Here is a 144,179-nt window from a genome sequence, read left to right as displayed (position 1 = left end):
TACGCTAATCTATTCAAGGGATATTGGAAACGTAAAATTTTCTATGATGATAGTATTATTGGCAGTGACTTCATTCAGGGATGGAGTCGTTATATTGACGACATCCTTTTCGTGTGGGAGGGTTCCGTTGAGAATCTGCTGTTGATAATGGATAGACTGAACCAAAATGATTTAAATATCAAGTTGACTTACAATTTTGGAAGAAAAATCGAATTTCTTGAATTGGAGATTGAAGCATTAAGTGATGGTAGAATCATCACAAATGTATTTAGGAAGAAAACTGCCACAAATGCACTGTTGCATGCTTCATCGGCCCATCATAAATCCACCATTAATGGGATCCCCACAGGGCAATTTCTCAGAGTAAAAAGAATTTGCACAAGGAACAATGATTATGAGCAACAAGCTTTGGATTTAGCATACAGATTCAGCGATCGAGGGTATAGCAATAGACAAATAAAGAGGGGATATAATAAAGCAAAGAAAGTGTCCAGAGAAGAGCTCTTATATGGTAAAAGGATTTGTGAAAAAACCACGGATGTTAGGCAAGTTAGGTTTATTTCTGGTTTTAATAAACAATGGCCAGAATTGGTAGCAATCCTACAAAAACATTGGAATATACTACGGGTTGATCCTATTTTGAAAAAAATCCTACCCAATCGTCCTTTAATGTTATCAAGACGTGCAAAAAATTTGAAAGATCTACTCGTGCAGAGTCATTACACCACTGATCCGCTAAATGCGGGTAGATCCGATTTGAATGGCTTTTTTCCATGTGGTTCTTGTAGAGCATGCAAGAATCATTATAAGGGTAGGAGCTTTGATAATCATGATGGTTCCAGAACTTTTCAGATACGAAAAAGGCTCACATGTACTTCTAAAGGAGTCGTATATCATGCCAGATGTCCTTGTAACAAGATTTATATGGGTCTAACAACTCGTGAATTGAGAGTTAGAACCAGGGAACATGTGTGAGGGATATAGAAAAGTCAGCTGAAATTGAAGATGACAGTACTCTTAAAACCCTACAGAGGCACTTTAGACGGTTCCATAATAGTGATCCTTCGGGTCTTAGAATCCTGGCTATTGACCAGGTCAATCTTGGTTTTAGAGGGCGAGATCTTGCTAGGGTGCTTGCTCAGCGAGAAAGTAAATGGATCTATTTGCTTGGAAGCATGACTCCACAGGGACTCAATGAGTCTCTGGGGTTCAATGCGTTCCTGTAATTTTTGAATTTGAATTATTTCCACTGTTTATCTTGTCTTGTGTGCTTTTATGTTGGTTTTAACTTTTTATTTGTTTATATTTATTGTAAGTATATGTGTCACGCCGTGCTCACCTGGGGGCGGGACCTCGGTCCCGACGTCATCTCTTCCGGAGCTGCGGTCACTCCGGGGGTCCCGTAGGGTGCGCACGCGCAGCTCTCGTCCCCGGGCCTCCTCCTACATGTCACGTTTGCGCTTGCGCGCTCCTGTCAGTGCTGTATAGGGCTCGGTCCTCTCTATGGTAATGGAGGACCTGACCCGTAACCTGTAGTGGTCATGTGCTTTCTGGCTAGGTCCTGACCCGGAACCAGTAGTAGTCATGTGCTATATCAGATGACCTCCCCCTAGGGGAGGTGCCTGATTATTGTTGTGCTTCCTGGCTTGGTCTGCCTTGTCCCTGCCTGGCTGTGTGCTGTACTCAGGTCCTCTGCCTTGCACTCTGTTGTGCCTCTCGGCACACGCTCTGAATCTGCGCTCTGCTTTGTACTTGGTTGTGCCTCCTGGCACACGCTCTGACCCTGTGTTCTGTCTCGTACTCGGTTGTGCCTCCTGGCACACGCTCTTACCCTGTACTCTGTCTTATACTCAGTTGTGCCTCCGGGCACACACTCTGATCCTGTACTCAGTCTCTTCCTCTGTTACACCTCCTGGCACACCTGCTGCCTGACTCAGTGCTCTGACGTGCTCCTTGCACGCTTCCTGCTTCACTCACACCCGGACGAACGAAGTCTCTGTATACCACGTGTTCCCGTGTCCACACTTTACACGTTCCTGCAGACACTCTCACCCACTCGTGTCTCCTGTGAGCCGGCCGCCTGGTGCCAGCAGTCGTGGTGCCTCACCCCCTGGGGCTTGCCCCTGACACTCCCTGTATAGGGGTGGTCTTCACTAGGTCAGCTCGCCCTGGGAGGGTTGGTGTCACGACCCAGAGGGTCCACTCCAGGAGTCGTCACAGTATAATCAGGCCATGGACCCCGCTGGTGCCACCACCTCCATCCAAAAGGAACTGGTGTTCCTACGGGAGAGTCAGACCAGGATTATGGTCCTTTTGAAATCCATGGAGTCTCGTTTGTCGGCCATACAATCTGTTTCTGCCCAGTCCTCGGTCCCACACCCGATGCCGCGCCTCGGCAAGCCACCCCGATATAGCGGGGACCCTAAGTTTTGTCGAGGATTTCTGAACCAATGCCGGTTACATTTTGAGCTTTTGCCGCAGCACTATCCCACTGAGCGCGCCCAAATTGCCTTTATTGTTTCACACTTAGAGGGGGAGGCATTAGCATGGGTGAACCCCCTCTGGGAGCGCAATGACCCACTCGTCTCTCGGCTTTCCACCTTTTTGGACACCTTCCGCAAGGTGTTCGACGAGCCGGGTCGGCTGGCCTCTATCACCGAGTCCCTCTTTAACCTCCATCAGGGTACGCTACCGGTAGGACAGTATGCCATCCGTTTTCGTACCTTGGCCTCCGAACTCGGTTGGAACAACGAGGCTCTCGTAGGGATCTTTTGGCGTGGCCTGTCCAGTCGGATCAAAGACGTACTGGCAGGTCGGGATACTCCCACCTCTTTAGAGGATCTGATCTCACTGGCGACATGCATCGACCTGCGGTTTCAGGAACGTGCCCGTGAATTAGCCAGAGAGAGGAGCTCCTCTCACCTCCTCCGTTCCTGCTCCAAGAAGCCGGGAAACTTCTCCGCCTAGGGTTGATAGGAGAGGCCTCCCTAGGTGTACGTGATTCCTCTCCCCCCCTGCTCGTGTCCGTATTATTGAATCTCGGTGCCAAGCGTTATTCTGAGGAGGTTTTCCTGGATTCTGGCGCGGAGGGGAATTTTATCACACTCGAGGCGGTTAAAAAATACCGGATTCCTGTCAGATCCCTGGAGACTCCTCGGTCGATTGTTTCGGTCAATGGTACGTCCGTGCTGGAGTCCGTTACCCAGGCCACCGAAGAGATCGAGCTGCAGATCGGAGCCCTGCACCTGGAGAAGATCTCCTTCCTCTTCTTGTCCACCATGTCTCACGCACTTCTTCTAGGCCTCCCTTGGCTACGGACTCATGAGCCAACCCTGGACTGGCGGTCGGGCGAGATACTCCGGTGGGGACCGTTCTGTCAGGAGAAGTGCCTGTTGCCCGTCCGTCTGATGAACTCTGCCGGTCCATCCCCGGCACCTACAGGTCTGCCGTCGGCTTACTGGTCCTTAGCAGATGTCTTCGACAAGAAGGAGGCCGAGACTCTGCCCCCCCATCGGCCATATGACTGTCCGATTGACCTCATTCCTGGTTCTACGCCACCCAGGGGTAGGATATACCCACTATCCCCTGCTGAGACCCAAGCTATGTCTGACTATATCCAGGAGAACCTTGCTAGAGGTTTCATCCGTAAGTCCTCCTCGCCCGCGGGAGCGGGATTTTTCTTTGTAAAAAAGGACGGCTCCCTCCGTCCTTGCATAGACTACCGAGGCCTGAACAATATCACGGACAAGAACAAGTACCCATTGCCATTGATCCCGGAGCTCTTTGACCGACTTAGAGGAGCTCGAATTTTCACCAAACTGGATCTTCGTGGGGCCTACAACTTGATCCGCATTCGTTCCGGGGATGAGTGGAAGACCACCTTTAACACCAGAGACGGTCACTACGAGTACTTGGTCATGCCCTTCGGCCTCTGCAATGCCCCAGCGGTTTTCCAGGAGTTCGTGAATGACGTCTTCCGGGATATGCTGTACTCCTGCGTGGTAGTCTATCTGGATGACATCCTCGTTTTTTCTCCAGACCTCTCCGCCCACAGAAAGAACGTGCGTCAAGTCCTCCAGCGCCTGAGGGAGAACCGCCTTTATGCCAAGCTCGAGAAATGTGCCTTCGAGCAAACGTCCCTGCCATTCTTGGGGTACATTATCTCAGAATCAGGTCTATGCATGGATCCGGCAAAAGTGTCCGCCGTCCTCGATTGGCCACGGCCCCATGGGGTGAAGGCAATCCAACGCTTCCTTGGTTTTGCGAACTACTACCGACAGTTCGTTCCTCATTTTTCCTCGTTGGTTCGCCCCATCTCGTCCCTTATCTGCAAGGGAGCTAACCCAAAGGCTTGGCCCTCTGAGGCTGAAGAGGCCTTCCAGTCGTTGAAACAAGCCTTTGCCGCTGCTCCGGCGCTTCACCGACCTGTGGTTAGTAGACCTTTCACTCTCGAGGTAGACGCATCCTCTACTGGGGCTGGCGCAGTCCTTCTGCAGAAATCCTCTTCTGGACGTTTTGTCACCTGTGGCTTCTTTTCTAAAGTATTTTCCTCCACTGAGCAGAACTACTCCATTGGCGACAAAGAGCTATTGGCCATTAAGTTGGCCTTGGAGGAGTGGAGGTACTTATTGGAGGGTGCCATACATCCATTCAAGATCTTCACAGACCATAAGAACCTGGCGTACATCCAGTCCACACAGAGGCTCAATCCTCGGCAAGCCAGGTGGTCCCTATTGTTCGCCCGCTTTGACTTTGAGCTACATTTTCGGCCCGGCGATAAGAACGTTAGAGCGGATGCGTTGTCAAGATCATTCCCGTCGTCTGATGCAGAGGAAGAACCCTCTCATATCATTGATTTATCCAAAGTAATTACTGTGGCTCCTGTCAAGTTAACCACGTTACCTCCGGGAAGAACCTTTGTGGCTGAGAATAACCGAAAACGAGTGCTAAATTGGGGACATTCGTCCAAGATTGCCGGCCACGTTGGTGTCAAAAAGACTTTGGACTTAATCTCTCGCCATTATTGGTGGCCTTCACTCTCCCAGGATGTTAAAGACTTTGTAGCATCTTGCCCATCCTGTGCCCAGAACAAGATACCCAGACAACCACCCTCCGGTCTTCTGTTCCCGCTTCCCATTCCGTCGGCTCCATGGCAGCACATAGCCATGGATTTCATTACTGATCTGCCTTGTTCTTCCGGTTGTACTGTGGTCTTGGTGGTTGTAGACCGATTTTCAAAGATGGCTCACTTCATTCCTCTTCCCGGACTACCCTCTGCTCCTGACTTGGCGAAGATCTTCATTTCCCATATCTTCAGGATTCACGGCTTCCCCCAGCACATCGTGTCGGATAGAGGGGTCCAATTCACCTCCCGGTTCTGGAGAGCTCTATGCGGACTCATGAAAGTGTCATTGGATTTCTCTTCCGCCTATCACCCCCAAACCAATGGGCAGGTGGAACGTACCAACCAGATCCTTACATCCTATCTCCGGCATTTTTCTAATGCTCATCAGAATGACTGGGTCGGTCTACTTCCTTGGGCTGAGTTCGCCTACAATAATCACTCCAGTGAATCATCTACCAAGTCTCCTTTCTTCATCGTCTTTGGACAGCATCTCAATGTGCCTCTACCGGTACTTCCTGTCTCGGGGGTACCTGCTGCCGATTCTCAGTCTGTGGAGTTCTCCAGGGTATGGCAGGAGACCAAAACCGCTCTCGAGAAAGCACGGGACAGAATGAAATTACACGCTGACAAGAGGCGCCTGGACGTTCCTCCATTTCTCCCTGGTGACAAGGTGTGGCTCTCCACCAAATACGTCCGCCTTAAGGTACCATCTTACAAACTGGGTCCCCGTTACATTGGTCCTTTTGAGGTCCTCAGGCGGATTAATGATGTTGCTTACAAATTGAAGCTGCCTCCTTCACTCCGTATTCCCAATTCCTTCCATGTGTCTCTCCTAAAACCTGTGGTTCTTAACCGATTTCATCCTTCTCCAGGCCACACACCCCAGCCTGTTGGCTTGGGGGATGAGTTTGAGGTGAATGACATTTTGGCCATGAAGAAGGTAAGAGGGAGAACCATGTTCCTGGTCGATTGGAAGGGTTTTGGCCCCGAGGAGGTCATGGGAACCCAGGGAGAATATCCACGCACCCCTGAATTTGTCTAAGTTCCTCTCCAGTTTTAGAAAGAGGGGGCGTAAAGGGGGGGGTACTGTCACGCCGTTCTCACCTGGGGGCGGGACCTCGGTCCCGACGTCATCTCTTCCGGAGCTGCGGTCACTCCGGGGGTCCCGTAGGGTGCGCACGCGCAGCTCTCATCCCCGGGCCTCCTCCTACATGTCACATTTGCGCTTGCGCGCTCCTGTCAGTGCTGTATAGGGCTCGGTCCTCTCTATGGTAATGGAGGACCTGACCCATAACCTGTAGTGGTCATGTGCTTTCTGGCTAGGTCCTGACCCGGAACCAGTAGTAGTCATGTGCTATATCAGACGACCTCCCCCTAGGGGAGGTGCCTGATTATTGTTGTGCTTCCTGGCTTGGTCTGCCTTGTCCCTGCCTGGCTGTGCGCTGTACTCAGGTCCTCTGCCTTGCACTCTGTTGTGCCTCTCGGCACACGCTCTGAATCTGTGCTCTGCTTTGTACTTGGTTGTGCCTCCTGGCACACGCTCTGACCCTGTGTTCTGTCTCATACTCGGTTGTGCCTCCTGGCACACACTCTTACCCTGTACTCTGTCTTATACTCAGTCGTGCCTCCTGGCACACACTCTGATTCCGTGCTCTGTCTTATACTCAGTTGTGCCTCCGGGCACACACTCTGATCCTGTACTCAGTCTCTTCCTCTGTTACACCTCCTGGCACACCTGCTGCCTGACTCAGTGCTCTGACGTGCTCCTTGCACGCTTCCTGCTTCACTCACACCCGGACGAACGAAGTCTCTGTATACCACGTGTTCCCGTGTCCACACTTTACACGTTCCTGCAGACACTCTCACCCACTCGTGTCTCCTGTGAGCCGGCCGCCTGGTGCCAGCAGTCGTGGTGCCTCACCCCCTGGGGCTTGCCCCTGACACTCCCTGTATAGGGGGTGGTCTTCACTAGGTCAGCTCGCCCTGGGAGGGTTGGCGTCACGACCCAGAGGGTCCACTCCAGGAGTCGTCACAATATGAACATCTAGTTGAAATTTTCTTGTCCTGATGTGATGTAATATTTGGAGTTATCCCGGGATCATCGAGTGGACTTCTTGGTTCCTACATATGAACTTATGAAAGATTCTTCAATATATAAAGATTTTTTTATTTTTTGCACTAGTCACTATTATGCTTTATATTTATTGTATTAATTATATATTTATACATTTAATTTATATATGATTTGCATTATTGCATTGTTATTCATATTATGAGTTTATATGTAATTTTTTTCATAATTTTTATGTGATCACTCAATATTATTTATTATTGTGTAGGAGATGTAAAGTCATAACGGTTTTATATAAAAAAATTGTTTTCACTAATGTAGGTAAAAGATAGATTATCCACTTATGATTCGTTCAATATCAGCCAGCATTTATTTTTGTGTTTGAGCGTTATACTCCTTCTGTAATATCTCAGCGTCCGGTCAGCGCATGCGCTACTCAGGATAATCCCCGGACTTTCTATCCTGCTCTATATGGTGACGTCAGAGCGTTTTTTTCGCTTGCGCTCCAAGAACGGTGAATGGGAATTCCCTTTTTACATGGGAGGAAGTTCAGAGAGCGGCGCATGCGCAATGAGCTACCGGTAATGCCGATATTGTTCACAGCTGATTTCGGGGATATTTATACTGGAGTACGCTCACTTCACACACATTGCCCCCTGTTGAGGAAGCCGTACGGCGAAACGTCGCTGCCGGGGTAGCCAGGTAACCTGCACAACAGTATCATCAGCAGCTGCACACATGTAAGTTCTCTGATAGCCGCAAATAGTCCTGTGTGATTTCGGCTTTATAGCCAGCATTTGCACTTTAGTAGCACAGGCACATTTGCAAGCATTGTTGGATATTTTGGGAAAGAGATTATGCATTAAGCAAATTACTATTCCGTCCCTATATATCTATTTCTTTAATTGGTATTTAGCAAATCTTTTTATGTATCACATATATGCATTTTAGTAGCATGGACACTTTTGCATATATTTTTGTATATTTAGGGAAGGAAATGTATCATCAAATGTATCATCAGCGGCTGCACACATGCAAGTTCTTTGATAGCCGCAAATTGTCCTATGTGATTTAGGCTTTATAGCCAGCATTTGAACTTTAGTAGCACAGGCACATTTGCAAGCATTGTTGATTATTTTGGGAAAGAGAAAATGCATTAAGCAAATTACTATTCCGTCTCTACATATCTATTTCTTTAATTAGCATTTATCAAAAAAAAATTTTTTATGTATCACATATATGCACTTTAGGTAACATGGGCACTTTTGCATATATTTTTGTATATTTAGGGAAGGAAATTATGCACTGAGCAATTAATAATTTGCCCCTTCCTTGTTTTTTACAAGTCAGTATGTAGCGTCTTTTTATCATACTCTATATATAATGATTTTATGTATCATATGCTTATGCTGTATGTGATTGAATGCATTTTTTGCATCTTTATATTGTTTTTGTGAGGTGCTATAGAAATTTTCATGCATTATATGTACATGGTTGCAATTAATATATTATATACTAAATCTTGCTATCATTGATTTTTCATGATCAGAACTGAGTGCTCCATGTGAATATATTATTGTTGAGAGCCATAAATTTGTTCTGTAGAAATTGCACTACATTGCTACCGAGATATTTTTTTCTGGTGTAAGCACTTACCTTGGCATCTTCTTTGGAAATTTTCTTGCTTTACTACAATTTTTAAATCATTTTTTCTAATAAAAAAATTGAGATTTTATTATTTTTTGGCTTATTCCTTCTTTTTGCTTGCATGATTTTTGTGTAAGAATTGGTTATATTTATGGTTTTTGAAGGTGTCATTAAATTGTGGATGAATCGATATGTATTCATCTGAAAGCAGCATGATTGACAGGCAGAGGCTCTAATTCCAATGATCACACAAAAAAAGCGATCCGCACCGCACAAAAACACGATGCTCGACAGGAGCTATTAAACCAACACCATTCTGGCATTAAGGGAAGCCTAGTACTTCGGGTGCCTCTCCAGAAAGTCACAAAACTGCCAGTCCAAATAGAGAGGAAAAATTAGGAGCGCACTCACCAGTTAAAATGCAGTGTTTATTTCCACAAGTTAAAACATGTTTGACGGAAGAGTGGGAGTGCGAATGGAGACAACAGCCGTTTTGCCCGTAGAAGCGCAACAGCCCTCCTAATTTTTCCTCGCTATTTGGATTCTAATTTCAATGATCCATCACTTACTTTACTGGGTGCTGCAGTTTTTATTAAAACAGTGTTATCTGCTATAGGTCTACCAGTTCTCTGAATGCGGAGCTATGTATGTATGTGTATCTGGGAAGATTGTCTTCCTGAAATGTCTACCTGTTTCATCATCATACAGGTCTATGGAAGCAGATTTTTTTCAAGAATTGTCTCTGTACATTTGTCCATTCATCCTTCCTTCACCAAATTCCACTGTTGGTATTGTGTTTAAGGGGCAATATGCAGTGCTTTTGGCCTCTAAACATGGTGCTTATTAAGGCACCCAAGTAGCTCAATTTTTGTTTCAACTAACCAGACTATATACTCCCAGTATTTCACAGGCTTGTCTAAATGTTGTTGAGCAAACTTTTGAGGTGCTTGAACATGCATTTTGTTCAACAGTCGAGTCTTGCATGGTGAGTGTGCATACTGAGGTTCAGTGCATTACTTTTTGTTTTCTTTGAAACATTTGTAAATGTCGATTCCAGATCTTTCTGTACCTTTGCACAGGTGGTCCTCGGATAACTTCTTATAATTCTTTTCACTCCTCTGTCTGAAATCTTGCAGAGAGCACCTAGTCATGGCCAGTTTAAAGGTGAAATGATGTTCTTTCCACTTCCTGCTTATGGCCTCAACAGTGCTCATTGGAGCCTTCAGTAGTTTAGAAATTCTTCTGCAACCAATGCCATCACTATGTTTTGCAACAATAAGTTTGCATAGGTCATGAGACAGCTCACTGGTTTTACCCATTATGAGATGTTCCTTGTGTGGCCCTTTGGTAATTAGACTTCTTTTTATAGGCCATCAGTTGAATATTTTTCACTAAGTGGCAGGATTGCTTTCTAATTATTGAAATGACACCAGCTGAAATCTGACTTTCCATGGCTGTCTGCACCTGTCTTTCGCACTGGTCTTTGTGTGTTCAATACTTTTTCCCTGTGTTATTTCTCATTACACAACTTCATTTATGGACATTTATGGTTTGATTTGTTTACCTGTGCGGATTGGATGGGATGTTACAGACATGTCGACATGTCAAGAGCACCTTTAGAAATATATTTACTTAGAAAATTGGTGAAGTGTTCTATACTTATTTCACCTGCTGGTCATGTTTGTGACTGCAGGGTTGATCATATGTGGAAAGGGTTTAGGAGCCGAGCTCTCTCAATATGCAGCAGATATGCTTGCTATTTAATATAGCAGTTATGTCTCTAAGGCCGGGGTCACACTAGCGAGGAATACGGACGAGTGAGAGGCGTTAAAAGCACGCATTACACACGGACAAATTATTCTGTATGGGTTTGCTCCCAACAGCTGTATATTTCTCATCCGTATTCTACGGTCCATGCCAATCGCAGCATGCTGCGATTGTCATCGTACTACGCCCATAATACGCCAATGCAAGTCTATGGGTGCGCAAAAAATACGGATTACACACGGACCACACATGTGACTTGCGATAAATACGCACCCGGTGTCTTTTAGAAAAGCCGGCAATTCAGTGCGCTATACAGTAAACTCACACTGACAGGTTTAATAAAGAAAGAATAGATATATACTCACATATATATATATATATATATATATATATATATATATACATATACATATACACACACACATACACACACACATACACGTCATTGTGACAAACATCTAATATATAAAGCTCAAAGTGTGTGTGTGTGTGTGTGTGTTAGGCATCCGCACCGCTACAGCCACAAAATTTGGCACAGTCACACGTCTGGACCCCGAGAGCTTCCTAAGCTATGTTGTGAAGCGAAATTTTAACCCCGCGCGTTCCAATTCAGCAAACAATTTTGCCCCTATCTACATACTGGGGGAAAGTGTGTGCGTGTCAAGCCCCGCCCCTCATTGTGATGTCATAATGCCCCTATATGCATACTGGGGAAGCAGTGTGTGCGTATCAAGCCCCGCCCCTCATTATGATGTCACAACGGTTGCCATGGCGACGCTGATGTCATCATAGGACGCAAGCCCCGCCGCCGCTCATTATGATGTCATAATGGTTGACTATGGGATGGAGGATGTGTGATGGGTATATGGGCACGGGACTATGGGATGGCGGATATGTATATGGGCACGGGACTATGGGATGGAGGATGTGTGATGGGTATATGGGCATTGGACTATGGGATGGAGGATATTTATGATGGGTATATGGGCACGGGACTATGAGATGGCGGATATGTATGATGGGTATATGGGCACGGGACTATGGGATGGAGGATATGTATGATGGGTATATGGGCATGGGACTATGAGATGAAGGATGTGTGATGGGTATATGGGCACTCGACTATGGGATGGTTAATATGTATGATGGGTATATGGGCATGGGACTATGGGATGGAGAATATGTATGATGGGTATATGGGCATGGGACTATGGGATGAATATGTATGATGGGTATATGGGCATGGGACTATGGGATGGAGGATGTGTGATGGGTATATGGGCACTGGACTATGGGATGGAGGATATGTATGATGGGTATATGGGCACGGGCCTATGGGATGGCGGATATGTATGATGGGTATATGGGCACTCGACTATGGGATGGCGAATATGTATGATGGGTGTATGGGCATGGGACTATGGGATGGAGGATGTGTGATGGGTATATGGGCATGGGACTATGGGATGGAGGATGTGTGATGGGGATATATGGACACGGGACTATGGGATGGAGGATAATTATAATTTGCTACAACTAACCATAGTTAGTTACTATGCCCGGGCAGCGCCGGGCTCTTCAGCTAATATATATTTTTCACAGAGTTCTTCATAGCAGAATAGCCGCTAATTAAATTGCCGGCTTCTATCAAATAATTCCCCAACCCGACATGAAATGACACATGCTTTACATTCAGTAAACCATTTCATTTCATGTTTTGTTATATGTCCTTGACTAATAATTATATGAGGGCTTGTGTGCAAAATTTGGGAGGTGTAGTTGTTATTTTAAGGGGTTAATTCTTTGTTAAAAAATGTGTGGGCTTCCCATTGCCCTATATTGGTGGCGAGTGGGTTAATCTAACAAAGGGTTAATGTCACCATTCAATTGTAAGGTGACATTAACCCTTTGTTAGATTAACCCATTCGCCACCGCTACAGGGCAATGGGAAGCCCACACATTTTTTAACAACGAATTAACCCCTTAAAATAACAACTACAACTCCCAAATTTTGCACACAAACGCTCATCTAATTATTTGTCAGGGACACATTAAAAAACATGAAATGCTTTACTGAATGTAAACCATGGGTCATTTCATGACGGGTTGGGGAATGATTTGATAGAAGCCATTTAATTAGCGGCTATTCTGCTATGAAGAACTCTGTGAAATATAAATATATATATATTTGCCTCAATGACTTGTGTGTGTGTATATATATACCGGGTGAGTCATAAAGGACGGACGTTTTTAAACTAATCATAAAATCGTTAAATATAAAGGACGGATGTATTTGAAGTGGCTATAACTCACCACCAGGTGGAGGTAGAGATATGCGGGAGGCGGGGTTATGTTTGTGAGGTGAAAGCATTGTTTTTATTTTAGTTTCAGTTTAAGCTATGGTGCCGTGGACGATAGAACATCGCGTTTTTGCGTACGACAGTTTTGTCAAGAATAATGAGTGTATCACAGCCGTTCAGCGTGAGTTTCGGCGTCATTTCAATATTCACAGAAATCAAGCTGTTCCCGCTCGTAACACTATCCTACGTTGGGTTGAAGCACTCCGTACACGAGGTACACTAATGAACAAACGACCACCGGGGGCTCCACGAACGGCACGTACCCCTGAAAATGTGAAACGCGTCAGGCAAGCCATGCTGCGTAGTCCGAGTCGATCTGCTCGGAAACATTCTTTAGAACTTGCCCTCAGTAATCGTACAGTAAGGCGTATTTTGCATTTAGACCTGCATTTCCACCCCTATAAATTGGCCATTGTGCAACAGTTGGAGCGCGGGGATTACGCAGCGCGACTGAAGTTCGCACATGAGATGGAAGCAATTATTGAGCAAAACGACAACCTTATTTTATTCATGAGTGATGAAGCTCATTTCCATGTCAATGGCATGGTTAATCAGCAGAACTTCCGTTATTGGGCCTATGAAAATCCGAAAGAATTACATGAACGACCGCTGCACAGCCCTAAGGTAACGGTGTGGTGCGCTATGGGCAAATATGGCGTGATCGGTCCGTACTTTTTCGAAGGCGATAATGGCAATACTGTTACCGTGAACTCACAACGTTATATCGCCATGATAAATAACTTCTTTGTTCCTGAGTTACGACGGCAACATATCCCCATCTCTAGTGTGTGGTTTCAACAAGATGGGGCAACGGCCCACACAGCCGGAGCAACAATGAACGTTCTTCGCCCTCTCTTCCCTGGTCGCATCATTTCCAGGTTTGGCGATATTAATTGGCCTCCTAGGTCCCCAGACCTGTCCATGTGCGATTATTACTTATGGGGTCACCTCAAATCACGTGTATACAAGCTTAAGCCTCGATCATTACAAGAACTGAAGGAAGCTATTCGAGTGGAAGTTGCCCAAATCGACAGAGTTGTGTTGGAACGTGTTGATGCCAACTTCCAAGAACGCCTTTGGAAATGCATCACTGATAATGGCCACCACATGGCAGATGTTGTTTTCCACACTTGAATTTGTCAAATGCTATTAGTATACGTAACCAAATCTGTGAATACATTTATATTTAATAAATATTTAACGATTTTATGATTAGTTTAAAAACGTCCGTCCTTTATGACTCACCCGGTATATATATATATATATATATATATATATATATATATATATATATACACACATACACACACACACACACATTCTATGTGTCTATATCTATTATTTCGTTTCTTAGAAACCCTGTCATAGGGCTCCATTATATGTCCATTTTGCAAGCCCGCGAGAAAATCTCAGCATACGGATGCTTACATGCTCAAAATACGCGACCACACCTTGCTTACGGATGACATACGGAGCACTATATAGGGGTCATTCATCCGTATTACGCCTGTAAACTACGGACCGTATTTTGAGCCGGTTAGTGACCCTGGCCTTACAGTTGTTAACCATTTCAATCTTTGACAGCAGTGTTTAAATGGAATTTACTTTTGCTTATGTACACCAACTCTTATCAATGCCCTGTGACGTGATCGCGGAGCGTCAATGTTTCGCCATCTGAGATGGTTGAATGCCGCGGTCACTGCCATCCAGGTCCTCCTCTGAAGCTCCGCTATATGTGGAGTTTCAAAGGATACTGCAATTTACACTGTATGCTGAAATGGTATTGAAGTATACAAAACCTAGAAAAGACAAAATGAAAAAAACCCTGCTGTAATTAAATAAGTAAAAAGCAAAAGTGCATTTAAATCATACAGAGTTCTTAGTAATACTGTATTTGATCAAACATAGCATAGAAGCTGTCCCACCATCAACAAGGTGACTCTGTGGTCGGGGCGGTCCTACACTGTCTAATATTAAAAACCTTATCATGTGTCAAAGTTGACGTCTGTGTGAATAAGGGCAGACAAGGATCGTTTCCCAACCACCAGACACCAGTCAGGGGAAGCCTTTAAATAAAATTTCCAGCTCAGGAGAGGGAGGCCACACCCCAGCTTGCACAGAATGCAAAAATACAAAGAAAAAAACACAAAAATTGAGCTTGGTTTGAGTTGGTACACATGCAGCAGATAAATGCATGTTCACATGGCCAAAAAGCATACAAAACCTAGAAAAGACAAAATGAAAAAAACCCTGCTATAATTAAATAAGTAAAAAGCAAAAGTGCATTTAAATCATACAGAGTTCTTAGTAATACTGTATTTGATCAAACATAGCATAAAAGCCGTCCCACCATCGACAAGGTGACTCAGTGGTCGGGGCGGTCCTACACTGTCTAATATTAAAAACCTTATCATGTGTCAAAGTTGACATCTGTGTGAATAAGGGCAGACAAGGACCCGGTCCTTGTCTGCCCTTATTCACACAGACGTCAACTTTGACACATAAGGTTTTTATCAAAATCAAAATATAAAACTAACCTGATCGATAAACACTGTAATGAGAAAAGAAATCAAAATGACAAAATTGCAGCTTTTTGGTCACAACTCATCTCTAAAAAAATGCAATAAAAAAATCAAAATGTTCTAACTCAAATTAGCATCACTAAAACAGTCAGCAAGTCATGTGAAAAACAAGTCCTCATAAAGCTCAAGTGACAAAAAAAAAAAGTTACATGTCTCAGAAAATGGTGACAACCCCACCCCCCATTAAAAAAGAAAAAATTCCACTGAAATGAAGAAAAAAATCTACACAAGTTTGGTATTGAAACACAGGAGTGATCTGTCAGGTCACAAATTGCCGGAGAAAGATGGAAGCAACAGTGATAAAGGATGAAGTTTGGTCAGGGACCTTAGATTAGAAGCTCCACTCCACCGGTGAAATGAAAAAAACAAACCGCTGTAGTGGTGCTCTAAGAACCTAACATCCCTTTTACATGTATAGCAATAGTGGCATTCATGTATTCATTAAAGGGAAACTAATTTCACCTATTTTAAATCACTGAGGCGTCAGGGCAGGCACCTTACCAGTGTCCATTTGTAAGTACTCTTATGTTACCCTTGTGCATACAACTATAGTTAGACACCATCAGTATAACCAATGCTAGACTTGGTCTGCAAATCATACATGATAGCACTATATTACTAATAGACACGTGTTCAGCTACTAGTAACCATTGTCCACTTATGGTAGCACTAGACTAACTGATTTACAATAGCTGCAATTGGTTTGGTTACACTATATACAATATTTAAACTTTGTGGATGGTACTACATGGAATGTACACAGTTTTAACTGGTATTGGATACACCAATATATCTCTGCATTGTTCAGAGTTACAATAATTTGTTATTGTTTTTATATGTACTATATAATAAAGATTTTGGTTTAATGTACTAAATTTTTCTGGGCTGAATTACATCTGGTAAATTGGTGTTGCATTGCTATATATGAGTTGTTTTACCTTGTTATGTATAAGGATTCCATATGTATTCCATGTCTGAAGTACATTAAAAAAAAACAAAAAAAAAACCCTTAATTTGCATAATTGCTTTCAAGGCCCACCATCTGTGGATCCCTACTGTAGAGGTAAGAGGTACTGCCACACAACTTCCACCAGATGTAAATTTATTATACAGCTGCAGTCAGTTTATTTTTTTGTGTGGTCAGGCAGAGATTCTGCCATGGTTTATTTTATGGTGTTCACTTTTTATATCATGTATTATCATTTTATTGGGGATATATGTATATAAATTAAATACAATTTAATTTAGTTTTGGTTACTTTTGTGTAGTCTTTCATGAGCCATTCATGCACTATTTTCTTATTTCACCAATTAGGATCAGAGAATAGTAAGGACAGCCAAATAAAAAGCAGATGTTCACTCAAGACACTGGCATCATCAAAACCAAACTTTATTTGTTAATGACAGAAATAAAAAGGGAAACAATTTCTTAAGTACAATCCCTGATTACAAAGCAGACAATAAGAACAAGAACATGACTAGGGTTGTAGCATCATATTTCTGCAGAATTCGCTTTAAAAAAGTAGTTGTCCAAAAGTATTAAAAAAAAAAAAAAAAAAAAAAAACATTCTAAACATGTATTGCTTGAAAATGGGAAAGTATGGCATACGCACCTTCCAGAGCCCCCATGGATACAGCGCAGGCCACTCCAGAAGTCGTTTCTGCTCTGGAAGGAAAGTATGCCTTCATTTGTTGTTTGAAAACAATCCATGCTGGAAAAAATATGATTTTATTGTCAGACAACACCTCTAATCCTCAAGTCAGACATAACTTTTTGAAATTATGTGAAGTTTTTAGTGGGGATATTAACGTAGTTCTCTGGGATGTTGTAAACATTTTGTTTAGGAGATTTATCATTAAAAGGGAATCTGTCAGCAGGTTTTTGCTACCTCATGTGAGAGCAGCATGATGTAGGCAAAAGGTTCCTGAATCCACTGATGTATGACTTAATTTACTGGGTGCAGTGGTTCTGACACAATCAGATCTTTTAGATTTAGCAATGAAGCAGAGCTGATAAACCTAACCCCGCCCACACCAGGATCTCTATATACAATGTCCATGGACAGTGCGGTGCCTATTACAGGAGGGGGTGTGTCGGAGTAGCACAACATTGCTGTGTCCCAGCAATGACAAGCTTACGGTTCTAAAACAGTCATTACAGGCAAACAAAACCTTGGAGTTTGAAAAGAGAGGCATTACTGAAATATGTGTTTTAACTCCTACAGCATGCTGTCTCCAGAATGCATAGCAAAGACCTGCTAGCAGATTCCCTTTAAAACTTTCTTATATTCACTTGGCCAAGATTTGCGATCCGAGTATTCCGCCTTACTTATGTTTCATCCATACAAATTAACCTATGGACTGCATGAGCAGATACCCATCGAAATCTACTTAAATATTTTTGGCCATAACATTTAAAAATAAGTGTCTTCCCCATGACATCATGGACCTCAAGATAGCTGGATTGTAATTTTTAAGTAGAAATGTGTTTCCTAGAGCAATACTACTGGAACTAGACATGCATAGCATTATAACGGCATGCTGGATATACTATTAGAGAACCCCTTTATATCATCAACATGCCATGTGTAGCGCACACAAGTGTTGACACTCTATATATTAACCAATTCATGAGAATTAAGCTGTATATACTACTCATGTGATAAAACTGTATATTACCTTAGCAGCTGTAGGGAACAGAGAATGATATAATAGAAAAAAAATGCCTCTTTTATGTGAACGTAAAACAAAGCAAAGGACCAAGCCCGATATTGTGAATTAAAAGAAAACACAAACTGCTTATACAAAAACTTCAAATACAAAACCGAAATTATACACAGCATAATCAATCTATAGTTCACAACATGAAAAGCCGGATTACTTACCGGTAATGCTCTTTTAATGAGTCCACGACAGCACCCACTGGAGGTATCGGATCCGCCCATTTGGAACAGGAAACCCTACAGGAAAGATAAAAGGGGCGGTCTGCCTTTCCTCCTCAGTTTTACGTTTCAGAGTACCAGAAGGACCGCCAAGGATTAGGCAATGTTCTCTTATTTTAACATCTTTCTTATCCATTATTTGGTTAATATACTTTAACTATTGATATCTTTAGGGGGGGAAGTGAGCGGGTGCTGTCGTGGACTCATTAAAAGAGCATTACCGGTAAGTAATCCGGCTTTTTACTCTTCGCCACGACAGCACCCACTGGAGAGATTCCAGAGACCATCACCTGGGTGGGACCACCGTGCCAAGGATAGTCCTGCCAAAGCTTAAGTCAGAGGTGGATGAAAGATCAAGTCTGTAGTGCTTATAGAAGGTAGAAGGGGATGACCAAACTGCCGCCTTACATATAGTTTCAATCGGAACATCTCCCTTTTCCGCCCAAGAGGTTGCCATTGCCCTGGTGGAATGCGCCCTGATGTTCCCTGGAGGATCTTCGTTTTTTGCGGAGTAGGCTAAACGAATGGCCTCTCTGATCCACCGGGAAATGGTGCTCTTCGTGACTCCATACCCCTTCTTACAGCCCTGAAATGAAACAAATAGGGCCCTGCTCTGCCTCCAACTGTTGGACCTCTCAATACATTTTAGGACAGTTCTTTTGACGTCCAGAGTATGGAACTTCTGCTCTTCCGGAGTAGAGGGATTTTTATAGAAGGTTGGGAGGAGTATCTCCTGAGATCTATGGTATTTTGTTGCCACTTTTGGCAGGTAGGCAGGTTCTGGTTTTAATACTAATCTGTCTTGGTATTCTTGGAAAAAAGGTGGATCTATTGACAAGGCCTGAATATCACCCACTCTTCTAGCTGAGGTCAGTGATACTAAGAGGGCCATTTTAAGTGCTAAGTATTTGAAGGGTATTGTGTCGATCGGCTCAAAGGGGTCTACCGTTAGGGCGTCTAAGACCAGATTTAGATCCCATGTAGGGACGGAGGGTATGTGGATTGGAGTTATTCGTTCACATGCTGTAATAAAACGAGTTATCCACTTGTTGCCTGCTATATTATGGCCATATAGTGCTCCTAATGCCGATATTTGTACTCTCAGTGTATTTACTGCTAAGCCTAAGTCTTTCCCCTTCTGCAGAAATTCCAAGATTGGGATTATCGGAACTTCTGTTGTATGAGGTACTGTATGGAATTGAAGAAATTTTTTCCATATTCTAGTGTAAATTTGGGTTGTGGACTGTTTTCTACTTTGTAGTAGTGTAGTAATTAAGGACTCCGAGAATCCTCTTGTCCTCAATAACTGCCTCTCAAATTCCACGCCGTCAAGTGCAAGCTGAGCACTTGAGGGTGGAAAAAGGGGCCTTGGGAGAGTAGATTGGCAGTCGGAAGGACCCAAGGATCTTTTATCGACATAATCTGCAGCCACGAAAACCACGGTCTTTTTGGCCAGAACGGTGCTATTAAGATTATTCTTGCTTTGTCGTCTCTGATCTTCCGAATTACTTGAGGTAGGAGGATCAATGGAGGGAACGCATACGCTAGGTTGAAATTCCATGGAACTAGAAAGGCGTCCAGTATGTTTGGGTGATCTGACGGAGATAGGGAGGCAAAAGTTTTTATCTGCCTGTTCTCTCTTGTGGCGAAAAGATCCACCTCGGGTTGTCCCCATGCGGCTACTATGTCCCTGAAGACCTTCCGATTGAGGCACCACTCTCCTTGTCGTAGAGTGTGACGGCTTAGGAAGTCTGCCTTTTGATTGCTCTCGCCTCTTATATGAAGGGCCGAGAGGGACAAAAAATAGTTTTCTGCTAAGTTTAAAATTCTTGCCGCTGAAGACATCAGAGTCTCTGATCGAGTTCCTCCTTGTCTGTTTATATATGCCACTGTGGTGGTATTGTCCGACAGGATCCTTACATGCTTCTGTTGGAGCTGCGGAAGGAAGTTGTATAGAGCATAGAACACTGCAGTCAGTTCTTTTAAATTAGATGAGTAATCACATTCCTCTTTACTCCACCTTCCCTGATAAAACCCATTCTCCATGTGGGCTCCCCAGCCCTGGGGACTGGCATCGGTGGTTACGATACAGGATGGAACTATAACCCATGGAACTCCTGAACATAAATGATCATCGTCTAACCACCACTCTAGGGAAGTCAAGACTTCTTGTGACAGGGTTATTTTGCTCTGTAAATGACCACTATGTCGCTTATCCTCCTGGAGGATCTGGTGTTGTAGTGTACGGACATGGTACTGGGCCCACCGGACTGCCGGGGTGCAAGAATTTAGTGATCCTAATAGTGACATTGCTCCTCTTAAGGATACACGTGGTTTATCTATAGCTGCTTGTATTTTTTGTTTTGTGAGGATGATTTTTACCTGGGGTAGTAGACATCTCTGGGTCAAGGAATCTAGTTGAAATCCTAGAAATGTCTGGAGAGATTGCGGATCGAGTCTGGACTTTTGGATATTGATGATCCAGCCAAGGCTCTGAAAAGAGGAGATTGCGTCAGTCACGCGTTCAGTACATTGTTTGACTGAATTCCCAATTACTAGGAAGTCGTCTAGATATGGCACAATTAGTGTGTCCTTTTGGCGAAGGTAGGCCATCACTTCTGCCATCACCTTGGTAAATATTCTTGGTGCCGTGGAAAGCCCGAAGGGCATGGCCGCGTATTGGAAATGATGAATCCTTCCCTCGAAGGTAAAAAAAAAATTTTAATCTACCCCCAACTGGTGGGTCTAAACTTTTAATTTTTTTCTCTCCTATATGTTGGCCCTCTGAAGATGGTACCCTTCTGCTTTTCGTCTTTCGTGGCCCATCTGTTCGTTCTGTCCGATTGTCTTCTTCTCCCGAATGGCCGTCTCTTAAAGGTTTTCCTATAAAACGGAATGGGAGAATCACTGAAGGCCTTTTTCCTTTCTTTTGCCTTGGCGAGAATTTCGTCTAAGGCTTTTCCGAAGAGGAACTCACCCTCGCATGGGGTTGCACTAATTTTGGATTTTGACTGTGCATCCCCTTTCCAGCTCTTTATCCACAGCGCGCGTCTGGCGTTATTCACCAGGGCTGCCGACCTTGCTGCCAGTCTTAGGGTGTCCGCTGAAGCGTCTGCCATAAAGGCAGCTGCCCCTCTTATCAACGGGATGGCTGCACGCAGTTTCTCCCTTGACACTCTTTGCTCAATCTGCTGGTCTAATTGATCTAGCCATACCAGCATTGACCTAGCAGTACATGTGCTGGCTATTGCGGGTTTGAATACCCCGGTGGTGGATTCCCAGGACCTTTTGAGCGAAGATTCAGCCTTTCGGTCCAATGGGTCTGCTAACAATCCTGCGTCCTCGACCGGGATCGAGGTTTGTTTGGAAGTGGAGGATATGACAGCGTCCACCTTTGGTATTTTAGTCCATTTTAATAGATCTTCATCAGTGAACGGATACTTCCGTTTTGAAGCGGATGGGAGAAAACCCCTCTGGTCGTGTTTTTCCCACTCTCTTTTGATGAGGTCTTTAATTGCCGTTATCACTGGAAATGATCTCCTCTTTTTCTCTGCCAATCCCGCAAACATAATGTCCTGCGCGGTCTGGGCTCCCCTTTCCTCTTCACACCCCATAGTATTTCTAACCGCTTTTACCAGGTTATCTACGCTGTCCAGTGGAAAACATGCGCGTCCTTCCACCTCCGAGGATGATGATGAGGACGTGGATGCGGAGCCTGAGATTAACTCCTGTTCTTCCTCTGACTCTGAACTAACAATGACCTGTTTTCTATGACTGGACCCTGCGGGAGTGCTGGCGCGGTTGATGGCTTGTATTTCCTCCCTAATTATGGCTCGGATATCCTTAGAAGATATCGTCGACCCCTGCCTGGTCTCTTTAATGCATTGTTTGCAGAGTTTTTTGGGGTAGGAGTCAGGGAGAGGCTCTGAACATAATGCGCATTCTTTATGTTTTGTTTTTCCTTTTTTCTTTGACTGAAGTGGGAGGTCAAAGGTAAAGAGAGGGGGGAGGGGGGGGGGAGGAGAGGAGGTTAGCTTAATAGGTAGAGCATATGCTTTGCACACTCACCCAGTGAAGCTTAATACCGGTTCGGATGGCTGAGACGGTTTGGATCGGGTTTCTGCTGCCTCGCTCCTGCGGGCAGTCTCTGTCCTGGCGCTGCGGTCCCTGGTGGAGTTGCCCCCAGCTGAATCCCCTGCTGGGGTCTGCGACTCTGCGGGGGACGACATGTTCCAACGTTGCAGCGCTGTTTTATCTGTACACTTATCGTACCCCCGGAAGTCGCCCTGTCACAGGGCGCATGCGCCGCGTCATCGCCATCTTACCCCGGAAGTTCAACCATTACTTCCGGGGTATAGGAGCGTCGGGCGCCGGCCTGCTCCCGCGCCACCGCTATTGACACGCGCGGCTCACGCGCACATGGCCTCACCATCCACGTTATACCCCCACCGATGGGGATGGGGGGGGGAATCTCCCGGATGCCAGACCGGCCCCGCTCCCTGGTAAGACCGGGCGGCCCTCCCCGGACCCGGCCATTACCACTATGCCACCAGACGAGGGGGGAGCCGTCAAACGGAGTCTCCCCCGACGCTGCTTCCGGACCGCAGCCCCTGCCGTTCCCGAAGAGACCGCACAGGCGGATGCATGGCCCAGGTAAGATCCTGCAGGATCCTGCTCCATTTGGAACAGGAAACCAAAACTGAGGAGGAAAGGCGGACCGCCCCTTTTATCTTTCCTGTAGGGTTTCCTGTTCCAAATGGGCGGATCCGATACCTCCAGTGGGTGCTGTCGTGGCGAAGAGTAAAAATGCCATATTTAATTGAATAGCAACACGTCGTTGTTAGAAAACTGTTAAGCATGGTGTTAAAACTGGACAGCTATGCCTATATACCACTGTTTTCTTGTAAAAAAATGTAATAAAAAAACAGGTCAGTAAAAATAAACTTTAGTCTATCTGGAGATTATGCTCTCGCAAAAATAGGTACAAGAATAAGTAAAGGACACTTTTCAGATAAAATTGTAACACAAAAGCATTTAACAGTCTCATAAATCCCTGAAGATATACCACAAGCAAAGGAATAAGACAGCCAGGTAGCAAGGAAAAGTGCAAACCAAGCAACCGGTCACGTCTTACAAAAGATTAATCTCAAACAGCATTACTGGTACATTGTATTTATTGCTTTATACATATGTGCACATTGTAGCCATTTCTGTGAATAACTCCTCCCTGTCAGCAGACCCACTAGGACGTTTATTTTGAACTGCATAGAAATCAAGCAGGAATGGAATTCTTACAAACCCTACTTGAAAACAACCATGTGTCTTAAAGGGCATCTGTCAGCAATGCCTCCTCTACCTTTACGCAAATATGTGCATGCTGGTCTTCAAAATTCCATCAGCCTCTTTATATCTTCTATCTGTTGCTGCGATCCCGAGGGAATAGCAGTTTTTACTAATAGGCAAATGAGGTGTTAAGTGCTCTGGGTGTGAAAGAACACTTAACAAGCCATAAGTGCACATTCATGCCTACAGTACTTGAAGCCGCATTTGCATATTAATAAAAACTTATTTTTTTAAAATGCAGCAACAGATAGAAGATTTTACTGACAGATTCCCTTTAAGGCTAGTTTCTCACTAGCATTACCGGGCGCAGCATACGGCAGCTGTTAAGCTCCACCCCGCCAGTCAGCTTCTATGATCGCATGACGCTGCATGCGACCAGCGTACCCTATATTTAGCGTTGGGTACGCTGGTCGTGCACTGGTACACTTTTGCTGGCGCATTCGCCCTTTTGGCGCTGCGACGAGCACACAAAAATGCAACAGTGCATTTGGCGCACATCGGCGCAGCGCCAAAAGGGCGGATGCACCGGCAAAAGTGTACCAGCGCACGACCAGCATACCCAACGCTAAATATAGGGTAGGCTGGTCGCATGCAGCGTCATGCGATCATAGGAGGAGCTGACCGGAGGGGGCGCGCCGGGGGCAGAGCTTAGCGGTGGCCGTGCGCTGCACCTGGTAACGCTAGTCTGAAACTAGCCTAAGCCACATGCCGACACAAAAGAAGCTTCCTGACATTGAGCTGAATGTAATAGCTGCATGCTAACAGAAACTCAAGATCTATAGTCAACTGCCTCTCTACTCTGCTTGATCCCAGGATGCAGATTCTGGGCATGGCTCTATAAAGGTGACTTTATCTTGCTCTCTGGAGGGGAATGTACAGGAACATTTTTATTTCTGGTTTGTATATAGGATAAGTGTTCCGTACATAAAGCCAAAGCAATGGAATAAAAGTATTGACTGGTCGGACAGCTTTAGACAATGTGTTTAATGCCATTCTACCAAAACTTACTACTGAATTTATACATCACGCAACACAAGTTAACAACTGTTAAAACACACATCTTCAAAACTTTGGGCATCACTCAAATCTGAAGTAGGGCAGAAAAATAGCTGGCAAAATATAGCCCTAAGCTGTTAGAGATAAATGGGGTCAACACAATTTCATGCAGTCCTGTCTCCTTATATTCTGTTTGTAAGAATTCACTTTCTGGTACACAAGCAGAACTTTACGGGAAGGCCTACTGTCAGGTTCCTTTTATATCTTACATAGGTTGTCTGTGATTAGAAGATATGGTTGTTTTATTTTGAAACAGTGGCACCATTTCTGGAGTAAAAGCAAGACCATTTTTTCTAATCCTTAAAACCCCCTTAAAGTACATTCTCTATTTCTTCAAAAGTATGCAGAGAGATGCACTGCAAGATATTAACAACTAGATCAGAAGCCTATGCCCTACTTAAAGTTGTCACATTTTTCTAAAACACTTAGTTGGGCAAGTAAAACCCCTCACTAAATTCGATTTTGTACAATATTGCAAACCCCTAACTGTTTTTTTAGTACTCTAAGGCCAAAACAAGATGCATTTATGTTTTCCAACTTTAGGACAGAACAACATGAATACATGAAACTTTATAATCTTTGTACAGAGTTAGTACTCTATTACTCAAATATTAAAACTTGCAAAATCCTTTGGTGCATTGCTGTAGATTACATAGACATTAAATATGCTGTTATGTAAAAGAGAAAAAAAAAAAAAATCGCGTTAGAATTTGCTCAAAAGTATTCCCTAGGGTGGTGGTTTAGTAGCTATTGCTAAATATGGCCATAAACTCGCAAATTATTTGGATGATACAACCAATAATGAGTGTTTGTGCCAATAGTTTGCTCTTCTACAGTAGTACGTTATTTTCTCAGACCTGCTTAAAAGCGGATTTCTCTGCTGATCCTCGTTGATTCTAGGCTTGAATGTAATCTACTTGGGAAAATTAATATTAATCAAATTGTACTGATTTGTCATCCATGTAAAATAATTACAAAACAACTATACATATATGTTCCTTAAAAGACAAGTGGTCAAATAATGAAAGCACATCAGAACCTCAGAACCCTTGTCTTTAGATGACCTTTCGTTTAAATCCGGGTCAATCCAAAACAAGTGAAGATCCAGCTACTTAGATCCCCAATAAAAAACAAAAAACAGCTCAGCTATTGTCCCATTTTTGGAGATGGCCACCCCAGATAACTACTGAAACAATTGAGATGTATGGAAAGGACATAGTGTACCCTTACTCCATACGGAAGCATTTTATCACTGATAATGATTCAGCTTTGTATGAAGTGGGACTCAGACTTAAGTGAGCACTGCTATCATAGCAGATTGCATCTACTGCATGGTCTTATTTATATGGCGTTAGGAGATTTTTTTTGTTTTCTTTGGAGGTGTGGGGATGGATACGGACTGTGTATTGGCTTACAATCAACTTTTTATGAAAAATGTCAATTAGCCCAATCAGGCCAAAGCCTAGGCAGTTTTAGGGCAGTATTAAAACATATCAAATATTGCTTTTCCATTTTCCACCATTTTTTCCTCTCTGATACATTAATTATGGGAGACTAACCATTTTCTTAAAATTACAATGTCACAAACATCTAGTGGCTAGGCTGCCAATTTTGGCAGGAAATTAGACTAGCATTTGGTGACAGTACCTAAATACCCACTCTGAAAGATCATTTCCATAGTTCTGACCATAATTTAGCAGCTCAGTAACATTCACGAGAGAAAGTGTTCCCTGTAAGAACCTAATAAAAAATGGATCTTTTTTTAGCCGAAAAATCTCATGGTGATAATTATTATGCTTCATTATGAAGACCCTAGTTACGACACACTTAATATTTTTGTAAAATCCCAAAAAACAAAGGAAGCATATGCCAGGCAATTACAAATTACAGTTTTTTGGATTTTGTTGTGTGGGAATGCCATTTATCTAGGCCTATTAATTGGTTATATTAATATTTTTGTAACCTGTACAACATAATATTTTTTCTTTAGTTATAGGGCTAAATATATTCTAGATATATAAAATGCAATATCTCTTGCTTTACAGATTATGTCACAATCGCACATTTTTTTTTTACTATTAAAAGGTGTAAAGATGAAATCCTGTATGGCACAGTAGCTACCCTATGTGGATAGTTATGAATGAGGGTTAGAAGATATATACCCAACCCTATGTAGGTCAATGTTTTCAATTAAAGATTCCTTGTAATAGTGGATGGGATTGGAATACTGTGCTTGGCAACCAGTATTTATGTACGTAACCTACTCCGATCACAAGAAATACGTCTCGTACGAAAAAGGGACTTAAATTATAAAATTAGAAAGGAGGGGCTTATTCTGCTTACTTCAGGCCTTGTTTTGTACTGTGTTAAATATCAAAAAACAAAATTATGCATTTGGGAAGATAATAACAAAACAAAACATTTTGCCAATGAAAATCTCCAGAGATCTTTTTGTGGATTAAGGCCCTGAATGGTTACAAAGAACAGTTCACTTGGTGAGCCTTTTGGCTACGTCTGCATATGCTACTTCTATCTCTCGGTCACATGGACAAGTGTTGATGAATTCGTCTCTGCTGTATGCATTACTCAGATATCTCCAGATCCCAGTCATCGATTTTGGGATATTGAAGTTTCTGTATTTTTTGGTCACCACCTGTAAAGTAAAAATATATTGAAAAGGTTAGCTGGCTAGTTAACACAAATCAGTAGCTTCCCACACCATGCTAAGCAATGTTTTTTCCCCTTTTTTTGTACCTTTACTATATGAAGCTTTGGCAAAAGATTACAATCAGCTAGAGTCATATCATCCCCATCTAAGAATTTCCGGTTGGAAACTGTATCATCATCAATACTATTCTCATCAATTTCATCAGGTAAGGGCGAGTTCAGGTAGTCATCAAGCTTCTGCAACGTCTTCAGTAATCCTCTTTCTAGTGCTACAAAATTTAAAAAAAAAAAAAAAAAAAAAAAAAAAGCAATGAAAACAGAAGTTTTCTTTAAAAAAAAAAAAAAAAAAAAAGACAAGGCATTAGGGGTCTCAAACCAACCTTAAAGGGGATGTTTATCATCTTTATATCGATGACCTATCCTTATATTAATAAGAGAAAAAAGGAACAGCATCCAATCCAGGTGACAGTGGTATCAAAGGTTTATTCTGCCAGTATAAAATACAACGTTTCGGCCATATTGTGGCCTTTTTCAAGTATAACATGTAACACAAATGGTTGGTGGCCTTTTATGGTGTGGCACAGCCAATCACCACTCCAGTAACACCCATCACATATAATCATACATTAAATACATATAATTACATCAATCAGATACATGTATATTCAACATGACATACCGTCAGAATAATATCAATGATCATAACATCCTTATATAAATATTACAAAAATAATCCATTAGTAAACAAAGAATCCCCAGAGAAACCCACCAATAATCACCATGCATCTAAATATCCATGGTGATAACGTGCCAATCACCATCAGTGAAATATGTCTCTGTATAATCCACCAATCCATGTTCCCATAATAATGGCGCCAACCCCAAAAGCCAATTGTATGAGGACTCGCATATCTGTTGAACGGGAGACTTCCCTCTCCCCTCCATATAATACCATCATCAGTAGGAGCCGAGCCGTGTCAAGGGCGCAGCCTCATGACGCGCACACCCAGGTCACCGCACATGTGCCGCGCACCTGACCAGGCCTAATCAGGTGACGCGCCCATCACACAGCATCGCGCTTGCGCAGCACCGTGAATGGAACGCAGCCACATGACCCGCCCGCCAGAGGAACCACACACACGCAGTAATACCCCGGGGCCACAGTCACGTGAAGCATCCATAACAACCCCCGCGCCTGCGAAGATTGCCAAAATATAGTGCAATAACGCAGCTGGACTGGATGCTGTTCCTTTTTCTCCTATGGATATTTTTGTTCATCTGGGTTCATGAACTTTGAGCTTGCATCCACTTAGTCCCGGCTGTGCTGTCGGCTGCTTTTTCGCTGAATACTATCCTTATATTAAGTCATCATTATTAGATTGGCGGTATCGGAGACCCGGCATCGTCTCCGGCAGTGGCTGGAAGTACACAGTCCACAGAGCGGAGCACAATGATTACTGTAGTGCTGCGGTAGCACACTTATGCAGTGAGGAGGCAGTGACCCACAAAGTTCAAACACAGTCTCTTTAGTGTGTTACTTTACAACATTAAATGTCCATTTCACACAGGTGCATAGCAATCAAGTTTAGTTCACATAAGTGCATAGCCTTAGTGTCCAGTTCACATACACACAGCATTATATAGTACACGTCATCTTTCCATATGTACAGTCACTAAACTTGCTGGACCTCCCTTTGTCCAGTTACCGTGGGCGACTGCAGCCCATGTCAATGTCTCTTTACTCACAGCATAACACTGTCCTTGATATCCGGATTACAGCTGGGAACCATATCCTCCTATTTGTGGTCGTTCCTCTGACCAGTTACCGTGTAGACGGCACCGTTGTGTATGCTGTGGGAGCCAGGCTAATCAACTGCCCTGGCTGCTGGCTCCACTGGCCTGTGTTGCCTCACACAGGTATAGCTCTAACTCTGCAAAGCCGACTGCTCTGCACAACAGCACACACCAGACTGACACTGATGTTAAATCTGACACACCCAAACCCTTTCCTGCAGGGCTTTTAAGAAAGAAACTTGTGGCCTCAAGCCACATGGAAAACCCGAGCCTGGAATAAAACGGACTGCACAACTACCATCCTGCAGTCTGTTTCACAACACAACAAACCAGAGCAGGTTTTCCCTACATTTGCCTTGGACACTAGTATGTCCAAGGCTAACAATTATTTTATTTTTAGTCTGCATTGCAGTCACAGCTACGCTTGTGACTGCCATGGACTCCTATGGCCTTCATACGCCTTTGTGCACATCCGGGGGAGAACACACAGTGACCCCCTACCTGTGACATCGGTCACTGCTTCACCATTACAATCATAGCTACGCCTGCGACTGCAATGCTCCTTCATGGCCTCAATACGCCTCCATGCGTATCCTGGGGAGAACACACAGTGACCCCTACTTGTGACATGGGTCACTGCCTCACATTACATATAGCCACTGTTGGAGCTGATAATAGCTCAATGTTTGGGGTGCAGAGTCTTGAACCCCATCGATCTGATGCTGATTTCATCCAAAATAGATGATCAATATAAAAGACAACCACTTGAAAGGGTTATTCCCATCTCTCTGCATTTATAAGAGTTTAGTAACTACTTCTAATTCTTGTCCACTAGAGACAGGATTACAAAAACAGCCAAGTGCAGCTGTACTACAATGTCTCCTTAATTCTCATAGAAATGAATGAGAGTTACAGAAACAGTGTAGCAGAGCGAGCTATAGTGTTAGTGTACCTCCCAAGTTGCAGAAAGAACAGAGCTCACTGTAATAAGTTGTTTCCATAACGTCCATTCATTTCTATAGGAGTTATGCAAACAGAGTGGCACAACTGTGACGGCTGTTTTCTCAACTCAGGTGGCCGGGACCTTACAGCAGTTATTCCCATCGGGACTAGGAAAGTCAGAAGAAAATAACCCTTTAAGGCTATGTTCATGACTGATGTTTTGGCAGCGCTTTTTTTCTGCAGAAAAGAAACAGCATTTTACAGTACCAGAAAACGCTTAGAGATTACAGATATCTCATGCACACAGAGCTTTTTTTTCTGACTGAATTTGAGCACTGAAGGGTGTGAACTCGGCGTTTTTGCAGTGTTTTTTCAACCATAAAAAGCAATAAGTGTAAACATTGAAAAAAATTCAGCATATCATTTGTGTTGCGTTTTTGACTAATTAAATTAACTTTATTAACATGTACTGTAGACAAGTCACCCATGTAATGGGTCTGAAACAACACAGCAGTTTTATATGCAGCATTTTTAGCCAAAAGTGAAGGTTTACTCGTAACTGCAGAAGAAAAAATGCCAGGTGTGAACATAGCTTATGGGGAAATATACTAGAAATAGGCGTCACTAAAATAGTACACAGCTGCTCACTATATAACATTGTATTCAAGTTGAGCAATTGTATGTGGTTCTCCTTTTTTTTAACACAATGCTTACATGTTTTATCACCCAACTTCTTTCTACTTGCTCAGTCTTCACAGTGAACTTCATTAAGACAAGAAAACTACAGTCACAGGACAGCAGAGGGCAGCGCAACAATGTGAATGTCTGCACTTCGGTAACAGCGCTTAGAACTATTTGCATAAAATAGCCTTTCCTTAGAATACCTTTATCAGAAACGTGTTGTCAAGCCAAGCCACGTTCGCTACTGCAATTTTGGATGTAACTGTTATCTGGAAAAAATGAAAGCTGTGGCTGCTCTCACTTCCTCCAGATGTCTGGTGGCGAGGACAGTGAAGTGGTCGCTGTTTGGAGAACCAGTGCTGACACTGCTGGAACAGCGCCTGGACTTGAGGCAGGTATAGGTGTTATTATTTACTTGGGGGAAACATACTGACTGAAAAGGGGCTGTCCGAGTAGTGGACAGCCCTCTTAATAATTTCATTAATACACTACCCTGAACAGTATCCATTGCTGCCAACTAACACTCACCCCAGACTTTTTTGAACTGCAGTTGGTTTTAAACAACAACAAACATCCCCGGGTCTGGCACAGAATATCCACCGCTGATACCCTTGGTGTTTGTCACAGACAGCGCTCTAGCCTATAACTGAGCTCAGCACAGCTTGACAGCACAAGCTGAGCTCACCGATTGTGTGCAGCGCTATCAACGCCGCAGACAGGAACAAAACACAGGGAGCAGTGGCAGAGGCAGAGACTCCACACAGAGTCAGAGGAGGGTGAGTAAAACAGTATTTGCTTGCTTTAAAATAAAACTGCACCTGGGGGAACAGAGGTTTTCGGAAACTGTAACAACCCTGTAAAGGGATATAATCCTACATCGAATATACGGAGTATAATGCCCAAAATTCAGACTGAAAGAAGTACTAAAGTGGAAAAATATATACATTCTTTATTGAAACATATACATAGAAAAATATAAAATGTATTAAAAATACAATAATATGATCAGGTAGCGGAGGCGACACAACAGCGGAACTGACAGCAGCGTGAATAACTAATTACGCCTTGGTCCATATACCGTATTTTTCGGACTATAAGACACACCAGACCATAAGACACACCCCAATTCACAGAAGGAAAATAGGGAAAAAAATAATAATGTGTCAAATGGGGGTCCGTCTTACAGTCCGAATTCAGCTTACCTGGGAAAGGATCCAGCACAGGTGGAGGAGTGGTCACAGGGGTCATTCAGTGGTCCAGGCTCATGCGGTGGCAGCAGGTTGGTTGTGCTGGAGCAGCTGGGCTGTACTGGGGCAGCTGGGCTGGGCTGTGGCAGCTGTGCTGGGGCAGTGGGGCTGGGTGGGCTCTGTGGGGTGAGGGTGGCGGCTCTCTGTGCTCCGGTGCAGGGGCGGCGGCTCCGCCGGCATTTCCTCCAGGCCCGGAGGCCCCCGCACTTCTCTTGCTGGCTGCTGCCATGTTGCGGTGGCCTCCGGGAACATGGACGCCGGGAAGATGGCCGCCGGTCCGGGGACGGCGCATGCGCAGGTTCAGATCTCGTCCCGAGATCTCGGGGGGACGAGATTCAAATCTCGGCAACGAGATCTCGTCCCCCGAGATCTCGGGACGAGATCTGAACCTGCGCATGCGCCGTCCCCGGACCGGCGGCCATCTTCCCAGCGTCCATGTTCCCGGAGGCCACCGCAACATGGCGGCAGCCAGCAAGGGAAGTGTGGGGGCCTCTGGGCTTGGAGGAAATGCCGGCGGAGCCGCCGCCCCTGCAAAGGAGCACAGAGAGCCGCTACCCCTGCACCGGAGCACAGCCCGCTGCCACCACCGCACTACAGAGACCCCACGGCACCCGCACCAGCCTCACAGGTTAGTACATTGCGACCATAAGACGCACCCCCCACTTTCCCCCAAAATTTTTTGGGAAAAAAGTGCGTTTTATGGTCCGAAAAATACGGTAATAACCAGCAAATCCTTAGCATAGCAATGACTCACTAAAAGAATAGCTCACTAGCTCTTTATACTTTATATACATACTTATTGAGATTGGTTCCTATAGATTTGCATGGGGCCTTGGGATGTATTCACGATATGGCGGTTTATGAGATACACTATAAATTACTCTTGAGATCCCATTGCTCTCTATAGTTATATGACGTTTATTTATTCCCTTACTTTGGCCAGTAACCAAGATGGCCGCCGCGGTGCGCGCATGCGCGGTAGACTCATGGTCTTGTGGGCGTCCCTGAAGGCGTCATCACAGTCTTGGGTGGGTCAATGACGTCAGGAGAACAGCGTTTTCTCCTTGTCCCTCACGCAGACTATGACGGCCGGACGTGATGTGCCTGTAACCGGGGGTCCGCCTCCCATTCGCCCTTTGGAGCGGCGGTAATGACGATCAGCTGTGATTGGATCTTTTTAAACCTTGTGCATTAATCAGCAACACACACAAGCCCCTCGATGAAGCCCAGCGCGAAACGTGCGTTGGGGCGAGGGTCCTGACACGTAGCTGATATATGCCCCACATGGGTAAGCATGGTCATTACAGCATTTCCTTTATTCTCTGCACTAAGCACTTTAACCCCTGCTATGCATGTCTCCTTGTGCCTTATACAGCATTCATGAGATGGCAGTCATTTTTTGCACTCTAGCACTTAGAAGTCAGAGTAAATGTGCTGTTGCACAATTCTTTTAGTGAGTCATTGCTATGCTAAGGATTTGCCGGTTATTATATGGACCAAGGCGTAATTAGTTATTCACGCTGCTGTCAGTTCCCCTGTTGTGTCACCTCCGCTACCTGATCATATTAATGTATTTTTAATACACTTTATATTTTTCTATGTATATGGTTCAATAAAGAATGAATATATTTTTCCACTTTAGTACTTGTTTGAGTCTGAATTTTGGGCATTATACTCCGTATATTTGATGCAGGATTATATAACTGGTATGGGAGTTGTCCTATTTTCCATGATATTTAAATAATTCTTTTTCTTTAATAAGAAAATGAATTCATGTCCTTAAATATGTTGGATCATGTTAAAAAAAAAACCCTGTAAAGGGAACCTGTTAGGTCTGATAATGTTGTTAATTGCAGGTTAATAGCGTCATGGAGGTGCCCGGCTGCAGAATGGAAAATTTGGCCCCTGGGAGAAAATTAACTATTTTTCTTGGGAGCCTCTGGCTTTCAGTCATGCACGAAGCAATTACAGGCACAGCTCATAGCACTGAGAATGGTAGCAATAAGCACACTGACTGACAGACGGTTTTGAAGTGCATCAGTGCAAATACACTGTATGAGGCCGGGGTCAGACTTGCGAGAAACATGGCCGAGTCTCGCACGTCAATAACCGGCACTCGGATCGGAGCATTCAGCGGCATAGAAATACATGCAGCTGAATGCTTCGATCCGAGTGCCGGCAGCAGTGCGAGACTTGGCCATGTTTCTCGCAAGTCTGACCCCAGCCTAACAAATATTCTGGGCTCTGGGAAGAGCATCTGAACCAAAAGCTGCAGTATACATTAGATCAGTGTTTCCTATATTCCACTCCTCACGACCTACCGATAGATCACGTTTTCAGGATTTCCTTCGTATTGCACAGGTGAGAGAACATGTGACAATTTTTGATGTCTTGCTAATAATTTCATCACTCGTGCAATACTAAGGAAATCCTGAAAACTTGATCCATCAGGGAATTGTGTGAACTGGAATTTGCAAAACACTTCATTAGACAAATGTTGTGTGAACTTTCCCCCTGCATCCAGCTAAAGCAGCCAATAGTGTAATATATATGGGGGCATTGGCAGTCGTTGGCTTTCAACATGCCTCATTATTTGCTCCCCAGAGTATAAGATGATGATATACTTCTCCAGTACTGGCTTATTTTCCATCACCCTACTAAAATAAATATAAGTATCCACCTGACTCAAAGTCGGAGGGAGACAGATTTTGGCCAAACAGCAATCACTGGCAGCCATTCCATGTGTATAGTAAACTGTATAGTAAATAAACAATCTGGTTGGATTACCTTCATTGGCATCTGGCCGGGAGTTCTTGATATATGCAGAAAACTTTGCAAATATGTCCATGCCAGCTGTGTTCGATTCTGGGTGTCGTGCTGCCAGCTTACGGTACCTAAAATAATGAAATGCTTTTTAAAACTAAAAGTTAATATTTGATCAGCTAGTGCAACCATCATTTATGTCATGAGGGACTGCTCTCACAATAGCCATAATGCCTAATGTAAGTGTAATGCAAGTCTGTCTTGCACCTTACAATGCCACGGCTTCGGATTTACTCCAGGTTCAGTGCACTGGGTCTCTTATTTCCATGACTCAGTTTTAGGTCAGATCAGATCACATAGAGGTGTCAACTGACAGGTGACTAATGTCACTGAGCTCATCATACTTAAAAGTTTTATCAGTCAATCATTGTAGTCAGACCTGACTATTCAATCTCAAAACCTGACCCATCACTTACTTTGGAGGACAGAGTACTTCTTCCAGGAACTCCTCTATCTTATTCACATCAGTCTTTACTTCGTGGTTGTAGGTTATAAATGGAGGATGGGTTCCGGGTGCAAGATTTTGTAAATCTGCTGGTTTTCTACAGAAAATTAACAAAAAAAAAAAAACCACGTAGTGACGATTCATTATAACACAATATCAATCCATAGTATTCACAAAAAATATCTCCACACTTTGTAACACAATCCTACAATCCTAAATTATTACAGTATGTCCTGTAGTGTAAGGACGGAGGGGGATTGATGAAGACTCTCCACTGATCCCAGCAAATTACCCTTAATAATTTTGCATTTCTTTTCAGCAACTGAATTCAATGCTTTCCTCTTCTGGGGTCAGGTTGTGATAATAGCAGATATGTATCATTTTACAAGAGGTTCATTACCAATATACTACAAATAAGATGCTTTAGGCCCTGTGCTCACGGTGCGGATTCTGCTGCGGATCCGTAGCGGATTTGGCCCTGCGGATCCGCAGCAAAACTGCAGGTGATGTACAGTACCATTATTGGCTATGTAAAAAAAAAAAAAACCCGCTGTGCACATGCTGCGGATTTTTCCGCGCGGAATAAAAGCAGCAGCATGTCAATTCTTTTGTGTGGTTTTGCTGCAGTTTTCCACCTGCACCATTCTACAAATCCACAGGTGGAAATCCGCACAAAAATGGCAGTAAATCCACACAAAAAATGCACTAAAGCCGCAGGAAAAATGCAGGTCATTTGACCTGCGGATTTAGTAAAATCCGCGTGGAAAAATCCGCGGGAGAATCTGCACCGTGTGCAGTGCACATAGCCTTAAAGGCAGTTGTCTCAAGACCATGGTTCAAGAATGCTCCACTCCCCTGCCTCCTGACTCCAATGCTGATACAGCCCCTCTCCAGCTTGATGGATCAAGCACACACGCCAGCTTCAGAGCAGCACTTCCAAAAGCTACAGAATAGAGCTTGCCAGCACTGTTCTTCTTGCCTAATAGTCCAGTCAGTGCTGACAGACTGCAGAGGCAACGAGCAGTACACAATATAGTTAAAAACCGCTCTGTTTTTAAGAATGGAAAGATATTTAATACAGTAAATTGCACAGTTGCTTGTTTTCACAAGCACTTTGCAGTTTTACCCACTCATCAAGTTGAGAAGACCTGTAAGAACAAAATGGATGATCATAGTTTATTTCTAAGGAGCCACTGATAGTTTTACATTTTGCCAGCAATCTCAGGTAAAGGAAGAGTCTACATTTTCAGTGACCTTTTCAGAAAACCCAATCCCTTTTCTAGAAGCATGTTACCACCGCCATCACAACAGCGGGGCAGAAACGAGGAGAAAATGTGCGATCTAAACCTCAATGGCTTCTGCGGAACTTGAAAATGTCCTAACAAGTGCAGTTCAATGAGCAGATCCTAAAGTCGTATTACGGGATTTTCTGCAATTAAAATTCATGGCTTTGCTCAAAACAACTACAGGAAACCACTAGGATGCCAAAGTGTGTTTCTGGCATCCCCTTATACACTCATAACCCACATTCCTTTCCTCTTAAACACTTGCACTTCAGAAGGCTAAAGTCCCATTACGGTCAGTGTTGCTCCTATGTGAAACCAAAGGGCAACAACATCTTAACTAGTAAATATTTACTCCTAAAAGTTGTGGACGTAAATGAGTATTTCACTTATGGAGAAGGATATTATTTATTACCTGTAACGACAAGAGTAAAAGTGAAAGAGCCGGTAGCAATGTATAGTACAGACTCCCTCAATTTCTGAAAAGAACAGGTCAGAGGCTTCAACGTCACAGCCATTTTTCAGTTACTGATACCACATCATTATACACATGAACAGACAGGTTACGTTATCCAATTGTATACTGTCCGCATTCTGTTAGATTGTAGGAATATCTGGATAATTACTATACATCTGTGACTCAAATACCTCTATGATGCATATATATCAATCAAGACCTGAGTTTAAAGGGAACCTGTCACCCTTTTTTTCGACTATGAGCTGTGGCCACCGCCATCAGGGGCTTATCTACAGCATTCTGTAATGCTGTAGATAAGCCCCTGATGTAACCTGAAAGAGAAGAAAAAAAAAAAAAAAAAAAAGTTAGATTATACTCACCGGGGGGCGGTCCGGTCTTGGTCCGATGGGTGTTGCCGTCCGGCGCCTCCCATCGTCATATGATGCTGTCCTCTTCTTTCCTTCCCGTCGTGGCTCCGGTGCACTGCTCTGCCCTGTTGAGGACAGAGCAGAATACTGCAATGCGCAGGCGCCGGACCTCTCCCGGCATCTGCGCACTGCAGGACTCTGCTCTGCCCTCAACAGGGCAGAGCAGTGCGCCTGCACAGGAGCCACAACGGGAAGGAAAGAAGAGGACGGCATCGTATGAAGATGGGAGGCGCCTGACCAGACGGCGACACCCATCGGACCAGACCGAACGCCGGGTGAGAATAATCTAACTCTTTTTTCTTATCTTTCAGGTTACATGCTATGATGACAGTGGCGGCAGCTCATAGTCGAAAAAATGGGTGACAGATTCCCTTTAAGTCCGACTCCAAAAATTCAGGCTGATCTCACACATTTGTGCTAATTCGGAAGTATCCAGGTGATACACAGAGCCACAATAATTACAGTTTAACCTCTGACCGTGGCATCTACGTGGTTAAGTAGTGGGAGTATGCTCTTCTGCCTGTCCATCACCAGAGGCTGGGTCTAACCAGATACCTGTAATGGTGTGACGCACATACTACCTGACATTCACATGTGGTCTAATCTTGAAAGTCATTACAAAAACACATATCATGCATGGAATAATTTTGTTTGTGGTGGCCCTTTAAGTATAGAGCACCGTGCTTTCTTATAAAAACAGTTAAAGGGAATCTGACAGCAGGTTTTTGCTATGTAATCTGAGAGCACCATGGTGTAATTACAGCAGTGTGTCACTTACTGGCCTGTGTATTTTTGTTTCAATATAATCAGTGTTTTATCAGCAGATTATCATTACAGGTCTTGGTGACTCCGGCCTCCTAGTCAAATCACATCCCACCACTGATTAGCAGCTGTCAATATACTCAGAAACCTGCTAATCAGTGGTGTGGGCGATATTACACAGGGATCAGCATTCAGAGAATTGATTTGGTTAGGTGAGACTCTGGACTGTGGTCTAAGAGGTAAGGTTTCTCCTTGTGGAGAGTGACATACCAGCTCTGGCATGTCAAGGTAAGGAGGCTTATATGCCGTGCAATGCTCTTCTGGGAAATTTAACATGCAAATTGCCTCTTGAGAAAGAAAGAGGACTTGGAATTGTATAGCGACACCTGTTGGATCACAGTCCAGAGCTTCTCACTTAGCCAAATCAATTCTTATACTTTGCATTGACAAGGGCCAATAGCCCGAAACACTGTGTCTGCAAATTGAGATTTTGATTTGTCTCCTATCCCAAGTCATATTACAAGACTCGTTAAAGGGTTGATTGTGAATTGTAGGATCGCTACTACCAACAGGTGGCGCTATAGAGTGGCAATCTCCTTACCTTGGACATTGTTGTGAATCATCAATAACGGTGACAGATTCCCTTTAAATATGCAGACTTATACCAGCCAATGGACACAGTTGTCTCACAAATGCAGGCATATGGCAACATAAAGTCTTTAGTTCCACAAATAAACCTGAAAGTGCATCTCTACCATTTATCATCGGGTTAAAAATTCTGTGCTGATGAATTTTTTCATATATCTTTACAGCTCAGTTTCTCATGATACTTCGCTCCAAACAGCCAGCAAGCCTTAGAAGTCGATAACTGACTTCCTGCAGCCACCACTACGGGGAGATTATGAACCAGCTCACTGTACACTGTCTATAATTGATAAGCAGTATGCAGCAAGCTTACCAATAATGGCTAACTGCAGGTAGCAATTTGTAAATCTATGTCTATGCAGGGGATTAGGAGCTTTATAATCAGAAAAACAAAGCCATAACTAATAGAAACATTTATTAGGAAATGGATTGGTGCAGATTATTTAATCAATGTAAAATTATTTGGAAGAGTGCATTTGGCCATTCATAAATTCATGTGCCTTTGGCCACCTGTCTTGTTCAGGACCTTCTTTCAATAATACATATCGGAAACCTTGGTCCAGATGTGGAATATACAGCTCTGGCAAAAATTAAGAGACCACTGCACAGTTTTATAAAAATCAGCTTCTCTACAAGTCTGACAGCCATTCCATTCCAGCGTCAAGTGAATTCCAACCAGAGTACTCCTCATTCTACTTAATGTGCTTCTGATTAGGTGATCACCGGAACCAAATCATATTTAACGAAGGAAAGTATAAAAAACCCTGCTGTGGTGTTCACAATCCTCTTGCAATAGGACAAGCTGGATGGCAAAACAAGTGCTAGTAATATTACAAAAAGTAATAGGAATGAAAAAATAACTTTTAACCATGCCAAAGGAGTTGAAAAGAAAAGTCTTGAGTGAGGAAAAGAAGGGTTCAATTCTGGCTTTACGAACAGAGGGATACAGTGAGCGTCATGCTGCCTCCATCCTTAAAATCTCTAAGAAGGCAATCCATTACAACAAGGTCAAGCAGCAGACATTAGGGACAACAAAGCTACAGACCGGCAGAGGGCGAAAACGACTCTCCACTGACCGGAATGACCGTCATCTTATTTGAATGTCACTCAGCAACCGCAGGATGACATCAAGTGACCTATAAAAGGAATGGCAGCTGAGGTGAAGCACATGCCACGAACAGTTCGTAACAGGCTCCTAGAGGCAGGGCTCAAGTCATGTAAAGCTAGGAAAAAACCTTTCATCAATGAGAAGCAAAGGAGAGCCAGGCTGAAGTTTGCCAAAGACCATAAGTATTGGACCATAGAGGACTGGAGTAAGGTAATCTTTTCTGATGAGTCTAATTTTAAGCTTTGCTCAACACCTGGTCATCTAAAGGTTAGACGGAGACCTGGAGAGGCATACAATTCACAGTGTCTTGCACCCACTGTGAAATTTGGTAGAGGATCGGTGATGTCCTGGTGATGCTTCAACAAGGCTGGAATTGGGCAGGTGAATCAAGCCGCATACAAGGTTACCCTGGAAAAACAGTTGATTCCTTCTGCTCAGACAATGTTCCCCAACTCTGAGGACTGTTTTTTTCCAGCAGGACAATGCGCCATGCCACACAGCTAGGTCAATCAATGTGTGGATGAAGGACCACCGCATCAAATCCCTGTCATGGCCAGCCCAATCTCCAGACCTGAACCCCATTGAAAACCTCTGGAATGTAATCAAGAGGAAGATGGATAGTCACAAGTCATCAAACAAAGAAGAACTGCTTAAATTGCTTGTTCCAGGAGTGGCATAAGGTCACCCAAAAGCAGTGTGAAAGGCTGGTGGAAAGCATGCCAAGACGCATGAAAGCTGTGATTAAAAATCATGGTTATTCCACAAAATATTGATTTCTGAACTCTTCCTGAGTTAAAGCATTAGCATTGTTGTTTCTAAATGATTATGAACCTGATTTCTAAACATTATTTGATGTCTGAAAGCACTGGTTCTTTTATATAATTTTGACCATTTCGAATTTTCTGAAAATAAATACAAAATTTAGTGCTTGGAGAAATGTTGTTAGTAGTTTATAGAATAAAAGAGCAATTTACCTCAAAAATATACCTATAAATAGAAAAATCAGACAAACTGAAAATTTTGCATTAGTCTCTTAATTTTTGTCAGAGCTGTATATATTTTATATATATTTTTAAGCAGCGGTGAGGACTAAAGGAAGTCTTTCAAAAGCACAATTGTCCAAATACAGAAGTAGCAATAACTTTTCTGCAATGCAGGGTTGCGTTGTTGTATAGACAGTAGAAATCCCCCCACATATCTGGCTCACAATTACATAATCCCAATAGGCATCTCCCAGATTCCTTAGTAGGGTCTGCACAGAACAAGAGGCTGTGTGTAAAGCCCTGAGGGAAGAACTGAGCACAGGCGCTATGAAGTGCACTCATTCACCCTGTCCATCTCATTTTCAGCTTAACATTTAACAAGATTTCCTGTTTCTGTTTATTTTTAGAGTAACTTTATTTTCTTTTACAATGAGCACTCAGGCAATTCATCTAGCGAATTATAGAAACCAACAAATTATGGGTTACTTTCTGAACCATAAAATATACAAAAAAAAGAATAATGTAAAAATCACTTTTATTACGTCTGAAGATAAAAGAATTGGTGATCTTGAACAATACATTTAAATTATTTTTCTTGCAAATAAAAAAAGGGATAAATAAAAAGGATAAAAAAGGAACCTACAGCCAACAAATAGAGACAGAGGGCTTGATTCATCAAAGCTTTTATGCAACCAGTGTGGCACATAAAGATTTAAAGAGTCTCACAGTTCTTGCGCAGTTAGAGGCTGTGCTAACATTTTGCAGTTTTCACACAATTGTCACTCAGTTCCAGCAAAGTGAGGAGATTGGGAGAGTTTAGGGGCATATTAGCAAGGGCCCATCAAATTCATGATGAGCGGTGGCGCTCAATATGTCACCAATAGGGACTGGAGTAGGATTTGCGATGATACACACACATAGGTGTACTCCACTCACTTGGTGCTCTCGATTCATGAAGAGACATGTGTCGCTTCGTGAATCAGGAGCGTCGCATCTCCTCATCAAAGAGCGTCTTCATGAATTGGGCCCAGAGGCTTTGCTGGTTTGTGAGGTGCTTTCGTGTGGAAGTTTAGAATCCAAAAATCCTCACGAAAAATTGGTATATGACGTATATAAATCCTTGCTAGATTAATGGGCATTTACCCATATATAAACAATAAAGGTACTAAAGCCTTTGAAGTTACTGAAAAGCAGGCGAGTACACATTTCACGAGGGAGTGTGCAGCGTTCAATGTATTGTATCTAGGCCCAAGGGCACAGTTACTGAAATATTACTGTATAATGCCTGAGGATAATACAAGATATACTACACACAAGACACTTACACCTTCATACTGTCAAATATATGTCATCCAAAACCCAGAAATAAATAATTCATGGCTACATTGTGTACGCTTGCTTTGCTTCTGACAGTTCTCGCTTACCTTTTTAAGTCGACTGTGGTCACATTGAACACGACTCCCTTCAGCCACAAGATCATAAAAAGTCTTTGTGAGAAAGGGCAATTCCCGATGCTCTCCCCATCAATGCCAGCCTGGAAAAATATCAAAAACTTAATTAACTGAAGCATAGTACAAGTGGTCTGTGTACATTTATAAGATTCAGCCCATCATTAAATAGGTTAGAGTAAAATACTGGTGGTAGCATAAGGCCTCTTTCACACTTCAGTCTTTTGTGTCAGTTATAATCCGCCAAAAAGGCGGAAAAGCGGATCCGTTCCTAACTGATGTGAACGGATCCGTTTTATGACGGATCCGCAGAATGAGGAATTTTAAAGGAACCGTTGGCCGGGAAGGAGAGAGAGAGAGAAGGAGAGAGAGAAGGAGAGAGAGAAGGAGAGAGAGAAGGAGAGAGAGAAGGAGAGAGAGAAGGAGAGAGAGAAGGAGAGAGAGAAGGAGAGAGAGAAGGAGAGAGAGAAGGAGAGAGAGAAGGAGAGAGAGAAGGAGAGAGAGAAGGAGAGAGAGAAGGAGAGAGAGAAGGAGAGAGAGAAGGAGAGGAGAGAGAGGGGAGAGAGAGAGAGAGAAGAGAGAGAGAGAGAGAAGGGAGAGAGAGAGAGAGAGGGAGAGAGAGGGAGAGAGAAGGAGAGAGAGAGAGAAGGAGAGAGAGAGAGAGAAGGAGAGAGAGAGAGAGAAGGAGAGAGAGAAGGAGAGAGAGAGAGAGAGAGAAGGAGAGAGAGAGAGAGAGAGAAGGAGAGAGAGAGAGAGAAGGAGAGAGAGGAGAGAGAGAGCGAGAGAGAAGGAGAGAGAGAGAGAGAGAGAGAGAGAAGGAGAGAGAGAGAGAGAGAGGAGAGAGAGCGAGAGAGGAGAGAGAGCGAGAGAAGGAGAGAGAGAGCGAGAGAAGGAGAGAGAGAGCGAGAGAAGGAGAGAGAGAGCGAGAGAAGGAGAGAGAGAGAGAGAGAGAAGGAGAGAGAGAGAAATAAGGAGAGGAGAGAGAGAGAGAGAGAGAAGGAGAGAGAGAGAGAGAGAGAAGGAGAGAGAGAGAGAGAGAGAGAGAGAGAAGGGAGAGAGAGAGAGAGAGAGAGAGAGAGAGAGAGAGAAGGAGAGAGAGAGAGAGAGAGAAGGAGAGAGAGAAGGAGAGAGAGAGGAGAGAGAGAGAGAGAGAGAGAGAGAGAGAGAGAAGGAGAGAGAGAGAGAGAGGAGAGAGAGAGAGAAGGAGAGAGAGAGAGAGAGAGAGAAGGAGAGAGAGAGAGAGAGAGAGAAGGAGAGAGAGAGAGAGAGAGAGAGAGAAGGAGAGAGAGAGAGAGAGAGAGAGAGAGAGAGAGAGAGAGAGAGAAGGAGAGAGAGAGAGAGAGAGAAGGAGAGAGAGAAGGAGAGAGAGAAGGAGAGAGAGAGAGAGAGAAGGAGAGAGAGAGAGAGAGAGAGAGAGAGAAGGAGAGAGAGAGAGAGAGAGAGAGAGAGAGAGAGAGAGAGAGAAGGAGAGAGAGAAGGAGAGAGAGAAGGAGAGAGAGAAGGAGAGAGAGAGAGAGAGAGAAGGAGAGAGAGAGAGAGAGAGAGAGAGAGAGAGAGAGAGAGAGAGAGAGAGAGAGAGAGAGAGAGAGAGAGAGAGAGAGAGAGAGAGAGAGAGAGAGAAGAAAGAAAAAAAAAAAAAAAAAATTTTCGTCCGCCAGAAAGGATTTCAGGGTAAATTTTCTCCCTGACTTCCTTTCTCCGGGCAAAAAACTGTGTGCAAGTGTACCTAGGAAAATTGATGATTTGATGCGGTATTGATGACAAAGGGTTTTCAAACTAAATATTGATTCAATTTAGATTTCTCATTGCTGATTTACTTTGTATTTTGATAATTGGTAAACGATTAACACTTATATTTTTTAAAGTATTTATTCTTTGCAGCATGTTTTCCAAACTTGCCTAAAGAGTTGTACAGTTTACATTATATTTATCTATCTATCGACAGCTCCTCACACACAGACTAACGTGTGACAAACCCACTGATAACCGGTTCATTCCGAAATCTTGTGTATGGGAGCCCCAGACTATCGATTGTTGGGGAGCTAAGAATAAGGAATGACCAATTTTGAACGGCCGATCTGCCATACATGTAAGGTAGCAGCTCACCGAAAGATTAGAGAAGTCCTGGACAAGTGAGCTTTCCTATCTATGGGAGAGTAAACTGGAATAGCTGCAAGGAAAAAGGATACATCCACATGGTTATTTGTATGGGGCTTCAATATGGAAATAAATATATGTGCATACATACATGGCACACATACACATGCACATCCATACACACACTACACATACAGTTAGGTTCAGTAATATTTGGGCGGTGACAAGTTTTGACTTTTTAGGTTTTTTAATTTCAGGTTATTCACATCCTAATTGTGCGTAAGGTTTAGGAATTAAAGCTCTTTAATATGTAGCTACCTCTTTTTACCCCGGGGCGATTTTCCATTTTTTCCTCCCCTTCTTCCAAGAGCCATAACTTTTTTATTTGTCAGTCCACATAGCTGTATGGGGGCTTGATTTTTGCGGAACGAGTTGTACTTTAGAATGATATTAACTTTATCATATGATGCACTAGAAAGCTGGAAAAAAAAATTCCAAATGTGTTCAAAATTGCCAAAAAAAAGTACAATTCCAAAATTTTTATTTTTTAATATTTACCATGTTCTCTACATGGTAAAACTGACATAGCAATACGATTCTCCAGGTCAGTACAAGTACACAGAGAGCAAACATATATAGTTTATTTAAATGGTAAATTTTGGGGGGGAAATTAGCCTAAATTTATTTTTAAAAAGTTTAGCTTTTGTCGCCATTTTCCAACGCCTGTAACGCTTTCATTTTTCAGGCTATGGTGGGGTACGAGGGCTTATGTTTTGTGCCCTGAACTAATATTTTTACTGATACCGTTTTCACGTAAATACGATGTTTTCATCGCCTCATACTGATAGTGCCAAGATATGCTTTTTTCTTTGTTTCATTTTCACTGGGGAAACAGGGGAGTGATTTGAACTTGTGTTTTTTTCATATTGATAAAAAAACCTTTTTTTTTCCTTTTCACTGTATTTAATAGTCCCCTTAGGAGACTTGAAACGGTGATAGTTAGAGATTAGCAACAGCATTTAACAGGTTAACAGCCATGGGCTCTGCTCCACCCACGGCTGTTAAAGGCACCTGCTGGGAAAGATGTGGCCTCAGTGTACATGTACGTCAAAGGTTGTGAAGGGTTTAAAAGGAACCGAAAGTAATTGGACAATTATCTCAAAAGCACTTTAATAAGCTGCATCATCAATTAAGCTGGTAAAAGGTCTGGAGCAGATTCCAAGTGTGGAATTTGCATTTGTAAACTGTTGCCGTGAACCCACAACATGCAGTCAAAGGAGCTCTTAATTGTAGAGAAAGAGACCATCCTTTTGGCTGAAAAATAAAACCCAAAGGAAATCCATCAGAGAATGAGCAGAAATGTTAGGAGTGACCAAATCATGAAAAACAGCAGTGGTGGATGATCGCAGAATTTTTTTCATGGTGAAGAAAATCCCCTTTTTTCAGTATCGAAGTTTACCATAAAGAAAAGACTTCACAAGACAGTTAATCAGCCTTACAAATAGAAAAGCAAGATTAGACTCTGCAAAAAAAGAAAAAAATATCTAAAGAAGCCAGCACAGTTCTGGAGAAGCATTTTTTGGACACGTGAAAAGAAATCAAGATCAATATGTACCAGAATAATGGAAAGAAGAAAGTATGGAGAAGGCTTTGACCGGCTCATGATCCAAAGCACTCAACATCCTCTGTAAAACATGGAGGAGGCAGTGAGATGGCATGATCATGCATTGCATCTAGTGATACTGGGTCACTAGTGTTTATTGCTGTGACTCAAGACAGAAGCACCTAGATGAATTCTAAGGTTTATGGGTCTATACTTTCTGCTCAGATTCAGCAAGGTTGATTGGACGGCGCGTCACAGTACAGATAGATAATGAGTCTGACCTAAAACATATAAACCCAGGAGTTTTTAAGGCTGGTTTCACATTAACGTTGAAACAACGCTGCGCACTGCGTCGGTAAGCCCCGCCCCGATCCCTGCCCGCCCCATCCGGGATCACCGCCTACTTTCGCATTTGCACGCATGCGATCGGCGCACCCTATCTTTAGCATAGGGTGCGCAGATCATGCGCTGCCAGTGTGAAAGTAGCGTGCTGCGCACTTTTGACGGTGCGCCGTGCGCAATGAAATGCAGCATGTTGCATTTCGGCACGCACGGTGCACCGTCAAAAGTGCGCAGCACGCTACTTTCACACTGGCAGCGCATGATCTGCGCACCCTATGCTAAAGATAGGGTGCGCCGATCGCATGCGTGCAAATGCGAAAGTAGGCGGTGATCCCGGATGGGGCGGGCAGGGATCGGGGCGGGGCTTACCGACGCAGTGCGCAGCGTTGTTTCAACGCTAATGTGAAACCAGCCTAAGGCAAAGTAGAATATTCTGCAATGGCCGAGTCAATCACCGAAGCTCAACACCATCGAGCATGCATTTCACATGCTTAAGATAAAAATTAAGGCCGAAAGACCCACAAACAAGCAATAATTGAAGTCAGCTGCAGTAAAGGCCTGGCAAAGCATCACAAAGGAGGAAACCCAGTGTTTGGTGATGACCATGGCTTCCAGACTTCAGGCAGTCATTGCCTGCAAAGGATTCTCTACAAAATATTAACAATGAGCATTTTTTTATGGTAAAGGTAGTTAGTCCAATTACTTTTGAAGCTCCTAAAATGAGGAAGCTTTGTAGGAAAATGGTTGCAATTCCTAAACATTTCACAGAATATTTTTGTTCAACACCTTTAATTAAACCTGAAAGTCTAGTCTTCAATTGCATCTCACTTGTTTCATAAGTGGCATGCAGAGCCTGAATCAAAAAGATTCTGTCACTGTCTAAATATTTCTGGACCTAACTGTATGTGAACATGCTGATACTGCATTAGGTAAATATTTGTGGCTCTTTACTTTTTCAGTGACACATTATAATACAGCAGAAAAGCTTACATTTCTTGTTAAGCTTTATCTAATCAACTTTGTGTCATTCAGTCTGTAAGAGTCAATGGCCATTCAGATTGTGTTACCCTAACACAATGTGCTATTCTTAGTGCCTTCTGCTTATTCATATCTGCAGCACATTTGCATGGCTCTAAAACCTAATATAGTCAAATAACCTCTAGAGTAAACTGTCCTTCAGAACCCTCCTACAGACCAGAAGATTCAGTCCCACACACACACACACACACACGGAGGTTCAGTGCTAGCCGCTGCTTGGATTATTCCCATTGTTACTCCAGTAGAGATGGGGTTTTCTAGCTGGCTTGTACTATTTACAAAAGTGCCAAAATTAAGCAGAAACCTGAGGCGTCTGAAGGAGGCTTTTCTCAGTAGTTTTGCTGCTGACACTTTCCAGATGTGGCCAATGTTCCTGGCTTGAAATTGTACTTAAATTGTGTCTATGTGAAAGGCCAAGACACTAGTCATTGTGGCTGCAGACACTTTATACTGTAGCCAACATACAAATAATTAAAAGTATATGACCGGGTGCAAATGATCCGGAAGTAGAAGCGCTTTGGACACAGTGCATGTCCGCTGCATCTAAAGCGCTGCCGTCTATTGAACGCAGGCTACTCCACATGTGGTCACTGAACTGTGCGGATACACTCTATGGGTGACATTTCTCTTGTGGAGACGCTAGTCTCCGCAAAAGAAGTTGATATGCTGCGGTCTGGAAAGACGCGCCGCATGTCCGTTTCTGCGGGTGAGCCGTGGGCGTCTGTGGATGCAAGGTGGGCATGAGTCCAACCCGCAGCGTTTACTGATCGTCTGCACATGCTCAAATAGACTATTGCAATACGTATACTACTATTATAATAAAATGGGATTTCCTTTTACCAATATGTGTAACCATCCGACAGACTGTGGACGTGAGATCGTGATATCAATGTGCATTAGACGGGGCTTTCTAGAAGCCAGATTACCAACTGTACAGGGTAAGACCATCAATCACTTATCTTCTCAAAGCCGCTTACCCTCCATAAAGATCAAATATTGTGCAGCACACTGGCAGCAGCATCCATCAGAACAGTACACAGAGGTCGACAGATTTTTTTTTAATAAATTTTCCTGTAAGTTGTAGATAAAGTGTGAGCCTACCACACTGCACATCCAATAGGTGGCAGGTTGGCTAGATGAGGAGTGCCATGATCTGGACAAACGTGTTCTCTCCCAAAAACACTAGTTCCATATGCCACCATTTTCTTCAAAGTGAATCTGTCACCAGGTTTTTGCTACCAATCTGAGAGCAGTCTGATGTAGAAACAGAGACCCTGATTCCAGCTATGTGTCACTTACTGAGCGGCTTGTTGTGTGTATGTATATATGACTGTTTAATCTGCAGTAGATCTGCCAGTTATCAGATTGCTGAGCCTTCTATTACCCCAAACACGCCACCGACTGAGTTTTCTGTGTACACTGTGCAATCAGTGATGGGGGCAGGGTTATACAGAGCTGTGAAGCAAGGACAACATCTGCAAGGAGTCTGCATGCTCTCCCCGCGTCTGCATGGCGTGTTCTCCCACGCTCCAAAGACAAAGTGATAGGGAATTAAGATTGAGAGTCTCAATGGGGATAGCAATGATAATGTATGTAAAGCGCTGTGGAATATGAGGGCGCTATATAAGAAAAGCGCCATAAATAAAATATGAAGGTCTACAATGAAGCAAGTTTGCTTGCCCTCTAGTGATAATCTGCTGCTCAAAGCTACAATAAGTAGCCCAGTAATAGACAAATCACTGGAATGAGGGCCTCTACCACTACATTAGGCTGCTCTCAGTTTAAGTGGCAAAAAACTAGAGACAGATTCCATTTAAAGTAGATGTGCCACAGAAAACATTTAAGGTAACAAAAACGGTCATATAAACTATGAAACATTATTTATTTATTGACTTACAATGGGGTATATCATATTCCTGACATGATGCTTATCAACTGAAACATTAAGAGTTCTCCAGTCAAAGGGTAAATTTAGTAATGGGGATCATTAGCAATACATATCCCCAACATTCATCTCTGCAGTGCAGAGAAGTGACGTCTCTGACCACTATGACTATGACCACAACATGACTGCCATGTCCACTGATCGACTGCAGGGTCGGAATGGCTGTAGTGGTAATGTCAATTGTGGTCAGAGAAATTACTGCTTTACTCTGCAGAGACATGAGTACCGGGGCTGAGAGCTAGATATTTTACATCAGGTCCCCATGTATGGATCGCTCAGGAACTGGGCCTGCATCATGCCCAGCAGACACCAGGTGTGTTCAACAACCAGCATGTGTCTGTAACAGCAGCCATTGAAACTTGCGCTGATCGCTGCAGTTTAACCATTTTAAATACTGCCATCAATCAATGAAAGCAGTGTTTAAGCACACAAACTGGTTTTCATCGTCCGTCTGCAATGAAATTGTGGGTTGCCGATGGGTTATCAATCATGGCAGCCAGAGGACTTCTGGAAGACCCATGGCTGCCATTTCTAACTGGGCTTTATAGGAGAATGGCATTTTACCTATATACTGCAATGCATAATATAGAACAAGCGATCAAATGATAGCAGGTTCAAATCCCGCAATGTACCCCCATAAATGGTATTAAAAATGTTAGCTTGCCACACAAGCAACAAGTCCTCAAACTGTGGCATCAATTGAAAATAAAAAGTTACAGGTCCAAGAAATAATAGTAAGCCCACTTGTACGAGTGATTATATGGACATCCTATTGTGGACTTATCGCTAATACATTACCAAATTTCCAACTGGCTGTGTTTTTGCAAGGGCTGTGAGGACAGTGTGCACACACAGCGGTAACGCAGTGCCTCATGCATGCAAATTAATTTAGTAAGGTCATTCAAAACTGCAACTTGTTCCACAAAAAAAATTAGTCAAATGGCTATATCGACTGAAAAATAAAAGTAATGGCTCTTGGAAGAAGGGAGGGGCGGGGCACAAAATAACATTAAAATTTGCCAGAGCGGGAAGTGGCTGCACCTCATCCTGGACTTCCTCTTTATGTTCGATTTGTCCAAAGGCAGGGACAGTGACGCCACCGCTGACTGGGCACCAGCATCAAGTGTCACAACAAGAGATCCCCGGGGAGAGCGACTGCCGATACTACGCGCTGGCATTATTTTATGGTGGCCAAACATTTTAATTAAGAAGGGGTGTCCTAGTAGTGGACAACCCCTTTTATACATTTGTTCTGTACCCACACACAGACTATTAATATCTGGGAGCTGCTTAGATGATTCATGAAAATTATCTTTTTTTAACTAAACCATTAGAATAAACACATTGGCTATTACGCTTCGGCTATTTGCTTCAATCATTATGTTATCCACACTACATGACTCGTTTACTTTTGCTTTACCTGTGAAAGTACTACACGTTATAATATTGTAGAAAGTCATACAACATATACTATGCCTACACTATATCATACATACAATTCGGTCCAGTAATATTTGGACAGTGAGACCAGTTTGGAATTTTAGCTGTTTACCAAAACACTTGCTGATACACTTACTGTATATAATCAATATGGGCTTAAACTGTAGACTCTCAGCTTTAATTTGAGGGTATTCACATCTTAATTGGAGTAAGCGTTTAGGAATTACAGCTCTTTAATATGTAGCTGCCTCTTTTTCCAGTGAACAAAAGTAAGGTAATTGGACCGTTATCTCAAAAGCTGGTTAATGGACTACATAGACTTTTGCCAATTCATCATCAATTACGCAAGTAAAAGGTCTGGAGCTAATTCCAGTTGTGGGATTTGCATTTGGAAGCTGTTGCTGAGTTAGGAGTGATCAAATCAACAGCTGGGTACATTCTGCAAAAAACAGAGCACCCTGGTGAGCTTTGGAACTCAAAAAGGCCTGGATGTCCACAGAAAACAACAGTGGTGGATGATCACAGGATCCTTTCCGTGATCAAGGAAAACACCTTCAGAACATTCAACCAAGTGAAGAATATTCTCTAGGAACTGTTTCAGCATATAAGCCTACCATAAAGAGAAGGCTTCATGAGAAAAAATACAGAGCGTTCTTCACCTCAAAGTGCAAATCATGAATTGACTTTGCCATGCTAATCTGAGGAGACCAAGACATTAAGGTTTAAAACTTGGGGAAAAATCACAAAAATAAATGGGTTTCACATACTGCTGCACATGCTTTTTTTCCACTAAAAATGCAGCAAGAACACTTGCGTTTTTAACTGCATTTTTACACTTAGGCTATGTTCACATGTTGCGTTTTTTATGTAAATTTTAAGCTGAGTTTTACAGTAAGAGCAAAGGCTACTGGATTCTCAGAAATCTCATACACACACATTGGTTTATTTTCCTTACTGAATTGGAAAACTGCTGCGTTTTTGCAAACTGCAGCATGTCACTTTCAGCGTTTTTGCACCCATAGAAATCAATGAGCAGGTGCAAAAATGCAGTAAAAACCGCAGGCATCAGGTTTTGCTGCGTTTTTGGTGCGAAAACCTGAGGAAGTTGAATCATTTACTTTTTATGGGGCACTAAACTATCAGCATGTACAAAAAAAATGCAAAAAACAACAAGGCAAAAAGCGAAGCAAAACCTTATATGCTGCCAATAGACCATGTTTTGCTTGCAGAAAAAAAAAGCTGCAAAAAGGCAACGTGTGACCATAGAAAGCAATGAGTTAGGCTATAGTTGAAAAACGCTGAAAAAACACAAGTTTTATACTGCAGTTTTCACAAACCAGCAGTTTTCCAATTCAGTGAGGAAAAAAAGCGTGTGCATGAGATTTCTGAAATCTCATAGCTTTTGCTGGTACTGTAAAATGCAGTTTAAAATTTGCATAAAAAAAGCAGCAAAAAAAAAAAAAAAATGAAGCAACAACGCAACGTGTGACTATATAGTCTAAGGCCCCTTTCACATATCAGTTTTTTGTCATCAGTCACAATCTGGCGTTTTTTCTTAGACTTGCATTAGCGACGGATGTCCTCACGTTTCGTCTGTCGTTCGCCGGATCCATTGAACATTTTTTGTCTGGCGGCCGGACACGACACACAAAGCAATGTTTCAGTCACTGTCCGTCGTTTGCTAGAATGAAAGCCTATCCGTTTTTTTAACTGAGCATGCTCATGACAGGTTAAAACACCAAAGAAAGGATATATACACATAGAATACATACGAACATACATATATATTAGTGCCTTGCGAAAGTATTCGGCCCCCTGGAACTTTTCAACCTTTTCCCACATATCATGCTTCAAACAAAGATACCAAATGTAAATTTTTGGTGAAGAATCAGCAACAAGTGGAACACAATTGCGAAGTGGAATGAAATGTATTGGTTATTTTAAATTTTTGTGGAAATTCAAATACTGAAAAGTGGGGCGATCAATAATATATAATATTAGTAAAATCATTCCCGAACCTGACATGATGACACATGGTTTACATATAGTAAACCATGTAATATCAAAAGGATTTATGTATGCCAGTGTTTAATCAATTTGGTAGTTTGTGTTAGGAAAAATTTGGAACTCTAGGGGTTAAATTTAAGGCTATAATCACAGAAAAAATTGTGTGGGTGCCCGCGCTATTTTCTCCACCAGAGAGGGAAAGCCAGTGAGTGAGGGCAGATATTAATAGCCTAGAGAGGGACCACTGTTTTTACCCCTCCCCACCGGCTAAAAAAATCTGCCCCAAGCCACCCCAGAAAAGGCGCATCTATAAGATGCGCCTTTTCTGGCCATTAGCCTCTCTATTCTCATGGCCTTTAGCGGTGGCACATGGGTTAATGCCACCTTGCTATTGAAAGGTGACATTAAGCCGGGTTAATAAAGACACCTATCAATTTTTAACGCTAGTATAGTAAAGGGTTAAAAAAAAGACACATTAATTAAAAAAATATTTTAATGAAATACAGTTTTTATCAAAATTTATTATTCTGCCAATCCAAAAAAAAGCCCTTGTTCTGTAAAAAAAAAATAAAATCAAAAACCAACGATATACATACCTCTCCGCCATTCAGTCAGGTCCCCCGCTGCAATCCATCACAAGGTGTTAACTAGTTTACAACAGGGACCGGTGCTAATTCTATCGGTCCCACTGTAAACCACTGCAGAATGAATGAATGAATGAATGAATCTCTGCGCAGGTGCCCCAGCTGACCGGAGATGAACTGATTAGCGTGGGAAAGTTTCCGAACATTTTCCCACGCTGTCAGTTTAACTCAGGTCAGCCAGGAACTCCGCGCAGCCTCCCCAACTACCGCTGACGTCACTGAGGCTGCGCGGAGTCCCTGGCTAAACTGACGTGATCTCACAGCGTGGGAAAAAGTTCAGAAACTTTCCTACACCATCGAGGTCAGCCAAGGACTCCGCGCAGCCTCAGTAACGTCAGCGGTAGTTGGTGAGGCTGCGTGGATTTCCCGGGTGACCTGAGGTGAATTGTCAGCGTGGGAAAAAGTTCTGAAACTTTCCCACGCTAATCAGTTCTTGTCCAGTCAACCGGGGCACCTGCTCAGAGATTCATTGTGCAGTGGTTTACAGTGGGGCCGGTAGAATTAGCACTGGTTCCTGTTGTAAACTAGATAACCCCTTGTGATGGATTGCAGCGGGGGACCTGACTGAATGGTGGAGAGGTATGTGCAATTTTTTTTTTTTTACAGAACAAGGTCTTTTTTTGGATTGGCAGAATAATCAATTGTCAAAAACTTTTGTGTACTTATTTCATTAAAATATTTTTTATTTAATGTGTCTTTTTTTAACCCTTTACTATTCTAGGGTTAATAATGGAGAGGTGTCTTATTGACACCTCTCCATTATTAACTCGGCTTAATGTTACCTTTCAATAGCAAGGTGACATTAACCCATTATTATTAACCTATGAGCCACTGCTAAAGGCCATGGGAATAGAGAGGCTAAGTGCCAGAAAAGGCGCATCTTATAGATGCGTTTTTCTGGGGTGGCTGGGGGTAGATTTTTTTAGCCAGGGGGGCGCTAAAAACAATGGTCCCTCTCTAGGCTATTAATATCTGCCCTCACTCACCGGCTTTCCCTCTCTGGCGGAGAAAACTGCGCGAGAGCCCACGCAATTTTTTTCTGCGATTATAGCCTTAAATTTAACCCCTAGAGTTTCAAATTTTTCCGAACACAAACTACTAAATTGACTAAACACTGACATACATAAATCGTTTTGATGACATGGTTTACTATATGTAAACCATGTGTCATATCATGTCGGGTTCGGGAATGATTTTACTGAAGTTGGCAATTGATTTAGCGGCTATTATGCTATGTAGAACTCTATGAATTATATATATGTGTGTGTGTGTGTCTCAATGACCTGTATATATATATATATATATATATATATATATATATATATATATATATATATATATATATATATATATATAGATTTTCTCTATGTGTATATATCTATTCTTTCGATTCTTGTCAGTGTGGTTTTACTGTACAGCGCACTGAGTTGCCGGGTTTTAAAAAACGGATCCGTTGAAAAACGGAAGAAACGGATGAAAAAACTGATGCAACGGATCTGTTTTTTCACTGGATCTGGAGGTTGGATCCGGCGAAAAAACGGATCCGTTGCATCAGTTTTTCACAATCTGCGACGGATCCGTCGATCCGACGAATTGTGACTGGCGTCAAAAAACTGAAGTGTGAAAGTAGCCTTACAAAGATTTCCAATTTTGGCCTGTTTTACACAAAATAGTCTATCTGTGAAACACCTTCAGTATATCTCTATGGCACTAAGGCTCATTGTTTTCTGCACCAAGAATTGAAACCTTATTTCATTATATTAATAAAAAAAGCCCTATGATCTGTAATCTGAGAATCCACAAAAGTTAACTGCAGCTGATCACTATTCCCAGATGTTCTGAATAAAGCTATAAACGCCAGCTGGTGAATTTGAAGTGAAGTGTTTGCAGGGCCAATTCTAGGATGGATACCAGACCTGCCTTTGACAGAGATTATAACAAAGACTTATTTGGAGGGGCCAAAAGAACAAACAAACCAAGTCTGCTATGCAGACACAATAATTGGCACCCAAACACAAAGGTGGCGGTGAGTACAATGGAAACATAAATAGATGGTCTGGTCAGAGAATATGTGCCTCTACAATATCATCCTGTTTCCCCACTTACAAAATATACTGGAGAGGTTGATGAAAACGATCTATGGAACATGCTAAACTGACACCTGTTCATGGCAGGAAAATTAAAAGCCAACAGGTGTGTGGAAAGATCAACGTATAGTGACTACACCAGTTTAGGACAATCAGAGAATGCAAAATAACGAGCCGAGTAAGTAGTGTATTATATGTATATCCTGTTGGGCAAATAGGCAATAACATATTTATTGGCTTAAGTGATTTTCCATAGGGGTACAATAAATGCACAATAGAAGCCCAATGCAATTTATGTAATAATTACTGCCAAGTATCAGAATATTCAAGCCATCCTGTAGCGAGGATCCTTAATCCCGAAGACGGAAAAGGGGATCCCATTCTGTAGTTGCTAGTGCCAGAGGTGAATAGCATTAGGTTTCTTTGTTTTCTTTTTCTCAGCAATATTCCTTTCTTCTCTAAAGACCTGATCTTGTAGTACCTAGCCTCGCTCTTTCATAAACAGGTAACCATCCATGGAAAAGTCTGGTGCTGTATCTAGCATAAAAATAATCTACATGATCAAGAACAAAAACACATGTCCATCAGCTCCAGAGAACAAATGAGAGCATGTGCACATTTACCAATAATGTCAATCATGTTTGGGGCTTTTTTAGGTGACTTGTTTGTAGGATTCACTCACCTGTAGACTATACCTTCAAGGGAACCTGTCATTTTACTAAGTAAAATACAGACGACCATATTGGCAGATTTTTCTTTAATCCTTGTTTGAAGTTTCCTTGTATTCATATTTTCGTGCATTAGGGCGGGCCCGTGGGCAGGACTGTTGGTAGGGTCTTCAGCTTTGTTCCATTTCCTCGGTTGTGTCTGGGTGTCTTTAGTTAAAAATTTGTTCCAGCGCAGTCCTAGCCACGAGTGGCGCATGCGCAGATTGAGCTCTCGGAAGTCTTCAGGAAAATGGTGGGCACAATTTTACTGAAGCCCACCATTAGTCCTACCTGTGGGCGGCACTTGTCCAGATTGATCTAATGATGGACTTCAGTAAAATGGTGCAGGTGGAATTGAGCAATCTACGCTTCCGAAGCTGCCGGCGCCATTTTCCTGAAGACTTCCAAAAGCTCAATCTGCACAAGCAGCGCCAAAACAAAATTTTAAATGAAGAAAAGACACCCAAACACAGCAGAGGGGATGGAACAAAGCTGAAAACCCTGACTACAGGCCCACCCCAATGCACAAAGATACGAATAGAAGGAAACTTCAAACAAGGACTAAAGAAAATCTAGGAAACTAATTTCTTCACCTGAAGTACCATTTTAAGCAGTATGACAGCACCAATAAGGCATGGTCTGTACTTTACTTAGTAATGTGCTGCTGAAAGGTTCTCTTTAAGTGAATAAGATAGAATTTTGGGCTTTCAGTAAAACGCCACCTATAGGAAAATATGTGCTGTGCTGAGTACAGCAATAATTGATTGAGGTTAAGTGTAGGCTACATAAACCAGATAATGAGAACATCAAAAAGAGGACATAGCAGCAATCAATATAATGGACAGGGAATCAAATCTAATTTAGAGCTCCCCCACAATTAAATTGCAGTTTAAGGGTGATGCAGTCGCAGTTAATAGGACACAAAGAAAAAAAATGGAGTAAATCCAACTCAAAGGAATTTGATAAAACAAAAATGTTTTATTAGTACAAAGAGTAAAACCATACTGTACAACGATAGATTTGTAGAGGTCCGTCAGATAGGATACAAGGAAAACTATAGCAAGGTGTCCACTTATTTAATAGGTACAAAGCTAAAGCAATTAACCCCTTCACCCCAAGGGTGGTTTGCACGTTCATGACCGGGCCAATTTTTACAATTCTGACCACTGTACCTTTATGAGGTCATAACTCTGGAACGCTTCCATGGATCCCGGTGATTCTGACATTGTTTTCTCGTGACATATTGTACTTCATGTTAGTGGTAAAATTTCATTCAAATAACTTGCGTTTATTTGTGGGAAAAACGGAAATTTGGCGAAAATTTTGAAAATTTCGCAATTTTCCAACTTTGAATTTTTATGCCCTTAAATCACAGAGATACAGCACTCAAACTTGATAACTAACATTTCCCACATGTTTACTTTACATCAGCACAATTTTGGAACCAAAATTTTTTTTTGTTAGGAAGTTATAAGGGTTAAAAGTTGACCAGCGATTTCTCATTTTTACAACACCATTTTATTTTTAGGACCACATCACATTTGAGGTCACTTTGAGGGGTCTATATGATAGAAAATACCCAAAAGTGACACCATTCTAAAAACTGCACCCCTTAAGGTGCTCAAAACCACATTCAAGAAGTTTATTAACCCTTTAGGTGCATCACAGGAATTTTTTTGAATATTTAAAAAAAAATGAACATCTAACTTTTTTTCACAAAAAAATAATTCAGGTTCAATTCTTTTTATTTTACCAAGGGTAACAGGAGAAATTGGACTGCAAAAGTTATTGTGCAATTTGTCCTGAGTACGCCGATACCTGATATGTGGGGGGGAACGACTGTTTCGGCGCATGGCAGAGCTCAGAATGGAAGGAGCGCAGTTTGACTTTTTCAATGCAAAATTGACTGGAATTCAGATCGGACGCCATGTCACGTTTGGAGAGTCCCTGATGTACCTAAACAGTGGAAACCCCCTACAAGTGACCCTATTTTGGAAACTAGACCCCCCAAGGAACTTATCTAGATATGTGGTGAGAACTTTGAACCCACAAGGGCTTTACAGAAGTTTATAACGTACAGCGGTACAATTAAAAAATCATATTTTTTCCACAAAAATGATCTTTTCACCCCAATTTTTATTTTTCCAAGGGTAACAGGACCCTAAAAGTTATTGTGCAATTTGTCCTAAGTACGCTGATACCCCACTTGTGGGGGTAAACCACTATTTGGGCGCATGGCAGAGCTCGGAAGGGAAGCAGCGCCATTTGACGTTTTTGGCTGGAATTGAAATCGGACACCATGTCGCGACTGGAAAACCCCTGATGTACCTAAACAGTGGAAACCTCCCACAAATGACACCATTTTGTAAACTAGACCCCCCAAGGAACTTATCTAGATGTGTGGTGAGCACTTTGAACCCCCCAGTGCTTCACAGAAGTTTATAACGCCCGGGCGTGAAAATAAAAAATTCGTATTTTTTCCACAAACATGATCTTTTAGTCACCATTTTTTTATTTTCCCAAGGGTACCAGGAGAAATTGGGCCCCAAAAGTTGTTGTCCAATTTGTCCTGAGTATGCTGATACCTCATATGTGGGAGAAAACTACTGTATGGACACACGTCGGGGCTCGGAAGGGAAGTAGTGACGTTTTGGAATGCAGACTTTGATGGAATGGTCTGCGGGTGTCATGTTGCCTTTGGAGAGCCCCTAATGTACCTAAACAGTGGAAACCCCCCACAAATGACCCCATTTTGAAAACTAGACCCCCTAAGGAACTTATCTAGATGTGAGGTGAGCACTTTGAACCCCCAAAGGCTTCACAGAGGTTTATAATGCCAGGGCATGAAAATAAAAAAATCGTATTTTTTCCACAAACATGATCAATTAGTCGCCAATTTTTTTATTTTCCCAAGGGTAACAGGAGAAATTGGACCCCAAAAATTGTTTTGCAATTTGACCTGAGTAGGCTGATACCCTACATGTGGGGGTAAAACACTGTTTGGGCGCATGGCAGAGCTTGGAAGGGAAGGAGCACCATTTGACTTTTTCAACTCAGAATTGGCTGGAATTGAGATCAGACGCCATGTTGCATTTGGAGAGCCCCTGATGTGCCCAAACAGTGGAAACCCCCAATTCTAACTCCAACCCGAACCCCAACACACCCCTAACCCTAATCTCAGCCCTAACCCTAGCGGAAAAATGGAAATAAATACATTTTTTTATTTTATTATTTTTCCCTAACTAAGGGGGTGATAACGGGGGGTTTGATTTACTATTTATGGCGGTTTTTATGTTTGGCAGCTGTCACACGCTAAAAGACGCTTTTTATTGTAAAAATAGTTTTTGCATCACCACATATTGAGAGCTCTAATTTTTCCGTATTTTGACCCACCGAGTCATGTGAGGTCTTATTTTTTGCGGGACGAGTTGACGTTTTTATTGGTACCATTTTCGGGCACGTGACATTTTTTGATCACTTTTTATTCCGATTTTTGGGACGCAGAATGAACAAAAACCAGCGTTTCATGAATTTCTTTTGGGGGGTGCGTTTACACCGTTCCGCGTGCGATAAAATTGATAAAGCGGTTTTATTCTTCGGGTCAGTACGATTACAGAGATGCCTTATTTAGGTCTTTTTTATGTTTTGTCGGTTTTATGCAATGAAAACTATTTTATATAAAAAATAATTATTTTTGCATCGCTTTATTCTGCGAGCTATAACTTTTAATTTTTCGCTGATGATGCTGTGTGGCGGCTCGTTTTTTGCGGGACAAGATGACGTTTTCAGCGGTACCATGGATATTTATATGCGTCTTTTTGATCGCGCGTTATTACACTTTTTGTTTGGCGGTATGATAATAAATCATTTTTTGCTTCGTTTTTTATTTTTATTTTTTAAGGGGTTCGCTAAAGGGGTTAACTAATGGGACAGTTTTATAGGGCAGGTCGTTACGGACGCGGTGATACCTAATATGTGTACTTTTATTGTTTGTTTTTTTTTATTTCTAAAAAATGGATTTGGGGGAATATTTTTTTTTTTTTTCTAATTTATTTGGCGATTTTTTTTAATTTATTTTAACACTTTTTTTTTTTTTTTTACTTTATTAAATAGTCCCAGGTGGGACATCACTGTCCTGTGACAGATCGCTGATCTGTCACATCACAGATCACTGTGACAGATCAGCAATCTGTCACAGGCACTGCAGAAGGCTTCCTCATGCCTGCGCTTTGCAGGCACTAAGGAAGCCAGCTTCCTGCAGGCCCCCCGAAGGCCCCCGTCGCCATCTTGGATTCGGGAGCCTGCAGGAAAGGAGCCCCCCCGCAGCAGCGCTGCACATTGTGCTGCCTTGGGGGGCTCAGGGAAGCAAGGAGGGAGCCCCCTCCCTGCCGATGCTTCCCTTTAACCCCCGGTACACCGCGATCATGTTTGATCGCGGTGTGCAAGGGGTTAACGTGTCGGGGGCGGTCCGTGACTGCCCCTGACACATTGTGCCGGGTGTCAGCTGTGATAATCAGCTGACACCCGGCCGCGATCAGCGGTGCTCACCACGTGGGCGCCGCTGATCGCGGTAGACGTACTATTCCGTCCATGGGCATAGGGGCCCGGGTCCCATAGACGGGATAGTTCGTCTCATGTCAGGAAGGGGTTGACTACCGAAACAAAACTGTAGAGAAAATCTGCCGGATAAAGACTGGTATCAATGCGTATGCACGATCTCATATATAAGTCAGACACAGATGTGGTATCAGGATGTTCCACGAAAATAATCATAATCCCATATGTAGTTAGACACAAAAGGTATGGCATCAGATATTCCATACAAATGTATATATGTGTGCACGTTGCGGATTTGCTTGCAGTAATTTCTGCAAGGTTTCTACATCTCTTGACAGAAAAACGCAGTGGAAAATCCGCAGAGTTTTTATTGCTGTTTTTCATGCAGTTTTGTAAATCCTTAGAGCTAAATAAAGATATATTATTTAAAAAAAAAAAAAAAAAATTGTGATGTCATTTCCTTGTTCAACCTTTTTCATTCTCCATTGAAGACCATAATGTCATTACATACCATGTTCAAACTTAGAATGATAAGGCTAATTTCACACTAGCGTTTCACAGACCTGCGTCGGTCTGCGCACGGCCGCCGCTAAGCTCCGCCTCCTCCTGTTAGTTCCGCCTATGGTCGCATGAAGCTGCATGCGACTTGCGGACCCCTATCTTTAGCACTGGGTACGGAGGCCGTGCGCAGGTATGCGTTTTCCGGCGCAAGCGTCCTTTTGGCGGTGCGCCGAGCGCACCAAAATGCAACACGTTGCGTTTGGCGCAGGTCGGCGCACTGTCAAAAGGACGCATGCGCCGACCTGCGTCAAACGCAACGTGTTGTATTTTGGTGCGCTCGGCGCACCGTCAAAAAGGACGCATGCGCCGGAAAATGCATACCTGCGCACGGTGTTGTGAATTCGCTTTCTGGCCTACCTCTGGTTACTAGTGAAGGTAGTGGAGCTGGTTGTATTGACAGAGGGGTCGTGAGTTCTCTTTCTGGGCTCCCTCTGATGGTGACTGGAGGTAATGGAGCTGATCTGATTAACAGAGGCTTGCCACCTAATGAGGAGGACGATTGGAGATCTGGAGTTTCTGACTGGATTTAAGCCAGCCGACTCGATCTATCCCTGCTGGTGATTTTTTCCTTCCCCCTGAGGTCTTAGTTTCCAGCTCAGTCCCTGTGTGCTCAGCTAAGTGTTCTTTTGCTATTGTTCACATTTGATCTGCTTTTGCCCATTTCAATTTTGTGTGGTCAGCCAGCTACGGCTGGGGTTTTGCTGAATCTCCATCCATATGTTACTGCTTGTGCCATTTGTTTTTGTCCCTTATTAGATTGGCCTATTTTTTGCTCTGCTTTCATAATATACCAGAGTGCTGATATAGTGGGCGAAATCGTGCGACTTCAGTATTTTTCTATCAGACGTGTTGGACATTTTTTGCAGGGTTTTTTGCGTGATTGCAGACAGTGTCTTTCCTTTTCTGCCCTGTCTAGTTAGTGTGGGCCCCATCATTTGCTCAGTCTATTTTCCTACCTGCGTTTGTGTTTTCATCTTGTCTCACCGACAATATATGTTTGGGGGCTATCTATTCCTTTGGGGTCTGCTCTGGGACAGTTTAGAATTTCCCCTTTCTTGCTTTAGGCTTTTTTAACTCTCCGGCTGTGTCGAGGCGTCTAGGATCATCGTAGGTACGCTCCACGGCTACTGCTAGTTGTGTGGATAGGATCAGGTGTCTGCAATCCGCTTAGTTACCAACCTCTCTGGTTTTCTGTGGCTTAGCTTGGTCTTGCTCTCCTCGGTGACCCAATCATAACAGCATGGCCTGTGTACCCAATGCTAAAGATAGGGTGCGCAGGTTGCATGCAGCGTCATGCGCCCATAGGCAGAACTAACAGGAGGCAGCCGTGTGCAGACCGACGCAGGTCTGTGAAACGCTAGTGTGAAACTAGCCTTACACACACAAAACAAATGTAAGTGTATATAACATACAAGTGTAAGTGATTATATAGGGCAGCACGGTGGCTCAGTGGTTAGCGCTGCAGCCTTGCAGCGCTGGGGTCCTGGGTTCGAATCCCACCAAGGACAACATCTGCAAGGAGTTTGTATGGGTTTCCTCCGGGCACTCCGGTTTCCTCCCACACTCCAAAGACATACTGATAGGGAATTTAGATTGTGAGCCCCATCGGGGACAGTGATGAAATGTGTGCAAACTGTAAAGCGCTGCGGAATATGTTAGCGCTATATAAAAATAAAGATTATTATTATTATTATTAAAGATTATATAACCAAGCCAAGGTTTAGTAATGAAAAGGTGTCAGCCAGGTACCCTCATTAATAAAACGGTACATAAAGAGTTAAAAACACACAAGCCTATGTAGGAGCATTAACAAATAATCTACATAAGCTGTAACAAAACAGCAACTGTCAGAAATCTACTTGAAATGCAATATCTGTATATTATTCAAAAAAAAAAAAAAAAAAAGAAACTTGCGTGGGCTCCCGCATAATTTTCATGACCAGCAGATGGAAAGCCGACGGCTGAGGTTATATTTCTGGGAAGGAGCCATTAGCCATAAAGGTTCCCAGGCTATTAATATCAGCTCACTGCTGTTTGCTTAGCCTTTACTGGCTAGTTTACAGGGGAACCCCCCAAAAAATTGACATGGGGTCGCCCTATAAAATCGAATCAGCATTAATAGCCTGGGAAGGGGCCATGAATATTGGCATCCCCTAGGCTAAAAACATCAGCTCTTAGCAACCCCAAGGCACTTAGTCTTGCTCTTCCCACTTGTCCTGTAGCAGTGGCAAGTGGGGCTCATATTTGTGGGGTTGATGTCACCTTTGTATTGTCAGGTGACATCAAACCCATAGGTTTGTAATGGAGAGGCGTCTATAAGACACCTATCCATTACTAATCCTATAGTTATATGGTACATAAACACACAGCCAGAATAAAGTCCTTTATTTGAAATAATCCCAGACTCCTTTATTGAATCTTAATTAACCATACTTACTGAACACCTAATCCTCGATGCCCGTGTCTCCTGCAAATAATCAAAAAATAATAAACCAACATATTATGCTATCGTGTCCAAAGTAGTTCATTTAATACCGAGTGTCCCACGACGATCTCATGTGTAGAACAGTCACATCGGGAGATGTGAATGCTCTACCCGGCCTCCGGCAATACACTGACAGGAGGCTGTGTGATAACTTTCTCATGCAACGGTGCCATGAGAGCACCGGAGCTGATCAGCTGATGTACTCCAGTGAACTCTCACGGCGGCTCAGTGATACACTGTCAGGAGGTAATCGCTCCAGCAGTGTATCGCCGGCGGCCGAGTGACATCGTCGTGGGATACTCTGTATTAAATGGACTACAGTAGACAGTGAGTATATGTTGGTTTATTATTTTTGATTGATTACAGGAGATGCGGGCATTGGGGATTATGTTTTCGGTGAGTATGCATATTGTATGCGAGTATGCCAATGTTTTGATTTTTTTTTTTTTACACTGAAATTAGCCGCCGGATGATGAGATTATTCTCCCCATCATCGGCTCATTCAGTCTCTGTATATGTGACAAAAGACGTAGCTGGATGGGAGTAGTAGTCCCATAAGACGACGCCTAAGTACAATCACTATGGGCTGTTCGTCGCATGGGTACGCACACACACACAGATGCAGACAGACACACAGCCAGACACGCACATATTCTCCGCTCACACACTTTTCCTCCTTCTGACATTCCCTTTGACAATTCTGAAGCGTTTTTGGCAGCAAATCTGCAAACCTTTTTATGCCTGCGTTTTTGCTGCAGATTTGACTGACTCCATGGAAGTCAATGGGTGAAAAACGCTGCAGATCCACAAAAAGAACTGACATGCTGCGGAAAATAAAACCCTGCAAATAAGGACGGAAATTTACGGATCATGTACACAACACTTCAGGACAAAATAATATATTGTCTATATGTGCTCAGACAAAATGTATTTCCACATAATTGGAGAAAAAGAGTCATCCGAGTAACATAGTAACATAGTTATTAAGGTTGAAGGGAGACTTTAAGTCCATCTAGTTCAACCCATATTCTGTCCTAACTTGCCCTAACATGTTGATCCAGAGTGTCATAGTAAAATGTGATCAAAACAGTCATGGCATGGTATAGAGATGTAAATTCATTGGGATAGCTTACCCATAGTAGTATGTGGGAGAAAGGACACCTGTCATAAGGAACAGAGTGTAATTTAAATGTGCACCACAACATATGATTTGCACTAGTTACTCATATTTTTAATTTAGCAATTAAAAGTTAGTTTTATGTTGGATTGGTTAAAATGGGATTTTTCGGACCTTTGGCTATTCAATTGAATACGTACCAATACCACTGAGCAGTTTTGGTGTGAACACAATCTCCTGTGCAATCCACAAATGCAAGTGAAAGCTCATCACCCAAAAAGAAGCCAAATATCAACATAATCCAGAAACACTACTGTCTTCTGTGGCCCAAAGATCATTTAAAAAGGACTAAGGTAAAATGGAAAACTCTTCTGCGGTCAGATGAATCCATATTTGAAATTCTTTATGGAACACACAGACACCATGCCCTGCTGAATGAAGAGGAGACGGACTATCCGAATTTTTATCAATGAACTGTTGAAAAGCCTGCCTCTGATGGTATGGGGTTGAAATTAGTGCATGAGCAGTATACTCTTCTTGAAAAGCACCACCAATGCTTAACAATATATAGATTTTTTTGGAACAGAGGTCCCCAAAGTGTCTTGCTTTGAGAGTCCCATTCAATGATGAGATACGGTCACGAGAACCATGCAGTCCCGGCCCCCTCACAGCACTCAGAAGCCACCATAACCGCTGTAATGCTAAGGCTACGTGCACACGTAGATTTTGGTCCTGCAGATTTTTCCGCGTGGATTTGGAAAAATCCGCAGGTAAATTCACAGGTCAAAAGACCTGCGGTTTAGCCCTGCGGTTTCAAACCTCTACAATGGAGAAGGTGTGAAACCGCAGCAGAATCCGCACAAAGAATTGACATGCTGCGGATTTGAACCCGTGGAAAAATCCGCAACATGTGCACAGCGTTTTTCAGTTTACCATTGAAAACAATGGTACTGTACAGCGCAACCAAAACTGCTGCGGACCCGCAGAGCCTGAAATGCTGCGGATCCGCAGCAGAATCCGCACCGTGTGCACATACCCTAAAGCTTTCCTGCAGAAAGACCAGAGACCTGTTACTCGAAACATACAGGTGGTATACTTCCATCCAAGAAATTTTCACTTTACCCCTATTAGGTATTCCCATATTAGGCACACTCACCGCACCATTGCATATAAGCACCCCTCTGACAAAACCTTTAATCAACTGCCAGTATATGCACATCCAGCTCTGCTCGTCTGTGCCAGGCTACTTACAAAAATCACCATCAGGAGACCTTCTCTTCATAGGTGGTTTCTAGACCTAATGCTAATCGACCAAGCTGCATGCCACACATCAAGAGCCTCTAGAGTCAAACGGTTGGGGACCCCAGTTTTAGAATAACTTATGCTATTTTACACAGTCTATACGAGAAAAGTCATGCTATAGCAAACAACTATTATGAAACCTATCATAAAAGGTGGAAACCCTGGTTAGATTTTGCCTCCTGATATGTATGTACTTTGTTATATCTTTTAATCTCTCTTCAATTCTGAAACAAAACCGTTGTCTCTGACTTTAAGGCTATGTGCCCACGCTAGCGTTTTTAAATGCTCAGGAAAAGGATCCCCTTCCCAGAAAACACGCGGAAAAAGACGCGCGTTTTTTGACACGCGATTTCTGGGATCATTGGGGATGGCTCAAAACGCTCAGCAATGAGGGAATTAATGAGCATGCTGCGTTTTTAGCCGCTAAGCGATTCCTGAGCGGTTAAAAACGCATGCATTGGCACAAAAAGCCAAAAACGCATGCTAATTAATTTGATGCATCTTTTAAGCGTTTCTGCAGCGTCTGAGCCGGCTCAAACGCTGCGGAAACGCTTAACAAAACGCATCGTGGGCACACAGCCTAAGGATTACACAAAACTGTTAATTTTTTTATAGATATGTATTTTAATAATCTCTACTGAGTGATATGATGTAACACATTACTGCTACATTTTTCTTGTACATTTTTTAATGCCAGTGTCATACAATACTGTTAATTTTAGTATAGATAAGTACTTTAATCATTACTGATCAAAATGATGTAATACATTCCTGTTATATTAATGTAAACTTTCTAATATTAATGTAATGTCACTTTACTGTTAAATTTGCTTCTTATTTTTATGAAAAATTTAATAAAGAGATTTTGAAAAAGAATAAAACTTATGCTCCCATCCACACAATGTCTATTCCAGGTAAGGTTTTGTGTATTTCAGCAAGACAATGTTACGCCACATACTGAATCCATCACAACAGCTTGGCTTTGTAGAAGTGTTTAGGTGATGAACTGGCCGCCTGCAGTCCAGACCTCTTACCTATAGAAAACATCTGGAGCATTAAGAAATTAAAAATCCAGCAAAGACCCAGCAAAAATCCTACATCATGCAAGATTAGGACATTACTCTCCCATAACTCCAGCAATTGTTCTCCTCACTTCCCAGACAATTGCAGACTACTCAGCTCTTGAAAGCTTGCAATGTGTCAGGGTGTGTGCACACGCTGCGGATTCTGCTGCAGATTTTTCCACGCGGATTTTGCAAAATCCGCAGGTCAAAAGACCTGCAGTTTATCTGCGGATTAGCCTGCGGTTTTCCCCCTCTACAATGAAGTAGGTGTAAAACCGCTGCGGATTCCTCACAAAGTGACATGCTGCGGTTTTGAAACCGCAGCAAATCCGCGCGGGAAAATCCGCACCGTGTGCACTGCGGTTTTTGTTTTCCATTGAAAATAATGGTACTGTACACCGCAGCAAAAACTGCTGCAGATCCGCAGGACCAAACCCGCTGCGGATTCGCAGCAGGTGCACACACCCTCATTCTTTTCAGTTAGCCAATAAAAAGGTATCAACCACTGAGGACTCTCAATTCTAAATATTTTTCTATCTACTGGCTAACACAGTACAACGATAAATATTTTTCCTGTAAAATGAAGTGGGGATGCTACACTATGGTAAACACTGCACTGCCCTCATTGTTGCTGCCATCAATTTCCACATTTTTTTTAATGAAAAGTGCTTTTCACCCTCTAATATATGTTCTATTGTGAATAACCTATGGATATTAGAGATTTTCAAGTCATTACATTGTTGTTTTCTTTACATTGGACACAGCATCCCAACTTTTTTTTGGAATTGGGGTTGTACTAGAATTCCTCCCAATGTCGTAATGCAGTCATTTGCCAGATGTAATGTTAGGCGCAGCGACTCTACCGCTGCACTGGATGGATCCCAAGCTGTGTTGCCCTCTGCGGTCTCCCATTCAACTTCAGCTGCAGTGGGTGCTGCTCAGCAAAGACATCAGTCTCAGCATCTTTCTCAGACTTGTGCTGTTCGCTGGGTTATTGCTGGCTCTCCAGCCAAAGCTACAGTAACTAGCAATAGGCACTGGCGAACAGACGTTCCTGGGACTAAGTCCAGAAATCACTATTGAGCATGCTCGTGAGGCGACCTCTCATTGGTGGACGGTTGTCAGCTGCTCGGGTGACATGGCAGTTCTGGATTGGTCCACGAGCAAGGTCCTGTCTGACTGGACTTGAACAGGAACGTATTAAAGGTCCTCTGGAGCACGCGTCGGCGCGCTAAGATCATATGTGTTATGTGTGTTGGTGGACTCTTACCACCCTGTGTGCACATGTGCCACTATAGCACTGTGAGTGTTGGTCTAGGTAGGCAGTGTAGGGTGGCAACTCCCGCTTGAACTTAACATCTGCACCGGGCGTCCTCAGGCGTGCGTGCTAAAGCACACTGTATGTCAGAGCAGGGTCAACCACCAGCTTAGTTTTCTCTGGCGGGTTAAGTTATAGGGACCCCACTAGCATTAATACTTGCTGTACTCCTGTGACGCCTAACAGGGTATAGCTCAGAGTGCTCTGTCGTTGTACCACTCTGTGGAGCAACTGAGCAGGTACTTTGCACTCTTTCCACACGGAGTGACTCTGTGTGTCTACGGTGCTTACATGCAGCATCGCTCCGCCAGTTTACTAGCTGCGGTTCCTCCATCACAGCACGGTGGACCCTGGGTGGCGAACGCACCTTATTATATCTTATTTGGTGCGTTCCGCCAACCATAAGGCTATGTGCACACGTGCGGAATTCCCGTGGATTTTATGCGTTTTTGCCACGAAAACGCATAAAATACGCAACCCATTGAGTTTAATAGCATTCCGCACATGCTGTGCTAATGCGGTGTATTTTCCGCGGTGGAATCGCATCGCGGAAAAATACGCAGCATGCTCATTCTTTTTGCAGAATTGCGGGAATTCCGCACACATAGGAATGCATTGTTACGCTAACTTTCCGCATGTGGCTATGCCCAACATGCGCAAAGTAAGCGGGAAATGTGCGGATGGTACCCAGGGTCTGGAGGAGAGGAGACAGTCCTCCAGGCCCTGGGTACCATATCCCTGTAAAAAATAGAATTAAAATAAAAAATTGTGATATTCTCACCTTCCGGCGGCCCCCCCGCAGCGTCACCAGGCCTCAGGGATGCTCCTGGCAAGTCCCATTCCCAGTGATGCCTTGCGACAATGACCTGTGATGATGTAGTAGTCTCACGTGATGCTACGTCATCTGGGGTCATTGTTGCAAGGCATCGCTGGGAACGGGACTTGCCAGGAGTATCGCTGAGGCCTGGGGACGCTGCGGGGGGACGCCGGAAGGTGAGAATGTCATGATTTTTTTTTTTTTAATTATTATTTTTAACATTATATGTTTTTACTATTGATGCTGCATAGGCAGCCTCAATAGTAAAAAGTTGGTCACACTAGTCAAACACTATGTTTGATAAGTGTGACCAACCTGTCAATCAGTTTTCCAAGCGATGCTATAGATCGCTTGGAAAACGCTAGTATTCTGCAAGCTAATTACGCTTGCAAAACGCTAGTTTTACACGGGAATTACGCATGCGGATTTCTCGAGTATTTCCCGTGGCAGGGAGCTGCGGAATTGCCGCGGAAATTTCTGTGATAATTCCGCACATAGCCTAACATGTACTTTGAGAGTGAATACAATTTGAAAAAAAATTACAAAATGAGATATTTTTCAAGGGAAACAAAGCTTTTCCCGACACTTTTCAGATATGTTAATAATAATAAATTTTATTTCTATAGCACTGACATATTCCACAGCACTTTACGTATGTTGTAATCATTGTGTAAAAGGGCAGCCTGTTGGAGGCAGAGTGTCAGCACTTGTGGACCAATAAATACAGTCATATTACCCAGCTTTACCAGAAACGTAGACATGCCTGTGAAACTCTCACAGCGGAAAGTTTATTTCAATCAGTATTCTTGTACAAAATGTACCAATGAGAAATAAAATCATAGCTGCCATCCCGATTACTATGTAGGGATGGAGATATTGAACCAGTGCCAAATTCATGTTACTGGATGGATCCCACCCTAAACACAAGGAAAACATGGCAGTAGACAAATACCGGGTCAATCTGTAAATATCAGGAGGCAAGCTTCTGACATATAGAAAGTCCTTATAAATGACTGGCTATCTGGAAAGAATTGCCCTGAAGGAATCTTGGCGCTTATAGCACCAACCACTTCAATAAAAACTTATCTGCAAGAACAGGAGCTGTAGATAAATCTAATACAAACTAAATACAAACTAAAAAGTGACTGCTGCTCCAGCAGCAGCTTGTAGTTTGAGTAGTGTTGCTGTCTAAAGCCTTCATGGGAGAGAGTCAAGAGATGGTGGGAGGGAGCAGAGTCAGCAGAAGGAGCAGAAAGTCAAGAGAGCATGAGAGAGGAGGAGGAGAGGTGGAAAAACTGCTAGTGGGAGAGAGCTTGAAAAGAGTCCTGAAGGGGGAAGGGTATTAAACAGAGAATCTATGAAAAATCTGTTACAAACTGTGTGGAATGATAAATCTGAAATGTAGGGAACGTATTGGAACAACCGTCCCTCAGTGTCCGTTAGAAGAGATTAGGAATTCTTACAGCTTTCAGGATTTTTAGCGCTTAATTATGTAAAAACAAAGGTCTATTTAATCAGCTTTAATGCCGGGAATATTTGAAAAGCCTCGGCTGCTGCGGCATGTCACCAATGCTGCACGTGTCCCATTCTTCCATTATATGGCTCAATACATGATGTGTCATGACCAGTGCTACAGCAAGTCACAGGTCGTGGCCTCCAGAACTGACAAGTGTAGCAATGCCAACCATCTGGGATCTCTATGGGTTGATGCTTTTTTATCTTGACATTCAACTTGCTTATCTTTGTTTTTCAGTCCTCTACTCTTCTCTTTGTGTTGTTAAAATGCATGTCCAAGTGAAGCAAACGAATTCCATCCCTTTTATTACATGCAATATATCATTTTAGACTGGGCTGACAGTTGGCACACCCCACATCTAATCATGAAGCCTAGGGGATAACCAGATAAGAGTCCATCCCTGGGAACACATCTCCCTTAGCTACCAGTCCCCTGTGAAGAGACACTGGAGATAGTTCTTAGAATAGCAGTACAACCTTCTGTCAATGGTTCCTAGAGCCAATGGACTTTAAAACGATCACAGAATAACTACCATCATAAATTTAATGTGTAACTGTCTCAGCCTCTTCTGTAAAACATTTACTGTAGGTCAATTTTCAACACTGGAAAATGATGAGTCTTTCACTTTTCAGCAGTGGTCTGCAAATTGTCACTGTCCATCTTTGGAAAAACGGCAACTTCTAGAATGTTCTGCATTAACATGAGAGCAAAATGGCTAAGGGTTCATTCAAACAATTATAATTTCCATGTGTGCTGCCAGAGTTTAAAAAAAAAAAAAAAAATCAGATAGCGCACTGACCAATCACATTTCCCAAGTCTGATCAGATGACAGTTTTTTTCACATTGACCAAGTGTCCATGTAGGAAAAAAAAAAAAAATACTTGGATCTCATACGGAAAATCAGTATTGCATTCGCAGTTTACGGATACATTGCCATTACTAACCTAGGAAATTGAACTTGATCATGTACATTTTAACCCCTTCCTGAAATTTGACGTATTTCCCGTCCACTTGACCAGGGCCCGTATGACCGTGGACGGGATAGTATGTCATCGCGATCAGCTGCGCTCACAGGGGGAGCGCAGCTGATCGCGGCCGGGTGTCAGCTGATTATCACAGCTGACACCCGGCACTATGTGCCAGGAGCGGTCACGAACCACTCCCGGCACACTGCGATCAAACAATAACACGCGATCAAATAGACGGATATAAACATGGTACCGCTGAAAACGTCATCTTGTCCCGCAAAAAAAGCGCTGCCATACAGCGTCATCAGCAAAAAAAAATAAAGAAGTTATAGCTCGCAGAATAATGTGATGCAAAAATTTTTTTTCTTATATAAAATTTCTTTTATTGTATAAAAGCGCCAAAACATAAAAAAAAAAAAAAAAAAGATATAAATGAGGTAATGCAGTAATCGTACTGACCAGAAGAATAAAATAGCTTTATCAATTTTACCACACGTGGAACGGTGTAAACACCCCCCAAAAGAAATTCATGAAACGCTGGTTTTTGTTCATTCTGCGTCCCAAAAATTGGAATAAAAAGCGATCAAAGAATGTCATGTGCCCGAAACATTAACTCGTCCCACAAAACATAAGACCTCACATGACTCTGTGGGTAAAAATATGGAAAAATTATAGCTCAAAATGTGGTGATGCAAAAACTATTTTTTGCAATAAAAAGCATCTTTAGCTAGTGACAGCTGCCAAACATAAAAACCCGCTATAAATAGTAAAGCAACCCCCCCCCCCCTTTAACACCCCCTTAGTTAAGGAAAAAATAATTAAAAAAAAAAAAAAAAGTATTTCCATTTTCCCATTAGGGTTAGGGCTAGGGTTGAGATTAGGGTTAGAGTTAGAATTGGGGGGTTTCCACTGTTCAGGCACATCAGGGGGGCTCTCCAAATGGCATCTGATCTCAATTCCAGCCAATTCTGCGTTGACAAAGTCAAACAGTGCTCCTTCCCTTCCAAGCTCTGCCATGCGCCCAAACAGTGGTTTACCCCCACATATGGGGTATCAGCCTACTCAGGACGAATTGCACAACAAATTTTGGGGTCTAATTTCTCCTGTTACCCTAGGGGAAATAACAAATTTGGGGCAAAAATATAATTTTTGTGGAAAAAAATGATTTTTTTATTTTTATGGCTCTACATTAGTCTGTAAAGCACTTGGAGATTGAAAGTGCTCACTACACATCTAGATAAGTTCCTTGGGGGGTCTAGTTTCCAAAATGGGGTCACTTGTGGGGGGTTTCCACTGTTTAGGCACAACAGGGGCTCTCCAAACACAACATGACACCCACAGACCATTCCATCAAAGTCTGCATTCCAAAACGTCACTACTTCCCTTCCGAGCCCCAACGTGTGCTCATACAGTAGTTTTCTCCCACATAACGGGTATCAGCATACTCAGGACAAATTGGACAACAACTTTTGGGGTCAAATTTCTCCTGTTACCCTTGTGAAAATAAAAAAATTTGGGGACTTTTTTTTTATTTTCACGCCCGGGCGATATAAACACTTGGGGGTTCAAAGTGCTCACCACACATCTAGATAAGTTCCTTGGGGGGGTGTAGCTTCCAAAATAGGGTCACTTGTGGGGGGTTTCCACTGTATAGGAACATCAGGGGCTCTCCAAACGTGACATGGCGTCCAATCTCAATTCCAGCCAATTTTGCGTTGAAAAAGTCAAATGGCGCTCCTTCCCTTCCGAGCTCTGCCATGCGCTGAAACAGTGGTTCCCCCCCACATATCAGTTATCATCGTACACAGGACAAATTGCACAATAACTTTTGCAGTCCAATTTCTCGTTACCCTTGGTAAAAAAAAAAAAAAAAAATTGGACCTGAAGTAATATTTTTATGAAAAAAAGTTAAATGTTCATTTTTTTTTTAAACATTCAAAAAATTCCTGTGAAGCACCTGAAGGGTTAATAAACTTCTTTAATGTGGTTTTGAGCACCTTGAGGGGTGCAGTTTTTAGAATGGTGTCACTTTTGGGGTATTTTCTATCATATAGACCCCTCAAAGTGACTTCAAATGTGATGTGGTCCCTAAAAATAAAATGGTGTTGTAAAAAATGAGAAATCGCTGGTCAACTTTTAACCCTTATAACTTCCTAACAAAAAAAAAATTTTGGTTCCAAAATTGTGCTGATGTAAAGTAAACATATGGGAAATGCTACTTATTAAGTTTCTGTGCCATAGCTCTGTGATTTAAGGGCATAAAAATTCAAAATTGAAAATTGCTAAATTTTCTAAATTTTTGCCAAATTTCCTTTTTTTTCACAATTAAAAGCCAGTTATATCAAGGAAATTTCACCACTAACATGAAGTACAATATGTCACGAGAAAAAAAACAATGTCAGAATCACAGGGATCCATGGAAGAGTTCCAGAGTTATTACCTCATAAAGGGAAACATGCAAACCACCCTTGGGGGTAAACGGGTTCAACTGTTGTATAAAAACATATAGCACATTTGTAAAATATGGACACATATGCCAATACAGATGAAAATTGTCCACATTTTCTGAATGAATAGAGGACAATTTTTCATACACTCATTCAAACCTAGCCTAAAGAAAGCTACACAGTGGTGTCACAAGTGGAGTTACTCAGAGCACCTGAAGTTGTGTGAAGATCACACCCAAAATAAAGGACTGAATCACAATGCAAGGAGAACCCGTCAACAAGTTTATACTGCCCTACACAACATCAAAATAAAGTAGCAACAGAAACAAATTCCAGTGCCAAGTCAACTTTTGCTAGTGGAGTAGTTTTCTGAAAAATCGCAATTTAATAGCTACTGTGGGCTAAGCCCATTTGCCTGCTGCTGATTATGTTCTATTTGCATGCTGTAAAATAGGAGAAAGGTGTAAAGGGATTATCTGGTTAAAACAAATCATCTATCGGCAGTCTAGGAGATAGCAATTTGTTGAACAGTGGGTATCCGACTACCAAGACCCACATGGATCAACAGAACAGGTAATTTTTATCCCTTAACAAGAAGGCCCGATCAACGCTCCACTCATTGCCTATGAGGCAAGCACTGCACTTGACAGCCTCATAGGAAAGAAATTAAGCTTATTAATGATCAAGTAATAGCTGCAGCCACTACATCTTGGGTCTCCTCGTCCAGTAGGTGTTTACGCCCAAAAATAATGCACATCAAATCACTCGTTGACTGTCAGCACCGTTATAGTCTACAGCCCCATCGACACATACACCCAAATCCCATTTTATGGGGTGTTCAAACGCAAGCCCTGACGGGTGCACTGAATGTGAGCCAGAACGCAATGTGAAAGAAGCTTTACAAAACAAAGCGGCAGGTCGGATGCCTGAAAGATGCTAAGTTCAGTCTCAAAGGAGCGGCCGAAAAATTCTGAGCACAGCGCACGACAGCATCGTGGGAATGAATGCAGCAGTAATCGGCAGGGACACTGGCACTCCATTCTAACGAGTATAAAAAATTTTCATATTCTGCAGATTTGTTCAGGTCCCAGCAGTCAGACCCCCATGATCAACAAATTATCACCTAACCTGTTTGTAGGCGCAAACTTGTTGAGAAAGATAAATCCTTTCTGGATTGTGAATAGGGTGAAAGGAACAATTCTCCCTATAAAATGTAAGTACTAAAAATTGATGCAGCACCTATTAGTTGTTTTTGGCACATACTTTCAATATGCTCTCACAAGGTAATTTCCCCTAAAACCCAAGTCTTATTGAGGCCCTTAGGGTTGGTTTAATGGAACAATGTGGCCCTCAGACCAAAAAAGGTTGTGCACTCCTGATAGAGTCATGTACAAGATTCCCTCGTGTACGGCACAGACACAAGTACAGTGGGTACGGAACGTATTCAGACCCCTGGAGGGTATGTGCACACGTTTCGGATTCTGCTGCGGATTTTTCCGCGTGGATTTTCCTAAATCCGCAGGTAAAATGACCTGCGTTTTACCTGCGGATTTAGTCCAGATATCCTACGGATTCCACCTACGTTTTTACACCTGCGGATTTCTATAATGGAGCGGGTGTAAAAACGCTGCGGATTCCGCACAGAGAATTGGCATGCTGCGGATTCAAATCCGCAGCAAATCTGGGCAGAAAAATCTGCCGCATGTGCACAGCGGTTTTTGTTTTACATTGGAAATAATGGTACTGTACACCGCAGGAGAATCTGCTGCGGATCCGCAGGGCCAAATCCGCAACGTGTGCACAGACCCTTAAATTTTTCACTCCATTCGGTAAATTTAAAAAAAAAGTTCATTTTTTCTCATTAATGTACATTCTCCAATCCACCGTGATTGAAAAAAAAAAAAAGAAATGTAGATATTTTTGCAAATTTCTTAAAGAAGAAAAATTTGTCATAAGTATTCAGACCCTTTGCTCAGACACTCATATTTAAGTCACATGCTGTCCATCTCCTTGTGATCCTTCTTGAGATGGTTCTACTCCCTCAGTGGAGTCCAGCTGTGTTTAATTAAACTGATAGGATTTGATTTGTAAAGGCACACACCTGTCTATATAAGACCTCACAGCTCACAGTGCATGTCAGACCAAATGAGAATCATGAGGTCAAAGGAGCTGGCCAAGGAGCTCAGAGACAATTGTGGCAAGCCGCAAGGCACAGAGCTGGCCACTTTTACAAAAGAATTTCTGTAGTACTCAAAGTTCCTAAGAGCACAGTGGCCTCCATAATCCTTAAATGGAAGAAGTTTGGGACCACCAGAAATCTTCCTAGACCTGGTCGTGCAGTCAAAGTGAGCAATCGTGGGACAAGAGCCTTGGTGAGAGAGTTAAAGGAGAACCCCAAGATCACTGTGGCTGAGATTCACAGATGAAGTAGGGAGATGGGAGAAGGTTCCACAAAGTAAACTATCACTGCAGCCCTCCACCAGTCGGGCCTTTATGGCAGAGTGGCCTGATGGAAGCCTCTCCTCAGTGCCAGACATATGAAAGCCCGCATCGAGTTTGCTAAAAAAAAAAAAAAAAACACATGAAGGACTCCCAGACTACGAGAAATAAGATTCTCTGGTCTGATGAGACAAAGATAGCACTTTTTGGTGATAATTTTAAGCGGTATGTGTGGAGAAAACCAGGCACTGCTCATCACCTGCCCAATACAATCCCAACAGTGAAACATGGTGATGGCAGCATCATGCCATGATGGTGTTTTTCAGCTGTAACGAGAGGATGACTGGTTGCAATTGAAGGAAACATGAATGCGTCCAATTACAGAGATATCCTGGAGGAAAATCTCTTCCAGAGAGCTCTGGACCTCAGACTTAGACGAAGGTTCACCTTCAAACAAGACAATGACCCCAAGCACACAGCTAAAATAACAAAGCAGTGGCTTCAGAATAACTGTGTCCATTCTTGACTGGCCCAGCCAGAGCCCTGACCTAAACCCAATTGAGCAATGGCTGTCCACCAACGTTCACCATCCAACCTGACAGAACCGGAGAGGATCTGCAAGGAAGACTGGCAAAGGATCCCCAAATCCAGATATGAAAAACTTGTTACATCATTCCCAAGACAACTCATGGCTGTACTAGCTCAAAAGGGTGCTTCTACTCAATACTGAGCATAGGGTCTGAATACTTCTGACCATGTGATACTTCAGTTTTTCTTTTTTAATAAACTTGCAAAAATTTCTACATTTCTGGGTTTTTTTCAGTCAAGATGCGGGTCAGAGTGTACAATGTGAAAAAAAAGACTTTTTGAATTTACCAAATGGCTGCAGCGAAACAGAGTGAAAAATTTAAAAGGGTCTGAATACTTTCCGTACTCACTGTACTGTACAAGCACCTAGTCATTTTACTAATGATCTCAAAACATGGATTTTTGTGATAACTCACCGTAAAATCCTTTTCTCCGAGACGCTCATTGGGGGACACAGGTACTGTGGGTGTATGCTACCGCCATCTGGAGGCTGACACCAAGTAAACAACACAAGGTTAGCTCCTCCTCAGCCGTATACACGCTCACCCCGATTGCGGGCGGAAAACAGTTTAGTGCAAAAGCAATAGGAGAATAACGAAAATCAGCCTTAATGCAGATAACAATAGGTCTGGAAAAGAAACACCCTGACATCAACAAACAATGCACATTAATTAAATAAACAAAAGCCAACTTGGCTAACAGGGTGGGTGCTGTGTCCCCCAATGAGCGTCTTGGAGAAAAGGATTTTACGGTGAGTTATCACAAAAATCCATGTTTCTCTTTCGTCTCATTGGGGGACACAGGTACTGTGGGACGTCCTAAAGCAGTCCCTGGGTGGGAAGTTAACTCACCAATCCAAGCTACATGCACCTCATGTCTAAAGGTGCGCCACCGCTGCTTGGAGAATCCTTCTACCTAGGCTTGCATCTGACGTAGCCTGAGTATGGACACTGTAATGTTTAGTAAACGTGTGCAGGCTGGACCAGGTTGATGCCTTGCAAACCTGTTCCGTTGAAGCCTGGTGCCGAAGCGCCCAAGAGGCGCCCACTGCCCAAACAGAGTGTGCTCTGATCCCTGCTGGAACCGGCGCACCCCTGATGCGGTAGGCCTCCTGAATAGTCAGACGGATCCATCTGGCTATGGTCAATTTTGAGGCTGCAAGTCCCTTCCTGCGCCCCTCGGGGAGCATGAACAGCGTGTCCGTCTGACGAAAGGGTGCCGTCCGCGACACGTACCTCCTGAGTGCTCTCACCAGGTCTAAGGTGTGAAGAGCTTTTTCCATGCGATGTACTGGTGCTGGACAAAACGAGGGCAAGACAATATCCTCATCAATGTGGAATGAGGACACGACCTTCGGCAGAATGGGGGGAGCTGGTCTAAGCACCACCTTATCCTTGTAGAAGGTGAGAAATGGTGCTTGGCAAGACTCGCCTAATGGAAGTTATGGCTACCAAGAATACCACCTTCCAGGAAAGGTATGACAAAGAAATATCTTGTAGCGCTTCAAATGGAGCTTCCTGCAGAACACTCAGGACTAGGTTAAGGTCCCAGGTGTCCAGGGACACCCTATAGGGCGGTACCAAGTGGGAGACTCCCTGGATGAAAGTCCTCACCTGCATATTGGTAGCAATTTTTCGCTGGAAAAGGATGGACAACGGCGATATCTGTCTCCTAAGGGAGCTCGGGGCCAATCCTGAGTCTAGGCCTGACTGGAGACAGGCAAAGATGTTGGAAATAGAGAATGTCAGTGGAGAAAATAGACGATCTCGACACCAAGCAAAGAAGACTTTCCAGGTGTGATGGTAAATTCTTGCCTAGGTAGGCTTCCGGGCACTAACCATTGTAGCGACCACCTCACGCCCAAACCCCGCCTGGGTCAGAATCCAAGATTCAACGGCCATGCCGTCAAACACAGGGCCCCTGAGTTCAGGTGGAAGATCGGGCCCTGGGACTGTAGATCTGGGCACTCTGGCAGTTGCCATGGGACATCGGCGAGCAGCTGCACTAGATCTGCGTACCAAGCCCGATGGGGCCAGCAGAATCGCTGGAATCCCTTCTGTTTTGATCTTCTTGATGACCCTCGGAAGTAGTGGCAGCGGGGAAAACAAATATGGAAGGCGAAACTGGTTCCATTGCAGAACCAACGCATCCACGGCAATCGCTCGCGGGTCCCGAAACCGAGCGACGAACACGGGCACCTTGGTTAATCTGCTGGAAGACCTCAGGGTGCAGAGACCATTCCCCAGACGCGACACCCTGCCGGCTGAGGAAGTCCGCCGCCCAATTTTCCACGCCTGGGATGTGGACCGCCGATATTACCGAATGGTTCCTCTCGGCCCAGTGAAGCACGTGTCCCACCTCGTGCATGGTTGCCCTGCTGCGAGTGCCCCCTTGATGATTTACGTAAGCCACCGCCTTGGCGTTGTCCGATTGAATCCGGACGGGATGTCCTGCTAGAAGGTGCTGAAAATGTTGCAGCGCCAGCTGGACCGCTCGTATTTCCAACAAGTTGATCGGGAGGCGTGCCTCCTGTTGCGACCATTGCCCCTGGGTCGTGTGGTGGCGAAAAACTGCTCCCCAGCCGAGGAAGCTGGCATTGGTTGTGATCACTAGCCACTGATCTGAGGGAAAGGGTTTCCCCTGAAGGGAGAACCTGATCGTCCACCACTCTAGTGACTGTCTGACCTGAGAGGGTAGCCGACACTGATGATCGAGTGTGAACGGGTTCTTGTCCCAAGATGACAAGAGGGCGTGCTGTAGGGGGAGAAGATGAAATTGGGCAAACGGAATCGCTTCCATTGCTGCCACCATCTTCCCTAGTACCCTCATCCCAAACCGAATGGTGTGCGGGACTGGCTGTAGAAGCTTCTGGACTCCTTGCCGAAGCGCTAGGGTTTTGTCTTGAGGAAGAATTACCAACCCTCGGGAGGTGTCGAAGATCATCCCTAAAAAGGAAATCCTCTGGGCTGGGACAAGGGATGTTTTTTTCCTGTTGACCAACTACTCTAAGCGGGAGAGGGTATCCAGCGTAATGCTGACATTCTCCTCGCATGCCCGAAACGAGGGGTCCTTCACCAAGAGGTCGTCTAAGTATGGCAAGACGACTATGCCCCGAGAGTGTAAGGGCCATAACGACTGCCATTACCTTTGCGAACACTCTGGGAGCGGTGGCTAGCCCGAAGGGCAGTGCTGCAAACTGGAAATGTCGGCCATTGATGGCGAAACGTAGAAACCTCTGATGCGGAGGAAAAATGGGGACGTGCAGGTAGGCATCCTGGATCTTGATAGAGGCCAAGTATTCTCCTTGCCCCATGGCCGATATAACTGAACGGAGAGATTCCAAATGTAAATGTTTGATCCTGATGAACTTGTTCAGGAGCTTCAGGTCCAAAACCGGCCTGACTGTCCCGTCCTTTTTGGGGACCGCGAACAGATTGGAATAAAAACCCTGAGCCTTCTCGTGCTCTGGTACGGGAACAATTACTCCGTTGTGCTGGAGTGAATTGATGGCCCCTAGCAACGCCCTTGCCCGGGGATGCACTTTGGGAAGTCGGGACAGAAAAAATCATTTTGGGGGATACTTGATAAATTCTATCTTGTACCCTGAGGACACCAGTTCCACCAACCATGAGTCACGTGCTACCGCGACCCAGACATGGCGAAAGCAGAGCAGGCGGCCGCCTACTCTGCTGATGTCACCTAAAAAGTGCTCCGAGTCATTTAGCTGAGGATCTCTGGGCCCTGGTTCCCCTCGACCTGGGCTGGCGAGCACGCATTATCCCCAATGGGTTGGCCCTATATGAGACCTGTCTCTCCCTATCCTGGTTGGAGCGACTTGGAACGGCAGAGCTGGCCGCTGTCGTCCACCCGGGGTTGCGAAAGGCCCGAAACCGTGCCTGAGCCTGGTGAAACGGCTGTTTGACCTTTTGTTGCGGGAGGAAGCTGCTTTTTCCCCCTGTAGCATTGGAGTTAGTCTAACTTTTCCCAGAACAGGCGGCCACCCTGATAAGGCAGGGAAGTCAAGGACTTCTTGGAAATTGAATCGGCTCGCCATGTCCTTAACCATAGGGCTCTCCTAATGGCTACCGCGTTTGCGGCCGCAAGTGCCACACAATTGGCCGCATCCAAGGAAGCGTTGAGTAAGTAGTCACCAGCCATAGCGATCTGACTCGCGATCTCTGATACCTCCGTAGGCAGGTCTCTAGCCTGCAAGACTTTGTTCAATGACTCTGACCATGACATCATGGCCTTGGCTACCCACGTTGCCGCGAACGAGAGAGTGCTGATCCTGACGCTTCAAAAACTGAGCGAGCCGATCAGTGGGATCCTTAATAGAGGAACCACTAGGTACAGTACAGATAACAAGGTTTTCGAGGCCAAGCGTGACACTGGTGGATCCACCACTGGGGATTCCGCCCATTTCTTACAGAGCTCCGGGGCAAACGGATATCTTGCCTCTATCGTCTTCTGGCCTGAGAAACGCCTATCCGGCCGTTCCCTGTGACGCTGCACTATGTCCTCAAACTCTGGGTGAGTGCCAAACACTCTATGCGGTCGCTTAGCCCGCTTAAAGGATACCTTATGGCCTGAGGCCAAGGTGACGTCTTCCTCAACCCCAGAGTCTGATTAACAGCTTCAATGAGGCTGTCAACTGTTTCTCGACACCCCGGGGTATCTAGGTCCAGCAGCTCGCTTGAGTCATAATCTGAACTCTGCCGGCTCCCGACTACTGGTGAAGGAGAGCTTGATGCCGAATTCACGGATGCCGAGGCACCGGATGGGCCGGGAAACTCCGTGTGGGTTTGTTTCCTTTGCGCTTGCATGGAATGAGAGCGGCCCCTGCAGGCCGGAGGCTCTTGTGAGGTGGAGGACCCCTCCCAGATAAGCGAGCCACTATCTTTGCCCCTATCTGGGGCATTAAGAGACTCGATCGCCTTTGTAAACGATGCCATAGACTGCGATAGTGATAGGGCCTATTCCAGAGGATTTGGATCACTGGGCTCGGTCGCAGGGGAGGGCTCATGGGCGCGTTCGGCGTCGCAGGCTTCGCATAATTTATCTCTTTGCGCCCACGGGAACGAGATGCATGCAGCGTATAGGAACGTGTGTCTTCCCTTTCCCAGCCATATTGTATCCGCCAGGTCTCAATACTGCCCTGCTAGGGGATTGGGGGGGGAAGAAAGCACTCCTCGATCGCCCGTAGCGTGGCCTCTCGCAGTCGGGACCGCACTTACCCGGTCCTATGTCCCCCACACGTGCTGCTTCTCCTCTCCGCTGTGGGCAGTCCTGCTGTGGGTGGGCCAACCGTCCTTTCCCGGTTGCGGCCTACCCTGACGCGAAGCCAGGGGCTCAATTTATCCGGCGCCTGCCCAGGCTCCGGAGGGCGGGCCGCTGGAAGTGACGTCGCGCAGGGAGGGCGGGACTTCCGGCCGTGGCCTACCACCGGCCGAAGCCGTGGGCTGGATTTTTAGTGTCCGCCTGCGAAGGGGTGGCGGCGGGTGTGCAGACCGCCGCATACCAAGGACGGAACCGGCGTCAGTACCCCGCGTCAGGCACGGTGTCCGTCCCGCCGCCAGGGGGGAAGGGAAGGGGAGGGGGCCTACGCTGGAACCCCTTTCAGTCCGATGTGCGCACTCCTGCTGACCGCTTGAAGCTAAGGGCTCCAGCCCTCTGGACGCCGCAGGGCCCTCCCAGGCCATCCCATCCATGCCCTCTGGACGCTGACAACTTCTCTGATCAGGTAGAGGGAAGGGGGGTGATATCCAGGACAGTGCAGGCACCCTAGCTCCGTCCTCCTTCCAGCGTTGGTGGAGCAGTGGGGGCCGCTCGGACTGTCTTGTGCCTCTGTACAGCCCATGGATTCCATACCTAGGGGTGGTCAGGGCTAAGTCCGGCCTCATGTCCCACGTCGCGGGAGAGGATACGTGGAGGGATACTCGCACGTGCTCGCCCGTTGATGGTTTGGGGAAATCGGACCCTTTCAATAGGATCCGTTGCCCCTGTCTAATCTTCATAGCAAAAGAGAGGGAAGAAGAAAAAAAAAAAAAAAGTCTGGGGAAAATGGCCCAGATATGTCCCACGGTGCGGGAAAGGATACGTGGAGGCGATACGCACACGTGCTCGCCCGTTGTTGGTTTGGGGAGATCGGACCCTTTCAATAGGGTCCGTCACCCCTGTCTTATCTTCATAGAGAGAAAAAAAAAAAAAAGTCTGGAGAAAACCAGACATGTGTGCCTCTAAAGGACACTAAGCATAAAACTGGTTTCCGCCCGCAATCAGGCCGAGGGTGTATATGGCGGAGGAGGAGCTAACCTTGTGTTGTTTACTTAGTGTCAGCCTCCAGATGGCGGTAGCATACACCCACAGTACCTGTGTCCCCCAATGAGACGAGGGAGAAAAACACTTCATATCTTACATTTAACACATCGTAATGAGATCCAGGTTCCAGAAGATAGTCTCTGTTCACTTCTCTGATCTGATTCAAATGTGGTATTAGAAGGCTTAGAAACATGCTTTCTAAGGACAACAAGAGAAACCTCTACACACATTGTAAAAGCAAAAGGTCCACATGGACTACAGTCTAATAATCAACCATGGGTTATTGAAAGGTCCCCACATTTGATTGGTTGCTATGGGCAACACTGGGCCTCATGCATTGAAAGCATTCCAACAAAAAGTGTTATAGCACTTTCATCGTGTCACAGAAGAGGCTTGTAAACACCACATATCAAAAGTCAATCAAGTGACAATCAATGCAATAGCTGAATTAGTCCCAAGTGAGTAGTTCCATACATCACAAAGAGATGAAAACATTTGTATGCGAGTACTGCCTGCCCAGCTACGCACAAAAGAACTGGGACAACATCTATCCACAGAGGCCCAATAGAGTGGCACATGCATGGCAGGCCAGGGCGCATTGTATTCTGCCTTTTCTTACATGCGGGTAATAAATCCAACAATGTATGACTGAACTATCCCCAGTTGTGTTTGGCTTTGGAGCCTCACATGCTGGGCCAGTCACTTGCTCTATATTGTTTGATATATGCTGTTTCTACAAAATCTATGGGTTAGGGTCAAGGGCACTCTTGCTGCTTTGTGGCCCACGGAAAATGGTGGCCTCAATCAAAGTTGACACCATTTTCAAGGTGTGCACGGGTCCCATCTCTAAATACAATGTACGGTAACTGATCTATGTATGCTTCTGAATAAAAAAGGGTATTCCCATCTGATAAAGTTATGGCATATCACTGGTTTATGTCATCACTTCATGGCCTCTGGGGCCAAGACCTCTGGGGGTGCAGACTTGCAAATTATACCATTTCCAGATGTTGAACCTCCACAGATCATACAGATAAAACTTTATGTGATGTGAATACCACTTTGAGGTTCTATTGTACTATCCTATTTGGTCATATTCACATTTCAGGATTCTGTCATAATTAGAGATGGGCAAAACTAAACAATAAAGTTCGGGGTCTGTACCGAACACCTACTATTTGGGCAAGGACCAGGAAGTCTGTGCTAGTGTTTGAGTTCAGAATCCTGAACACTGGGTGTTTCTTACATTGTCATATGCATGACAGCGCGAGAAACACCGGAAGCGTGATGATTACCACCTGCCAAAGCGCTGGAGCTCTCTCAATGTAAGATGACAGCGTGAGCCCACAGCAGGTAAGAGATTTACCTACAGTCACAGGTGTCAGCTGATGGGACTACTACTAGGCAACTACTACTGAGGTCACCGCTGTTCAGGGGCCCGGCTGGTAACACAGCCTCAGTGACCAGCGGTAACCTCGTTGATGTCACCGCTAGTCACTGACGCTGTGCTCGCAGCAGCTTATTCTCCAGTGGTTTTCAGCCTGGATGGTCGCATCATGGGTTTGGATCTAAATGATAAAGGGGTTGTCCAATTTCAAATATTTATTAAGTCATAAGATTGCAGGCCTATAATATAACAAATATAGTTGCTATTCACCTCCCTGGTCCAGGGCTGCCTCTCCTCTGCTACTCTGTACTTTGCTGATTGGATACAGAGGGTATGTACGATCCAAACGTGAAGTCACAGCTGCAACCCATCACTGGGGCTCAGCAATATTGCCAATCTAGATGGAAGAAACAGAGGAGCCTAGTAACAGGCAGTAATGGTGACGTGCTCTGTAAAAGTGACGTCACTGCCGAAGCCTATCAACAAAGACTAGAGCAGCAGCAGGGACCCAGAGTTGTATCTGGGGAGGGTTACTAACAGCTGTAATTGTTATTTTCTGGGTCTGCAGATTTTAGGTATCCTCACTTAAGACAATTAAGTGGTATATCCATTTATATATTTTCAGGTCTTGCACATGTATTGGTAGAGATTTTATAAAAGCAATTTCACTTTCTTATTGAGGGATCAAGAAATTGGCATCCAACACACATTGCTTTCTGTCTCTGAGGAGCAGCCAAACCATTTTTTCCCCTCTTTCTTTATATAATGAATATTTATCAGCTTTCACTTTCAGTATTACACGTGTAAATTTCTCTTTCACTATTCACTTACCATTGAGATTTGTGTAGTAACTGCAGGTGCATATCAAACTAATAGATTTTCAGACCAGTAAGGTTTGCGACTGTTTAATGAACATGATGAGATCAGCTTGTACCCAGCAATTTGCTTTTCGAGATGTCCCAATTTATGGTGGCCCTGACTATTTTAGTGCACACAGAGACAAAATAAGATTTACGGTACATCTACCTGGTAGTACATACAGTATAAGCTGTACTTCCCATAACATGGCCCCAATATAGAGTGAATAGAGCTGTTGGAAGACAGATGAAAATAGGACACAGATTCTCCCTCGAGCAAACACTCAGCGTGCAGTCTGAATAAATAACATAAGGACAAAGGAAGAGTAATATCAGGGCAGAAAAAGTCATCCATCAACCAGGGCATTACTTCTACTGCTAACCTAGAACGAAATGCTCTATGTCATATATGTAGGAAAATCTCGCCTAGCAGATGGCATAGAAATATTAAGCAGTTGACATATTGGTGCAGATTTTAATAAAAAGGTGGAATGCAAGTAGCACAATATATAATCCTGTTCTGTTTCTAGTACATATATAGGAGATAAGAAGGGGTGGAAGCAAATGTCATATGGTGCACATTCTTCTGCCCTGGGAATGGTGCACCATGTGGCTATGTTGACAGCTAAGCCTTAAACTTGTCAAAAAAGAAGCAAGGCATATGTAGGATTTATCTGGTCAGGAATGTCTGTGAAGTCAGAAGACAGCCATTTACACAAAGGAAATCACACCACTACAAGGAGTGCCCAACCAAAGCTACAAAGCATGATCTGTAAGGGTACGCTCCCACGGTCAATAAATGCTGCGGCTTGGACGCTGCGTACATCAACAGCGTACAACCCACAGCATCCAGATGTTACAGAATAGTTGAATCCCATGCCCACGGCTCACCAGCGGAGACAGACATGCGGTGCGTCTTTCCAGACCGCAGCATGCCAATTTATCTTGCAGAGACACGAGTCTAGATAAATCTCACCCATACAATGTATAGGACATGGTGATTCCGCAAGGTTCAGTGAACACATGCGGAATCACCTGTGTTCAAAAGCCGGCAGGGACGCAGCAGGCATGTGATGCATTCAAAGGGCTGCCAATTACTGACCATGTGCACCTGGCCTGATAGTACATTCTGACAAAAATAGATAAAAAACAAGATCCAGCACACTGGTGAACAATGGACCATTCTGCATCATATGCAAAAAAAGATAAAAAAAATAAAACATGAGGCAGAAACTGCATATCTTTTTCTCATAACCATATGTAAAGGGGCTTTCTATTTTTAGTTTTTACTTACTGACATTTCAGAAGATAACACTGGTGAAACAATCTCCTGAATGAAAGATGCAGATAATTAAAGGGCTTATTTGCTTTTTTTTTTGGATATGAGGCTAAGAATTTACAGAAAGCTAGTTGCTAACTACATGCATGTTCTGTCCTGCGACAATGTGTTCTGGCTCAGGTGTCAATTCTCCATCCTCATTTGATGTTATGCAAATAGAGCATCTCTTCCTCTTCCGGGCTGCTCCGTCAACAGGACGTCCCAGCTGTCGAGATGCTTGACAACCAGCCCCCCGCAGTTAGGCAGTGGGGACACTACTGTCAATCATGAAGTTGGTAGTGACGTCCCATCAACAGATCATAGTGGAAGAGAAGAAGCTGTTCTGTCGATGTAACATCATCAGAAGCAGGAAAATTGCTGCCGTGACCACGCTGATCCGGAAAACATTGGCGCAGAGATTAACAGGTAAGTAATAAGCAACTACCTGTCGGCAAATTTGTAACCCCATAGCCAAAAAGCCCCAAAGTCCTGGATAACCCCTTTAACTGAATTATGACAGACTCCTAATGTATTTATGATGTGAATACATTGGAATTTGGCCATACAAACTAAATGCCATACTTATGACAACACTGTGCCTCATTCAGTGATGATGTGTGAATATTTGGATATAAATCTAGATAGGATTTCAGAGAAACACAGAGAGTGACTCGTATACAAAGGCTCATCAGATCCCATTCTGCATTATTGTTTTTAGTCTTAAAGAAGCACTGCCAATAGTTTTTTTTAGCTAAACCTTTATAAATATGTATGTAATGTAGTGTAAGTGTATTAATATACTTACCAATCATAATTTTCCCCAGTTACTAGTCCTCTGCTAACTCAAGATACTTAGCCAGATGTCTCGTTTAGGTCTCATTCACACTTCTGTTTAAACATGTACTTGGAAAATGGTACCATGGTCATCAGTGTTTTGGATGTATGTGTTATCAGTGTGTCATCAGTATTTTTCATGTATCGAGTGCATTTACGGAACATACATTTCAGTAGGCCGACATTTCGGATTTTAAAATCATTTTTCAAGCTGGTGTTATAAAGTATTCTAATTTGCTGAGATAATGACTTTTGGGTTTTCATTGGCTGTAAGCCATAGTCATCATTAACAGAAATAAACCCTCCTTGACCCAGACACCCACCCCCTATTACACATTAGAAAGTCCTCAAAATCCATGTCTTTGGCTATCACTCTCTTCCTACATGTTGTTTGTACACTAACATAGAATTAGATGCCAATATACCTCAGCTTTTTTTTTTTTAAATGATGAATTTAAAGATCAGTCATTTGCTCAAAAAAAAAAAAAAAAAAAGTAAAATACTTAGTAAAATCTCAGAGCTCTCCAGATTCTGAAGCCCTTTCCATTTTTTGCACTGCATCACTCCATAGTAGAGATATTCACATTTGTCACCTTTTGAGTGCACTGTGTGAAATCTCTGCTTGCAGACCATCTGGGCGTATCTTCAGAGTCTTCTCTGGGGCCCTGTGATTTAAACCCCTCCCTGACACTGCTAGTCATGATAAAATAAAAGCCTCAGACATTGTTGTGCTATGAAGAGTGCAAGCCCAAAGAGGAGACTGAAGAAACACACTCAGATGGCCTGCAAGGAGAGATTTCACATACCTGGCTTCAAAAGTAACAAATGTGAATATTTCTGCAGTGCGTAATGCAAAAAGGAAAAGAGAAGAATAAGGTGAGCTAGTTAAAAGTCCTCTTTAAACAATAGATTATTTTATGATAGCTTTCCTTGAGGCGGGGTGCAAATGATCCGGAAGTGGCAGCGCTTTGTACCCAGCACATGTTCGTTGCGTCCAAAGCATTGCCATCTATTGAACGCAGGTGAATCCGCATGTGTTCATTAACCATGCGGATTCACAACATCCAATACATCGTATTGGTGAAATTTCTCTTGCAGAGGCTCGTGTCTCCGCAATAGAAATTGACAGGCTGGAAAGACGCGCCACATGTCCCTCTCCGTGGGTGAGCCGTGGGTGTCTAGACACATAACGAGTATGGGATTTCTTAAAATCCCATCCAGTATGCTGTAACAGCTGGACGCTGCGGGTTTAACGCTGCACAAGTATGCAGCGTCCAACACGAAACGTATACTGATCGTCTGCACATACCCTTAAGTTTGCCTAGCTAAAACAAGTTATCACCTATCCGCAGAATAGATGATGGCTTGATGATCAGTGGTGTCCCATCATTGGGATCAGCACAGATTGGCCGACAGGAATTTTATCAGGTTACAAAATGGTGCGACAGATCAGGCATCTGACTAATGCTCCATTCATTTCCTATGTGACTGCCAAAAAAAGCTGAGTGCAACAATTGGCAGCTACATAGGCAATGGACCAACAGTTGAGCATTCCCATTGCTGCTTTATTCTAACGGGTAGAAGTTCCTCAATATGCTGATCAGTGCACGCCCCATCAGTCGGACCCCCACCGATCAACAAGTTATCACTTCTTTTCACCAGATAGCTCCTTCAACTTCAATAAAAATTTTGCATTCAAGTGTGTACAGCATTACTGTCTATACAACGAATAACTCAGTACTTTGTCACAAGCATTCAAGTATCAGAAATGTTTAAAAATTATTTATTTTGGGATAATGGGAGTAATTCCAGAGTAAGGATGTGCGTTACACTTTTCTCTGCACTTACGGATTTATGTCTACAATGGCATGTTAGTCAGTATGGAACTCCATAAACATAATACTTGAGAATGATGTTCCACATGGGCAATCAATTAGTTCCTTAGAGACATCTTGTGTAGAGTATGCTCCTTTAACTGTCCATCTCCCAGGAATGCAAAGGATCATGGTCCTCGGCATCATGATGTCAGTGATAGCTGCACTACTGCATAGTGCTCCTCCTGATGAAAGTACCATCCTGCTGCATGGTGACCCTGTTGGAAGCGCCAGCCTGACCACCCTGCTGCATGGTGACCCTGATGGAAGTACCAGCCTGACCACCCTGCTGCATAGTGACCCTGATGGAAGTACCAGCTTGTCCACCCTGCTGCATGGTGACCCTGATGGAAGTGCGAGCCTGACCACCCTGCTGCATGGTGACCCTGATGGAAGTGCCAGCCTGACCACCCTGCTCCATAGTGACCCTGATGGATTTGCCAGTATGACCACCCTGCTGCATTGTGACCCTGATGAAAATACCAGCCTGTCCACCGTGCTGCATGGTGACCCTGGTGGAGGTGCCAGCCTGTCCACCCTGCTGCATGGTGACCCTGATGGCGGTGCCAGCCTGTCCACCCTGCTGCATGGTGACCCTGATGGAGGTGCCAGCCTGACCACCCTGCTGCATGGTGACCCTGATGAAAGTACCAGCCTGTCCACCCTGCTGCATGGTGACCCTGATGGAGGTGCCAGCCTGTCCACCCTGCTGCATGGTGACCCTGATGGAGGTGCCAGCCTGTCCACCCTGCTGCATGGTGACCCTGATGGAGGTGCCAGCCTGTCCACCCTGCTGCATGGTGACCCTGATGGAGGTGCCAGCCTGTCCACCCTGCTGCATGGTGACCCTGATGGAGGTGCCAGCCTGTCCACCCTGCTGCATGGTGACCCTGATGGAGGTGTCAGCCTGTCCACCCTGCTGCATGGTGACCTGATGAAAGTACCAGCCTGACCACCCTGCTGCATGGTGACCCTGATGAAAGTACCAGCCTGTCCACCCTGCTGCATGGTGACCCTGATGAAAGTACCAGCCTGACCACCCTGCTGTATGGTGACCCTGATGGAGGTGCCAGCCTGTCCACCCTGCTGCATGGTGACCCTGATGAAAGTACCAGCCTGTCCACCCTGCTGCATGGTGACCCTGATGGAGGTGCCAGCCTGTCCACCCTGCTGCATGGTGACCCTGATGAAAGTACCAGCCTGATCACCCTGCTGTATGGTGACCCTGATGGAGGTGCCAGCCTGTCCACCCTGCTGCATGGTGACCCTGATGAAAGTACCAGCCTGTCCACCCTGCTGCATGGTGACCCTGATGAAAGTACCAGCCTGACCACCCTGCTGTATGGTTACCCTGATGGAGGTGCCAGCCTGTCCACCCTGCTGCATGGTGACCCTGATGAAAGTACCAGCCTGACCACCCTGCTGCATGGTGACCCTGATGGAGGTGCCAGCCTGTCCACTCAGGACCAGCAAACATCAGGGATTAGTGCCGCCACTGAGGGGATTAGTGTTATATAATGTGCCAAGGATGAGAAGTTAGACGGATGAGGCCACCACATGACACGATGGCACACTCACCTTGACGAAGAGCTCTATGAGGTTGTCTTTGTCCTCCAGTACTCCGTTCTGCGGCACGGGCACGGACATGTCTGCTGCTCTGCTGTAGTGTGCACTCCGCCAACTTCTCCCGGGCTGCTCCCCTCTCCTTCTTGTCTGGTGGTCCCACTTTCTTCACTACCTTCTTCCCTCCCACACAGGACGGTCTCTGGGGACTTCGCCTATTCTACCACTAGTGTTTTTTTTCCTCTTTACACCCTATGTAGTCTAGGCAGAGATGAGCGTGCGTGGAAAAGGCACTATGCAGTCTCTCCACACTGCAGGGAGGCAGCAGAGCAGACTGGATAACGGGACGTTCCTGGCAGCTGAGGCAGAGAAAGGGAGGAGGCGGGAAGGAGGGCGCGGCAAGGCGAGCGAGTGGACTCATTAACTGCTTCATTCTCGTCACACGCGCACAATGTGACACAGTGTTTCCAGTGGGTGGATGGCCGTGCCCAGGCTGCACCCCGCCACTCAGTATAATACCCCTCACTGTTCTCACTTTTCTACCGTGTTTCCCCGAAAGTAAGACCCTGTCTTACATTAATTTTACCCCAAAAAGTCCCACCCTGTCTTACTTTCGGGGGAGGTCTTACCATTAGCCGAAAAAAAATGACAATTTCTTTTTAACCAATAAATTAACATTTATTAACATGCTGTTATACCCCATAACAGTGCCGTATCCCACTGCACACAGCCCCACACCCCATAACAGTGCCGTATCCCACTGCACACAGCCCCACACCCCATAACAGTGCCGTATCCCACTGCACACAGCCCCACACCCCATAACAGTGCCGTATCCCACTGCACACAGCCCCACACCCCATAACAGTGCCGTATCCCACTGCACACAGCCCCACACCCCATAACAGTGCCGTATCCCACTGCACACAGCCCCACACCCCATAACAGTGCCGTATCCCACTGCACACAGCCCCACACCCCATAACAGTGCCGTATCCCACTGCACACAGCCCCACACCCCATAACAGTGCCGTATCCCACTGCACACAGCCCCACACCCCATAACAGTGCCGTATCCCACTGCACACAGCCCCACACCCCATACCAGTGCCGTATCCCACTGCACACAGCCCCACACCCCATAACAGTGCCGTATCCCACTGCACACAGCCCCACACCCCATAACAGTGCCGTATCCCACTGCACACAGCCCCACACCCCATACCAGTGCCGTATCCCACTGCACACAGCCCCACACCCCATAACAGTGCCGTATCCCACTGCACACAGCCCCACACCCCATAACAGTGCCGTATCCCACTGCACACAGCCCCACACCCCATAACAGTGCCGTATCCCACTGCACACAGCCCCACACCCCATAACAGTGCCGTATCCCACTGCACACATCCCCACACCCCATAACAGTGCCGTATCCCACTGCACACAGCCCCACACCCCATAACAGTGCCGTATCCCACTGCACACAGCCCCACACCCCATAACAGTGCCGTATCCCACTGCACACAGCCCCACACCCCATACCAGTGCCGTATCCCACTGCACACAGCCCCACACCCCATAACAGTGCCGTATCCCACTGCACACAGCCCCACACCCCATAACAGTGCCGTATCCCACTGCACACAGCCCCACACCCCATACCAGTGCCGTATCCCACTGCACACAGCCCCACACCCCATAACAGTGCCGTATCCCACTGCACACAGCCCCACACCCCATAACAGTGCCGTATCCCACTGCACACAGCCCCACACCCCATACCAGTGCCGTATCCCACTGCACACAGCCCCACACCCCATAACAGTGCCGTATCCCACTGCACACAGCCCCACACCCCATAACAGTGCCGTATCCCACTGCACACAGCCCCACACCCCATAACAGTGCCGTATCCCACTGCACACAGCCCCACACCCCATAACAGTGCCGTATCCCACTGCACACAGCCCCACACCCCATAACAGTGCCGTATCCCACTGCACACAGCCCCACACCCCATAACAGTGCCGTATCCCACTGCACACAGCCCCACACCCCATAACAGTGCCGTATCCCACTGCACACAGCCCCATACCCTATACAGTACATGTTTCCCTACTTGGTTTTTAAATGCTGGACGTTTTCCTCTGCGGTGCGGCTGTGGGTGCGGAAGGCCTGTGCTGCAGGGAACGCTGTGCCAATCAGCAGGGAAACAGCGGTGACGTGGGGCTGGGGCGGCCAATTACAGCCCGAGCTGCTGGACCAATCAGTGCTCGAGCCGGGGGCCGGCGGTGACGTGGGGAACAGGGGCGGCCAATGAGCTGTTGAGCTGGGCGGATTGCGGGGTTAACACGGCGAGTTAACCCCATGAGCGCTGGACCCGCCCAGCTGCACCTGAGGACACCTCTGGAGCCTGGGGACCCAATGGGGGACAGCGGCGGCCCAAAGGTAAGGGCCTTACATTTCACAGCGGCCCCCAACCCTGCCTTACATTCGGGGAGGCCTTACATTGAAGGACCCCCCCGTAACCCCCACCCTGTCTTACTTTCGGGGGGGTCCTACTTTCGGGGAAACACGGTACTACTGAGGGTGTACAAATGGCTCTGTGGAACTGTGTGGCGAGATTCTGTCAGACATGGTGGGCGCTTCCAACTTCTGTGGGGTTTTGTCGGTATACAGAGTGTTAGGCTGTGTTCACACACAGCGTTTTTTTAGCGGTTTTTACTGCGGTTTTCACTATAAAACCGCTAAAAATAAGGTGCACAGTCATTTCTATGCATTTTGCGCTTTTTGTGCACATTGATGCGTTTTTTACCGCGAAAAAACCGCATCGCGGTAAAAACCGCAGCATGCACATTAATTTTGCGGTTTTTTACGCGGTTTAGGCTTCTCCCATGCTTTTAGAAACCGCTGCGGTAAAAAACGCATCAAAAACCGCCGTGGAAAAATAGGTGTGGTTTCTGGGAAGGGATTCAGGTTTTTGTGCAGAGAATTTCTGCAAAGTGTGCACTTACCCTAATAGAGATACACCACCCCACCCAAGCTGGGCGATCACTAGGTGGCGCACCTACAGCCTCCCTATGGCGCCTGGCTGTAGGGGGAGTCTCCACTGTGAAGTATAGAGCTGTTTATGGAGGGGACAAGGACCCACCCTCATAACACAAAGCCCTTAAGACGTCCTTCTCATCCTATTACAATCGTCATAGTAGGCTAGTACTGGTAAATACAAGCACTTTTGTAATTTACCACTTGTTAAAATTTGAAGCCATTTTTGAGACAGTCACCCCTAAGCCTTCAGTCACCATCCTGACACTGCCATTGTTTTCAATTCTGACCAGTGTCACTTTATGTGGTAATCATTTTTTTTCATTTTCACAAGGATGTTAGGAGGACACGGACCCCAAAGTTTGTTGTGCAATTTCTCCTGATAACCCATATGTGGTGGAAAACTACTTTTGAGGCGCAGTGCAAAGTTCAGAAGGAAAGCAGCGCCATATTGGAGTTCAGATTTTGTTCAATTGGTTTGAGGGGGCCATGTCACATTGGCACAGCCCCTGAGGTGCCAGAACAGCAGAACCTCCCATAAGTGACCCCAGTTTACAAACTACACCTCTCAATTAATTAATCTAGGGGTGCAGTGATTATATTCACTCCACAGGTGGGTCACATTATTTAATACAATTGGGCAATGAAGAAAAAATATTAACATTATTACAATATTCCATTTTTACCACCAAAATTTTGTGTTAGCCCCATATTTCACATTTTCACATTGTGAAATGGGTAAAAATGGCACCAAAATTTGTCCCACAATTATGCAGCCGTGCAGTATTGCTTAGCCACGTGGCGAGACTCAGGTGGGACAGAGCGCTATTTGCCTCCTGGATCACAGATTTTGTTAGAATAGTTTACAGACTCCATATACAGAGATCCTAAGTGCTAGAAAAGCAGAACCCCCCCTCAAGAGACCCCATTTTGGAAATTATACCCCTTTGGTTGGTTAGAAATAGCATTGCTATTGTAGGGGATTGAGCAGAATATCCCTTTAATGCCACCTCCCCTTTAAGGAGTTCTAATAGTAATACTGTATATTGTAAATAATGTACAAATCTTATGATGTTTCGGCACTGCTACACTACTGTGTATTACCTACTGTTCATTGGTACTGCCACACTATGTGCTACCATGATGTAATATATTGTATTATATTGTATTGTTTGCCATATATTGATGCTTAGATTAGGGTAAGCCAATGCATTCTTCGGGTTCAATAGTGGAGGGCACTGTTAGTATATGTTACGCTGGCGCCTTGGCAGGTTGGCGCAAGCGAGGGAGTTGTGGCCCCACTGTTCCACAAACCAGACTACCCTGGAAGGGGCGTGACTAGGACAGCTACCTCGGTCTTCGCTGGAGCCTCTGATGGTGCGGTCAGGCTTGTGCGGCAGGTAGCTGCCAGGTGCCACTCCAGGGTGGTGTCTGGCTGTGGCTGCTGATCCCACTGGGGAACAGGACGCTAGGACATGTGCGGGCGACAGGCACGACTGGCAGACAGGCAGGAGAGCATGACAGGCACGGCTGGTACTCTGGCAGGTGGTCACGGCTGAGACACTGGCAGGCGGGCATGGCTGAGACACTGGCAGGCGGACACGGCTGAGACACTGGCAGGCGGGCACGGCTGAGACACTGGCAGGCGGGCAGGAAGGAGTGTAAGGAATAGTTAGAGACCTGTTCACACAGGAAGCGCAGATACCGATCCTGGCATGAAGGAACGGTGTATGAAGGAATAGGTTTGGACCTGTTCACGCTGGAGAAAAACCGCTAGACTGCTGTGAGGAGCTGCAGTTAGCAGCAAGAGATTCAGCAGAAGCAGAACAAAGCAGAAGAGCGCGGAGCACAAGCAGAGCCACAAGAGCGCGGAGCACAAGCAGAGCCACAAGAGCGCGGAGCACAAGCAGAGCCGCAAGAGCGCGGAGCACAAGCAGAGCCGCAAGAGCGTGGAGCACAAGCAGAGCCGCAAGAGCGCGGAGCACAAGCAGAGCCGCAAGGGAGAGGAGCACAGGCAGACGGAGAGGACACAAGGATAGAAAACAGCAGGGAAAGCAGCCACAGACATGGAGACCGAGAGACAGAGGTAGGACTGAGTTCAGACAAGGTAATGGTACAGGAACAAAGACACAGAGACCCGGATATACTACCTCCTGGTGGGCAGAGGGTACGAAACAAGGCAAGGAACAATAGCACAGGGGCCAGGATATTCTGCCTCCTGGAGGGCGGACGGACAGGTACAAGGCAAGGCTAGGAACATGGACACAGAGACCAGGATATTCTGCCTCCTGGAGGGCGGCAAGACAGGCACAGACACAGGACTAGGAATCAAGCCTCCAGAAAAGGCAAAACACAGGACAGGACCTGGCAACTTAGCAGCAAAACACTAACTGAGTTAAGACATTGCTCAGGCAGCTACCACCTCTTGGTGATTGGCCAGGGACACATTAGACAGGTGAACCCTGATTCCATAAGAACCAGAGAGTGCCGGCTCCGCCCCCTATGCACACAGCTAGGAAGCATGCAGAGAGCAGGCAGGAAGCAAGAGGCACACAGCATGGAGCCGGCAGCAGACAGAACACACAGCAAGGCCTGGAGCAGTGAGTAAGTTGGTGTGTGGGGGATGGGAGGCCATGCAGTGATGCCTGCAGGGTTGTTACAGTATATAGTTCCATAGACTGGGTAAGCGTAGTTCTGTTGTGGGCCACTAGATGGGGGTACACTAGTGGGCCTTGTTATGTATAGTTGATAGGTAGTTTACATAAGGGTTAACTGTAGGAGGAGCTGCTATGGGTTAAGCAAGTGTAGGAGATAGGAACAGTTGAGAAGGGCGGGCAAGCCCGACAGGTCCACAAGGACTCTAAGCCCAGGACACCGTAGCAGCTGCACAGCTGGAAACTACAGTTTATGACAGCAATAAAAAAATAAAAAACAAATCTGAACTGAGAAAAGTAAGTTAATGTGTATGCACAATGTAAGTGCATATTAACACATGACCATTAAGCCTAAGCTGTTACTAGTGGTTCAGCCGCTCGACCCTTATTCACATTCACGCCACTTGGCAAGTGAAAAGGTTTTAAATACTAGAGTAGGGACTGTCCCGCAAGGGTTGCCGAGACGTGGCGGGATGGCTTGTACATTATTTTGATCAAAATTATGTTTACTAAATACCCTTATTATTATTATTACCTCTATGCATTATTTGCAGTATATTTTTTACTTTTAGTTCAGGATATTTGTGTTTTTTGCTTTTCGTTTTCTCTGGTTAATGGTCATGTGTTAATATGCACTTACATTGTGCATACACATTAACTTACTTTTCTCAGTTCAGATTTGTTTTTTATTCATTTCATTGTGCATTCAGTGCATATATGGGTGTGACCGCCCTCTTTCTGAGCTGTGAAAGCCATCCAGTCTGGCCTAAGCTGTTACTAGTGGTTCAGCCGCTCGACCCTTATTCACATTCACGCCACTTGGCAAGTGAAAAGGTTTTAAATACTAGAGTAGGGACTGTCCCACAAGGGTTGCCGTGACGTGGCGGGATGGCTTGTACATTATTTTGATCAAAATTATGTTTACTAAATACCCTTATTATTATTATTACCTCTATGCATTATTTGCAGTATATTTTTTACTTTTAGTTCAGGATATTTGTGTTTTTTGCTTTTCGTTTTCTCCAGTTTATGACAGCAGCAGGAGCGGAAAGGAGAAAGTGGTCCAAGAGTCGTGCAGGGCACAGAGAATTCACCATATGGCAGACCTTAAATAGGGCTGAAGCCTCCAAGTCTGAGGCGAAGTGGATGAACGTGATCCCCTGTATCTTGAGGTCTCACAGGAGTAATGCGGCGGTACCATCTAAGGCTCTACTACCCTGGAATGTGCGTGAGGGCGTAGAAAGTAAGCAAGGGAAAGTGCAGGAGGAAGGCTGTGTGAACGTAACTGATGTGTCCGGGACCGTTAAAGAAGAAAGTAAAATCGTTGATTTGGCATCAGAACCGGTATCTGTGTCCATTATTCCAACCCTAAGCACTGGAGCCAAGTGTGCAGGAGCTGGGTCGCACCGCTGTGGAATCCCTGATGGTGGACCAGCATCTCGAACAGGTACGCCAATAAAAGTTCATGGTTTTTCTGTGGGAGGAGGTCAGGACACCAAAGCCCTGATGTCCTCGGCTACGATTAGCATCCTGTCCCCCTCTTACACTATATTGCCCCTGTGTAAGAAGGAGACCCGGGCCAGGGGTACCTGTCCTGTGTCGGGTCCGGAACTGTCGGGGCTTTCTCCTCTATTGTCCGGGGAAAGAGTAAGAGACCGGACAGACCTTTTCTCTCGAAGCAGGGGTGTGGCTAAGCGGCAGCAGACACAGCGCGCGTGGAAGCAGTCAGTCTTGGCAGGAACAGGCAGCGTGCAGCAGGGAGAGAGGAGTGATCCGTCCCTCGAGTACCGGAACTGTGCCGGCCTGCATTCATGTACTCCTGCCGTCACCAGCGGGGATTCCAGAGAGAGAAGTGCAGTAACTGCCAGAGAGCAAGGTGCTGTCCGCTTCGTGACCGTGAGTACAGCGCACGTGCCGCATAGAGAAAACTGAGTACTGGAGAGACATTTGCAGCCTACCTTGCCAGTTTATACTTGCCAGATAATGTTGGACCCTGATAGTGCTGCGGCCTTGTTCGTCCCGGCCGCACAGGCTTATGGATTGGGGCTCAGCGGAAGGTGCCGGAGACCGACCGCTGCCACCAGAAGATGGACCACCCTTACCAGCAGGACCCTCTTGGACAAGCACCACCTCAGCCATGTTGGCGGTACTGACTTCCAAGTACTATCTTCAGACTGAGGAATTTCTGAGATAAGTGTGCAAAAGAACTGTCATTACCATGTTCATTAACTTTGCATATCCTTTTCCATTGAACTGTTTATTCCCTTGTTTAACCATTCATCTCCCTGCGAGGAGTTAACCTCCTGTTTAATTAAAACAGTTAAACTTGATAACCCTTGCTCTGCCTCTTTTCTGTCACTGCATCCCGACCCCTGCTCACACTTGGCATAGTCGGCAGGATCTCCTGATATAATTCTGAGACCATCTAGTGGCAGGCTTTAGAGATGCGCTGCTTCAACAGGCTCTGCGGGAGCACTTGCGGATTAATCTGCATACAGTATGTCTTTTCTGGAGGTTGGAGCAGAGGCGCGCACGCGTAAGCAAGAGCAGGGGGTGACAGCCCCGGCAGGGAAGGTCCGTAGCGGGGCGGTGTCTGTTCCGCTTGCAACTGAACCAAGTTGGGTGAGAGAAATCCGGACGTAAATCCAGGACATGCGAGAAGAATGGTCCGACTTAAGGAAGAAGCTTCTCATAACCGTGGACCCCTCCAGAGGCAGAACTGATCCCGAGCCTCACCAGGAAAAGAGACAACCTCGTACAGAAAGTCAGCCAATCTGTTTCACATGTGGAGACATTGGACATTATGCCCGAGGATGCGCACGCCGGGGGGAGGTCCCCCAACCGCCATCTGTTAAACAAGCGGGCTCCGTGGCTGGGGGACTCCGCTCAGTGTGTGAGCAGTCAAGAAGGAGAAAAGGAAGTCCCACAAGTTTGATTTTTCTGAGTCCTCTTGTATGGGCCAAAATGGATGGTCGGGCCGTCCACTATTTAGTTGATACCGGCTCTCAAGTAACCACGATGCCTGAGACTTATTTCAGAAGTCATTTTCCCGAGGCGATGCGACGTGAATGGGACCCAGTAATCAAATTAACGGCGGCCAATCAATTGGCCATCCCGGTCGCAGGGGTGGTCTGGATGCAAATCACCGTGTGCAGCAAAGATTTGGGCCGGAAAGGAGTCATGTTAACTGCCGGGGACCCTTAGCAATGGTCCCACTGTGACTTTAGGAATGAACGTGTTGATGGAACTCGGGAGCATCCTGGTCAATGAGTCGGCAGATGTGTTTCTGAGTCAATGGAGCCCTCACACCCCCCAGAGAAAAGCGTTTCAACAGTTGATACGGGTGGTCCAGGCCCAAGAGACGTTGCGTGAAGGAAAAACATTGGGAAAGGTCATTCCGGCCACTGCCAACCTCGTTTTACCACCAAGTCAGACTGTGCTCACTCTGCCTATTCGAGCCTGTACCCCCCTTGAAGGAGTAGAAATCCAGAGCCAGCTTTAATGGAACAACTACCTCCAGGGCTCATCATTGCGCGGACATTAGCAATGTGCCGATGCAATGTGTCAACCTAAGGAAGGACAGTTTTACGCTCCCGCCCAAAAGTGAAGCAGCACAGAAGAGTTGATACCACCAGAGAACGTTCAATTGACGGTGAAACAAGGGGATCCCTGGACAGTGGCCGTAACGGTGTACTTTGAGCCACCACCTAATCTACTTAACCCCTTAACGACCAAGCCATTTTGTAGGTTAAAGACCAGGCCTTAATTTTGAAATCAGGCCACTGTCACTTTATGTGCTTATAACTCTGGAAGGCTTCAACGGATCCTGCTGATTCTAAGATTGTTTTTTTTCGTTTTTTTCGTGACATATTTTACTTCATGTTAGTGGTAAAATTTCTGCGTTTATTTATGAAAAAAATGGAAATATGGCGAAAATTTTTAAAATTTTGCAATTTTCAAACTTTTATTTTTTATGCCCTTAAATCAGAGAGATATGCCACAAAAAATAGTTAATAAATAACATTTTCCACATGTCTACTTTACATCAGCAGAATTTTGGAACCAAAATTTTTTTTGTTAGGAAGTTACAAGGGTTAAAAGTTGACCAGCAATTTCTCATTTTCACAACAAAATTTACAAAACCATTTTTTAGGGACCACATCACATTTGAAGTCACTTGGAGGGGTAAATATGACAGAAAGTACCCAAAAGTGACACCATTCTAAAAACTGCACCCCTCAAGGTGTTCAAAACCACATTCAAGAAGTTTATTAACCCTTCAGGTACTTCACAAGAATTGAAGCAATGTGGAAGGAAAAAATGAACATTTAACTTTTTTTCCCCAAAATATATGTTTGGACACAATTTTTTTTATTTTGTCAAGGGTTTCAGGAGAAAATGAGCCACAATATTTGTTGTGCTATTTCTCCTGAGTACACTGATACCCCATGTGTGGAGGAAGACCAATCTTTATGCGAACGGCAGTGCTCAGAAGGGAAGGAGCATCATTTGAGATTTTGCATGTCAAATTGGCTGGAATCGAGAGCGGACGCCATGTTGCGTTTCGAGAGCCCCTGATGTACCTAAACAGTGGAAACTCCACATAAGTGACCCCATTTTGGAAAATAGACCCCCAAGGAACTTATCTAAATGTGTGGTGAGCACTTTGAACCCCCAAGGGCTTCACAGAGGGTTATAACGTAGAGCCGTAAAATTAAAAAATCATATTTTTTCCACAAAAATGATCTTTTCACCGCCAATTTTTATTTTCCCAAGGGTAACAGGACCCCAAAATGTATTGTGCAATTTGTCCTGAGTATGTGATGCCACATATGTGGGGGTAAACCACTATTTGGGCACATGGCAGAGCTCAGAAGGAAAGCAGCGCCATTTGACTTTTTTGGCTGGAATTGAGATCGGATGCCATGTCAAGTTTGGAGATCCCCTGATGTGCCTAAACTGTGGAAATCCCCCACAGGTGATGCCATTTTGGAAACTAGACCCCCCCCCAAGGAGCTTATCTAGATGTGTGGTGAACACTTTGAACCACCAAGTGCTTCACAGAAGTTTATAACGTTGAGCCATGAAAAAAAAATCATATTTTTTTTCCACAAAAATGATCTTTTCATCCCCAATTTTTATATTCCCAAGGGTAAAAGGACGCCAAAAGTTGTTGTGCAATTTGTCCTGAGTACGCAGATACCCCATATGTGGGGGGTAAACCACTGTGTGGGTGCATGGCAGAGCTCAGAAGGGAAGGAGCGCCGTTATGGAATGCAGACTTTGATGGAATGATCTGCAGGCGTCATGTTGCGTTTGCAGAGCCCCTGATGTGCCTAAACTGTGGAAATCCCCCACAGGTGACACCATTTTGGACACTAGACCCCCCAAGGAGCTTATCTGGATGTGTGGTGAACACTTTGAACCCCCAAGTGCTTCACAGAAGTTTATAACGTAGAGCTGTGAAAATAAAAAAATCATTTTTTTTTTCCACAAAAATGATCTTTTTGCCCCCAAATTTTTATTTTTACAATGGTATCAGGAGATTGTTGTGCAATTTGTCTTGAGTGCGCTGATACCCCATATGTGGGGGTAAACCACTGTGATCGCCTTACTGCGATCCTTGGGAGGCAGAATGCACAAATCCGCAAAAGGTGAAGAATTGGTTTTATTTTTTATGCCGTTCCTCGTACGGTATTAGTGATATGGTAACTTTATTCCTCGGGTCGGTACGATTACAGCGATACCTCATTTATATAGTTTTTTTATGTTTTGGTGTTTTTTACACAATAAAAACTTTTATTGAAAAAATAATTATTTTTGCATCATTTTATTCTGCGAGCTATAACTTTTTTATTTTTTTCCGCTGATGGAGCTGTATGACGGCTCGTTTTTTGCGGGACAAGATGACGTTTTCAGCTGTACCATGTTTATTCATATCTGTCTTTTTGATCGCGTGTTATTGCACTTTTTCCAAGCGGTTTGATGATACTGCTTGGAAAAAGTATAATTTGCTACTTTTTTGTGTGTTTTTTACGGTGTTCACTGAAGGGGTTAACTAGGGTAACGCTTTTACAGATGGAATATTTACAGATGCGGCGATGTGAAACGTATTTTTTTGTTTATTTTTTTTTTACATAAAAATGTGTATTTTTAGGGGAATTTTTAGGGGATTTTTTTTAATCATTTTTCAATATTTTTTTTACTTTAATTTTTTTTTTTTTTTTTTTTTTTTTTACCTTGTTCTTTTATGGGACTTTAACTTTAGGTATAATACATTACAATGCTCCAGCACTGTAATGTATTATGCCTATGCTGAAAGCTGCAGACACCATGGTCTCTGTAGCTTTCCGTATGTAAATGACCCGGAGGTTGTCATGACACTTCCAGGTCATCATGGCACAGGTCAGGCCCAGCGATTACATCGCGGGGACGCCGACCTGAGATAGAGGGAGCCCCCTACCCTCTGCCTCCCCCCGAACGCTGCGATCGCGCTCGATCGCAGCAGTGACGGGGTTAACAGCGGGGGACGGCGTGGGCGCCGCTCCTAGCTGTCAGTGCAGGACACTCAGCCACTGCAGCGCTGAGCTCCTGCACTGATCATCGGGCAGGAGATGCTGACATTTTAGCCTTTCCTGCCCGATCGCTGCTGTGTTTGGTCACTCAGATTGACTGACCAATCACAGCGCTTGGGGTGCAGGGACTGACTGCAAGGGTCCCTGCACCCCTTGCCGTGCCTGACAGCTGTTGGCACTGAACATTCACTGCGTGTTAACACGCAGTGGCAGTTCAAAGCCATGACATGCACAGTCCGTCATGGTGCTGGAAGTTACCTCCTGCCATGACGGACTGTGCACGTCAGTGGACATTAAGGGGTTAAGGAGGAATGCCAAATCCTAGAGCTGATGCGAGCTGAACTAACGAAACTCTCACTAGAACAGGTGCAACAAGTGGAAACAGTGCTAGAGTGGTATCAGGACATTTTTGCTCATCATGACGATAATGTCCACTGTACCGCAACCATCACCCATGAGATTCCAATGGGAAACACTGCACCCATTCGAGAAAGATATCGACAAATCCCACCACAGATGTACCAGGAGGTGAAAGAGATGTTGGTACATATGCTGCAGGGTGAGTCATCTAAGAGAGCCAAAGCACGTGGGCTGCTCCCATTGTTCTAGTACGAAAGAAGGACGGGACCCTTTGATTCTGTGTAGATTACCACAAGCTGAACATCTGCACTGTGCGAGACTCGTATCCACTTCCAAGAACTGAGGAGTCATTGTCCGCCCTGGGAAAAGAGAAGTACTTCTCATTGTTGGATCTGGCCAGTGGATATTTGCAAGTGCTCATGTCTGAGCAGGACCGGGCGAAGACAGCATTCATACTGCCCATGGGATTGTTCAAATTCAATCGGATGCCTTTCAGCCTTCGCAACGCAGCCAGGACCTTTCAACAATTGATGGAGAGATGTTTAGGAGACCTGAACTTTGAAGCTACCCTTATCTATTTGGATTACATTATCGTTTATGCTGCTACCTTCGAGGAGCATCTGCAACGGCTGGAACAGGTGTTGAGTCGGCTGCAGAAGCACGGCCTGAAAGTGAAATCTCGGAAGTGTCATCTCTCCCGCAAGCAGATTGAATATCTGGTACATGTTGTATCCGCCGAAGGGGTGAATTGGCACTTGAGAAGATAGCGGCAGTGCAGGACTGGCCCACTCCGAAGACCGTGAAGGATGTCCAGGCCTTCCTGGGAGTTATCGGATTACTATCGAAGGTTCGTGAAAACTTCACTCGTATTGCTAATCCACTGCTGGAATTGTTGAAGGGAGTACCATCCAGTGCAAAGAATCGGACCGTCCAGTGGGGAGATAGCCAGGAAGAAGCTTTCTGAGCCCTGAAAATTGCCCTGACTGAAGCACCCATACTGGCCTATGCAGACTTTTCTCAACCTTTCATCCTCCACACCGATGGAAGTCTACATGGTCTAGGAGCTGTATTGTCGCAGATGCAGGATGGAAACGAGTGAGAGATTGCTTATGCGAGCCGGTCTCTCCACGACTCCTAACGAAATCCAGATATTTACAGCTCTTTAAAGTGGGAACTGCTGGCATTAGTATGGGCAATGACAAAGAAATTCGCTGAGTACTTGTCCGGGTATGAAGTCTTGGTGTGCACCGATAACAATCCTCTGGCTCTCCTAGAAAATGCGAAATTGGGGGCCTTGAGCAGAGCTGGGTGGCCCGTGTGGCAAAGTACCGATACAAGATCGCATATCGGAGAGAATACACATGCTGATGCTCTATCCAGCGACTCACGAGCGACCTGGGCATAACCGGAACTAAGAGCTGGAGGCCAAAGAGATCCCTGGGTTTCAGAACCCCACCAGGACGTTAGTGGCAATTCAGGGACAGATCGTGGAGGCGTCTGGAGAACACACCCTGGGACGACCCTGTGATGACTGGATACGGCTTCAGCAGGAGGATAGGGAACTCGCTCAGTTGAGGCAATGGGTGACTTTAAAGCAACTACCCAGCTGAGGAGAGAGGGGGGCCCTGTCCCCGGGAACACTGCAGATCCTCCAGCAGTGGGAGAGGCTCCAATTGGAAGATGGCTTGTATCAGAAAGTGCAGTTAGCACAAGAGTTGGGACTTACCTGGCAAGTGGTGCTCCCCAAAAAGCTAATCAATGAGGTGGCCATTGAAGCTCTTGAAAGACAGGCCACTTTGGCCCGGAGAAGACGTTCCAATGACTGCAGAAGTTGGTCTACTATCCTTGGCTGAAGATTGCAGTAGATAAAGCTTGCCACAGATGCAGGAACTGCGAACTAGCTAAGCCTCCGGAACAGAGGGCCCCTACGCAGACCATCGTGACTTCTGCTCCCCTAGAGGTATTGATGATCGACTACTTGACCGTGGATCCAACTCACCTTGGATATGAACAATCTCTGGTGATGACTGGTCATTTTACCAAATTTGCGGTGTTAACTCCGACCCGGGTGATATCAGACTGCCGAATTGGCGGCACAGGCCATTTGCAGAGACTTCATCCGAGTATACGGTTGTCTGAAGAGTATTCACTCTGAACAAGGCGCCTGTTTCCAAGGATGAGTGATGTAAGAACTGTATCAGATTGAGAAATCCAGAACGACGCCCTACCATCCACAAGGAAATGGAGCCTGTGAACATTTCAATCGGACACTGATCCAAATGCTGAGAATGCTGGAGGAGGACAGGAAAGTCCATTGGCCTGAGTATGTGGCTGAATTAGTCTGGATGTACAACAATCGGGTGCACAGCACAATTGGATACACACCATACACCCTGCTGTTCGGCTGAAAAGGGCGAGAGATCACGGAGCTGGAATTGGACCCAGAGGAGAACTACCCATGGACAGGGGTGTCCACCTGGGTCCGTGAACATCGACATCGTTTACAGATTCTGCATCGATTGGTACAGACCAAGTTTCAAGAGCTTGAACATCATGAGATGATGCCCCTGCAAGAGACAGCTCTTAAGGCCGGAGACTGAGTACTGGTTCGAGACAAGCGACCTCAGGGCAAGTTGGAGTATCTGTGGGAAAAACCCTGTACCGGATGAAACGCCGGATTGGATCCGATGATCCTGTCTATGAGATTCACCCTGAAGGGGAAGAAGACGCCCCCCACTCGAGTAGTGCATCGAAACATGATATGTCCTTGCTTGTCATGAGACTCAGACCACTCGGAGAGAGCGCGAAACGTTCCTGAAACACTCCCTTCTACAGCTTTCGACTGTGAAGAAGAATTTTCCGGCCCGCCACTTATTGACCCACAAGAGGCACAGCAACCTGAAACTCCCGAGATGGCTGCTCTATTGAACCTGGGTGCGTTTCCGCCCTTGCCCATTCAACCTGACTCCACTACTCAACCTGACTCCACTACTCAACCTGATTTACACCGCACAGAACGAACTACAGCTGGAATACCACTCAACCATTACGAACAAGACCATTTTATTTGGCAGAGAATCATCCAAGAGATGGAGGAGTGTCAACGTTTACTGGAGGAACTCTCACCTGTGGAATGGCGAGCTAAAGGAGAGGATGATTGTGTGATGGCGAATGACAGCACCCCCTGTGCCACCAATATGTCACGATCCCACCACTGACACGGGTATGTCAGCGGATGGAAGGATGCGACGCACTGCCGGCACACGGCTATCACAGGCACAGTGGGGGCTTATCTTAGTTATCCCGCCACTGGTACCATGTGACAAAAATATACAGCAAGCTAATCTCGCTCTAACAATTTACCGCAGGGGGATTATTTTGGATGCCCCACCACTGCTAACAACCTTCCAAGAACTGCGGGGATTTATGTATATCCCACTTTCTCAGTTCCACTTTGGAACTCGCAGCTCTCCGGCGCCCCCCTTACCCTCAGGTCAGTCAGGGAACTGCACCTAGGATAATTAGTTGCCGAATGGGCTACTTGCTGTGCCCGGGCAATTAGACTACTGCAGTAAGGGAATTATCAATGCTGTGGCCGCAGCCCCTCATTCAGCAATATAAGACCCTTCCGAACTGCCAACCAGCCTAACCAACCGCACACATCACGCTGCCACCAGCTCCTGGTTTCTCCACTTAAGTTATAGAATTAATGGAGGGGTTCGAAGCCAACCCGAACAGTAGCGTAATTATCTAAAAAAGGCGCATAGTTCGTTTCTTAGAGCATGGAGACAGAGCTAATAGATTTTATCATTTATTCCCAAAATGTGGGCAGTGATTATACAGATAAAAGTTGTTATAAAGTTGAGACATTAAATATGTACAATGCAAATATATGAAAACAACATGGATGAAAGAACAGAAAGTAACACTTACATGTGCTTAGGTGGTATTAGGCTGACCAAGTGGGAAAAGAAGGCAGAGCCACACGTCTCCACTCATCTGGGGTTCTTGTCAGCACAGACTCTGTAGCTCCAACTGAATCACTGTACGGGAGGGGTACCTTATAGCCCAGGGTCTGTGACATCACAAAAGGGGCAGTCTGGAGAGGGTCTGCCCCCTACTCTTGGATTTAGAATCAAACTGCAAAACTTAATATAACTGTATCTCGTAGGAGGAAGTTCGCACAAATACGCACATGGTATCATTTTTTGTAGTTTGTTGATTACAATAATTCAAAGCCAAATATGCAGTAGTTCTGACACACCATTTAGAAGGAATCCATATCTCAGTCTCTGGGGGTGCTAGAACCGTGAAAACTATGGGTAGAAAAGCTGGTTCCGTGCCTTTCGCAGAAATGTAACTTTTATATCTCTGTGGGGTATGGTTTTTGCGATATGACTTGTTTTAATACTACTCATATTGATCCCAGCACATGTCTAGAGAACAAAAGACTTCCTTTCCTGGCTGTGCTGGGAGGGGGGAAGAGAGAATCCTCATTGTGATCTCAGATTTCACAGAGCTGCACACAGGAAGACACTGGTGTGTGTTGTGGGGGAAGAGGGGGGTTGCAGCTACATGACAGGCTGGTCTCCTCAGTGTGTAGCAATGGGAGATTCTAGAAAGTTCTGCAAAATCATATCTTACATTACAGATTGTAACGAGGAGAACCGGGCCGTGGGTACCTGTCCTGTGCCGGGTCTGAAACTGTCGGGGCTCTCTCCTCTGTTGTCCGGGGGAAAGAGTAAGAGACCGGACAGACCTTTGAACTCTGAACCAGGGGGTGTGACTAAGCGGCAGCAGACACAGCGCGCGCGGAAGCAGTCAGTTTTGGTGGGAACAGGCAGCGCGCAGTTGGGAGAGAGGAGTGCTCCATCCCTCAAGCACCGGGAGTGCGCTGGCCTGCGTCTATGAACTCCTGCCGTCACCAGCGGGGATTCCAGAGAGAGAAGTGCAGTGTGCGCGGTAACTGCCAGAGAGCAAGGTGCTGTGCACTTCGTGACCATGAGTACAGCTCACGCGCCGCATAGAGAAAACTGAGTACTGGAGAGACATTTGCGACCTACCTTGCCAGTTTATACTTGCCAGATCACGTTGGACCCTGATAGTGCTGTGGCCTTATTCGTTCCAGCCGCACAGGCTTATGGATTGGGGCTCAGCAGAAGGTGCCAGAGACCGACCGCTGCTTCCAGAAGACGGACCACCATTACCAGCAGGACCCTATAGGACAAGCACCACCTCAGCCGTGTTGGTGCTACTGACTTTCAAGTAGTATCTGCAGATTGAGGAACTTCTGACACGATAAGTGTGCAAAAGAACTGCTGTTACCTTGTTCATTAACTCTGCATATCCTTTTCCATTGAACTGTTTATTCCCACGTTTAACCATTCATCTCCCTGCGAGGAGTTAACCCCGTTTAATTAAAATAGTTAAAATTGTTAACCCTTGCTCTTCCTCCTATCTGTAACTGCTTCCCGACCCCTGCTCACATCTGCACTATAACAAGTCCATCTAAGGTGCGCACATTTCCATGCAATAGTAATCCTGCAAATTGTTTTCACCAGGGAAATATTATATATCAAGGATATTTTCCCTGAAGAAGCCATGGATGTAGCTGGCGATACACATGGGGTCTGCTCCTCGATGTGCCAAACACTCCTCGATGGTGGAGTATGCCACTTCCCTCGGCAAAAGTTTCCGGCTCAGGTACAACACGGGGTGCTCCTGGTTCCCCGAGTCGACCTGGCTGAGCACAGCACTGAGGCCAATCTCGCTGGCGTCGGTCTGTACCAGAAACAGACGACTGCTGTTGACTGCTTTCAACACTGGAGAGTTGCACAGGGCTGTTTTCAAAGCTTGGAAGGCTGCCTCACAGTCATCTGTCCAGTTGACTGTTTGAGGTAGCCTCTGCTTGGTGAGGTCGGTCAAGGGTTTTGCAAGGGCGCTATAGTCCTGCACGAACCGTCTATAGTACCCTGCAGTGCCCAAGAAGGACTTCACCTGTTTCTTGGTCCTGGGGGGTGGGCCAGGACACGATTGTGTCCACCTTTTCTGGCTCCGGACTCATGGAACCCCCGCCAACCCGGTGCCCAGGTAGTGGACCTCGCTCATGCCCATCTGGCACTTTCCCGGCTTGATAGTCAGGCCTGCCTGGTGAAGACGCTTGAGCACCTCCTAGAGATGCTGAAGGTGTTCCTCCCAGGTAGAACTGAAGATATCGATGTCGTCCAAGTACGCCAATGCGTACTCCTCCAGTCCCTGGAGGAGGTGGTTGACTATCCGCTGGAAAGTGGCATTTTTCATGCCGAAGGGCATGACTGTGGACTCGTACAGCCCAGAGGGGGTGATAAAGGCGGATTTCTCCTGCGCCTCAGGGCTCAGGGGAATCTGCCAGTATCCCCGACTCAAATCCATGATGGATATGTACCTTGCTTTCGCCAACCGCTCAAGCAGATCCTCGATGCGCGGCATCGGGTGGGCATCAGAGGTTGTGATGGCGTTGAGCCCCCTGTAGTCCACGCAGAACCGGGTGGTTCGATCCTTTTTAGGCACGAGGACTAAAGGCGAGGCCCACGCTCTTTTTGACCGTCGAATCACCCCCAGCCTTAACATCTCATCGATCTCTTGGCGCATGACCTGTTGCACCTCCTCAGAGATCCTATAAGGTGTTCACTGTAGTGGGGCGTGATTCCCGGTGTCCACCTCATGAACCACTAACTCCGTCTTCCCAGGTCGGTTGGTGAACACAGCCCGGAAGGGTTCCAGGGTTTCCACCAACTGTGACCGCTGGGATACGGTTAGCAAACCACTTATCTCCATGTCCTCAATGAACCCATTGGCCTTGGCTTGGGCCAGCATGTCCAGGAGGGGCTCTTCCTCCCCATCCTCGAGCAGGTTGCAGACCGGTAGGACGCAAGCTTCACGTTCGTGGTGCGCCTTCAGCATGTTGACGTGAAAGGCCTTACGCCTACCCCGAGCATGGTCAAGCGTGACCACGTAGGTGACCGTGTTGAGGTGTTGGTGGACGACGTTTGGGCCTTCCCAGGCTGCCTGGAGCTTATCCGTTGGTACGGGGACCAGCACCCACACCTTTTGACCCACCTGGTAGGTCCGCTCCCGGGCGTTCTGGTTGTACCAGTGCTTCTGGTCAGCCTGAGCCTGCGTCATGTACCAACTGCGTCAAGGTCTGCATCTTGTCACGGAAGCGCATGACATAATCCACGATGGACACTTCTGTGGGGTTTGGCTCATCTTCCCAGGATTCTCTTATCAACCCAAGGGGTCCCCGGACTCGCCTGCCATACAGGAGCTCGAAGGGAGAGAACCCGGTCGAGGCCTGCGGAACTTCTCTGTAAGCGAACAGCAGGTGTGGGAGGTACCGCTCCCAGTCGCGCCCTTGGGTCTCAACCAGCATGCGGAGCATCTGTTTGAGGGTACCGCTGAAGCGTTCACACAAACCATTAGTCTGTGGGTGACAGCGATCAGCGTCCGGCCCCCCTGCTGGTATCGCTGATCGCTACAAGAAACCTCTGGACATTTTTTTGGTCGCTGATCTCCCACTGGCCAGCACGCATTGCTGCGTGTGACTGGCAGGAGACCATCGATCAGCTGTAAAATAATAAAAAAAAATTAAAATATTGTTATTCTCACCTTCCAGCGTCCCGCGCAGTCTTCCCGCCTCTCTCCAGGCTCCGGTCCCAGTAATCCTTTGCAAGAATGACCGCGAGACTTCGCGATCCCGCGAGAACGGACGTCATTGCGGTAATTCTCGCAAAGGATTACTGGGACCGGAGCATGGAGAGAGGCGGGAATGCTGCACTGGACGTCGGAAGGTGAGAATAACAATATTTTTCATTTTAATTCTATTTTTGACATGAATTAGCGCTAACGAACACAGCGATGCCGTGCGCGCTGCGTCGCTGTGCTAATCGCTTGTGAAACTGTCTGTATGACAGCTCACCAGCGATCACATAGCGATTTACCAGCGATCCTGATACGTTGATATCGTTGTCGGGATCGCTGATAAGTCGCTATGTGTGACTCCAGCTTAACTCTTTTTTTTCTGATCTTTCAGGTTACATCGGGGGCTTATCTACAGCATTACAGAATGCTGTAGATAAGCCCCTGATGTAAGTGCCGGCAGCTGGTAGGCGAAAAATAGGGTGACAGATTCCCTTTAAATAAACCGTATGGACTGTTTTGTGTGAAAAACTGTGCCCGACTACGTTAATGCGCTGCCATGCGAGTGTTCCCCAACATACACTGTAGGCGCCAAACCACAACTAATATACTGCCATTTGGATTTTTGTGAATTTCTGTGGAGGTACAGTAAGTTATTGCCATATCAAGTGCATAACCAGCTATTTAACCGGTCTGTTTTTTTTAAATGTTTTCATGAGTCTGTCTTGTTGCACGTGATTTATTGTTATTTACATAAATAAAGTTCAATTTTTATATATTCTTCTGGGAGTTCCCTATTTTTTTTAGCATGCATCTTTTTATCTTCTATTTTCTCCATTGCTATGCAGCATGCTTTAGGAGAACCCCTTTAGTTCAATTATGATTTAGCAGTGCCCTCTGTCTATTAGTCTAGCACAGCCAGGAAATATTATACGCCATTTATACTGTGCCAGTTGTGCATCAAAATGAAAAGCCAGACTTGGCTGGTTAGGAACAGCATCGCTATATTGCTCCTGCACTGTAACATGTCCATCTGAGGTGGGCACATTTTCCTGTGATACTAATCCTTCAAAGATTTCTCAATAGGGATCTATCATATGTAATTTAGAAATAAGCAAGGGGTGTGGTAAAGGACAGGGGAGTAGACATGATGCTGTTGGAGAGCGCAGAGTCCCAGGCTGTGAGCAAAGTCAAACTGTGCCTGCTGCGGAAGCACAAGAAGCACACACATCATGTCAACCTAGCTTCCAGTAGGACTTTGTAGGGTGGCATGGAACACCACTCTTTAAGCCAGACTAGTGTGCAAAGGTTGTTGGATGAATAGGGATAATGCTTCCAGTCACTTTACCAGCACCACCCTGTCTTCCACACGGTCCAGTCTAAGTAGCCGTGATTCTGGACCACATAATCCTCACAATGATCATCCTTCCTTCCACCATGCTGAGTGCCCAGAGACAAGTGATCCCACACTTGGACACTCGCAAGAGCTGTTCACATTTCCATTTATAGATTCTGGCTTCTTGCCTTTCCCATTTCAAGCAAGACATGAGGAGATCGCATGTAGCAATGCCCAAATATTTGACTAGCCTCGCTCACAAGAAGTCAACGGAGGGAAAAATGCAATTACTGTCGCAAGAGGTGGGTGATGATGAGATACAATTGCCAACAAAAGATGTGGTTGAGATGTGGTTAAGTCAGCATGTCAGGAGGAGGACCAAGGTGTGGAAGTTGAGGACAATGTGGTGGATGATTAAATTACTGACCCAAGCTGGGAAGGTGTCATGCAGAACGAGGACAGCAGTGCAGAGGGGGAGGAATCCACAGCACCACAACAGTCAGGAAGAGGCAGTGAGGAGGCCAGAGAAACAAGGTGGGCAAGTGTTCCCTAGAGCACCAACACGGGTGAAGTTGCCAGGCCAAGTGTTATGTGCTCCGGAGTCTGGCGCTTTTTTAAAAACACTCCAGTTACATAAAAAAAGGCCATTTGCAACATATGACATGCCAGCATCAGCAGAGGCAGCATACCTACCACCCTGACCACCACCAGCATGCTCAGGCACATAACAGCAAAGCACCAACCTAGTTGGGCCGAATGCCAGGGTCCAGAAACAGTGTCTGCAGGTGACACCACTGCCACTTCCAATGTTCTACATGCACTCCAATCTCCTGTCCATGACGTAGGCGAAGATGCCTCCCACCCTGCACCTGTCATTGCACACTTGCAACCAAAATTAGCAACCACATCCACGTCCTTGTCCAAGCGCAGTTGTCCCTACCCCAGTCCTCGGATTGCAAGCGTAAATATGCAGTCACTCTCCCACAAGCCACAATACTAAATGGCTACATTTCCAGGCTGCTTGCCCTGGAAATGTTGCCATTTAGGCTTGTGGAGACAGAAGCTTTCCGCAGCCTCATGGCGGCATCCGTCCCTCAGTACCCGCACCCCAGCCAACTCTTTCTCCCAGTGTGCCATCACCTCCTTAAACAAGTATTTATCCCATAACATCAGTTGTGCTCTGACCAATGCTGTTACTGGGAAGGTCCACTTAACCACGGACACGTGCTTGTGGCAAGGGGCACAGCATTTCCCTGATGGCACACTGTGTTAACATTGTGGAAGCCAGGACACAGTCGGACCCTGGGACTGAACAGGTGCTACTGACACAAAGAATTGCAGGCCCTGGTTCAGTCAGGGTTTCCCCCACCTTCTACAGCAGTTCATGTGTGGTAGGGGCCCAGATTGGGGGGTGGTCCACTGCTTACCACGTCCAGACGACACAGACACCAGGCGATGCAAAGACGAGACGGTGGGAGATTTCAGTTGTAACAGATCCGGGTTTATTGGCCGTCCTCCTGACGACCATAGCCATGCACCGCAGTTCCTTTACAGTTCTCCGTTTCCAGGCCCGGGTACCTTCACCTTTCCTTCTGTCGAAGTGACGTCCCTCGCGGATCTTTCACTGGGGCTGTCCTAGATCAATCTGCCGCCAGCGCTTCACCTGCCTGAGGTTGTCGTCCAATCGGTACCCCCGAGGCCTTGTCTGTCCTGCGGTCCGTCGTGTCAGGGCCACCCCCCTGACTGTCTTTTCCTGTCTGTCCCCTAGTCGAACTCTTCCACCGGTCTCAGTATCTGTCCTGAGTCTTCTCCTCCTGAGCTCCTCCCGGGACTAGCCTAACCTGGAACCCTAACCTGTCCTATTTATCCCCTCTCTCACTGGGAATTTCCCTCCTGGGTTCCTATCTCCCCGCCCCCCATGACTAAGTGGTTTCTTAAGCCCTAAGCTGATGTCAAGTCCTGAACTACACTCCCCCTGCCATCTTCTGGTCAATTCTAGATACTGCACTCCCTTTTCTATCTTTCCCAGCTGTTACCATTCTGTCATTGCCAATCTCCGTCTATAGTGCACAAACCGTCCCCTCCTACTTCCAGTCAAGTCTGTCCATCAAGTCACCTTCCCCACACTCCCCCTTCCTTTGTCTATTGTCGTCCCGATAATCGTACTCCTTACCTACATCATCCCGAAGCTTGTCCACAGTCTGTTGTCAGACCGGTTGTTGGGCCAAACCTGCCACATGCGGGGGGCCGAACCAAACCGGGAGCACCATGCTCCGAGCAGCCTACTGCTACTCGCCAGCGTGCACGCCACGTGACAACTTCTTTCAGGTTGGCGAGGTCCACCCGGACTACTCTACGATGTGTACCTCCCACTACTCTCCCCTTCTGCTACCTTCTACTGTCCGGAATGCCATGACCGAGGCCTTTCGTCTACCAGGTCATCGTTGGCGCACGCCCATCCTTTTGGGGTGTCCGTGGTGTCGGGGACCTGACTGATGGACCACTGTCTGGTTCGATATCTCTCGTCTCTTTGGCCTTCACTTAAAAAGAGTCATGGTCGGCGTCTTTGTCACATCTACCTCGTACCCTGGACCTGTTACACACACATTTTATTTTTTTTACACACACTACTCGTTAAATCAACTTTTAGCATACTGTTACCTCTACTTTAATAACAATAGGAGTTACTCAACTGGAGTAACTGCTTTTTCTTTTTTTTTTTCTTTTCTTTCAACACAACATTTTAAAACAGAGCATAAATACTCCCCCTTCCTTTAACATGAGCACTTCCTCCCCCACATCCCCTCTATATCAGGAGCAAGTAATCAACAATAAAACATGTCCCTTATCTTGGACGTCGAACTGTCCTCTGGTTGTCGTCCAATCGGTACCCCCGGAGCCTCGTCTGTCCTGAGGTCCGTTGTGTCAGGGCCATGCCCTTGACTGTCTTTTCCTGTCAGTCCCCTGGTCGAACTCTTCCACTGGTCTCAGTATTCTGTCCTGAGTCTTCTCCTCCTGAGCTCCTCCCGGGACTAGCCTAACCTGGAACCCTAACCTGTCCTATTTATCCCCTCTCTCACTGGGAATTTCCCTCCTGGGATTCTATCTCCCCGACCCCATGGCTAAGCGGTTTCTTAAGCCCTAAGCTGATGTCAAGTCCTGAAGCGGCCAGGGTTGAGAGCGGGGCAGAAGCGGCCTCAGATTCCGGCAGCCCAGCAGCCGCTGGGGCCGGACAACGGGCAGGGGCAGCCATGGTTCCCGATGGGTAAGCTGAAGAGCCCGACAAGCAGGCCGCAGCCGACTTCGGGGGTGACGCAGATGCGGCCGCAGGGCAGGCCGCAACCGGAGTCGTGGACGGGGCCGGAGTCGCGGCCGGCTTCAGGTGACAGGCTGCTGCTGGCAAGTGGGAAAAAGCAGCGCCGGCCGTGGACTGGTTCCGCAGCGGCAATGTGGCCGATGCGCCGCCGGGCGGGGTGGCTCAGGGCGGTGGATGGGAGTGTCGGTCAACCCGGCGGAGGCCGCAAAGCCCTCTGCAACCGAGGCCGTTGGAAAGCGGGAGGCCGCACGGGGAGGCCAAGTTGTTGGGGCCGCCGGCAGAGCCGGGGGAACTCTCACCTTCCCCGGCGCCACGGCCTCCAACAGGCCACCCCGCGGCTCCTCCCACAGCCTCCGATCTTCACCCCGCTGTCCAGCAGGGCTAGCCTCCAGGTTCGAGGGTCCCGCAGAGAGGCGCCCCGGTGATGTCTTCGGCGGCTGCACCAGCAGAGCCCGCAGTCGCTCCTCCTCTCCTCCCGATGTCTGGGGGGTTGTCAGTGGCTTCCGAAAGCAGGTCTCCCAGCGAGATTCGACCTCTTGACGCCACCGCCATTCCATGCGTCTGAGGCCACGGCAGCTGCAGCGTCGCATCCCGTCTGGTGTACAGCAGTCAAATGGCGCCAAACAGCCGCAACCGGTCTTCCCACCCGGGCCGCTCCAGCACTTGAGTGGGGCGATGGTCGGCTTCTCCACCCATCTTCCCGGGTCCAGTATGAGGGGGTGGCGGTCTCCAGATATACACCGCTTCCCCCAGGGGTGAATTTGAGATGGCCCCAGTCCGTCCAAAGCAGCGGCAAACACCTGGGCCTCTTCCTGGTGTTGAAGTACCACGGCCATGTTGTCCGGCTTCTGGTACCGCCCCGGATCTTCTGATGACAGCCCAGGATCTGGAACCAAGTCTCAAATTTGTAATCCACAGGTGGGTAAATTTGTATTCCACAGGTGAGCAAATTTGTAATCTACAGGAGGGTAGCTCAAGTCCTTTTAGTTCTCCTGACGCAGGCTTGCCGCAGAAGTTGTAGTATTGGCGGCGGCGATCCTGCTGACTACGCCAAATGTTGTGAGCTCATCTGTTCATTCACTTTTTGTGTCCTAGGATCTCCCTCTTCTGGTGAAGGAAGGTAGTGAGGCTGATTTGGATGAAAGAAACCAAACACCTGATCAGGTGGATTGTGACTGGGTAACAGGAACTTCAGACAGGATATAAGGCAGCCGACGCCCTTCTGAGTGGCTGGTGATTTCTCTGCTGGATTCTTGGAGACCAGTCTGATTCCTGCTTCCCAAAGATAAGTTTTTGCTCTGCTATTGAACTTATTAGTTTTGGTTTTGTTTACCTTGTTTTTTGAGTTCAGCCATCCCCGGCTAGGGGTGTGCTGGATTCTTATTCATTGATCAGTGTTGCTCTGCTTTCAGAATATTCTGAGTGCTGATATAGGGTTTGAAGTCTATTGACTTCAGGGTCCTTTTTGCTTATCAGTTGTGTTGGTAATATTTTTAGCAGGGTTTTCTCGGATTGCAGACAGCAGCTTTTCTGTCCTGTCCTTTTTAGTTAGCTTTGGCCCCATTGTTTGCTCAACCTATCTTTCTATCTGTGTTAGTGTTTTCATCTTGCTTCACCGTCATTATATGTTGGGGGCTGCCTATTGCTTTGGGGTCTGCTCTGGGGCAGTCAGTTTTTCCCTTTTCTCTCTTTAGGCTTATTTAGATCTCCAGCTGTTACAAGGTGTCTAGGATCACCGTAGGAACACTCCACGGCTACTGCTAGTTGTGTGATAGGATTAGGGGTCTGCAATCCGCTAGTTTCCAACCTCTCTGATTTTCTGGGCTGAGCTTGTGTTTTGTTTTTTCCTCCTCGGTGACTAAATCATAGCAGCCAAATGTGGTAGGGGCCCAGATTGGGGGGTGGTCCACTGGTTACCACGTCCAGACGACACAGACACCAGGCGATGCAAAGACGATACGGAGGCAGATTTCAGTTGTAACAGATCCGGGTTTATTGGCCGTCCTCCTGACGACCATAGCCATGCACCGCAGTTCCTTTACAGTTCTCCATTTCCAGGCCCGGGTACCTTCACCTTTCCTTCTGTCGAAGTGACGTCCCTCGTGGATCTTTCACTGGGGCTGTCCTAGACCAATCTGCCGCCAGCGCTTCACCTGCCCGAGGTTGTCGTCCAATCGGTACCCCCGGGGCCTTGTCTGTCCTGCGGGCCGTCGTGTCAGGGTCACCCCCCTGACTGTCTTTTCCTGTCTGTCCCCTGGTCAAACTCTTCCACCGGTCTCAGTATTCTGTCCTGAGTCTTCTCCTCCTGAGCTCCTCTCGGGACTAGCCTAACCTGGAACCCTAACCTGTCCTATTTATCCCCTCTCTCACTGGGAATTTCTCTCCTGGGTTCCTATCTCCCCGCCCCCATAACTAAGTGGTTTCTTAAGCCCTAAGCTGATGTCAAGTCCTGAACTACACTCCCCCTGCCATCTTGTGGTCAATTCTAGATACTGCACTCCCTTTTCTATCTTTCCCAGCTGTTACCATTCTGTCATTGCCAATCTCCGTCTATAGTGCACAAACCGTCCCCTCCTACTTCCAGTCAAGTCTGTCCGTCAAGTCACCTTCCCCACACATGCACCTCCTCCTCCTCACCCTCCATCTCTGAAACGTGAACATCAGTAGCAAGCTGGAGCACTGCAGTAATGCCTCGGCCAAGCGGTAACAGCTGAAGCTAATCTGCTTAGGTGACAAGCCGCAGAGTTGTTGAAAGGTTTAACATACCAGACTGATCTGTGGCTGTCGCCCCTGAACCTACAAGACATGGTCGTATGTAACAATTGTCATAACCTAAAGGAGGCTCTGAAGCTTGGCAACCTCGTACATGTACCATGCCTGGTCCACATGCTCAACTTAGGGGTTCAACGGTTTTCCAAGACCTACACAGATCTGCCTAAGCTACTTGTGAAAGTCCACCACTTGTGTGTCCACTTCTGCAAGTTGGCTACAGCTGCCGCCCCCTGGCAGTGCTTCAACAGCGTTTGCAACTTCCAGCTCACCGACTGGTGTGCGAAGTCACCACAGGTTGGAACTCAACATTACATTTGTTTTCAAGGCTTTGTGATCAGCAGAGGCCAGTAGTTGAATACCAGCTGCAACATACCCGTCAGTATTACTGTCAGTCTCTGTACTTTGACAAAGTCACTGATGAAGTGATGGAGGGTAGATATGTGTCACTGTTAGTGTTGAGCATTCCGATACCGCAAGTATCGGGTATCGGCCGATACTTGCTGTATCGGAATTCCGATACCGACTTCCGATATTTTTTCAATATCGGAAGTCGGCATCGGAATCGGAAGTTCAAAGTTGATTGACAGCCTGACGTCATCATGATGCGCGGTCTGTGCGCATCATGATGCGCCGTCATTTCGGGCCTTCCGGGGATCTCTGCCGGCCTGCCGGGGGGCTGTGTGGACTGCCCGGGGTCTGTACCGGCCTGCCGGGGGGCAGTGCCGGCCTGCCGGTTGTCTGTGCACCCTGTGGGGGTCTGTACCGGCCTGCCGGGGGGGCTGTGCCGGCCTGCCGGTGGTCTGTACACCCTGTGGGGGTCTGTACCGGCCTGCCGGGGGGCTGTGCTGATGTCCGGGGGTCTGTGCAAGCATCGTCCGATGGGACTACAAGTCCCATCTGGCGATGCCTGCTACCATGACAGTGATTGACACATTAGCCAATGATGGGACAGTAGTAGTCCCATCATCCGGCTAATGTGTTAAATGTTAAAAAAAAAAAAAAAAAAAAAAAAAAAAAAAATACTACATACATACTACATGCATGCTACATACATACTACATACATACCACATACATACCACATACATACCACATACATACCACATACATACTACATACATAACATATATACTACATGCATGCTACATACATACTACATGCTACATATATACTACATACATACTACATACATACATACTACATATATACTACATGCATGCTACATACATACTACATGCTACATACATACTACATGCATGCTACATACATACTACATGCTACATACATACTACATGCATGCTACATACATACTACATACTACATGCATGCTACATACATACGACATGCTACATACATACCACATACATACTACATACATACTACATACATACTACATGCATGCTACATACATACTACATGCTACATACATACTACATATATACTACATGCATGCTACATACATACTACATGCTACATACATACTACATATATACTACATGCATGCTACATACATACTACATGCTACATACATACTACATGCTACATACATACTACATATATACTACATACATACTACATGCATGCTACATACATGCTACATACATACCACATACATACTACATACATACTACATACATACTACATGCATGCTACATACATACTACATGCTACATACATACTACATATATACTACATGCATGCTACATACATACTACATGCTACATACATACTACATATATACTACATGCATGCTACATACATACTACATGCTACATACATACTACATGCTACATACATACTACATATATACTACATACATACTACATACATACTACATGCATGCTACATACATACTACATGCTACATACATACCACATACATACTACATACATACTACATGCTACATACATACTACATATATACTACATGCATGCTACATACATACTGCATGCTAAATGCATGCTACATACATACTACATACATACTACATGCTACATACATACCACATATATACTACATACATACTTCATACAATACATACATAGACATACAGTACATATAACATAGAGTAACATACTTACCAATACTTGTCACATTGTTCCCCGAAGCCATTGTCTTTTACGGAATAAATATTAACATAACAAACCACAAAAATACTCACCCACGATCCGAAGCAGTCCACGAGTGTGTCCCACGACGATCTTGGGTAGAGAACTGCAGCATCAGCTGTTGCTGCCGTTCTCTACGGGCTGCAGGAATCCAATGACGGAAGGTAGGTATCCTTCCGCACTGTATTCCTCCGCCACTTAAAAAAAAAAAAGTCACTAGTCTCACTTTATGCCATTGCTGCGTGGGAATTTCCCACACAGCAATGGCATAAAGTGAGACTAGGGACTTTTTTTTTTTTAAGTGGCGGAGGAATACAGTGCGGAAGGATACCTACCTTCCGTCATTGGATTCCTGCAGCCCGTAGAGAACGGCAGCAACAGCTGATGCTGCAGTTCTCTACCCAAGATCGTCGTGGGACACACTCGTGGACTGCTTCGGATCGTGGGTGAGTATTTTTGTGGTTTGTTATGTTAATATTTATTCCGTAAAAGACAATGGCTTCGGGGAACAATGTGACAAGTATTGGTAAGTATGTTACTCTATGTTATATGTACTGTATGTCTATGTATGTATTGTATGAAGTATGTATGTAGTATATATGTGGTATGTATGTAGCATGTAGTATGTATGTAGTATGTATGTAGCATGCATGTAGCATGCAGTATGTATGTAGCATGCATGTAGTATATATGTAGTATGTATGTAGCATGTAGTATGTATGTAGTATGTATGTGGTATGTATGTAGCATGTAGTATGTATGTAGCATGCATGTAGTATGTATGTAGTATGTATGTAGTATGTATGTAGTATGTATGTAGTATATATGTAGTATGTATGTAGTGTGTAGTATGTATGTAGTATGTATGTAGCATATATGTAGTATGTATGTAGCATGTAGTATATATGTAGTATATATGTAGAATGTAGTATGTATGTAGTATGTATGTGGTATGTATGTAGCATGTATGTAGTATGTATGTAGTATATATGTAGTATGTATGTAGCATGTAGTATGTATGTAGTATGTATGTAGCATATATGTAGTATATATGTAGTATATATGTAGCATGTAGTATGTATGTAGTATGTATGTAGCATGTAGTATGTATGTAGCATGCAGTATGTATGTAGTATATATGTAGTATGTATGTAGCATGTAGTATATATGTAGTATGCATGTTGCATGCATGTAGTATATATGTAGTATGTATGTTGCATGTAGTATATATGTAGTATGTATGTTGCATGTAGTATATATGTAGTATGCATGTTGCATGCATGTAGTATATATGTAGTATGTATGTTGCATGTAGTATATATGTAGTATGAATGTAGCATGTATGTAGTATGTAGTATGAATGTAGCATGTATGTAGTATGCATTTTGTATGTATGTAGCATGTATGTAGCATGTAATTTTTTTTTTTTTTTTTTTACATTCAACACATTAGCCGGATGATGGGACTACTACTGTCCCATCATTGGCTAATGTGTCAATCACTGTCATGGTAGCAGGCATCGCCCGATGGGACTTGTAGTCCCATCGGACGATGCCTGCACAGACCCCCGAAGCCTGCACAGCCCCCCGGCAGGCTGGCACAGCCCCCCGGAGCCTGCACAGCCCCCCGGCAGGCCGGCACAGCCCACCGGAGCCTGCACAGCCCCCCGGCAGGCCGGCACAGACCACCGGAGCCTGCACAGACCCCCTGGCAGGCCGGCACAGCCCCCCGAAAGGCCCGTACAGACCCCAGAGAGGCTGTAAAAGGGAAAAACAGGATTTTTCTTATTCCGATACCGGAAGTCCCATAGACTTGAATGGGACTTCCGGTATCGGAATCGGCGATACCGATACTTTTTTTTAAGATCGGCCGATCCATTCCGATCCGATACTTTGAAGTATCGGACGGTATCGCTCAACTCTAGTCACTGTGCATGATTGCATCAGTTATGTAAAACCAGAATAGTTTCCTCCAGAACACTGCGTGTTCGGACGGTTTATATAATATATATGATGGGCTGGTTTTGGTGGACATTCATAGAGCGGGAGGGAGAATGTCCACGTATCTCCACCTGCAGAGCTGCCAGGACCTGTGTGATGTCAGAATCATGTGAACAGTCACATGATGGAGGAGTCACAAGGTCTAGGCTTAAATGGCTAACTGCAAGAGCTTCCAGTGTTCAAAGGTTCTTGGAGAGATAGGACTGCAGGAAAGTGTGTGCTAATTTGAACTGTGGACATTGCTGTCTGTGAGCGGGCTGATCCTGCTAGGAAAAGGACTCTGTTTCTTTTTGTTTCTTTGTTTTGCCTGGAGGTCTGTGTTTACTTTCCCAGTTTGGCTTATGCTGCTACAATAAACCAAGCCTTTTCTTAAAGAGACAGTGCCCCAGTTATACCTCTGTGTCCAGTTGAGTGAGCTGCTCTACCACAGTACATAAGAGCTGATGAGTGGCCATGCATGTCTGACATCTGTGCTGTTCTCCAAAACTTTGAGGTCTCGACCAAGATGGTGAGTGGCGATGATGCCATAATTAGTGTAAGCATCCCACTTCTCTGTCTACTAAAACTCTCGCTCCTCACAATTAAAGAAGAGGCTTTGCAGGCAGAGCAAGAAACTATACATGTGATGCTACACAGCCCAGCCTCATCTCATCTTGTCAATGTAGATTGGATGATAATGAGGAGGAGGAGCTGGTTGCCTGCGGTACAGATGGTACTACCCACACCACCTTCATCCCATCTGTTTAGCGTGGATGGCCTGAAGACTAAGAGGAGTGGGAGGATGAAGAGGAGAAGACGGACAGTCATCCTGTTGGTGGGCAGTCTGGCACATATTGCTGAGTTTATGTTCCACTGCCTTTCCCGTGACCCTCGCATTGTACGCATTTTGGCCAACATTAATTACTGGTTGGTCAGCCTTCTAGACCCACGCTACAAAGAGAACTTTCCATCTCACCTTCCCGTGGCAGAGAGGTCTAATAAAATGTTGTAGTACCAGAAAAAAATGTTTAAAAAAATTAATTAAAAAAATTCCGATCTGACAATGCTGGCGGCAGAGGTTAAGGTTCCTCGGAAACCAAGGAGTAGAGATGAAGGAGACACACAACAGATGCAGCAGAGGCATGGGAACAGTCTCAAAGGTCTGGGACAGTTTTCTCAGACCCCCATTGCCAAGGCCCTGATGCATGGGGTACTCTTACAAGTGGAGAAAAGTTTTGGAAGATGATGAAAGAAAACCTTGCCGACCATACCAGCGTCTTTTTCGTGATTCCTCTGTGCCTTACAACTATTGGGTATCCAAGCTAAGACACGTGGCATGAACTGTCTCTCTTGGTCTGCCCTGCCACTAGTGTTTTGTCAGAGCGCGTTTTTCGTGCCGCCTGTCAACTAAAAATGCTGACAGGCTGACTCTTATGAAAAGTAACAGAGGCTGGATTGGTCCAGACTTCTCAATACTACCCGATTAAAGCAGTGGAACATAAACTAAAATTCAGTGTTTTGGTTTTTTTCTGACCTATTCCCATGCACCCCTTCACATCAAAAATGTGTATAAGCTTCAGGAATTTGCCTTTTTTGTGTCGTCACTCTCCTTCTTCTCCTCCACCACCATATCAACAGGGTGATGAAGCAGCCCTTGCTATAAATTTTTTAAGAGTGTTTATGATGCCCGCATTAAGAATTTTTAGAGGCCTACCTCTAACATTTTTTGATATATACTGTATTTATACCCCCAGGTGTAAATGTTTTTAAGCCTAAGCACTTAGTGCATGCATTACCACTGCGTCCCTTCAAAGGGGTATTGGAGTGCCTCCTCCTAATTTTTGGCATAACTTGCACTTAGTGCATATGCTTTACAGGTGTAGGAGACCCACTCATTAATGATAACAATGCTTTTCTGAGGCTACACCTTCTAGTTGACAGAACATTTTTGGAAACCAAAAGAAAAGAGCCAGTGGGTTCTATTAGTAATATATGATTCAGTGCCTTGTTGTGGGCTGTTAGATGGTCATCACCCTCGGAGTTTTTGCACTGCATATAGGATTTCACAGCCGAAACAAGAGACTTTGTACAGTAAGTACAGAATATCCTGGTCTCCTCCATATCAGGTTGAATAGATGTGAAATGCACCACCAGGGGTGGATTAAGGGTAGCCAGGTCCCGGGCTGTTCAGACTCTGTGGGCCCCCCGGTCATGTGATGGGGTGATGTGACGGGGTCGGGAAGTCACTAGTTTTCATGACGCATATGGTGCGTCAAGGGGCGGGAAGGGGTTAAATACTGAGGTAAAAAACTCAGCAAATACACAACGTGTGCACAAGGCCTCACAAATACTGAGGTAAAAAACACCAAATACTCAGCGTGTCCATGTGGCCTTACAAATACTGAGAGAAAAACTCCCCAAATACTCAGCATGTGCACGAGGCCTTATAAATACTGAGGTAAAAGCTCACCAAATACTCAGCGTGTGCACGAGGCCTTATAAATACTGAGGTAAAAACTCACCAAATAATCAGCGTGTGCACGAGACCTTATAAATACTGAGGTAAAAACTCACCAAATACTCAGCGTGTGCACGAGGCCTTACAAATACTGGAAGGCTTCCAACCAACATCTAGTCCTGACTCACCTGTACCTAACATCGAAACCAGCTAATAGTCTGCAATCACCTGCTGACCTGGACCCATGACCTGTCAGATAAGTTACTTCACATGAGTCACACAGGGGCTTCTGCTTCATGAACTTCCCCAGATAGAAGAAGCAGACTCCGATGTGCAGCCTGTGGTCGCATACACAGGAAGAGACGCTCCTCATCACAGGCTGTGCCCAACATGGCAGCAGAGGGGTTAACGCCACAGACATGTCCCGTCTCCTTACACACTGGACACAACGCTGCATCTGGCGACGAACAAGCGCACATTGCGCAATGTTAGTCATGTCACAGATGTTCAGCATGTGGAGGACCAAGGGGGGACAAAAAGACCCCAGGATTGGAACAGGAGCATGGGAAAGTGGACGGCGGTCGGAGGGGCAGGGTTTATATAGGGGTCGGAGTAAGTAAATGTAAATATACACACACATATTGCTACATGCGGGCAGCGCACACATGCACAATTCTCAGGTTGTATAACTTTCAACTGGTCAAAACATTTCTCTCTGTAGGCCAAGAAAGAAATGTGGCAGGAATAAAGCACACCTCATAGTAACTTATGTGTGAGGCAGAGTTGACAAGACCCGCCATCTCGTGCCCATCTTACTAGAAGTGCCCACTGCCCACATATAACAAAGTTGATGGAAACAGACGACTTCCACTATGATTGGTTACCGGCCCCCGGCCACACCCATTTTCACAACTAGCCACACCCATATCCACACCCAAACCACACTCATTTAGCACTGCTGATTACACTGACTGGTACTGAGGGCACAGTGGCTGGCATTGTGGGCACAGTGGCTGGTACAGCGAGAGAAAAAAGAAAACTGAGAGAGAAAGAAAGGAGAGAGAATGAAAGGAGAGAAAGAAAGAACAGAAAGAATGAGAGAAACAGAGAGAAAGAAAGAAAAGAGAGAAAGAAAGGGGACAGAAAAAAAGAACAAAGAGAGAGAAAAAAAGAAAGAGGGGAAAGAAAGAACAGAGAGGGAGAGAGGAAACAAGAGGGGAAAGAAAGAACAGAGAGGGAAAGCAAAAGAAAGAGGGGAAAGAAAGAACAGAGAGAGAAAAGAAAGAAAGAAAGGGGAAAGAAAGAACAGAGAGGGAGAGAGAAAGAAAGAGGGGAAAGAAAGGACAGAGAGGGAAAGAAAGAGAAAGAACAGAGAGAGAGAAAGAAAGAAAGAGGGGAAAGAAAGAACACAGAGAGAGAAAGAAAGATACTATAGCAGCCCGACTCCCATTGTAATGCCCACCTGAACCTCCTGGTGCAGGACATATCATGATCCACTCACATGGCCGACATCCCCGAGTCCAATGCGATCCTGCTGTCCGCACTGTTGGAGGACACGGTTATGGACCTGAAGCATTCCCTGAAGTGCCTCCATGGTTTCGTCACAATCTCCTCCTGAAATTACCTAATTTCCGGTCAGCTTCCAGCACGTCACTTCCGTTGGAACGTCACGTGCGAGTTTTCAAGTGCTCCTCGGGGCTCCGCTGTTATGAATGGGTCACCGAGGAGGAAAACAAGACCAAGCACAGTCACAGTAAACCAGAGAGGTTGGTAACTATGCGGATTGCAGACCCCTGATCCTAACCACACAACTAACAGCAGCCGTGGAGCGTACCTACAATGATTCTAGATGCCTCATCACAGCCGGAGGACTAAATAAGCCTAAAGCAAGAAAAGGGGAAATCTAAAACTGCCCCAGAGCAGACCCCAAAGGAATAGACAGCCCCCACACATGTATTGACGGTGAGACAAGATGAAAACACGAACACAGGTAGGAAAATAGGCTGAGCAAACGATGGGGCCCACACTAGCTAGAAAGGACAGGAAAGGAAAGATACTGTCTGCAATCACGCCAAAAAACCCTGCAAAAATGTCCAACGCTTCTGATAGCAAAAAATACCCTGAAGTCACTAGACTTCTCCCACTATATCAGCACTCTGGCATATTCTGAGACCAGAGCAAAAAGAGGCCAATCTAATAAGGGACAAAAAGGAAACTGGCACATACAGTGACATAAGAGTGGAAATTCAGCACAGCCCCAGCCGGGGCTGGCTGACCACACAAAAAACTGAATAGACCAAATCAAATGTGAACTTTAGCAAAGACAACTTAGCTTGAGATGGCATGAACTGAGCTGGAAACTAAGACCTCAGGAGGCAGGAAAAAATCACCAGCATGTGAATAGGGAGTCGGCTGTCTTAAATCCAGTCTGAGACTCCAGATGTCTACTCCTCTTCCTCATTATCAGGTGGCAGGTCTCTTATAATTAGATCAGCTTCACTACCTCCTGCCACCACCAGAGGGAGCCTGTAAAGAGATCTTACAACTCCTCTGTCAGCACAACCAGCTCCCTCACCAGAAACCAGAGGCAGACCAGAAAATAAGTTCACAACACTCCGCCGTGTACTCCTGTGTCCGTGGGAAAAGTAAGCTCCCGGTCGTCGCAGTGGGGCAGACTCTCAAAATCTGGGACGGTTGGGAGGTATGAATGCTCCCCATCATACACCTTGTAAACGTGTGGCTCCGCACACCTCATACACACATGGTTCAGCTTTGTATGCCTCGTACGCACAAGGCTCCGCTCCGTACACATCGCGCTCATACGGCTCCACTCTGTAAACCTTGAACACATGTGGCTCTGCTCCGTACACTTTGTACACACGCAGCCACACTCTGTACACCTTGTACACACATGGCTCCACTCTGTAAACCTTGTACACATGCGGCTTTGCGCCATACACCTCGTACACACGTGACTCTGCTCCGTAAACACACGGCTCAGGTCCGTACACTTTGTACACATAAGGCTCTGTTCCGTACACCTCTTACACATGCAGCTCTGCTCCGTACACCTCGCACACACACACGACTTTGCTCCATACACCTAGTACACGCGCGGCTCCGCACACCTTGTACATGTGCAGCTCTGCTCCGCACACCTCGTATATGCGCGGCTCCGCTCCGCACACCTCGTACACATTCACCTCACACACGCTCGGCTCCGCTCCGCACATCTCGTACAAACTCACCTCGTACACGCGCGGCTCCGCACACATCGTACACGCTCAGCTCAACTCGTACACGCTCCGCTCTGCACAATTTGCACACGCACGGCTCCGCTCCGTACACCTCACGCACACTCCTCTCTGTACATCTCGCACACGCGTGGCTCCGGTCCGTACACTTCGCACATGCGCGGCTCTGCTCCGTACACCTTGCGCACACACATGGCTCAGCACCGTACACCTTGCGCACACAGCTCTGCTACATCCACCCTGTAAACCCCTCCTGACCCCACACATACTTCCCTCATCCAGCACGATGACAACCTGCACTGTAAAGTATATGCTTTCATTGATCTCATGGACACGTACACAGTCAGAGGGTACCATATGTGGAGCCCCATGCTTCAGAAGATGTTTTTACATGTCTACCAGTTTAGAACACTCTAAATTAACATCGAGAAGATATCAGATGCTGAGACAAACATTCTAGATGACATTCTCACAAGTCCCCAGCTTCATAAATCTTCTGACTTATTCTGCAATTGAGAACATGAACACATCATGGTCAGAACATTCCAAATGTGGAGCCCAACACACCAGAACATGTGCTCATAAGTCTCTGACTTCATGACTCTTCTAATATAATCTCTCATTGCACAGCAGAGTCCTGCATACAATTCATTGAGGGCTGTGCACACAGGACCTGTGAGGAGGTCACAGGAGGGGAAGAGTCGGGGGTCACATGATCAGGGGACTTGGACTGAAGCCTCTGATCGTGTGACCCCTGACTCCTCCCCTCCTGTGACCTCATCACAGGTCCTGTACTCACAGAGCGGGGATTTGTGAGTGAGGGGCAGCAGCTGCAGTGGCGCCGGTGGGCTTGTCTGGGAGGGCGAGGATGGCGTCGGTACATGGGGGACCGTGGCGCTATGGTGGCAGATTATAATGGGGCAATTTTACCCTGGGCTGGTGGCCCCCCCCACACCACTGGGCCCTGGGCTACCACCCAGATTGACCTCAATATAATCCACCACTGTGCACCACTATATTCCCCAGCAGGTTTGATGAAATAACAGTTCTTGATGCTGCTACATTAAATTAATGTCACACCCAGGCAGGGGAACGGAGGTTAGTGAACTCACTAGATCACAGAGAACCCTGTGGAAGCTGAACCTAAGGAATTGACCTCAAATATACACAGATCTCTCAGTGTCTGGCTGAAAGACGGTGTTACGGGCTGGCGGAACGCACCAAATAATAAAGATGGTGTTTAGGTGCGTTCGCAGCCCGGGGTCCACCGTGCAGAGGTGTTAACTGATGCTCGGTAATGGCGGACGCGATAGGGCGGTATAATAACGGAACACACAGGGTTAACCTCACCCAATGTGTACAAAGGCGGACTCTGTTATCTTACAGAGCTGCACAGCCACAAAATAACAATAAATGCCGTAGCCTGTTATTGCTCACAGAGCTTGGCAGTGTGAGAGCGCTAGCGTATAGTCACAGAACTCAGCCCTTAGACCGCAGGACTGAAGTCCCTCTAGACCACTAATGCTCTGCATCACGACTGCGATGCCAGCAAGGGTTAAATAAATTACATGTGCAAATGTGCACAGTGCTGCTCAGGTGGACGCCACTAATCGCCCTGGGTTGGGCCAGGTAAGCGCACAGGTTGCGCAAGGCGTTGCACCGGCGTGGATGTCACTTGCCGCGGATCGATAGTGCCCTGTAGTGGGCAACACCATCGGACGCTAGTGTGCATACGACTGGTATGCACTGTGGCCTATAGACTAGCCACTGGCAGGCGCTGACTCAGACTCTAAACCCTACCAACATACATATCAGAAGGGAAGGGGTTTCATAATGAGTCAGTCACCAGATACATGCATCCATCATCATACACTCCAAACTATTTGAGTCTATCCTAGCGCATGGCCGCACGGCCATGCTGCTCTTTAATAGCTGCGTCCTTCCGGAACCTTCCTGACCTTTCAGATGGTCCAATCCGAGCTGGAGAAGGACCTGAGCATGTGACCTCCGATCTCCAAAGAGAGATCGTCCCACGGGCATGCTCAGGGGAGCGAAAGGAGAACTTAGTCCCTGGAGTGGCTCGCTGCTGGCCAGCATGTGTTGTCAAACCTGAACCAGAGGTGGCAGCAGCAACCGATCCTCCACTGCTGGTCTGGGCAGAGCGCTTGGACCGATGAGTCTGATGAGCAGGCTCCACTGTGGCCGAAGAAGAATGGGAGACCGCTGGGTGCAAGGCTCTGGATTCTTGCTGTGCAGTGGCAGTAACCCGACGCCTAACAGATGGTCATAGGAAAAAAGGTGCACTGGCCCTTTAAATCATTTGGCAGCGGCGCGCATGCTCTTCTGCAGTCAGAAAGTGAAGCAGCAGAGGAGACACACCGGGACAATGCCATAGCTGGGGGAGACACAGTGGGCGCTCAAATAGGTTAAGGAAGGCTGCAGGGGGCAGAGTAAAACTTGTGGTCATGCGGAACCCGATCACCCAGAACCCTGGGGTTGGGACCTGCCAGCTGGAGTGCAACATAAGAGCTTTTTTCAAGGCTAATGCAAATAGATTCTATTCTCTAATAATACCGCTACTATCTGCAATTTGTGTATGGTGAGCTGTCATAGTAGGTATAGAATATTACAGGTATCTAGTCAGGGATTATCTATATATAAAATCGAGTGTGTGTATCGACAATGTCATATTGGATGACGATGATGCCATAATGGTTGCCATGGCGAGAATGTCACAATAGGTTGCAATGGTGACGGTTATGCCATAATAGTTGCCATGGTGACAGTGATGCCATAATAGGTTGCCATGGCAACGATGATGTCATAATGGGTATATGGGCACGGAACTATGGGATGGAGGATATGTATGATGGGTACATGGACACGGGACTATTGGATGGGCGGATATGTGTGATGGGTATATGGGCACTGGACTATGGGATGGAGAATAATCATTATAATTTGTTATAACTAACAACAGTTAGTTACTATGCCCGGCAATGCCAGGCTCTTCATCTAGTTGCCTTATAAATTAAAAAAAATGTAACATCTATTCTATTCTCTATAAATACCACTGTTAGTTGCATTTAGTGTAGGGATAGGTGCTAGTTATCATGTGCTGTAAGTGAGTGTTAATTCTGGTCACGTACATCTCTTCCACAGTCCATAACATGATTGATTTCTCCATGTTCTCAATGACAGATTCATATTTTTTACAGTGATATGTAGTCATAAATTCATCAAAGCTGGCAATGTTGCTTGTGTTCCTCCAGAGTTTGGTGCTGCCAAGAAAAAATGTACAAGAAAAAATCTTTTCAGGGACAGTTCAAATCTCATCTATATTCTACAATAATACCGCACTTATCTTCCATTCGTCTACGGTGAGTTATCACAGTAGGGATAGAGTATTACAGGCATCTAGTCAGGGATTATTGTCTTATAAATTTTAATCCTTGCTGCTGTTTTTTTCCATACTCTCATTGACAGATTTATGTTTTTTTATGGTGATCTGTTGTCAGAAATTCATCAAAACTTACAGTGTTGCTTGCACTCCTCCAGAGTTTGTTGCTGCCACAATCAGGAAAAAATCTTCCCAGGGCCAGTTGAAATCCCTACTATATTCTACAATAATACTGCTCTTATCATCAGTTCATCTGGGGTGAGCTGTCACAGTAGGGATAGTGTATTACATCCATCTAGTCAGAGATTATTGCCTCATAAATTATAATCCTTGCAGCTGCAACCTAAGAAAATATAAATAACATCTATTCTATTCCCTATGTGATGCAGTGACCCCTGTGACAGCTAGGGGGCGCTGTATGGGCTGTCCAAGGCATGCATGCAGGCATTCCCTTTGTTATGATGGGAAAATGGTGAGCGGTAGGATTATAAATGGCCGATATGTATCACAGGATGGGTGGCCCTGTGATGGAAGCTGGAACATGTATTGATCAGCAGAGATATACTACTGAGGGTTTGTTGCTGTGTATTAGGGAAGCTTCCAGGTGACTTGGTGAGATGGGTGGAACCAGTCACCTACAAACCAACCCAGGGGCGTGTGTCTGAACACCCAATGTAAAGCCTGTGTGCGTATGGCTGGGTGTGTTGAAAGGACCTTTAATGAGGTCATGAACCATGTGATCTTTACCTCGGCTGTGGGCGTGGTTATGTACCATATAATGTGCCTGAGGTGGGTCACATGGAGAGAGTGTGTGTACCTGGATGGTGCAGGCTGCAAGGTCCTGTTAAGTCTGTGTTGGGAGATCCTGGGAGGAGGATCGGATCCCTGGAGCACATGGTGAGACTTTGGACCTGGTGAAACCTGTTAGGGCTGGCGGAACGCACCAAATAATAAAATAATAGTAAGGTGCGTTCGCAGCCTTGGGTGCACCGTGCAGGGGTGGTAAACTGCTGCTTAGTAATGGCGGAAGTATAAAGCGGTATACAAAAGGTCACACGTGGGTTAACGTCACCCAGTTTGAACAGGGCAAACTCTGTTACCTCTGGGAGCCTCCCTACCGCAGAACATAAATGCCGGAGCCTGTTTAGCTCACAGAGCTCGGCAGCGGAGCGCACAGAATGCGGTCACAGAACTCTGCCCCAAGGACACGGGGTCAGAGTCCCTTTAGACCTTCTGAGCGCACGGCGTCGCACCTGCGGATGCCACAGTAGACGCTGACTATGGTGGAGTGTCGAGCACGTGCACCGTGGCGTGCAGAGCCACCGGTGGACACTGATGCCAGTCTCAGACTCTGCCTCTACCTACACCTAAGCCTGGGTGCTTAACAGGCCAGGCTGCACAACACATGCATACCAACGGTACGGGTTTCTTAATGAGTCATTCACCAGAGACATTCATACATGCATACAACACTCACTCCTCATAGTTTGGTAATGCAGTCTATATTAGTGCATGGCCGAGCAGCCATACGAATGTTTTGTAGCAGCGTCCTTCCGGGACCTTCCTGATGGTCCAATCCGAGCTGGAGAAGGACCTGAGCATGTAACCTCCGATCTCCAATGAGAGATCGTCCCACGGGCATGCACAGTGGACCGAAAGGAGTAGCTCACTGCTGACCAGCATGCGTTGCTATAGCTGGACCAGAGGTGGCAGCAGCAACCAAACCCACAGAGCTGGTCTGAGCAAAGCGCCGGGATCGACGAGTCTGCTGAGCAGCCTCCTCTGCAGCAGGAGAGGAATGGGAGACTGCCGAATGCAAGGCTCGGGATTCCTGCTGTGCAGCGACAGGAACCCGACGCCTAAAATTACCCCCCTCCTAGGGCCCCATCCCCTCTGAGCCTTGCTACGCTCAAATGCTGCAATGAGAAGCGGAGCGCGGATGTTCTCCACAGACTCCCAGGTCTGAGCTTCTGGACCTTGACCCTTCCAGTCCACCAAATAAAACTTTTTTCCACGTACCACCCTGCATCCCACGATGGCATTAACCTCAGACTCATCTGAGGACAGGTCTGATGTTCCGGCAGATGACTCGGAGAACCGGGACATGTGGACCGGCTTAAGGAGGGACACGTGGAAGGTGTCAGAGATAGCCAAGGGTGGTGGAAGGGCCAGCCGATAGACCACAGAGCTGATCTGCTCGAGGACCTTAAAGGGACCAATGTAGCGAGGAGCGAGCTTAGTGGACTCGACTCGCAGCCTCATGTTACAGGCAGAGAGCCACACTAAGTCGCCAGGGGAGAAGGTTGGAGCAGGACGCCGGTGTGCGTCTGCGGAGACCCTCATTCTCTCCTTAGAGGCCCGAATAGCATCCTGGGTGCGGTCCCAAATATCATGTGCCTCCACCGCCCAGTCTGCCACCCTAGAGTTGGTGGATGACATGGGCATGGGCACAGGGACACCCGGATGTTGGCTGTAGATAAGAAGGAATGGGTTCTGGCTGGTGGAATCGGCCACAGTGTTGTTCAAGGCAAACTCTGCTCACGGCAACAAGGATGCCCAGTCATCCTGCCTGGCCGAGACAAAATGTTGGAGATATGTGACCATTGTCTGGTTGGCGCTCTCTACCAACCCGTTCATCTCAGTATGATAGGCTGAGGAGAGATTCAGCTCAATACTGAGCAAGCGACAGAGCTCTCTCCAGAACCAAGACGCAAACTGGCGACCCCGGTGTAACGAATGGAAGCGGAGGCAGAGATGGTGAAGTTCACATTCGTTTTTATTTTTTAAGTGGAACCTCGGGACCACGGTCCAGGGGGCTCCGAAGGGGGCGTGACTAGTGAGCCCTGGGCACCCATAGTAAAGCCCCTCAGGTAGGGCCAGAATGGAATACCCAGAGGACACAGGTGCTACCTCCAGTTAGACCCTGAACACTTGGCAGCTGTCCCAGCGGGACCAAAAGGGATAACAAAAGTTACAGCAGAGTCCGTAATGTGCTGGGTCCTGGATCCAGTTAGTTGGTAAGGAGTCGGTTCAAGTGACCTTCACACAGTCCCTGGACTCGGATAGCTGTAGGCGGAACAGGATGGCTTAGGCCCAGATGGTTGCTGATATAGCCTGGTAACACAGAATACTGATATGCTGTGGAAACAGAGAGCATTAGACAATGCACAGAGACTGCAGATGCAGTGCAGACAGGTTAGCATGAGAACCGGATGTAGCAATGATAGCTACTCGTTGCTCCGGCGCTCTCCCTATGGAGGAGAGGCCAGAAATAGCAGCCAGTGTGCTGCCATTGGTTGATTGAATTTTTTGAATAATGCATACCGCCCCTTTAAGAAGGCAAGAGAGCGGGCGGGCGTGCCCTAATAGCCTTAGCTACAGATCTCCTCACAGGACGCCAGGAGGAGGAGGCAGGAGGGAGGACAGAATGCTGAGCAGCAGCATGAGAGGATTGAGGTGAGTGCCCAGAATGGAGAGCAGGCCTGGATGCAGCGCCAGGACGGGGGCCAGGTGTAACAGCGGCAGACCTGGGCGCAGCGCCAGGATGGGGACCGGGTGTAACACCCGGTCACTGACAATCTTGTCTGGCATGCCGTGTAACCAGAAAACGTTTTTAATTAACAACACTGCAAGGCCCCGTGCAGAAGGTAGCCGATATAGGCACCAAGTGCACCATTTTAGAAAATTGGTCGGTGACGACCCAAATAACTGTGCTGCCACTGGACTTGGGGACTTGGGTAGATCCGCCACAAAGTCCATGCCAACCATCTCCCAGGGCCTGTCCGCCACCAGAAAGGGGTAAAGTAACCCAGCAGGTCGTTTCCGGGAAGACTTATCCTTGGCGCAGGAGACGCACGCCTGAATATAGTCTCTAACGTCACGAGCCATATGCAGCCACCAGTGCGTCCTCGCAAAAAGCTTGACTGTCCGCTTAGTACCAAAGTGTCCATCCACCCTGGACGCGTGAGCCCAAGAGAGGACCTCCAGACGCAAATGGGTAGGAACAAAAGTCTTGCCCGGGGGTACAGACTCAAGGGCGACCGGAGCCACTGTTCTCAGGCTCTCAGATGGTACAATTAATTGAGGCTCCTCCTCCTCCACTGACACCACAGAGTGAGAGAGCGCATTGGCCCAGTCATTCTTCTCACCGGAAAGGAAATGTAGGGTGAAGTGGAACCGGGAGAAGAAGAGAGATCATCGGGCTTGGCGAGAATTTAACCGCTGGGAGGTTTGGAGATAGACCAAGTTTTTATGGTCGGTGAACACCTGGAAAAGGTACCGAGCACCCTCCAGGAGATGTCTCCACTCCGAGAAGACCAATTTCATTGCTAGCAACTCCCTGTCCCCGATGTAATATTCCCTCTCCGCCGGTGAAAAAGTTTTAGAGAAGAAGAAGCAGCGGTGCTTCTGACCTTGAGTATCCTTCTGGAAGAGGACCGCTCCGGCACCGACGGACGAGGCATCTACCTCCAAGATGAAAGGTTTATCTACATCGGGACGATGTAGAATGGGAGCGCTAGCAAAGTGGGACTTGATAGAGGAAAAGGCCTTGGAGACCTGTTCCGACCATAACTTGCGGTTAGCCCCCTTTTTAGTGAGGGCAACCAAGGGAGCTACCAAGGTGGAGAAGTGAGGAATGAACTCACGGTAGTAGTTTATGAACCCCAAAAAGCGCTGCACCAAATTGAGGGAGTGGGGTTCCTGCCAGTCCATTACCGCCTGCAGTTTGGCAGGATCCATAGCCAAACCCTGGGCCGAGATGATATAGCCCAGGAAGGGCAAGGATTCCTGCTCAAACAGGCACTTCTCCAACTTGGCGTAGAGGGAGTTCGCCCGTAAACGGTCGAAGACCTTGCTAACCTCTCTCTGATGGGACTCCATATCTGGAGAGAAGATGAGGATATCATCCAGATAGACCACCACCGAAGAGGAAAGCATATCTCAGAAGATGTCGTTTACAAAGTCTTGGAAGACGGCTGGGGCATTACAGAGGCCAAAGGGCATGACCAGATACTCATGATAGCCATACCTGGTATTAAAAGCTGTCTTCCACTCATCTCCCTCACATATGCGTATCAGGTTGTAAGCCCCCCACAGATCGAGCTTGGTAAACACTCTCGCTCCCCCAACCTATCAAACAGTTCCAATATCAGGGGAAGAGGGTACTTATTCTTAACGGTGATGGTGTTAAGACCCCTGTAATCGATGCAAGGCCGAACAAAAGGTCTGAACAAAGAAGAATCCCGCCCCTGCTGGTGACACCGACTTCCTAATAAATCTTCTTGCCAGATTCTCCCTGATATACTGTGACATGGCCTCTGTCTCCGGGATAGACAGGGGATACACACGACCCCGGGGAGGCTCTGCACCAGGCAAGAGGTCTATAGGACAGTCATAGGGGCGGTGCGGCAGAAGAGTCTCTGCCGCTCTCTTGGAGAACACGTCTGCGTACTGCTGCTAGTGTTTAGGCGAAGAAAGATCTACGGGAGCCACAGTGGAGGCAACCTGTACGCATTCGCTCAGACATCTACCCTCACAGAACTTACTCCAACTAAGAATTCTCCCCGAGGACCACTCTATATGGGGAGAGAGGCAACGCAACCAGTAAACTCCCAAGAGAACCTGATCGATACCCTCGGGCATTATAAGGAGAGACACTGTCTCATGATGGGACGGAGACAGCGAGAGCCTTAGTGGAGCAGTCTGATGGGTAATCTGTGAGGGTAGTGTCGAGCCGTTCACCACTCTAATGGTGACAGGCTGAGGTACCATAACCAAGGGGATTGCGTGCCGAAGGGCGAAGGCTGAGGACATAAAATTACCCTCCGCTCCGGAATCTATGCAAACCTCTACCGCTAGAGTGGAGGAACCGAACTCTAGCATCCCCTTGAAGGTTATCTAGGAGAAGAATAGTGAGGTGTCTAGTAGGCCTCCTCCTATTGCCACTAGACGCGGGCGTTTCTCCGAGCGCAGTGGGCACCTATTGGCTAAGTGACCAGACTGTCGGCAATGGAAACAGGCTGTGGAGGTTCGAGCAGAGCGGGACTTGGAGCCCGTGCGAGGCACCTCCATAGCCACCAACGGCTCAGACTCTCGATCGGGTGGTTCCAGAGGTTTAGAGAAGGTTGGTGCTAACCTAAACCTCTGTCTGGGCTGGGAGCGCTCCAACCTTCGCTCTAAGAAGCGGAGATTAATGCGGGTGGAGATGGTAATAAGCTCCTCCAGAGTGACGGGAACCACCCGAGTGACCAGGGTGTCCTTAAAGGGAACCTGTGAAAAATGAGGATGAATGAACTCATGGAGATCAACATCCAACACTGTGGAGACACCATCACATGTTTCTCAAGGCAGTGACTCTAGAGCAATGCCCCCATCCCTTATGGGAAATATGCAAAAACATGCAAAACACAAGCCGCGGAGACACCATCACATGTTTCTCAAAGCAAGCAATGACCAGCCAGGTCTTTCCCCGGGAAGCAACAACCACGGGAAGGGTAGTCTCCAATGAAGGAAACCACCTATGCCAAAACATGGTATCCATTCACAGACAGCTGTTTCGGGGTATTGCCCCTCATCAGTGTGGAGTAGGAAACTGGCTAGTAGGAGCAATGCCTAGTAAAAGACTGTGAAAAATGAGGATGAATGAAGTGGCAGGTGCCAAACCACAGCGGAATCCGCACAAAGAATCGACATGCTGCGGTTTTGAAACCGCAGTAAATCCACGCGGAAAAATCTGCACCGTCTGCACAGCGGTTTTAATTTTTCATTGATTTTAATGGTACTGTACACCGCAGCAGAAACTGCTGTGGATCCGCAGGGCCAAAACCGCTGCGGATCCGCAGCAGAATCCGCAGCGTGTGGACACACCCTTCCTCTACAGACACTGAACACCCACTGCCTCTGGAGGCCAGCTACTTAAGCCCCAGACCACAACCTGGGGTGGAGATAAGGTGGACAACCTCCCACCTGCTCTATGGTTTTCCATAAAAAAAACAGCCCTTTAAACAAATTGGCTGTTAACTCCTTGCAACACTTAATGTACTGAAGGAAAAATTTCTAGGTTTTTAAAGCTGATGTTTTTATTGGTACCATTTTGGTGTAGATACGATCTTTTGATTGCTTGTTATTTCCATTTTATTGCAGTTTAACGGTGACCAAAAAAATGTATTTCTGGGTTTTTGAATTTTTTTCTCATTACGCCGTTTAGCGACCAAGTTAATTATTTTTTTATATTGATAGATTGGGCAATTTTGAACATGGCGATACCAAATATGTGTATGTTCGATTTTTTTTTTTTTATCATTATTTTATTTTGAATGGGGCGAAAGGGGGGTGATTTGAACTTTTATATTTTTTTATTTTAAAAACTTTTTTTTCCTTTTTGCATGCTTCATCAGTCTCTGTAGGAGACTAGAAGCTGATGATCAGATCGCCTGTGTGTAGCAGAAAGGCTCACTTGCTATGAGCGACAACCATCGGGTGGCACTCATAGCATTCCGGCTATGACAACCATAGAGGTCTGCTGGAGACCTCTGGTTGTCATACCAACCCATCAGTGACCCGCGATCATGTGACGGGTCACCAATGGGCGGGATTTCCGACGCGCTTCCGGTAAGTGTGGGTTAAATGCCGCTGTCAGAGATTGAGAGCGGCATTTAACAGGTTAACAGCAGCTGTTAGAGGCATATGTCAGTTCTTCAAAACAGCTGACATGTGCAGGTAAAGATGTGAGCTCAGCGCCGGAGCCCACATCAAAGAGAGGAATTCCAACATGGGCGTATTATTATGCTCAATGTCGGAAAGGACTTAGTGTCCGGGCCAAATTTTTAAAATCTGACCATTATCACCTTATGTAGCAATAACTCTGGAATGCTTCAAAATATCCCATTGATTTGGAGATTTGGTTTTTCTTGACGCATTATACTTTATGATAATGATAAACTTAGGTTGATCTGTTTTGTGTATATTTAAACAAATATCAGAAATTTGACAAAAATTTTAAAAGTTAGCAATTTTCAAACTTTGATTATCCCTTTAACCCCTTTCTGACATCAGACGTAATAATCCGTCCATGTACCCTGGGCCTATTTACCAGGGGGCAGATTATTAGATTTGCTGCATCCCCATGCTGTAGAAGCAATCAGCCTACAAAAAATGACAGTCCCATAGTGGGACAAAGTAAAAACATTAGCATGATCCTCAGTCTACTGAACCGCTGCACGACCAACTCTACCCTCTCCTAGTGTATCCTCACCCATCCCCTGTAGACTGTGAGCCCTCGTGGGCAGGGTCCTTTCTCCTTTTGTACTTGTGTGTGCTTTGTAATGCTCACGTTTATTGTACTTGTCATTGTATGCCCCTTTTTCACGTGTAAAGCACCATAGAATAAATGGCGCTATAAAAATTAATAATAATAATAATAATAATAAGTAAAAGTAAAATTGTTTTTAAATAATTGTAAAAATATTTAAAAAATAAATAAAAAATCAAAAGCTATTGTATCTCTAAATAAATATTTGAATAAAAAAAACTAAACAATAAAAGTACACATATCTCCGCAACGACACGACCTTTAAAACTGTCCAACTAGTTAACACCTTTAGTGAACACCATAAAAAAACAAGGCAAACAATGTTTTATCATCATACTGCTGAACAAAAAGTGGAATAAAACGTGATCAAAAAGACGGATATAAATAAACATGGTATAACTGAAAACATCATCTTGTCTTGCAAAAAGCAAGCCACCAAACATCTCCATCAGCAGAAAAATAAAAAAGATAAAGCTCTCAGAATAAAGAAATGCAAAATAATTATTTTTTCTATAAACAGTTTTTATTGCATAAAAGCAACAAAACATAAAAAAGATATAACTGTGTTATCCCAGTAATCATACTGACCCGAAGAATAAAACTACCTTATCAATTTTAACACCATACACGGAACGGCATAAACCCCCACCAAAAAAGAAATTCCTGAATTTCTTGTTTTTGTTCATTCTACCACCCAAAAATCGGAATAGAAAGCAATCAAAAAAATTTCATGTACCACGAAAATGGTGCTAATAAAACGTCACCTTGTACCGCATAAAACAAAGCCTCACATGACTTTGTGGGCCAAATTATGGAAACATTATAGCTCTCAAATTGTGGTGAGGCAAAAGCTATTTTTTGCAATAAAAAGCGTCTTTTAGGCCTCATTCACATATCCGTGTCTCCGGTACGTGTGGTGACAGTTTTTACACGTACCAGAGACACGTACTCGCGTAGACCCATTCAAATGAATGGATCTGTGCACATGTCAGTGTGTTTCCACGGACTGTGTGTCCGTGGGCAAAACACGCTGACATGTCTGTTTTTTGCCATCACCACGGACGACAAAACGTCCCGCACCCGTGTACATGGAGAACACACATTGATGTCCTTCGTGTGCATGGACGGCCACTGGGGAAGAAACACTGCTGTAAGCGCTGTTCCATGGCAGCTGGTGCTGAAGCCAGCTGTCATTCTCCCCTGCTCTGCCGGCGAGCAGAGGAGAATGAAGACAGCGGGCTAAAGCACCAGCCGCCGGGGAATAGCGCTTACAGTAGTGCTTCTTCCCCAGCGGCTGTCCATTTGGTACTGATGCGGCACAGATGGAACCCCCTGCAGAAGATTCCCTATAATGAGGCAGAGGGAGGCACTGTGAAGCCCGTCTGATCTGTGATCTGGCGGTGTCCGTCTTTTTAGGATTGCATAAAAGTGTCAATGGCCACACTTTTGTGTCTGTCTGAAAAGAAGGACACTGCTGATCAGCGGTCAGACGGAGTCCAGAGTAACTCTGCCTCATTATAGTGAATGGATCCCTCAGGGGTTTCATCTGAATCACGTCACTCAGAGATTTAGGGCAGAGACAAACTGCCGTATTTCTCGTGCGAGAATAGCATCGTAAACCTCATACTGGCTGTGGGCTCTCCTGACAGCTGCATAGTAATCAATCATGCTGTCTTGCTCAGGTCAGGAGAGGTGCTGGGCCAGTCCATGCAATGCGATGCTATTCTTGCACGAGTTATACGGCCGTCTGACTCAGCCCTTACATGGAAACCCCAAATTAAGTGCTCAGTGTGGAGCGCCGATAAATGTGATCCCAAAGATTATGTAAAATGTTCCCAATAAAAGCTCAATCCACAAAAAAGCAAATCATCACTCAGGTCCGTCATCTGTTAACGGAAATATAGAGGGCTTCCAAGCTACTGGTAGCACAAAGGCTCTGAAAAAGCGAAATGGCTCCTCACCCGCCAAATCAAATTCAGCAAATTCTACATTCCCAAATCCAAATGCCCCCTCCCTTTTGAGCCCCACAGTGTACCTAAACCACATTGCATTCACGTTTGGCATTTCTGAAACAAGGAGAGCCCACCAGAAGCACGGGTTGGGCTTAACGTATTGGTGACTGCTGCGTACTGGTCACTACAGCGGCAGTTTGCAATTTTCACTCTGCAACATTCAATGCTGCTTGTTTCTGGAAAATGCCCATGGAGTCAAAATCATCACTACACCTGTAGATAAATTCCCCAAGGGGTATAGTTTCCAAAATGGGGTCACTTGAGGGGGATCTGCTCTTCTAGCAAAAAGGGGCTCTGTATATGGAGTCCGCAAACTGTTCTAGGAAAATCTGCACTCCAGGAGGCAAATAGTGCTTTTTTCCTCCTGAGTCTCTCCGTATGGCTAAGTAGTACTGTACAGCCACGTATGGGATATTGCCACATTCAGTAAAAATTATGGGACAAATTGAGTTGCCATTTTTTACCAACTTCTGGTGTGAAAATGTAAAATATGTGGCTAAAACAACATTTTTGTGGTAAAAATGGTCTTATTTTGTCTTCACTGCCCAATAGTATAAAATTCTGTGACACACCCATGGTATTAATATGATCACTGCACCCCTGGATGAATTCATTGAGATGTGTGTTAGGTGTTGGGTTCCTGCCTCTGCACAGGAGGAAGCCTGAGCCTTGTCTTCTGTGGTCTCCCATTCTGTCCTGGCTGCAGAGGAGGCTGCTCAGCAAAGACGTCGATCCCGGTGTCTTGCTCAAGCTAGTGCTGTTGGGTTGGTTGCTGATGCCATCTCTGGTTCAGCTATAGCAACCTGCACTAGCCAGCAGTGAGCAGCTCCTGGGACTAAGTCCCTCTTTCACTCCACTGAGCATGCCCGTGGCTCAACCTCTCATTGGAGCTCGGGCAGGGCCGGTTTTAGACAAAGTGGGGCCCTAGGCAAAAGTTTAAAGTGGGGCCCCAAAATGCTAACATTGTAAAATCACACATTTGGGTTACATTAAACGAGCAGGATGTGGATACAGGTGGCAGAGGGACCTGTGCTGGCACTGTGGCCCCCATATTCAGGGGCCTTATATCAGCCAA

General features: G+C 45.6%; 2 protein-coding genes across 3 annotated transcripts; one reads left to right on the top strand and one right to left on the bottom strand.

Moving 5' to 3' along the window:
* Positions 1-24,495: 24,495 nt before the first annotated feature.
* CLIC4 (chloride intracellular channel 4) lies at positions 24,496-94,107 on the bottom strand. 2 transcript variants are annotated; one of them, XM_073572473.1, is made up of 6 exons: positions 93,968-94,107; positions 42,582-42,691; positions 35,463-35,588; positions 35,011-35,117; positions 27,647-27,828; positions 24,496-27,545 (listed from the first exon to the last, which is right to left on the bottom strand). In XM_073572473.1, the coding sequence occupies exons 2-6, from the start codon at positions 42,635-42,637 to the stop codon at positions 27,381-27,383; spliced, it is 636 nt and encodes a 211-aa protein (XP_073428574.1). In that variant the 5' UTR covers positions 42,638-42,691; positions 93,968-94,107; the 3' UTR covers positions 24,496-27,380. The 2 variants fall into 2 exon arrangements, with proteins under 2 accessions (XP_073428574.1, XP_073428565.1); XM_073572464.1 differs by lacking the exon at positions 93,968-94,107 and adding an exon at positions 91,861-92,232.
* A 91-nt stretch (positions 94,108-94,198) lies between these two features.
* Positions 94,199-99,880, top strand: LOC141086428 (uncharacterized). Its single transcript, XM_073572450.1, has 2 exons — positions 94,199-94,296; positions 98,574-99,880. Exons 1-2 carry the CDS (start codon positions 94,216-94,218, stop codon positions 99,477-99,479), a joined length of 987 nt encoding a protein of 328 aa, XP_073428551.1. The 5' UTR covers positions 94,199-94,215; the 3' UTR covers positions 99,480-99,880.
* Positions 99,881-144,179: the final 44,299 nt, after the last annotated feature.

The sequence above is a fragment of the Dendrobates tinctorius genome, unplaced genomic scaffold, assembly GCF_039654945.1.
Source record: "Dendrobates tinctorius isolate UK_male_01 unplaced genomic scaffold, ASM3965494v1 ptg000007l, whole genome shotgun sequence".
Lineage (NCBI taxonomy): Eukaryota > Metazoa > Chordata > Amphibia > Anura > Dendrobatidae > Dendrobates > Dendrobates tinctorius.
The sequence above is the reverse complement of the archived record's forward strand: the minus strand, read 5'-3'. Positions and strand labels throughout refer to the sequence as shown.

Coding starts and splice junctions, on each gene's coding strand:
- CLIC4 (XM_073572464.1), bottom strand. CDS start 91,929: ATGTCCGTGCCCGTGCCGCAGAACGGAGTACTGGAGGACAAAGACAAC. Junction 35,589..42,581: donor ACCACAGTCGACTTAAAAAG/GTAAGCGAGAAC, acceptor AATTTTCTGTAG/AAAACCAGCAGATTTACAAA. Junction 27,546..27,646: donor CAAAGCTTCATATAGTAAAG/GTACAAAAAAAG, acceptor TTTACTTTACAG/GTGGTGACCAAAAAATACAG.
- LOC141086428 (XM_073572450.1), top strand. CDS start 94,216: ATGAGCGCTGGACCCGCCCAGCTGCACCTGAGGACACCTCTGGAGCCT. Junction 94,297..98,573: donor GGGACAGCGGCGGCCCAAAG/GTAAGGGCCTTA, acceptor CGTTTTCTCCAG/TTTATGACAGCAGCAGGAGC.